Source organism: Aotus nancymaae, unplaced genomic scaffold, assembly GCF_030222135.1.
Source record: "Aotus nancymaae isolate 86718 unplaced genomic scaffold, 86718_ANA_hifiasm-v0.15.2.pri h1tg000057l, whole genome shotgun sequence".
In the NCBI taxonomy this organism is placed as follows: domain Eukaryota; kingdom Metazoa; phylum Chordata; class Mammalia; order Primates; family Aotidae; genus Aotus; species Aotus nancymaae.
This window is the reverse complement of record NW_026988471.1, coordinates 47101971-47223996: the sequence shown is the minus strand read 5'-3', so window position 1 is coordinate 47223996 and position 122026 is coordinate 47101971. Positions and strand designations below refer to the sequence as shown.

Below are 122026 nucleotides of genomic sequence, written 5' to 3'. Positions count from 1 at the left end.
CCATATTGGTCAGGTTGGTCTTTAACTCCCAACCTTAGGTGATCCGCCCACCTTGGCCTCCCAAAGTGCTGAGATTACAGGCATGAGCCACCGTGCTCAGCCAATTTTTGTATTTTTAGTAGAGACAGGGTTTCATCATGTTGGCCAGGCTGGTTTCACATTCTACTCCATTTTTCCCAGTTGTATTTCAAAATATTTCAGATATATGTAAATTAACAGGAAAAGAAGTTCAACTTTAGGAAGATAATAACAATGCTGTTTTAGCTTTCAATAATTAACATAATTAAAGTACCACAAAAAATGGTACTTTAAAAAATTTTTGAAATGAAACTATTTTTTCATTTCCCTGACTCCAACTTTGTATGGAAAATGTGTGTAGAAGTATGAGCCACCACATCTGCCCTACCACCCTGCCCCTGTCCTCACTCTATCCTACAAAAGATCAGATAAAGCACAAAAATGTTATAAAACAAAGTTTATTATGCAATACTTTGTCATAATGGATTGCTTCTCTTTGGTAAAAATAAACTTTATAAACATTTTAATAACCAGAGATTAGATACAAAAACTAAGCATTTGTAAGTTGTTTTTAATATGAGCAAAGACTGGCAACTGAGAAGTGGCTCACTTGTGACTGGTCATCTACTGGCAGTTATAACTCAAACTGGGACATTTTTTATGCGACATCAGAAAAAAGAATAAGAAAACAGTTTGATAACAAATTTGTTGAATCAGAAAGCATTCTTACACTTTCATTTAAAAATAAATAATAGTTACAATGAATTGGCAATTATACATTTTTATACACTATATGATGGCAACATAATACTTTAAGCACTTAGTTTAATAAGAAATGTACAACAATTTAAAAAATAAGTTTTGACAATGGCACTGGCAGTTAGATGCAAAGAATATGCTTTAAGAAAAAAAATGGCAGGTATACTATTAAAATACTCCAATTTGCCTTTCAATAAATATTTTTACTACATCATTAACATATTGAAGTAAACTTGGTTTAAATCAAAGCTTACATATTTCAAACTAAAAAAAAAAAAACCTGTAAGATATATGTAAACCAGAAAGCCTCAAAGTTTCTTAAATAAATGCTATGGTGTTCACAAAAGGGTGCTAAGGTGTTGTAGTATTTAAGACAATGGTCTTTACAACTTTGTGAAGTATTCACATCTTTTGCTTAAATTGCTGGGAAAGGCCTCCTGGTCTACCAAGACACATACATTCCCTCTTTAACACATTCTCTAGTTTGACTTGTGTTAAAGTATATTGAACTGAACATCTAGTATGAACTCTTTACATAATGCCTCAGAAAGTAGCAAAAGAAAAAATATATATACCTAACTTTACTATATACAATGAATTCAAGTTAAAAGAAGTCATGTTGGCTATGAGGACAGGAAAGGCTTGAAGGTGAAAAAAGGGAGGTGATCTACCTTTTCCATGAATTCAGGTAATCTGTTTTCTTTCTCTGAATTTGAAAAAGTAAAATAATTACTGATTTAGTAATATATTGCACAAAAAACCTTCAAAAATATATATTCAGGAAACACTGATTCTATTTGGGATGTGAAAGATGAACAATTGTGCTGAATCAAAGCTTTTTACTAGGGATCTACTGGAATCAGTTGCAACAAAACTTGTATTGTTTTGATGTAAGGCAAACTATATGTTAGCTTAAATCACAGTTTTAGGATATGTTGGAAAACATGTAAACTTCCTTGGAGTTTCCAAGTTGTTTTTATTACAGGAAAATTTGCATATTATTGGAAATACAATTTCCAGTCCATAGGACTTGGAATGACTCTACTTAATTGTGTGGTTATTAGCCATGTTTCTCAAAACACCTGAGGAATAAGCATAATCTCAATGGAAGGAGTAATTGGAGGATCATAATTTAAAAGGTTCTCCCCCTTGAAAACAACTGACTTGGTATATTAGCAAGTAGAAGGTGATGCACTAAATTATGTTTAAGAAACTGTAAAATATTGTATAACTTCTCCCTGTTAGCTTTCAGTGCACAAATGTTTATCATCCTTGCTAGTGATGAATATAACTTAAACATTTAAATTTGTGGGAAGAGTGCATAAAAAGGAAGAGAAAAATCAAAAGATGTAAAGAATTACTGTTACATACATCAAGACAAAATAACTTTGAAGATCCCTATTAGAGCCGGAACTAACTCTGCTTCTCTTAGATCACTTTCCTTTTCTTCTAAAGAGTAATTATCTAATGGATAGAAACCAGGTAGCACATTTGTGATACAGAATTTCAGAACAAAATAAATTGGTACCAGATCACTGAAACACTGTTCCTAAAGTCTATGCAGAAGGCTATGATAAATAACTTAAAAATAGTTATTAAAATGATGTTTGTAATCTTTTTATAATTTATACTGTGGTTAAAGCATTTTTGTTTTTTTTGGTGTTTTATTCACTGTCTATAATAAAAGTTAACTCGGTTTAGCCATTTTCTGTAGATGTGACCTATATAAAGAAAAAACCCAAATACCTCAGCCTGTATGCTATTTTTCATTAAAAAATTTAAAAATTACTGTATTTTGACAGCACCATGGAAACAGAACAGAGAATATTAACACTGTTAGCCTGACTTCAAATCTTGTCAACTGAAGAGTTTTTAAAATCATGACAGTTTTGCTGAAATAAAAGTTAAAATATTTGTCTTTTAAAAAATGCTTTATAATCATAGACACAGCTAAAAGCATCAAGTCAACACTGTCACCTTAACTGTGCATGTTGTGTACGTATATGTACATATGTACATAATCTATCAGAATAATGAAAACAAGATCATTGTCTATGACTTAGGATGCAGCATAAGACTGAACTTTTGAAAAGTTGCTTCCACCATTGTAAAAAAAAAAGATACAATGAATAAGTTTAGTTTAGCAACCTGTTGTTTCCAAATAATCTAATCAAACTATACAAATGATACTATGAAAAACTGTCTCATATAAGCAGACTGTTCAAATAGTTAAGATACTTAGTCAAAGCACTTTTGGAATAGTACCAGAAAATCTTTTCATTATGGATCAATGGCACTATAGGTTATTACATGGTGTCCTCAAAAGGATGTATTGTATAAGAATTTTGAAATTCATCAAAGTATTTTGTCTGTAAAATTGCACTAAATCTGTTAACATTTAATTTGGTATACTTATGAATTTAATTCATACAAAGCTTGGACAGAAGATTTTTCCTAAATGACCTACTTTATTCATGATGACATATGTAATCAGTACTCAAAATGTTTCATTACACTCCATTCCTATTACAAGATTCTCAGAATGCAGTACGTGCGGCAGGCAAATGAAAGATTCTCTCATTACAAGTGTCTCAAAATGGGTGTACTCCATAACATATTTTATTGGCTATCTCCTCTTATTGGATAACTTATACTCAACAAAGGCAGCTAGTGGCTAAAACTTAAACAATGTTTGCAAAGCACCTTGGGAAAGAAATAAAGGCCCCAATAAATGCTATGCAGTATCTGTGAAGTAAAAACACTTCAAAGCTACCATTGTAATAGGAATTGGGAGTGTTCTTAGATGAAATGATACCACAAAATTCCCTTTTCTAAATCTTAGAACCCTTTGTTGTATTCTCTACCTATGTAACCAAAAGAAACTTTCTAAATATCAGGATGTTTTTCAATTTATGTTTGACTTTGCTCACTCCACAAAAAAATAATTAAAAACAAAATAAGACAAAGTTAAAAAAATTCAATCTTATCCTACCAGACTGTGTGTCAGGAGAGAAGTATATGAAAAAGACATCAGCAAAATTTTTAGCTGGATCAGTAACTATAGTTACAGATTGGAAAAGAAAATGAAAAAAATTGATAGAATCGCCAAATCTTACATTCTGACATATTAACAGAAGGAAGGATTTTTGTCCTACAAGTTTAAGACAGAGGCTGGGGATATTCTTATATAAAAATTTCCAAATCTTGGAGACACTTATCACAAAAATTATGCTTTTAGAACTTCACATCATATATTTCCGTTCAGGCATGATCCTGACAGCAATTGTTTAATAAAAATTTTAAAAACCAAAAACCAAAAACGTTTTGAAAGAAATAAGTAATTAGTATCCCTTCACTACCCTAAAACTAATGAAGTCCATTATGGCTTTGATATCCCTTGTAAAGAATTAAGTGAAAGAGTATTGCTACACTTTAAGTATTTCTATTTTTTCCGTTGTTTTTGATGTTGTGTCTTTGCAGTACTTATTAGGGAACCTAAACAGGTACGAATTCCAGCAAGGTGGAGCAGAGATCCAGCTGCCTCTTTGAGCTCCTCATCAATTTCTTGACATGTCTGTTTTCGCATCTTTTTGCCTGACTGCCCTTTTTCAGAGATTTTTGCACAAGGCTGTGATGCATAGCCACTGTCTCCAAGAGGATCATCTTCATAATCAACGTCTGTATCTTCTTCACTGTGAAATCCTTCACTGCCATCACTTCCCACATGGCTACTCTTTGGGATAAATTCATATACCTCATCCACAGAAGACAGGGAAGACACGCTAGACCTGGATGCGCAACGCTGAGCTGCCATGCTACTTGCACTGTAATTATGATCTTCTTTTGGATCAATGCTGGTGGCTAAAGAATCACTCTCTTGTAATCGTACAGCACTGGGATGATGAAATGCATTGCCATAACTCCTTTTTTTTTGCAATGCTGTTTTAATAGGAAGAGGCTTCTCACCTGTGGAAAATAAAACTTCCATCAATAGGTCAAATGTATTTGGTTGCAAAAACAGACCATTTTAAACTACTCTACTACTCTTGAGTAAATGTTTTAGATTAATGATGCTTTGTAGATTTTTTACTTTTTTACCCAGATTGTATCATTCTGCAAGCATTAATTTGAAACATTTAAAAACCATTTAACAATGTCTTGACTTTTCCATAGAACATGTATTTTGAATTGCTAACAAAGAATGCCTCAATATGAATGTACCACTGTTTAGCTAATCAATTCCATGTTAATATTTAGGCTGTTTCCAATTTTTCATGAGTATAAATTATGCTGCAATACAAATCCTTCTGGATGCCTTTTCTTGAATATATGCAAGTAATTTTTAAAAAGAGATATGAAAATATTGCTAAGGGATACATACACTTTAAATTATAATTGGTACTCTCAAATTGCCCTCCAAAATGGTTGTACCAATTTATTCCCAACAGTGTATGACAAAACTTATTCCCTACTTAACACTATTATCAATCACTTACATTTTTTATAATTTTATGGACAAAAAAGTTATCTCGATATTATCTCATTTTGTGTTTCCCCAATTTCTAGAGAAGTTGCACCTGTTTTCACATGTGCATTGCCCACATACATTTCCTCTTCTAAGACCCACCTCATCATATATTTTGCTGACTTTTTGGTTGAACTGTTTTCTTATTTCTTACTTGTAGAATCCTTTTATTTACATACTTGATAGAAATTCTTTGTTATAGATGGAGAAAACACGTCTCCAGCATTTTATGTTGCTTTTCTTAGATATACTTCGTTGTCAGAATGCTATTTTTTTTGTTTTTATTTATTTTTGAGACAGAGTCTCACTCTGTCACCCAAGTTGGAGTGCAGTGGCATGCTTATGGCTCACTGCAACCTCTGACTCCCAGGTTCAACCAATTCTCCCACCTCAGCGGCCCAAGTAGCTGGGACTACAGGCATGCGCCACCACATATGGCTAAGTTTTATATTTTTTGTAGAGATGGAGTTTTGCCATGTTGCCCAGGCTGGTCTGGAACTCCTGGTCTCAAGTGATCCACCTGCCTCAGCCTCCCCAAAGTGCTAGGATTACAGGTATGAGCCACCACGTCTGACCAGAAGGCTAAAATTTTGATGTTTTATTAAATTTACCCATTTTTTTCTTTAAGGATTTTGCATTTTGTATATTAAAGCTTTTCCTAGTCCAAGTTCACAAATATACTTTACTTACTATATTTTCTTGTTTACAGTTTTCATTTTTACTTTTAGCTCTTCAAGCTTATTTTCTAAATATGTTAATTTTTTTTCATTTCTTGGTCAATATAAAAAAAAATCACAGCATTAACTTCCATCTCTCAATTGCTCACATAAATTAATGAAAGTATAATAAAACAGAAACAGAGCTACTCAGATTAAGATACAATTTGGTTGGAAAGAAGTAATTTTGCCTGTAAGTTATTTTACAATTTAAGTTAAATTTGAAAAGGCACTACAATTTTTTTTTCAAAAAATGATTGCTTACATTCTAAAATTCCTTGTTCTATAGAAGTATTTAAAAGCATCATTGCAGCAGCAGCATCAATATCAGATTCTGAAAAGGGAAAAAATAACATATATTAATGTTCTTTATAAGAGAGAGGCTATTATAAGTACTTGCATGTACCCAAAGATAACCAGTGTCAAAATTCTCGTGTATGCTCTACTAAGAAGAAAGCATAAACATACATTAAACAAAAATGAGATATTATATATTATTCTGAAGTCTGATTTTGTTCACTTAAAATCATGAAAACAGTTCTGTGAACAGTATTGTATAAAAGAGATAGAGAGGTACCAGAAATAATAAAAGTTCTCTTCTTTATTCACAATGAAAATGAAAACTTGAACTGTATTTCAATAAGGTTTCCCTTAAACAGACTAAATTAGCTAAGAATGTACAGCATTACTCCTTTTATTTTTTGCATTTACCTTGAATACTACGATTACCTATGTATATCTGCAGTTATGAAGTACTATATTAATTACATGCCAGTTGTAGGAGACAAAAATATGTAATTGGTCAATCTAGGTCATGTAAATCTATAAATGCTAAGTGAATAATTATGCAGAAATAAAAATAGTAATGTTTTTAGTCATGATTATACACAAGCCTACAAGAACTACAGATTTACAGAATATTCATGAAGTCAAATAGATACTCCATTAAAAATGGGCTTTAAAAGATTGGTAAAATCAGCAGGTTCTACTACAGGTAAAGTTATTATATTCTCATATCTACTTATATATACTGCTGTAAGTTCTTCCTCTTGGTGATATATTAGTCTGAATAACTAAAGAAAAGTAAAATGGTATAATCTCAATTAATTAGCCATTAATAATTAGAAAAGTTAGAAAATGTTTACAAATTTTAGCTTACAAAAACAAATATAAAATAAGACTCAGATACAAAATTTCTAATCCATATCTCAAAGCTGGAAATTTTTATTACTATAAAGATTTCCTTTTTGTTTTTTTTTTTTTTTGAGACAGAGTCTCACTCTGTCACCAGGCACTAGGCTGGAGTGCAGTGGCGTGACCTCAGCTCACTGCAACCTCCGCCTCCCGGGTTCAAGCAATTCTCCTGCCTCCGCCTCCCTAGTAGCTGGGACTACAGGTGCGCGCCACCACACCCAGCTAAGTTTTTTGTATTTTTAGTAGAGACGGGGTTTCACCATGTTGGCCAGGATGGTCTCGATCTCTTGACCTCGTGATCCTCCCGCCTCAGTCTCCCAAAGTGCTGGGATTACAGGCGTGAGCCACCATGCCCGGCAAAGATTTCCTATTTACTTTCAATGTCTAATTTAAAAGTGATTGCAGATAATAAAGCCAAGAAGATACTGACTTGTTTTCTCTCCAACTAGACCACAAACTCTCTTAAGGTAGGAAATGCTAGTGTTATTGATAACATTACAGGCTTAAGTAAATCAGATGTTGGCTGCTATGAAACAGCACATAATACTATACCTCTTTTTCCCCAAGTGAAATGTGACCTCATGATCCATAGCTAACGTCTTAGTGAATGGGGAAAAGCTGAAAGCGTTTTCTCTAAGAACTGAAACAAGAAAAGGATGCTCACTCTCACCACTCTTAGTCAACATAGTACTGGAAGCCCTAGCTGGAGCAATTAGGTAAGACAAAGAAATAAAAGGCATTCATGTTGGAAGAGAGGAAGTCAAATGTCCCTGTTTGTAGACAACAGTATATTAATATAGAAAAAACTAAAGACTCTACCAAAAAACCCTTAGAACTGATAACTTCAGTAAAGTTGCAAGACACAAAATAAATACACAGAAATCAGTAATATCTCTATACACAAAACAGCAAACTAGCTGAAAAAATCAAGACGGCAATATCATTCACAATAGCTACAAAAAATAAAATTGAAATACCTAGAAAAAATTGAATACAAATAGACATCCTATACTCATGGATAGAAATAATTAATATTGTTAAAATGACAATACTACCCCGAAAGCAATTTATAAATTCAATGCAACTCCTATCAAAATACCAATGATATCCTTCACAGAAATATAAAAATAATTCTAAAAGTTGTATGGAACTATAAAAGACCCTAAATAGGCAAAATAATCTTGAGCAAAAAGAACAAAACTGGAGGCAAAATACTAACAGACCTCAAAATATACTACAAAGTTGTAGTAGCCAAAAAAGCATGGTACTGGCATAAAAATAAGACACATAGACCAATGGAACAGAATAGAGAACCTAGACATTAATTTACATATTTATAGCCAACTGATTTTTTAAAAATATATATATTTTTGGAGACAGAGTCTTCCTCTGTAGCCAAGGCTGGAATGCAGTGGAGTCTTCTTGGCTCACTGCAGCCTCCATCTCCTGGGTTCAAGCAATTCTTGTGCTCAGCCTCCCGAATAGCTAGGATTACAGGGGTGTGCCACCACACCCAGCTAATTTTTATATTTTTAGTAGAGATGGAATTTCACCATGTTGGTCAGGCTGGTCTCAAACTCCTGGCTTCATGTGATCTGCCCACCTCGGCCTCCCAAAGTGCTAGGATTACATGAGCTACTGCACCTGCCCCGGCCAACTCATTTTTGACAAAGGTGTGAAGAACACTAATTTGGGGAAAGATAGTTTCTTCAATAAATGGTACAAAGGAAATTAGATATATCTATATGCAGAAGAATGAAACTGGACTCCCACCTCTCACCCTATACAAAAATCAGCTCAAAATAGATCAAAGACCTAAATGTAAGACCTGAAACAATAAAACTACCAGGAGAAAACAGAGATGAAACACCTCAGGACATTGGTTTGGGAAAAGATTTTATCAATTAGACCTCAATAGCATAGGTAACAAAAGCAAAATAAACAGAATTATATGAAACTAAAAAGCTTCTGCATAGCAAAGGAAACAATCAACAGTGAAATGACAACCTACAGAATGCGAGAAAATATATGCAAACTACTTATCTGACAGGGGATTAATATCTACAATATACAAGGAACTCAAGCATCTCAACAGGGAAAAAACAAACAAACCAAAACCCTCTAATTTAAAAATGGACAAATGATCAGAACAGACATTCAAAGAAGATATACAAATGGCCAACAAATTTTTAAAAAGTTAAGAGGAAAGAAAAATGGAGAGTGTTGGGGAAAGTGGTTACAATTTTAAATGTAGAGGTCAGGGAAACCCTTGGGAAGGCAGGCTACAGTTGGGCAAAGACCTCAGGGAGGGAAAGAATGATATTCGAGGGAAAGGATTTGAATCAACGATGCCCACACGCCACAGCCAAGAGGCTAGCAAAAATAATGACCTCTCCAATTCCTGTCTTTTAGGATAAAGCCTGAGACAATTTGTTTGAGTTCAGTATTCTAACATGTCTGAAGAAGAAAAGATGCAGCCACTAGCCCATATTGTGTCTCTGTGTGAATTGGAAAAAAGGCAAATCTTCCTCCAGGTGAATGCTTCCTTGTTAAAAGCACACAGCTAGAAGAATGGAATGTGGGCTGAATTTCAGGCCCCACTCACTGCCTTAAGCCAGGTGTACTTGCAGAGGGAACAACTTGCATGGCATTATGCAAAAGCCCCAACAGACAGATTATTTCTAAATGAATTTTTCTTTTTTTCTTTTTTTTTCTTTTTGAGATAAGGTCTCACTCTGTCACCCAGGCTGGAGTGTAGTGGCACAATCATGGCTCATTGTAGGCTCAAACGATCCTCCCACCTTAGCTTCCCAAGTATCTGGGACCACAGGCATGTACCACCGCACCTGGCTAATTTTTATTTTTATTTTTTTGCAGAGATAGGGTTTTACTATGTTGCCTGAGTTCAAGTGATCCTCCTGCCTCAGGCTTCCAAAGTGCTGGGATTACAGGTGTCAGCCACTGTGCCCAGCCTAATTTTTCTTTTAATGAAAAAGGATTTATTTTCTTTCCAATTTTATAAAAGAGGAAAGAGAGAATCTAGCAAGGAAATACATTATAATGAGGAACCAATTACAGGAAATTTGTCTTACAAATGAAGCACCTATAAAATCTTCTTACTAAAAAAATTAGTTTATCTCTAACTTGACTTCTTTTTTGAGTTGGAGTTTCGCTCTTGTCATATAAGCTGGAGTGCAATGGCGTGATCTCAGCTCACTGCAACCTCTGCCTCCTGGGTTCAAGTGATTCGCCTGCCTCAGCCTCCTGAGTAGCTGGTATACACAGGCACCCACCACCACACCCAGCTAATGTTTTGTATTTTTAGTAAAGATGGGGTTTCACCATGTTGATCAGGCTGGTCTCGAACTCCTGACCTGGGATTACAGGCGTGAGCCACCACGCCCAGCCTTGACTTCTTATAACAAATATGTTTTAAGAACATATTTTTGAAACACAACACCTAAAATTGATAAGAAAGCTACATGAACACCATTTCTGAATATTTTAAAGTGATAACAAAATTAAGTACTGTTTCGATAATAGTAAAATGGTAGGAAAAATACTCTTTAAATAGATTTATTTACCGTAGATAACTTACTATAGCCAAATTGATTTGAATTCTCCAACATGAAATTAACTTTGTGAAACCAAACACTTCTTTGCAAAAGGATTTTGATTATATCTTATTTGTTTAAAATTTATAAGTATGCTTTCTGCAATGCCTTGCCAATTAACTCTGAAAAAAAGTTTAACTTCAACATTAAAAATAAGCAATAGAGAAATGACCCAAAGCACCATCATAATCAAGAACACCCAATTATCAATGATTTGTCCAAGATACAATCTTGAACTTCATGGAACAAAAGCAATAAAAATTCTCTGGGTAGAACTTACAATTTTTAATTATAGTGCCAAATCTATTTTTGTTGATTGGTTATTTGTTTATTGACAGTGTCTCACTCTGTTGTCCAGGCTGGAGTGCGGTGGTGCAATCATGGTTCACTGCAACCTCCACCTCCCAGATTCAAGTGATCTGCCCACCCCAGTCTCTCCTGTAGCTGGAACCACCGGTGTGCACCACCACGCCTGGCTAATTTTCATATCTTTTGTAGAGACGGGGTTTCACCATGTTGCCCAGGCTGGTCTTGAACTCCTGAGGGATCCATCCTGGCCTCCTAAAGTGCTGGGATTACAGGCATGAACCACTGTGCTCAGCCAATTTTGCTATTAAATTTAAACTGAAGACTCATTTGTTTATTGTCACATTTGAAAACACTTCATAATGGTATTTTTTCATTGATAAAGTACTTTATACTAGTTTAAAGGTGGCTCTGTTTTTAAAAACAGTAACACTATTAGCTATTTTATCTAACATACCCAGTTCATAAAGAACCAAAATTTGGTAGTTTCAAACATGCTACTGATTTCCTATCTGGTTCAAACAAAACTGTGTCAAAACTGTGAATTTGGCTGAGCGTGGTGGCTCATGCCTGTAATCCCAGCACTTTGGGAGGCCAAGGTGGGGAGATCACTTGAGGTCAGGAGTTTGAGACCAGCCTTGTCAATATAGTGAACCCCCATCTCTACTAAAAATACAAAAACTAGCTGGATGAGGTCATGCACATCTGTAATCCCAGCTACCAGGAGGCTGAGGCAGAAGAATCGTTTGAACACGGGAGGTGGAGGTTGCAGTGAGCTGAGATTGTGCCACTGTACTACAGCCTGGGTGACAGTGACACTCTGTTTCAAAAAACAAAAAGTCAACAACAACAACAATAACAAAACCTGTTAATTTGTACCTCCTGGTTTATATTTCCTTAACCTTGATGTTGGGAAATTATTAAAAATAATTGAGAAAACAATTAAAAGACACCAGTTTTAGCCACGTGAGAGTAAGGTTCTAAGACGAGTACATTTCTGTTGTTTGATTCTCAGTCTATTTGTGTAAGGAATGACATGAGAACTATAGAAATAATTTAAATGGTATAAGCTCTATATTAACTACAAAAGAATTTGTTGTCTCTATCAAAACCAATATACACATTTGCAGAGTATCCAGATGGAGAAGCTGTCTCTTGTAATTCTTTGAAGCAGAAGAAGAATTTCAATAAACTACCAATACTTTAAGCTGTCTGGACCACTGGTTTAGTTTCATTTCAATAAGACACAAATCTCAGATTTACATTTGCCCTATCATCACAATCAGCTACCTTAATTTTATATCTGTTTGTAGTATACCAAGTGTTTTAGTATAACTACTAAAATTTACTAACTGGAATGTGAGTTCCATTTTTGTCTGCTTTGTTTACTGATGTACCTTGGTGTCTAGAACAGCTCAATGATACTTAAACAGGTGAATTTACTCTAAATACACATCAAACCAAACTACTGACCAAAACATTTTTGTCTTGCTATCTCAGTATGAGAATCCTGTGTCTCCTTCTATCTATTATACACTGTCACACAGATATTATCACATAAAATTAGTCATTGTAAACTGATCAAGAGATAACAAACACACTGCTGCACCTATTTTGGCTGATAGCAGTTTCTGGAGTTCTAAGCCTAATCTCTCCCCTTAGTCTTATGTGTCTAAGGGGAAATATTATATTATAGCTCTAATATAATGATCAGTAAAGATGATTCTAGGAAGTGTTAGATGAATATGTAAGTTTTAATATTGGAGCCCAATGATAATACCTAAGGGATCTTTATAAAACATAAAACTGATAATGTCGCCTCACTATTTAAAGTTCTTCAGCAGCTCTCCCAGTGCCACTTATCTAGTAGGAGTCAGGTTTTGAAATTAGAATTCCCGAATCTGAATCCTTCTCTGCCACTTACTAGTTGTGTGACCTTGAGAAAGTTACTTCATCGTCCCAAACTTCAGTTTGATTTTTGTAAAAGAGGGATAGCAATACCTCAGAGGGTTGTTTTAATACCTCAGAAGGTTAAGGATTAAATTAGATAATACATGCAAAACATCAAGTAAGCAACTTTAAGCTTACTAATTATTCTAGATAGAGGAGGAAGTTCAAAGTCCTTACTATGCTAAATAAGCTCTTCTTAAACTTCTGCTACATTTGACTTGCCCACGCAAATGACAACATCTACCTGTTCTATATCAACTTGCCAGACAGATTCCTAGCAACTGCCAGACAACTTTCTCTATTGTTATGATTCTCTCTGCCAAGGAGAACTTTTGTTCCACGAAGTTTGAGGTTGTACCTTTGACAAATCATTGATAATCAGGTGTTCTCCACCAAGCCTGTACTCTTGAAGGAAAAGTATCCCCACCCCTAACTTTTGGGGTCTAGCTCAAGTATCACACTTTCTTCTCTAAGAGGCCATTCCGCTCAACCTCCAAGCTTAATTTGCCATTCACTACCTTTTCCCACAGTGTACTCTGCTTAATTCTAGAAAATCTTCTTCAATTAAAGTATATCTTTTTTCTCTCTCTCTCTCTTTTCTTTTTATTTATTTTTGAGATGGAGTCTCATTCTGTTGTCTAGGCTGGAGTGAAATGACACGATCTCGGCTCATGGCAACCTCCCGGGCTTCACCACGTTGGCCAGGCTGGTCTCGAACTCTTGACCTCATGTGATCCACCAGCCTTGGCTTTCTAAAGTGCTGAGATTACAGGTGTGAGCCACCGTGCCCAGCCAAAGTATATATTTTCTTAGAGCAGGGCCTGGGTCTCTCATCTATGAATATCACAAGGAACCTACAATGCAGGAAGCTCAACAGTATTACTTGTAATGAATGTTTGATCCACTTGGTGTTTTTTAAATTTCTCCCTAGAAATAATATAAAGAAGGAAGAGAAAATTTCCTCAGAAAGAGACCCCAAAACAAACAAGTTCAAAAATAAAATTTCTTAAATTTTTGTGAGGTTTTATTTTTTTTTCCCTTAAAACTCATGGAGAACTTTCTGTTATATTCCAGGACAGGTCTGTATTCATTTTAACCTAGAATACCAACCAGCCTCCCAACTAAGTTAATTATTACTAGAGGAACAGGCCTAAGAATATAGGAATATAGGAATGGAGATAAGGTGCTGGCAGCACTAGAGAGTGTAAATCATCAGATGAAAGAGAAGTACCTGTGCCCTACTAATGAAAAACATGCAGCTTAAACTAGCAGGAGAAACTTGTGGAAATATCTGTTCCCCAAAGAAAGAAACAGTATTTGGATTGAATAGAACAAGAGCAAGAAAAGATATTTTAGGTAAACTGTAGAATTCACAAAGAAAATGTTCTCAAAATACGTATATGAACTGAGCTTTAGAGAATAAATGTGTCAGACTTTATTGAGGCAATACAAAGATAAAGGAGTTTCATCAATATCTAAATGTAAAGAGAAACCACATTTGCTGATGTAGGTAACAGGAACATGGATATTTGTCTTATGTTAAGAGAGAACATGATCTGAAACAGATCCTCTATCCATTTAACTTCTTTGCAGGGTTCTCTAGAACTTTTTCATATACTTTTCCTCCCTCATTTTTAAAGATATCAGCACACTGCCTCTGAGGATCAGTTTGGTATAGTTACAAAGAGCTGAAATCTTTCAGATACACAGAAAGGTTTTCATCTGAAATTTTCTATTTTTAAAGGTTATGAAAATGTCTCTAGGCTCCAAAGCAACAACACTAGAAAAACTGATTTTAATATACTACTAATCTAGGAGAAGAAAAAGCCTACTAATTCAGAATTTTGATATGCTTTTAAAAAGTCAACTTACTATCTTTTAAAATTAAAGTTCTTCAGATTACATAGCCTACAGGAGAAATATTCTGAACTATATTCTAATTCAAGGGATGACAAACTTCTTCGGTAAAGGGTCAGAAGGTAAATATTTAGGTTTTGCATGCTAAGAGGCAAAACGCAGAATAAAATATGTAGGTCTCTGTTGCAACTACTTAACTCTGCTATTGCAACAAATTTTCATCGTCTTGAAATGTTACTGTTATTTGATTTTGTTTTCTCCAACCATTTTAAAAATGTAAAACCATCCTTAGCTCATGGGATACCCAAAAACAGATGGCAGGCCAGATATGGCCATGGGCCATAGTTTGCCAACCCCTATTCTAGTCTAAGATAGACATGAAAAGTTAACAACTCTATTGATGGTATTATTAAGAAATTCAATCCTATTTTCAATGAAGAATATACAAAAATAAACGGAAAGGGGGACTAAAACTGTGCACAGTGTGAATCTAGTATTTGGGTGGAAGTATGTGTTTATGTACGTGTGCATGTACATATGTGCATGCAAATGTATCTATTCACATACATGGCATAAAAAACCCCAAAGGAATTATATCAAAATGTTAATAAAATTAGGTGTGATGGCACCTGTAGTCCTAGCTACTTGGGAGGTTGAGGTGGGAGGATGACCTGAGCCCAGGATTTTGAGGCTGTGGTGAGCCATGACTGTGCCACTGCCTCTAGCCTGGGTGACAGACTGAGAACCCGTATCAAAAAAAAAAAAAGAAAAAGAAAAAGAAAACTAAACAGAATAAGACAAAAATATTAACAATAAAATTAATGACTTTACTTTTTTTCTTTTAAGACGAAGTTTTTCACTCTTGCTGCCCAGGATGGAGTGCAATGGTGCGATCTTGACTCACCGCAACCTCAACCTCCCAGGTTCAAGTGATTCTCCTGCCTCAGTCTCCCAAGTAGCTGGGATTACAGGCATGTGCCACCATGCCTGGCTAATTTTGTATTTTTAGTAGAGACGGGGTTTCTTCATGTTGGTCAGGCTGGTCTCGAACTCCCAACCTCAGGTGATCTGCCCACCTCAGCCTCCTAAAGTGCTGGGATTACAGGCATGAGCCACTGTGCCCAGCCTACTTTCTCTTTTTATAAATGTTTTTATTGCTCAAATCTCCTATAATAAGTATATAATACTTTTAAAAATAGAAAAATGTTAAAACAGCAACAACAAAATATCCTGAATTTTTATTTGAATTTATGATTTAAAATACAGTCATGTGTGCCTATATTCCCACCTACTTGAGAGGCTGAGGCAGGAAGATCACTTGGGCCCAGGCATTCAAGACCACTGTGGGCAACATGGCAAGACACCATCTCTTAAAAATAAAACAAATAAAATAAAATAAAAGAAAAGTCATGCTTTGTTTAATGATGGGGTATGTTCTGAGAAATGTTATTGTGTGAAACATCATAGAGTGTACTTAACACAAACCTAAATGGTATAGCCTATTACACACCTAGGATTGCTCCTGAGCTACAAATCTGTACAGCATGCTACTGTCCTGAATATTATGGGCAACTGTAACACAAATGGCATTTGCATATATAAACACAGAAAAGGTACAGTATATGTTCTGTTAGTTTCTGCCAGGAAAAAAAAAAGGTTACAGTAAAAACACTATATAAATATTTAAAATGGTATACCTATATAGGGTACTTACCATGGAAGGTTGGAAATTGCTTGAAAGATTGGAAATTGCACTGGGTGAGTCAGTGACTGTGAGTGGTGAGTGAATTAGAGGCCTAGGACATTACTATACACTACTGTAGACTTTATAAACACTGTACACTTAGGCTGTACTCGATGTAAAAATTTTTCTTTCTTCAATAATAAATTAACCTTAGTTTACTGTAAATTTTTACTTTATAAACTTTTTAACTTTTGTAGTAACAGCATAAAATACATTACACAGCTGTATAAAAATATTTTCTTTATAACCTGTAAGCTTTTTTCTATTTTTTAATTAAAAAAAATTTTTAAACTTTTTAGTTAAAAATAAAGACACAAATAAACACATTAACCTGAGCATACATAGGGTCAAGATCATCAACATCACTGTCTTCTGCCTCTACATTTTGTCTTACTGGAAGATCTTTAGGGACAATAACACACATGGGGCTGTCATCTTCTTATAGTAACAATGCTTTCTTCTGGAATACCTCCTAAAGGACCTGTGTGAGGCTCTTTTACAGTTAACTTTTTAAAATTAGTGTAAGGGGCATACTTGAAAATAACAGTAAAAAGTATAGTAATTACATAAACCAGTGACATAGTTATTACCATTATCAAGTATTAATGTATTTATATAACTACATGCTATACTTTTACATGACTAGCAGTGCAGTGAGTCTGCTTGCACCAGCATCACCACAAACCTGAGTAAATGCTTGGTTACAAGCTACCAAGTCACCAAGTATAGACATTTTTCAGCTCCATTATCATCTTAGAGGACCACCATTGTATGCAGTCCATTGTTCACCAAAACATTGTTGTATGGCACATGACTATACTATACGCACACATACCTTTGAGGGTTCGCACCTGGTTCTGCTTGAGTACAGAGCTTAAATAGTGAGGTGATAAAGAACCACTGAAAAACAAAAAAGCAAATATGCTTAAAAAATTTTTATTTTACTTTTTTCCCCTAATTTTGACAGGTTCTCACTCTGTCACCCAGGCTGGAGTGCAGTGGCATGATTTCAGCTCACTTCAGCCTTGACTTACTGGGCTCAGGTGATCCTCCCACCTTAGCATCCTAATAGCTGGTACCACAAGCATGTGCCACCATGTCTGGCTAATTCTTGTATTTTTTTGGTAGAAAAGGAGTTTTATTATGTTAAAAAAAAAAAAAAGGGCGGGGGGGTTTGCCCAAGCTGATCTCAAACTCCTGGGCTCAACTGGTCTGCCCACCTTGGCTTCCTAAAGTGCTAGGATTACAGGGATGAGCCATTCATGCTCAGCTATTTCACTTTTTATAGAACTTAGTCACAAATACAGCTAATCTGTACCATAAAAAACAAACTATTTTTACCTTGTTTTCTCAGTAGTAATACTACTGAGTTTAGAAAGTTTGCCAAAGCAGAAAGAGTATAGGAGCCAAAATTAAATCACAACTATTTGAATGTTCTTAGGCAAAATAATTAATCTCTTAGTTTTTTCATCTGTAAAATAGAAATAATTAAATCTCCCACATAGGCTATTGTGATAATTAAATAAGAATAATGCATTAAAGAGCTGGGCACAGTGGCTCATGCCTGTAATCCCAGCACTTTGGGAGGCTGAGGTGGGCAGATCATGAGGTCAGGAGTTCGAGCCCAGCCTGACCAACATGGTGAAACCCCATCTCTACCAAAAATACAAAAATTAGCCGGGCGTGGTGGCACATGCCTGTAATCCCAGCTACTCAGGAGGCTGAGGCAGGAGAATCGCTTGAGCCCAGGAGACAGAGGTTGCAGTGAGCTGAGATCGTGCCACTGCACTCCAGCCTGGGCAACCGAGTGAGACTCTGTCTTAAAAAAAAAAAAAAAAAGAAAAAAGGAAAAAAAGAATACTGCATTAAAAACGCCTGGAACAATAGATAATATATGATAGTTACTATTTGGTTTTGTATTGGATTCTTAAGTTTGATATAATACTAATATAGGTATTACCACAGAAATAAAAGCATTTACCAGAACACATGGTTAAGGAACACTTGGTAATGACAGCAAACAGGTATCTTCCTGATTTTATAAATAAATATCAAATTAAACTTTCTATATTCATGGAAACACATCAACAGTTCTTTTTTTAATCCAGAAATTAAAACATTTTTGGGAAAAACTACTCTTTGGAATTTATGATGGTATAAAAAAATCTATTTGTTAATTAACTTCAACATTAATTATTAAACATATCAACTCCCAAATGAGGATATAAAATCTGGTAACTTCTTTTCTAGGTTTCATTTCATAAAGATAAACCACTCAGTTATTCTTTTTATAATGATCCATCTAATCTACAAACATGGTAAAGATGCTTAAAATCTCAGTGAGAGAACAGATTACCGATATTTCAACTTTAGTCTTCCCAGCTGTTTACTGTATTCCAGATACAACCACTCCTCTACAAGTTACCTAATAATACTTTAAGAATTCAAATTGGCCACTATATGAAATGTTGATGACTATTGTAGCTGGGAGCTCATTATAACTTTCTCTCCACTTTTTTGCATAGGCTTAAACATTTCCATTTATTACTTTATTAAAAATCTTTTTAAATTTTTCAAAGAATTAGTTAGCAATTATAAACTACCCTTAAAAGTATTTTAACCAAATCTGGGATTTTCAATTCAAATGAAGGTATATAATAAATTGAAGAAGACTCTAAAGTCTTCTTTAGAAAAAGGAAACAAAAACCAGATTTAAGAAGGTCATATTATTTTCAGATTTAACTTAAAATGAGGAAGCTAGAAGACCAATAGGGGTAACTGGGTTTGAAAACAAAGCCAAAGAAAATTATAAGCAAATACAGTACAATTATATTTACCAGAAAAAAATAAAAACAAACTTCAAAGCATTATTTTACTTGCCAAACATTTAAAAATTTTAGACTTGAACATACTTTACAAATATTATAAGTACTAAAAAAAACCATTAATATTGCAGACAATTAAAATAATCTGACCTGTTTGTAACTGAAATCATATTACAACTTTCTTTAGGGCTTACTTATACATATTCAGTACTGACTATATTTCCCAGAATGTACGTTCTCAACTAACCAATTTCCTGTTTTCTAGAAACACAAAGTAGACCTTAAGGAAAACTTCCTTAGGCTTATGTCTTATCCATAAATACTTCTTAAGAAAGAAAAAAATGTGAGCACAGTGGCTCACGCCTGTAATCCCAGCACTTTGGGAAGCAAAGGTGGGAGGATCACTTGAGGTCAAGAATTACAGACCAGCCAGGCCAACATGGTGAAACCCTGTCTGTACTAAAAAGACAAAAATTAGCTGAGAGTGGTGGTGTATGCCTGTAGTCCCAGCTACTAGGGAGGCTGAGGCAGAAGGATCACTTGAACCTGGAAGACAGAGGTTGCAGTGAGCTGAGATCTCGCTACTGTACTCCAGCCCACAGAGTAAGACTCTGTCTCAAAAACAAACAAACAAACCCAAAAAACTAAATAAAACATAAATACTTCTTCATATAATAAAAAAGCAAAACCAAAATACCCTGGACCTTTAAGTTTATTCATCTCACACAATGAAATCCTATAAATCACCACCGACAGTTAAATGGAAGATCCTTACTTCTGTGGAGATGTTGAAGAAAAAGGTTGCTTCTTCAGTGCCTGGATAAGATTGGGTTTATATTCCGGATCAACACACCATAAGGAACCTTTTCCGTTAACCTAGAATAAAATGCACAAGAATTACTAACTAGTAACTTTTATACAGAGACAGTGTCTAAATGCTTTTAACAAATGTGCGGGTGGAGGGGGGGAAATAATCTCTGGTACCTTTTGAGTATGAAACTAAGGTTGAAGTGAGCTTGCTATGTGTGCATTGTAGTGACTAAAAGTCACCCTATGATGTACAAAACTTCCTCTAACTCACAAGATTAGTGAGGTTCAAATGTTATTAGCTTCTGGTTTTCTATTATGCCTTTTCTATTTCAAAAACTCTTTCTTAAAATTTGAAATACCTTTACAACTACATTAACAATTATTTAGATAACAACAAAATTTACTTGTTTTCCATTCTCACACTCTTTTTTGTGTGTATGAAATCTTCTATGATATAAACTATTACGATTGATATTAAGATTTAATGTGGGTCAGGCGCGGTGGCTCACGCCTGTAATCCCAGCACTTTGGGAGGCCGAGGTGGGTGGATCACGAGGTCAAGTGATTGAGACCATCCTGGTCAACATGGTGAAATCCCGTCTTTACTAAAAATACAAAAAATTAGCTGGGCATGGTGGCGCGTGCCTGTAGTCTCAGCTACTCAGGAGGCTGAGGCAGGAGAATTGCCTGAACCCAGGAGGCAGAGGTTGTGGTGAGCCGAGATCGCGCCATTGCACTCCAGCCTGGGTAACAAGAGCGAAACTCCGTCACAAAAAAAAAAAAAAAAACAAAACCAACAGATTTAATGTGATGCTCTCAAGAGTCCTTCCATTTTCCACACTTTTTTTCAAAGTAATACTAGTCTATTACTGAGGCTCTTTTCTCTCCGAATACTGTGTCATAATTTTTATAGCAGAATGACAAAATGAAAGAACACTGCTCTATAGGTTCAAACACTGAGGTCCGGATCATTTCTTAATTGATTGGCTATGTGATATCGGGCAAATCATTTAATTTTTGAGAGTCAGACTTCTCATTTACATTTTACCCTTAAAGTAAAACAACAATGCAGGCCACTTCACTGAATTGTAATGAGATTCAAATAAGTTGATTTGTACGCAAGTGACACATAGCTGCAAAATAGGTGACTATTAAGGGGCCATTCTAAAACTGGCATACATAAGGGTTAAATAATAGTATATTCCTACTCTTTTTTTACTTTCCATAGAGGAGAGAATTTTGAAAAAAAATCAACAAGAACAAAAATAAATTAATTCTGAATAAAAGGCAAAAGTTAGGTGGTAAAAAACAAGGGATACAATAAATTTAGGACAGAATAAAACCTTTTGTCTGTGAAAAGGTACAGCAATTGACTGTAAGGCAGTTTTTTACTATGCTAGTAATGTATATAAATAGAAAAACCACAGATGTCATATCACACTGTCATAAAGAAAGAAATGCACTGGATTATCAGGAGAAATTTTTTTTCTGGTGTTCAGCAGCAAGATATCACATTAACTATACTAAACAAGTATTTGACATTTTCTTCTTTTTTTCAAGAAAGACAAATTTTACAAATGTATTTTTGGACTAAATGATAAAACTTCTTAACTTAGCTATATGTTCGGTCACCTGCCCCAAATGATAAATGTGTTTTGATGACAGGGAAAAAAATGTTAGCACCAGGCCAGGGGCAGTGCCTCAAGTCTGTAATCCTAGCACTTTGGGAAGCTGAGGCAGGCGATTGCTTGTGCTCAGGAGTTCAAGACCAGCGTGAGCAACATAGCAAGACTCTGTCTCTACAAAAATCCAAAAAATACCAGGTGTGGTGGTGCGTGCCTGTAGTCTCAGCTACTCAGGGGGCTGAGGCCGGCCTGGGTGACAGTGAAACCCTGTCTCAAGAAAAAGAAAAAAAGAATTAAAATGTTAGCGCCCACAAAATCTTTTGCCCCAAAGCCAATTCAATCTCATATAGAAAAGAAATGCATGCATTATTTTTCATACACAGACCAAGACAATTATTTTAATAATGCTAGCCATATTCTACCTTGGTATTCCGGAGATTACACTCTGAGAAACTGTTTAGTTTAAGTCTACTTTTCAAATTCTATTGTGAGGGGACTGCAAATTGTTTTGATCACAGTAGAGTTGTTATTTCTTTGAAATAGCAAATTGGAAGAATTGGTATTGAAAACTTGCAGTTTCAGGGCAGTTAAGCATCTTGAGTATGGTCTCAAATAACAGTCTGGTTTATGTTACCATGGCAGCACTTCCTTTCACTGTGTCTGTTCATGAACTATCATGAACAAGAGATAAAACCTCTGTATTTGCTAAACTACATTTTAGAGTCTACAGCAAAAAGAAATTTATTTTAAACTAATTTTCCACTTAAAACCTTTGCTCCTATATTATTGGGCTTAGAGGACAGAATACACATAATAAAAAGTTTTAGAAGCACTGTTCAAAACGAAATTTGCTTGAAACAAAATAGTCTTCTGTGCAATGGAAACAGGAAATAAGCATTCTCTCATTTTACTATTTAGCATTTTTAGAATTCTAAGGCTCCTGAACTTACTTGGTAGAGAACTGCTAAAGGTTTTGAAGAAATTATGAATATACTAAAAGGTGAACTTTAAAAAGACTTAACAGAAGTTGTAAAGACTAGATTGGGAGAAAAGGCAACGTTTATTATTCCTAAAATATTTTTATGTACTTGTCCTGTATATTTTAATTCAGTTGCTCATGTTGTCTAATCCCAAAAAAGAAGGCATAATGGCAAAGCCTAGATAACACTATAAAGTGGTAATGATTTTCAGTGGCTTTTAGAATCTCAGAGTTAAAAATAATTTAACTGATTAAAATTTTACCACACTAAAAAAAAATTTAATTCAATGTTTCCCAGCTAAAATCTCACAGTAATAATGTTTAAGTTGGGCTTTATAAAAAACTAGAAAAGTACATACAAGACTTGGATGTTAACTTTTTTTTTTTTTTGAGACAGTCTTGCTCTGTCACCTAGGCTGGAGTGCAATGGTGCAATCTCAGCTCGCTGCAACCTCGACCTCCCAGGTTCAAGCAATTCTCTTGCTTCAGCCTCAAAAGCAGCTGGGATTACAGGTGCGCACCACCATGCCAGGCTAATTTTTCTATTTTTAGTAGAGACGGGGTTTCACCATGTTGGTCAAGCTGATCTCGAACTCCTGACTCCAAGTAATCTACCCACCTCAGCCTCCCAAAGTGCTGGGATTACAGAAGTGAGCCACCACGCCAGGTCAATATTTTTTATTTTTATTTTTGTTTTTTAAATTTGAAACAGAGTCTTGCTCTGTCACCCAGGCTGGAATGCAGTAGCATGATCTTGGCTCACTGCAACCTCTACCCCTGAGTTCAAGCGATTCTCGTGTCTCAGCCTCCAAGAGTGCTAGAATTACAGGTGTGTACCATTGTGCCCAGACAGATGTTGACATTTAAAACATAAAGCCCAAACCAAAGCAATCTGAACCAAAACAAAAGACAACCATATGTAACTTTAATAGATTTAAAATCCGGAGACAAATAAATACCAAACCAGGATTGTTAGACCTGTCTTTTCAGAGCAGTAAAAATGGTACAGATGATAGGGATAAAAAAAAAGTCTAATCAGCAGCTGTATCAGCTGGCTGAGTATCATTACCACTTTATAGTTTGATCTAGACCTTGCCATTCTGCCTTCTATTGGGATTATCGTCTCTAGATAACAGCCATTCATCAGAAAAGTGTTGTCAAGGTTGTCATATCCAATTCTAACATTTAATGCAACTAAGTATAATTTATTTGACTTCCACAGATTGGAAGGAATATACCGTCATTGTGTCATTGACCCAAGAAAGATTTCATAAATTAAAAAAAAAAAAAATTCACATGCATTCCCAAATTTATTGAATGTATCTCTTTCTGTCTAAATCTCATTTAGGCAAAATAGTCTACTGATTTTTATGAAGATGATTTACAAGTTCCTTCTCTCCCACCCTGACTTGTGGTGATAGCTTGCTAATTTTTGTGACGATATAATAGAATTTCTATATTTATTCTTATTTATTATAAGATGATTTCCCTCTTTTTCTTTATCAAATTCTACCTATACTCTGGACTGCATCCTTGCCCATTCTCTAGCTCTTACCTCCTTAATTCCTTCCTTTCCCTGAACATATAAAACACTCAGGTTAATTACATTAAAAATGTATATATTTAAAAATTATGGACATGACCAATTCCCTTTTGAGCACTACCACAAATCATACCACTGGACATGTAATTTTGTAACTCTTACTAAAAATAATACCAACGTGAATATTTTTATATACATCTTCTTGTGTGCAAGTATGAATGTTACTCTAGGGGAGAAATCAGAATATGATCTGCTAGGTCAAAGGACATGCACCTTTCTAATTCTAATAACTACTGCCAGGGTGCCCTAAACAATAGTCATACTAATATACTTTTGTCAATGATGTGAAACTATCAATATTTACTCATGTTCCCATCTGATTTAATATTATCAAATATTTAAAATTTTTGAATTCTAATAGATAAAATTGCTTTTTTTGTTCTTTTAATTTGTATGTCCCTTATACACATTACTAGTAAGATGAACATCTTTATGTTTATGGCCCATTTGTATTTCCTCTTTCGTGGACTGCCTATTCATATACTTGCCCATTTTTCTATTAGATTCTCATTTTCCTATTGAATTATACGAGTTTCTTCTATATAGTGGTATACTGTTGATTGTAAACATCTCTTCTCAACTCCACATTTAATGACATGATGTTGGTAGCTTGAAATTGGCCACGATGGAAATATTTATAGCATGGAAATCTGCAAAAGCTAAACAGCCCATCCCTAGCCAGTTGTTAAACATTTATCAGCACAGCACTTATTATATATTCTGAATGCTAATCTTTTGGCTGCTACTTTCTCAACAACTTCTTCTTAGCCAATCATTTTCAAGAGTTCTAAAACATTTGACACTGTTGGCCATTCACATTTAAACTTAGCTTCCTTGGCTTCATTACACCACACTTTTCCTAGATTCATCCACTCAGAAGTGATGCTGATCAATTCCAAACTTAGAGCTTTAATCTCACCGCATCACCTCTATTCCTGCCTATATGTCTAAATACCTAGTAGACTTTTATATACCATCATAAGTAAATAAACACAATAGTTCTAAAAGTATAAAAGAATTAAGTGACACAATTCAAGAATAAAATCCAATGATGAACCTTGGAAATTACATATTCAAAATTCCCAACACTAAAAAAAAATTCACACGAACTTCCAACCTCCTCCCTATTTCCAATTCCCCCATTACAAAAAAAATCTGATCTGGGTGCAGTGGTTCATGTCTATAATTCTGGCTGAGGTGGGAGGATTGCTTGAGCCCAAGAGTTCGAGATCAGCCTGGGGAAGATAGTGAGATCCTGCAACTCTACAAAAAAATTAAAATAATAGCTGGTCATGATGGCGTGCACCTGTAGTCCTGGCTACTTAAGGGGATGAGGTGGGAGGACTGCTTGAACCAGGAGGTCAAAGCTACAGTGAGCCACAATCGCGCCACTGCTCTCCAGCCTGGGCAACAGAGCAAGACTCTTTCTCCCTCCCACTGTGGAGCGCTGCCAAAAAAAATCATTTTATTGGAAAATTACCAAGGTAATTTTTAAAAAGCATTTTACTGGCCGGGCATGGTGGCTTACACTTGTAATCCCAGCACTTTGGGAGGCCAAGGCAGGTGGATCTCACTAGTTCAGTAGTGAGGTCAGTAGTTTGAGACCAGCCTGGCCAACATAGTAAAACCCTGTCTCTACTAAAAATAGAAAAAATGAGCAAGGTGTGGTGGCAGGCACCTGTAATCCCAGCTACTCAGGAGGCTGAGGAAGGAGAATCGGTGGAAACTGGGAGGTGGAGGTTGCAGTGAAACAAGATCCAGCCTGGGCAATAGTGTGAGACTCCATCTCGAAAATAATAATAATATTTTCCTGTAAATGTATTTTTTCCTCAGATATTTTATGTACAGAAATCATTTTTATCCAGTAGCATATTCTAAAATAGCCTTTGTAAAAAGAAAGAATAAGAATTTTAATCTAGTGGGAAATTGGATAGGTAGACCACATACTATCATTAGAATTTGGCTAGAAACATAAAGCTAGTATTTCAAGAGAAAACAGATTATAATAGTCCTTAAAATGTAGGTCATTAAAGGCACACAGTTATGTCTAATATTATGAAACACCAGACTTCTCCCATGAACCCATCTAGGAATCTTACACAGTGAACCTATTTATTCATACTACTATGGCTAGGCATGGTGGCTCACACCTGTAATCCAAGCATTTTGGGAGGTCAAGATGGGTGGTTTCACCATGTTGGCTAAGCTGGCCTCAAAACTGCTGACCTCAAACTTGAAATCTGTCTCTACTAAAAATACAAAAAATTAGCCAGGCATAGTGTGGCAGGTGCCTGTAATCCAGCTACTCGGGAGGCTGAGGTAGGAGAATCACTTGAACCTGGGAGATGGAGGTTGTGGTGAGCTGAGATCGTGCCACTGTACTCCAGCCTGGGTGACAGAGTGAGACTCCATCTTAAACAAACAAACAAACAAACACTCCCAAAAGTATATATACATATTACTAAATTTTATACATGTTAATTGAGTATCACTGTGTATTAGGCTTGAGAGTACATGCTAGAGACACAAAAATGAAGAAATAGCTCCTGTCCTCAAGAAAAATGTTCTAGCAAGAGGGCAAATTCCTACACAGTGAATGCTCTGGCTGTTTCTGAACCTCTGATTTGTTAGTCATAATATGATTTCTTCCTTTTAATTTCTTTTATTTTTGATCTATTGGTATAGCTTCTGATCAGCTTGTTTCCCTAGGTCTGATGATTACTGATAATAGCATACAGACTGCAAACTAAATTGTGTTTTTGTTTATGGCTATATAATAGATTAGATGACATAATGGACCTCTCTGCTGAAAACAACTAAAGTTAATAAACATTTTAAAAATATTTTTAATGGCATCGCTGGACTTGCAGGAAACTGAGTAATCTAGAAGATCCAAAAATAAAGTGAAAGCAGGAATTTAAAGATATCTGAAGCTGGCTTTAACCTTACAGGTATCTGCCAAAATATGATGAACTTGACCCTCCATTTTGACATCTTGTAGGACTGGGAGGACAAGAGATAACTCGAGAGCCAGCAAAGACAACAAATGTACACCTAAAAGATTCAGATATTGTAACTGTGATAAGGCAATATGAAATATTTCTCAAAGTTAAAAGATAAGTTTAAATTAATCAAGAAGCAAGATACTAAAAGCAAGGTGATTTGAAAAAGAACCAAAGAGAGCTACTAGAAATAAAAATATATAATTGAACTTAGAAACTCAATAGGTAAGGATAAAAGTATGTTAGACATAATTGAAGATGAAGGAGCCAGAAAATGGAACATACAAAACATACAGTGAAAAGGTTTACTATAATCTAACATGGTTCCTGATAATAGAAAGAATTAGAAAAACAATAGCTAAAACTTTTCAGAAATTTTTGAAAAAAAGAAAAGACATTACTACTAAGGCTAAGCCAATTATACTGACAGGTGATTATTCAAAAACAATGAGTCTAGGAATGTAAACACACAAACTATTCTTCAAGAGCAAGAGTGCAACACAAGTAATTTTTGAACAAAAATTAAGGTGTTTACTATCAAAAGACCCTTACTAAGGAAATTCTCAATGCATAAGAAATAGTCAACGATACTGGTAACTATGAGGGTAAATTTAAATGAAGACTAATGAAAGATGTAATGTATAATGTTAAATGTTAAATGTTAAAAAGACAGTAAATAACATTACCAAAATAAGAGGAAAAATAACAGAATAAAGGGGGGATCAATGTCAAAGATGGCAAAAAGAAAGGAAGGCTAGGGAGATGATTTTCACTGTAGCAATGTTTATAATAAAAAAATTAGAAACCTAAGTGTTCAACCCCTCTCTCTCTTTCTCTCTCTCTCTCTCTCGTGACTATTCCACTAAGGCCTTGACCTCAGAGAGCTCTTATATCCTCCTTAGTGGGAGAAGCAAATCTTTACACAACTGGGATATGTATGTTTTAAAGGTAACAAACAGAATGCTATAGAAACACAAGATGAGTACACAAAAGCAGGAGATGCTTGAGAGGTGACTTGTGAGCTGGGCTTTGAGGGAATGTTACCTCAACTAATAGCGAATTACGAAAATGCAGTGTGGACAGAGGAACTAAGTAAGCAAGGACTATTTATAGTATACTGGCATAGCAAATAGTCTCATGGGGATGGATCATGAAGTAGTGAAGAAAAAAAGCTGCAAAGACAGGCAGAGGCCAAACTGGGGAGGGTCTTGAAAACCATATTAACATGTCAGGCTTTTATTTAGTATGTCATATTACCAAAGGTTACTAGTCACAAAAACTGAAGTAAAAATGAGGCTCAGACCTCAGAGAGTCTACCTTTAACAAGTCACACATCTATCTGGGTCTAGGAATATACCTGAATCCAATCCTTCATGCTGACTTCTCAATTTATATAATAGTTCAGTTTGGTAAGAAGTCAGGGAACACCTGAATGAACTAAAGCCAATGTTATGGTAGAAACTACAAGAAATGGCCAGAATCAAAAAGCAACTTGTAGGTATTTGTAGGTGCTACTAGATACTGTTTTTTCTAGAGTCTAACCTGTGACTTTGATAGGCTTTGTAGACCAAGATCAAGTAATACCACCTATCTCATTTTTCTGGTTAAAAAATAAGGAAGTTCATCATGATAATATCTAAATTCCTTTCAAATTTGACATTCAAATAACTTAGGCATTGCAAAGGGCAGGTACTCAAGATGACTCAGATTTCTAGCTGAGAATCCTAGATAGATCCTTGGAGAAGAGAGAGGAATAAAGTCCAATTTTGGACACACTGAATTTGAGATACCTCCAGATCCAATTTAGTTGCAAATTTAGGTCTGGACTTTAGGAGAAAGATCTAGAAGTCATTAGATTACAGATGACATATGAAGCCATGGGAATGAACGAGATTATTCAAGAAAACACTACATTAACAAAAAAGACAAAATAGTGAACACTAAAGTTTAATTGGCAAGTGGCAGAAGAAAAAGATGGAGAGTCCACGCAGGTAAACAAATAATTAAGCACAGTGTTATTCAAACCAAGGAAAAGATGAATTCCCAGAGCTAATCATATCATATAATGCAATTTTAGGTTGAATAATACAGAAAATTAGCCAGTGGATTTAGACATAAGGAGGACAGTGATTATCAAGTGTTCAAATCCCGTATCTTCACCGAAACTATCTCCATTTGCATGGTACCAGTAACTGTAACATTCCTTTGGCAAATGAATTCAGATACTGTTTAAAATAATATATTGCTCTATCATTCACACTGTCACAAATCAAATACAGGGAATCTCCATCATGTTCCTGGCTTAAAATCTGACTGGTTTGCTCTCAGAACTGAAGTCCAAACAACTTAGCATGATATTCACACTTCTATTCTGGATCACTCTGCTTTTCCACCCTGCTCTCACAGATTCCTCACCCATAGAGAATATGCCTACTGCCCCAAACTTCCTGCAGAATATACTATTGCCCTTTGACATATGTTACCCTTCTAAAACCTGTTTTTTTTTCAAAGCACACTTCAAAGGCAAACATTACCATAAAATTTTCCCACATCTATTAGGTTAGGGGTCCCCAAACCCCAGGCCACAGACCAGTACAGGTCCATGGCCTCGAGCAGGAGGAGAGTGGAGGCTGAGTTGCATTACCGCCTGAGCCCGTCTCCTGTCAGATCAGCCCAGGCATTAGATTCTCATAGGAGCTTGAATCCCTATTGTGAACTGCGCAAGTGAGGGGATCTAGGTTGTACGCTCCTTATGACAATCTAATGCCTGATGTTCTGAGGTGGAACAATTTCATCCCAAAATCATCTCCCATGCCCCCACCCAAGACAGAAAAACTGTCTTCCATAAAACCAGTCCCTAGTGCCAAAAAGTTAGGGACCACTGTACTAGGTAATAATTAATCATCTTCTCTCTGACTGTGCATGTTGCCATTATTACATTTCTTTCTATTTTGTATTATGATTAACTGTTTGCCTCCTTACTTATTAAAACTTAAACTCCTTCATGCCAGGAACCATCTGGGTGACAAAGTGAGACCTTGTTTCAAAATAAAAAAATAAAATAAAGTGTGACAGGGTCCATCCTGTGAGGTGAGATGTAACATACGAACTCTTACCTTTGGCAGAGCACAGAAATGGCAGTTGTAAAAGAATGTAAGAAAAAAAAACCCTGAATTTTAAAACAAATTCTTTTTTTTTTTTTTTTGAGACGGAGTTTCGCTCTCGTTACCCAGGCTGGAGTGCAATGGCGCGATCTCGGCTCACTGCAACCTCCGCCTCCTGGGTTCAGGCAATTCTCCTGCCTCAGCTTCCTGAGTAGCTGGGATTACAGGCACGCGCCACCATGCCCAGCTAATTTTTTTGTATTAGTAGAGACGGGGTTTTACAATGTTGACCAGGATGGTCTCGATCTCTTGACCTCGTGATCCACCCGCCTCGGCCTCCCAAAGTGCTGGGATTACAGGCTTGAGCCACCGCGCCCGGCCTAAAACAAATTCTTAAAGACCAAATGTGAGTTAGCATGACAGCTTAGAATCCCTATCATTCCAGGAAGAAGAGTCTGCATCCACTAGCTAGGTCGTTTTCTACTGGCCTCCATCTTGTGCTCCAGAGGAAGACTGCAGGCAACAGAGAGAGCTATCTTACTTTCTCCCACCCTCAAATATGGCACAAGCAGGAAGATGAAGTTGTAGTAGTAATGCTGAGACAAAAAATCATCTGTTACTCCAGGCCTCACTTTAAACACAAAGTATTGGCAGTCCGTCTTTGTAGGAGTCTGAAGACTGTGGTGTACTGAAGGTAACTACTGCAACCACAAACATCCAAAACTCTTCTCAATTACTAACTAGACTGACCAATACCTGTTCACACTAACAGCCTGACAGAAGTAGAGGCATGCCTTTTTCTGGGTAGAAATATTACTTACCTCAGTCCCTGCTATTCTTTTACAATGTCTGATATTCAATCCAACATTATAAAAGACATACAAAAACAACAGATTAAAACAGTCAACAAAACCAGACCTAGAGATGGACCAGATATCGAGTTTCAATAACTATAATTAATAACTATAATTAATATGTTTATGGATCTAGTGGGGAATTTTAGCAGAGATAAAAACTTTTAAAAGGAAAATAAAAACATTAGAAATGAAAAATATGAAGGAGTCCTTCACTGGGGCTTATCAGCAGAATGAACACAATAAAGAAAAAGGGTGAACCTATAGAAAGATCAATAAAAATTATCCAAACTAAAAGAGAGTGGGAGAATAGCAAATGGTCTAATACATTTTTACTTGGAGTCCTAAAAGTAGGAGTGAGGCAGAAGAAATACCTGAAGAGATAATGAACAAAAATTTCCTAAATTCAATGAAAGACAATCAACCACACATTTAAGAATCACTGAGAAACCAAAGTAAGATAAAAATAAAGAAAAACACAACTAGGCCCATTATAGTCAATCTACTGAAAAGCAGTGATAAAAAGATAAAGAAAAAATACTGAAGATAGTGAGTAAAAAAAGAAACATTATATACAGAGGAACAAAGATAAGAATGACAGCAGACTCCTCACCAGAAACTATGAGAGCCAGAAGACAAATAAATCATCTTTAAAATATAGAGAAGAAAACAAACGTCAGCCTAGAATTCTAAACCCACACCCCACAAAAAAGTTAAAAACAATTATTGCCAGCCAAACTGAAAAATGGGACATTTTAAATCTTTTGTCTCCAGGCAAAAGAAATTGATCCAATAGGGCATCAGATGTCAGGCAACTTTTTCTGTAGTCAGTTAAGTGAAATGGTGTAATATTATTCAAAGGTGGAACAATGAAAAAGATGTATACTGAAAACCGTATAGCAACCACTAAAATAAATAAATAATAAGCCAACAGTAGAGATAAAATTGAAACATTATAAAAAAAAAGCAAACAAACAAGAAAAACACCTTGGCCAGGCACAGGGGCTCACACTTGTAATTCCAACACTTTGGGAGGTCGAGGTGGGTGGATTACTTGAGGTCAGGAGTTCAAAGACCAGCCTGGGCAACATGGCAAAACCTCATCTCTACTAAAAATACAAAAATTAGCTGGGCGTGGTGGCATGCACCTGTAGTCCCAGCTATTGTGGGTACTTAGGCACGAGACTCGCTGAAACTCAGGAGATGGGAGGTTGCAGTAAGCTGAGATTGCACCACTGTACTCCAGACTGGGTGACAGAGCAAGACTGTCTCAAAAGAAAAAAAAACCAAAAAACCAAAAAACCAAAACCAAAACCAAAAAACACCTCAACCCAAAAAAGGCAGGAAAAGTAGGAAAGAAAAATAAATAGCAAGATGATAGATTTAAATCCAACCATATTAATTTCATTAATTTAAATGGTCAATACTTTGATTTTAAGGCAGAGATTATCATATTGAATAAAGAATCAAATACTGATAGTTATAGGAACATTATAGAAACTAGAAACAAAGAACTGAAATAATTAAAAGACTAATCTAGGTACCTATAGTAGATGAAACATAATTCTGCTAAATCTATATCAATATTTAAGAAATTTTAAAACATCTCAAATGAAAACAAATGATGAATATAATTAAGTTCAGCTGAAGTAATCTGACTTGACTACTTTTTGTCTCCCCAGTTTCCAGATATTTTAAGGGCTTCATGTTAACTAATTCCACCACCTCACCAAATAAAGTAATGTTCATAAACACTGACCTTGCAATGGCTTCTTTCCACTTTCTGAAAACATTTATTCAGGGACAGATTATGTCGCACAGAATTCTTCCAGCCTGTTGGTGCAGTAGCAAAATATGGAAAATGGTCCAGAATCCAGGTATAAATTTCTTTGACAGGCAAACATTTATTTGGAGAGTGCTCAATAGCCATATAAATGAGAAGACTAAAGGAGTATGGGGGTTTTGAAGTTGCTGATTTTTTTTCTTGGTTCTGGTAGCAAGGTGGTCCAAAGGATGGCACATCATCTCCCTCTATGTCATACAATGGACTAACAATTGGAAGACCCTCAGTTCCAAGGCTGAAGTTTGTTAGAAGATTAGTATTTTCATGAAGCCAGTTCAAGTTTGTGAGTTCATCATCTGCTGACTCATTGTCCACTAGAGTGGCCTTTGGCCTGGCAGCATCAACAGCTTCAGGCAAGCTTCCCATTTTGTAAATCTGGCTTAATCCTGCAATCTTTTCAGCTCCTGGAGTTTCAGCTGTCTTATCTGGAGTCATTCCAATTACTGGACCCATTTACTCTTATAGTTCTGCAACAAAGGAAACAATTATCGATGCAATATTTAAGATTCTTAAACTCTGGGAAAAAGAAAATACATCTTTAAATATCCCCAAACCAGAGACATTTTACAATCAATTAGCTCACGTAATATTTAAGCATAACATTTGTATAATAAAGATAATAATGATTATAATACAAGGAAAATATATTAGTTGAAACAGCTGTAAATAAAGTACAGCTTTATAGGACCAGGTGTATGGGTGGTAGTAACACAATTAAATAATGTATTTTAAATACTTAGTAAAGTACCTAGCCCATACTAACCACCTAAAAGGTAGTGGCTATTATTATTTAAAATGAACAGACTATTTCTTTGAATTATAAGACCTTTTAATATATGCATGTTAAGGAGCTATGATTTTACTATAATAGTCGTACAAATAGTTCAATCCTGAAAATAATACATTTGAAATATTATTTAAGCAATATTTTAAAATTCAAATCTCAAATGTTTACTATAAAAAGAAACTATTTATACTATTTTTACAGCATATCATACCAAAAAGATAACATTTTTATTTCATTATTTATTTTTAATTGACAAATCATGATTATATATATTTATGGGGTACAATGCATTATTATGATACATGTATATACTGTGAAACAATTAGATCAGGCTAATTAATATATCCATCACCTCACATATCTATTTCTGTTTGTGGTGAGAACATTTAAAATGTACTTTTAGGAATTTTGAAATATACATTATTATTAACTATAGTCACCATGCTATGCAATAGATCACTATAACTTACTCCTCTTGTGTAACCAAAACTTTGTACCTTTGACTAACATCTCCCACTTCCCTACACCCTCCTCTTAGCCTCACCACAAGTATCTAGTTACCAACCATTCTACTCTCTCCTTCTATGAGTCTAACAAGATAACATTTCTTATTCACTAAATTTATTATTAGCTAAATTAAATTCACTATAAGTTTATTTTAAAATTCCAGTACTTTCAAACTCTGCATTGTCTATCATCTCAAGTACTGACATTTCAAGGCAGACATTCTCTTATTAAGGTCTGAACTGTCCCTGCACTTTCAAGGAGAGTGGAAAATAGCTATTACTAAACTGTTCTTTTTTCATTTCTATTTTCTCCAATGATTTTTGTTTTGCATTTTAAACACCCTTCCATTCAAAAACTATCATGAGAGAACAACAGGCCAGAGAGGAAAGCGATAGGCTAATGTGCTATTTAATTAATTTTCCAGGGCTCATAAAAATAACTCATTTCTAAATTCAGTGAAAACCCAGCTATTATCCTATTCAATGCATTTATGCTTGTGTAACTGAAATAATTGGGAGGTACCTCCAGAGTTTTATTTTGCTTAGGACATAGTTGGCAGGTTACTTCAAGAATTCTAAAAACCAGTAAATTAATTTTTATTTTTTTATGTAAGTATATAAAAGACAAAACTGGTTAAGTTTAGATGTAGAACAGTTTATCTGGATTCTGGGAGCTACCACCAGAAATAGTTACCCTCAGAGCACTCCCTCAGAGCACTCCATTAGCAATAGCATTAGATAATACTTTGGGGCTCAGGCACTGTGCTACACAATTTACATATACTATCTCAATTAACTGTCGATTAAACTCTATAAAGTAGGCACTATTATTAACTCAACTTTATTGATGAGGAAAATGAATCAGAATTTAAGCATAAGTGGAACTGTTAGAATTTAAATCCAGGTAGACTGACTCCAGAAACAAAACTCTAACCACAATATGTGCTGGCAACAGTATGTACACAACACCTATGAGTACCAATGACTCAAATCCTATGCATTTTAAATCTTAACAGCATTCTTTCCATATCCAGTTCTTATGTCCCTGTGTACCCATAACTAGAAACATCAAGACATTGTAAAAAGGAAAAGATCAAATGATAACAGATTTGGTTTCTGTTTCAATCTCTTATGAAAACCATACATACATAAACATTCACATATATGAACACACAATATATAAAAGAATTAATATCCTGTACTATGTAAGTGACCAAATTATTCATTTTATCACCAAAGTATCTGTATTCATAGAGACTTTAAAAACATAATGAATCAGAATTGGTTGAATGAAATCTTGCTTCCTAAACAAATACTCTTTAGTGTATCCAGTGTCCAATTAAAGAAGGGAGTGATTAATTTCCAATGTTTCACTTTTGCCTTGTCGCTTAAATCTCCATTTATCTTCCATTACACCTAGAAATTAAAAAGTACTAGGCCGGGCGTGGTGGCTCAAGCCTGTAATCCCAGCACTTTGGGAGGCCGAGGCGGGTGGATCACGAGGTCAAGAGATCGAGACCATCCTGGTCAACATGGTGAAATCCCGTCTCTACTAATACAAAAAATTAGCTGGGCATGGTTGTGCGTGCCTGTAATCCCAGCTACTCAGGAGGCTGAGGCAGGAGAATTGCCTGAACCCAGGAGGTGGAGGTTGCGGTGAGCCAAGATCGCGCCATTGCACTCCAGCCTGGGTAATGAGCGAAACTCCGTCTCAAAAAAAAAAAAAAAAAAAAAAGTACTAAATAGCAGTGGCTAACAATTGCATAGATTTTACTACATTACAGATTCTGTTATAGGCTTTAAAATGCACCATCTCTACTCTGAACTACTACTTAGTTCAATGTATGTCCTTTCTTTGCGACTATGAATTCCATGAGGAGTAAGAGCCTTTTTTTCTTCTTTTTTTTTTTTTTAAGAGATATGGTCTCATTCTGTCACACAGGCTGGAGTACAGTGGTGATATCATGGCTCACTATAACCTCCACCTCCTAGGTTCAAGTGATCCTCCTGCCCCAGTAGCTGGGACCACAAGGGCACACCACCATGCCCAGCTAATTTTCAAATTTTTTATAGAGCCGGAGTCTTGCTATGTTGCCCAGGCTGGTCTCAAACAATTGGCCTCAAGCAATCCTCCTGCCTCAGCTTCCCAAAGTGTTGGGATCACAGGCATGAGCCACTGGGCCTAGCCTGGTCTTTTACTTTCGTATTCCTAATGAATCTTATTAAACTGTTCAGTATGAGTAGACATTCAAGTCATAATTATTTCAGATGGAAATGAACTCATAATACAAATTATATGTCTATTCTGTAAAATGCTGTACCAACTGTCTTTAAGAGTTAATTTATTTTGGAAATGAATCCTTAATGGTAGGAAACATCCTAAATGGTAACAATAAAAAAACTGAAATTCATTGTTAAGAATAAGGAAATGGGAATGAAGTAAGCCATTTCCCTAAGGTTCTAAAGCTAATAAAAAGCAAAGCCAAAATTATAGACCAGGCTAAGTTCAATATTCAAATTTCTGGTCATTAGAGTTATCTTCAATCACTTAAGGAACTTATATTTTTAGCAATACTACTTAAAACAGAAATAGTGAGTTACATTAATGCAACATACTCAAAAATCAGTCTCTTGATAACTATTGACTAAATATTCTCACAAGTAACTAATTTGAATGGTTGCAAGTATGTTATTCCTTTTAATTATGAGTTTACAATAAAATTTCATTAAGATGTAAATAAATAGTATGGCAGCAAATATGCCAAAGAGTTTAAAAACCAAGTATTGACATTGAAAAACTGACATTATCTTAGTAAGGTCTGATGTCATTGTATTTTCAAGAAGGAAAAAAAGCCGTTTCTAAACTATCCTTGTAGAGCACCTTAGAGCACTATCCACTTAGATAAGATCAGGCATGTTCAGGGTAGTAATGCTGTCTGCAGAGTACTATCCACTTAGAACACTAAGTCCACCACACTGGATAAATAGGCAAATGATCTTTTCTCACACATTAAGTAAATACAAATAGCAAACAAATACATAAGTTAAAAAATTATATAAAAACCTTATTTAAAAAATACAAACTAAACAATTTTGGGTAAGAACTTAGGGCCATTTTGGAAAGCTAACTGGAAATGTATATCAAGAACTGTTAAAAATTTCACATTCTTTGACCCAACAATTCCAAATGTATGATTTTTGTGAAATAATCTTATGTAGGCAAAAACATATTCCCTTCCCAGCCCACAATGTATGGAGGGACACACAGATATTCATTCAAGAATTATTAAAGACAATGGAAAACTATAAAAAACTTACATTTCCTATAACAGAGAAATGGTAAACTAAAGTACATCTATTCAATTTAATATTTAGTAGCTGTTAAAAATGACTAACTTAAAGAATGTAAAAAAATTAAAAAGCTTATAAAAACTGGTGAAAAAGTAAAAAATATATACAAAAAAGAAAATGGTGGTTTACATTACTAACGGTAATTTTTGGTTTTTTGTTCCACTTTCCAGTTTTTCTTTAATGTGCTTATTATTTTTATAGTTTAAAATTAAAACAATAAGCTCAAGGGAGAAAACGCTGTACTACATTATTTTTAGTTGTAGTATTTCCACTTCACACACAAAAATCAAATCCTAAAAAGGTCATGGACTTATCAGAGAGCTTAAGTCAAAAACAGAAGCCACCTCTGTATTCTTAGTACAGGCTGTTCTATTACAAACCTTTTCCATAACATGAATTAGCCCATTGGTAAATAAGGGAATAATTTTAGTATAACATAAGTCATATTGGTTTATACATGATTTTTCTCAGCCTTTCTTTTTGTACTACCAAATAACAACAGTTGAACCTAAAATAGGCTAACACAGTGGAAAGCAGCAAGCTGCTGAAAAGACAGTACGGTACACAATTCTCATTCAACCCATGTTCCTCCTCTTGGCACAGCTTGGCCACATGCTCTTTCTTGGAAGTACTTAATGAGCTCTTCTTTCCAAATCTTTACACATTTTACCCTGGCCTCCCTAATCCTGTAGCTTCAACCCTTCCTTGCACACTGTTTATCTTTTTTGTAAAAATCCTAAACTGACCATACAATTTATTTGTGACAAATTTAATATATGTTTTAACATATTCTAGTATTCTCATTAAGATTTATTTTTGTTAGCATTCTGGTTAGAAAGCTGCACATTTTGAGTGAGTTGGCCCATCAGCTGTGCACAATTTTAGTGTTTTCAGGAATATATAAATATGCAATATTACTACAAAAAGATCTGTATTTTTCACAACAAAATCAAGAAAACTTTCAATTTTATTTATTTTAAAAATTCTAGTCTAATGAGAAATTGTATCTTAAAATGAACTGAAACCATTCACTAGCAGAGTATTAATAACTATTCACTAGTGGAGTATTAATAATGTGCATGGTCAGTTTGCTTCATAAAGCAAAATATATTAATAAATAAAAGGAAACTTGGGCTTGTGACGTAGTATTTCCCTTTGTTACACCTTTAAGAACAATATTTCAACAAGCCACATAAAATTGTGATATATAACAAATATCACTCAAAAAAAAAAGCCAAAAGAATATGATGTGGGATTTGAGAAATATACTCTAATTTTTAGGCATATAACTAGCTTAATCCAAGTAATTAATACAACCACTAATAAAGGAATTTCTAAAGCCAAGACATTGCTATTCAAAAAAGTAGATAAATGTACTATTCACCTTAGCAAAGTACATATTTATGTTAAGGCTCCCAATCTTCTACATTCTAAAAAAGGAAAAAAAATTTCTTCACAAGGAGAATTTTAAAAGCGGAGAGTTTAAGCTTTGCAGAATGGCAATATCATAGCCAATGAGGTTTATCTGAGTGGAATTACTGCTAATTGGAAACTTTTCCCAATACCCCACTGTGATGATCTGCAATATAGTCAGCAGTGGCAAATTTTTTTTTTTTTTTTGAGACAGTTTCGCTCTTGTTGTCTAGGCTGGAGTGCAATGGTGCAATCTCAGCTCACCGGAGCCTCCACCTCCCAGGTTCAAGCAAGTCTCCTGCCTCAGCCTTCTGAGTAGCTGGGATTACAGGCATGCACCACCATGCCTAATTTCGTATTTTTAGTAAAGATGGGTTTTTTCCATGTTGGTCAGGCTGGTCTCGAACTCCTGGCCCCAGGTGATCTGCCTGCCTCAGCTCCCCAAAGTGCTGGGGTTAGAGGCGTGAGACTCCCAGCCCAGCACTGGCAATTTTTGACTGTCTCTATAGAGACATACATAAATAAAATAAAATTAAAAATAGAAGTAGAGAGTTCAAACAAACCCAGTACAATCACTCTGGAACCCATGAAGAGCATTACTGTATGCCTGCCATGGCGGCATCTTGAGAAGGCGGGTTGGGATTTAAATGTACCATTCTTTTTTTCACAGTTGTACATACAGCTCATGCATCTCCTAAGGTGTCTAACAGAGATCTGCATATCTGCATGTTATGTTTAATGTCATAGTGATATTCTACTCTAGGATAAGAAAAATAAAATTACATATTGGAATTCTCTGATCATTTCCCAAAAGGTCAAAGGAGAGCATTTTTGCTTAGGTTGGTATTAACATTGGTAAGAGAGAAATGCTTTACAGAGACTAAGAAAAGGGAAAGCCACAGAATTTTCAGCATTACCTAACATAACATGCTGCATTACAGAGAATTAGATGTGTCACAGTAATAGCCTTTTTTTTTTTTTTTTGCCAAAAATAACTAAGAAACATACTAAACACAAAATGCTTTACCAAACAGAATTTTGACTTATTTTTCTACACTTTTAACTGATAATAATGACTGAATTAACAAAAGGTTTTTCTTTATACTTTTCCCAGAATCCTTAAACATTATTTAGCCTTCCACATTTAATCATCATTTAAAATTAAATTATATAGAAGACATTCTGGGACTTGTTTCCCCCCTCCCCATCAAATTCATTAACATTATTTTAGCACTAATTCATTTTTATAGAGACTAGTATTTCATTTTGTGAATATTCAATAATTTCTGAAACTCTTAAGGAACGTTTAATTGCTTATGTTTGGGGCTACTACAAGCAGTACTGTTATAGAGGTCTTTGTTCATATCACCTGGAATACAAGTGCCAAGAATTTCTCTTGGGTATACATCTAAAATTTGAACATATGTCAAGAAGTAGAATTATTTGGTCACAGAATATTCTTCTCTGCAACTTTCAGTGATGACAAACTGCTTACCAAAGAATGCTAAATCAGTTATCACTATCCAGGAATGTATAAACCAAATGCTCCACGTACTTGCCAAAATTGTTTTTTGTCAGTCTGATGGCTATTGTATTATCTGTTCTCATGCTAATTATAGGGACATATCTGAGACAGGGTAATTTATAAAGGAAAGATGTTTAATTGGCTCACAGTTCTGCATGGCTGGGGAGGCCTCAGGAAACTCAGAATCATGGCGGAAGAGGAAGCAAATATTCTTGACACGGCAGCAGGAGAGAGAAGTGCCAAGCGAAATGGGGAAAAGCCCCCTATAAAACCACCAAATTTTCGTGAGAACTCACTGTCACAAGAACAGCTTGAAGAGACCACTCCTGTGATCTGATCACCTCCTACAAGGTCCCTCCCCAACACACGGGCATTACAATTTGGATTACAGTTAAAGATGAGATTTGGGGGCCGGGCGCGGTGGCTCACGCCTGTAATCTTGACACTTTGGGAGGCCGAGGTGGGTGGATCACGAGGTCAAGAGACCGAGACCATCCTGGCCAACATGGTGAAATCCCGTCTCTACTAAAAAAATACAAAAATTAGCTGGGCATGGTGGCACGTGCCTGTAGTCCCAGCTACTTGGGACGCTGAGGCAGGAGAATTGCTTGAATCCGGGAGGTGGAGGTTGCAGTGAGCTGAGATCGCGCCACTGCACTCCAGCCTGGCGCCTGGCAAGAGAGCGAGACTCTGTCTCAAAATAAAAGAAAAAAAAAAGATGAGATTTGGATGAGGACTCAGAGCAAGACCACATCAACTATGAAACTGTATCTCCTTGTTGTTTCAATCTGCATTTCCCAGATTAGTAACAGGTTGGAGCTCCTTTCCTTTTCATTCATTCAAATATATCTGTATACCAATATAGAATATGAATATATATATCTATATACATACCATTTGGATTTCTTCCATATATCTATTGAAGCCTTGTGCCCATTTTTCTATGGGTTTTCTTAATGATTTGTAATGTTTGGATACTAACACTTACATGTGATGCAAATATCTTTCTCCAGTAAATGACGTGTCTTTTCAGTCTCTCTATTCGTTGCCTTTTAATAAGAAAGTACTTAACTATCATACAGTGGAATTTATTAACCGTTTTCTTTATGGTCTGCAGTTTTATAGTTTTTGCCTTTTACATTTAAATCTTCAACTTACCAAAAATGTATACACATATTTTTTATCCAATTTCATCTTTCACATATGAACATAAAATTGTTCCACTACCATTTATTAAAAATTTCATCCTTCCTGTTGGGAGAACCAATCCACCATCAGTCCTTAGCGTCCCTGCACACTCTCACCTGTCAAGAATCTAAAGCTTTTTATCTGGGCCATTTTTCAGATTTTTGTTTGCTGCAAGCAGACCTGAAGTATGATTTAACATCTCCTATTAAAGAACAGGCCAACTTCCAACATTTCTTCTCTCATCCATGAGATACTGAGAAAAATATCTTTAATTTCCATGCGATTTAAAAAGGGTTTTTTTTGTTATCTATTTCTAATTTAACTGAGTTGGTACTATAATAGTGTATAGGATATCAATTCTCTAAAATTTGCTGAAACTCGTTTCATGGCCCAGTACATGATTAATTTTCATAATGATTCATTTGATGTTTCTATGGTGTGTGGATGAAATATATGTTCACTGGATCAAGCTTATTAATTGCACTGTTAAAATTTTCAATGTACTAATCTTTTTTGGGGGTCTGCTTTCTATATCAAATACTAAGGCAGATATAATCTCCTGTTATACTGGTAAAATTTTTCAATTTTTTCCTTGTACATCTGTTAGTTTTTTGCTTTATTTTGTGGCTATGGTTATTAATTGCATGTAACTTTAAAACATATATATTCCTGCCAAATGAACCATTCACCATTATGTATCAATTCTTTTTGTCTTTAAGTCTATTTGAAATAATATACTAGCTTTCTTTCCATTAATATTTGCCAGGCAGCAACCTAAGTGTCCATCAACAAAATGAATGGATAAAGAAAATGTGGCACATATTCACAATGGCTACTATTCAGCCATAAAAAAGAATGAGATCAGGCAAGGCACGGAGGTTCACACCTGTAATCCTGGCACTTTGGGAGGCTGAGGCAGGCAGATAACCTGAGATCAGGAGTTCAAGACCAGCTTGACCAACATGGTGAAACCCCATCTGTACTAAAAATACATAAATTAGTGGGGCATGGTGGCTAGCACCTGTGGTCCCAGCTACTTGGGAGGCTGACACAGGAGAATCGCTTGAACCGGGAGGTGGAGGTTACAGTGAGCTGAGATCATACCACTGCACTCCAGCCTAGGCAACAGAAGGAGATGACTCCATCTCAAAAAAAAAAAAAAAGAGATCCAATCATTTACAATAACATGGATGGAACTGAAGATCATTATGTTAAGTTAAATAAGCCAGGCACAGAAAGACAAACATCACATGTTCTCACTTATTTGTAGGATCTAAAAATCAAATGAATTGAACTCATGAGCATAAAGAGTAGAAGGATAGTTACCAGAGGCTGGGAAAGGTAGTGGGGGATTAGTTGGAGGGAGGTGAGGGTGGTTAATGAGTATAAAAAAAAAAAAAAAGAATAAGACCTACTATTTGATAGCACAATAAGGTGACTATAGTCAATAATAACTTAATTTCATATTTTTAAATAAAGAATGTAATTAGATTATCTGTAATTCAAAGGATAAATGCTTGAAGGTTGAACATCCCATCTTCCATGATGTGCTTATTTGACACTGCATAACTGTATCAAAACATCTCATGTACCCCATAAACATATATACCTACTATGTACACACAAAAAATTTAAAAAATAAAAAAAAAGTTGCCTGGTGTGTGTTTTTCCATCATTTTACTTTCAACATTTTCCTCTGTTTCCTTGTAATCTCTCTCCTAAACCCCATATAAATGAATATTGTTTTTAAAGGCATGCGTGTATTAGGATTTACTTCTACCATCCTTTTTGGTATCCCACTCTTTCCATGTTAATTTTGCTCTTTCTTTTCTTGCCTTCTTTCGGATTATGATTCTTTTTTCTCATTTCATTTTTAAAGATCATCTTCTAGTGTGAAGGTTATATAAATATTTCTATCACTGAAATGTTACCTTAAACATTTTGATATATACTTCTAAAAGTTCAGTTATCTTTAGTCTGCTCCTAAACAATGTATTTGAGACGCAGTCTTGCTCTGTCACCTGGGCTGAAATGTAGTGGCACAATCTCAGCTCACTGCAACCACCACCTTCCGGGTACAAGCGATTCTACTGCCTCAGCCTCCAAAGTAGCTGGGACTACGGGTGTGGGTCACCACACCCAGCTATTTTTTTTTTTTTTTTTTGTAATATTTTTGGTAGAGATGAGGTTTTACCACATTGGCCAGGTTGGTCTCGAACTCCTGACCTCAAGTGATCTGCCCACCTCGGCCTCCCAAAGTGCTGGGATTACAGGTGTGAGCCACCATAACCGGTAACAATACAAAGATCTTTAAATGCTAGCTCCAATCATCTTCTCCTGGTTTATAATATAGCTTTTTCTTAACTTCATAAGACGCTAATATTGTTTATGAAGTCTATTTTTATTTACCCATATAATTGTCACTCTTCGATCATTTCTTGAATCACAGATTTTCTACTTATGACCATTTACTTCTGCTTAAAAAATAGTCAGTGAACTTTTAGATTTTATTTGTATGGCCACGTCTTTATTTTGCCCATGATCTTGAAAGATATTTTTGCTACAGAATTCTACATTGTTATTTTGTTTTGCATATCATCTTATAGTCTTTTATTTCCATTACTCGAACTGAAACCTGATATTCCTTTGGAGGTAATCTGTCTTTTCTCTTAAAAATGTTCCCTTTATTAATCTCTTTTATGTTTTCCATTTTCTTGTCTATCTTGTGTTCTAAATTTCTTCAGATTTACCTTTCATTATGCTATTTTTTCAACAGTCTATTTGCTTTTATACCTAACCATTGAATTTTAATTTCAATTACTATTTTCATTTCTAGAACTTCTGGTTCTTTTTCAAAATATTTGCTTTATTCTTCATTTTTAAGCCTCTTACTGGACATATTAAATGCATTTATTTTCTATTTTATATCTAATAATTCCAAAATGTGAACTATTTGCAGATCTGATTCAACTGATTCTCGTATATTGTGCCTTTTTCCTTGGATGGTCTGTAATTTTTCCACTTATTTTCATTAGAACTTTACCAGTGGGAATTCTTTGATAATGATCATTATGTTAGGTTTTATCAGACCCTTGGGAGTAGTAACAGCCCAGGATCACTTTAAATTCTTAGCTTATGGTTTAGTGTGAATTCATGCTGCAAACTAGTGTGAGGGCTGGTTTGTAGCAGCACATTTTCAGTGACTTTTTTTTGATTTGCAGCAATATCCTAGAAAAAAATTTATCTGTAGAAACCTTGGGGACATAAAGGGAAAGAATTTCTGTATCATCCTTATTACTTACAAGGTAACAGTACAATGGGGCTGCAAATTAGTGAGGAAGACTATTTCCTGCTAAATGCTCCACCTTGACTGGCTTTGCTTCCTGATCACTGAGCCCCACAAAGCTATAAACAGAGAAGTTCACCTGATTTGGCAAATATCCTCAAGGCAATAGCCAGATTCAGAACTCAGCCTTGTCTAAGTACCCTCTACTTTGTGCCCAGAGCACTGATGCATTTAAGATTTTATTTTATCCAGCATTTTAGGTTGTTTTCAGCAGAAAGTTGAAGGTACTTGGTACCTTGATCCAGGTACTTGGTTCACCATGCTGCTGGAAACAGATGTTTATATTAGTTTCTGATGACAATGTCGCTCAAGTACATTATCTTTTATTTTAGCACATCATTTCTTATGTTTTTCTTTCTACCTCAGCACACTTGAGAAGTCTGATATACTTCTAACCAGTAAGAGTTGCTCATTATGACAATGAATCTCAACTGGAAGTAGGTAGAGGACATAACCCTGGAGGTAAAAGGTTAATGGATACATTCTACAGGCCACAAGTGTTGCAAATTTTCATTTTGTACTTTCAGTTCAATGATAACAAAAAATGTATTTTACCATTTTCAAAGAGAATAGTGAGAGACATTTTAAAAGAAAACTGCTTTAGAACTAAAATTGGCAAGTCTCAAAATGAGATTTTTTTTTCCTTAAAAGAGATCCATATTATTTGAGAGAAGCACTGCTCCATAGTGAAAGGTCTCACATTGCTGTATTTAAAAATATATTTAAGTTACCAGATAAACCTTAGCTCCATATCTTAGTCCTCAATAGTACTGTATGTAGTCAATGTACCTGATTATACAGGTCTGCGATCCCTTATCTAAAAACTTTAGGGCCAAATATATTTCAAAATTCAGAATATTTTGGATTTCAGAAAGGTAATACAACATATATATCACATCCTAGTGGAGTCTGAGGCAACACACCAAATAAATGTCAATATTTCTGTAGCAAAATGTATATTCACACTAAGAAGGGGTAAATAAAGACCACCAATATCCTTATCAGTTCAGATCATGTTTTGCCACTATAAGGGTTAAGACAACTTTTGGCTTCCAGAGCATTTTGGATTTCTAAATCATGGAAATGGAATTATAGATTTCTTATCTGTTACAGCATAGAAATCCAGATAAATTTCATTAGAATTTCATATAACATCACAGGTCTGAGTAAAATCTTAAAAAGGGTAAAGAGCTCACCTTAAGGCACATGAATTTCATGCATAAACTTTGTGGTTTTTCCCTCCAAATACTTGTAAGTCCCTTTTTTGTCTATCTGTGGTTTAATAATTGAAGATACAGAATAAGTAACCTCTTGATAAGGAAATGTATTATGAATTACTATAATGTCAGAAGTACCTAAATGTATGCAGAAATTTTAAATATAAAAATTTAAATCTATATAAAATGTATATAGGAATTATAAATGCTAAAGCTAAAGTATTAGCTATATTGGACTATGATTATAGTATCTCTACATCTAGTAATGTAGATAAAAGGTAGAGAAAGAGATGTATAAGAGATATACTACTGAGAGGAACCTCTCCTGGTTTTTTTCTAAGAGGCTCCAAATCAGAAACTTCTTGCTTCTATTACACGCATGGCTCTGTTGTCATAGTTGTTAGATTCTATGGCAAATATTATAATATAATTATAAAATGAAAGTCTTCTTGAGAAAGGAATTAACATACATAATACTAGGAGATATTGAGCAGAAACTTGAGGAGGCAATATATTTGAAATTGAAATTGTGAAGGATAAAGAATTTCATTAATTAAAAAATAAAACCTAAATTTTAGACTTTACACAAAAGTAAAAATAAAATCTAAATCATTTATCTTGACATTAATCACATCTGAAGAAAGTGAAGCAAAAGGTTATCAGCATGAGCTGTAAAGCAATATTGCTTGGGTTCAAATCCCAGCTCTCTATTTCATTAACCTATGTGACCTATCAATTTGGAATTATAATACTACCTACTTTTATAAGATTCTTAGTACAAATTAAGCAACAAAAATAAAGCACTTAGAACAGAGGTACAGAGTAAGTGTACAGTGAATACTAGCTGCAGAGATGGTAATGATATTACTATTATAAATTTTAAAAATTATTATTAGCTTTCTTCCTAAAGTAGTAAATGTGTAAATATTATAACCTTCAAATATAAAAATTAGAGTACAAAATCAGTAACAATGCTTTCTACTTTGAAGTTCTGAAATTAAAAACATATTTGTCTAGTATTAAGAATAGATCTCCCTCATGACCAATGACACCCACTGATGAGTCAGCCAAATGAGATTAGGACTTCTTGGACGACTGCTGCAATATGCGTTTCATCATTTTCATTATGATTTGACTTTCACTTCCTCATTACATTTCTTTCCATGCACTTGGTTTGCAGACATTTTGTCAATCACGCAACATGATAGAACCCTTCTTCATATCCTTGTAGTTTAAAAATCCAAAAGAACTTGAAACATACAAACTTTTAATATTTTGTTATTAATGATCAAAAAAGGTCTAAATTACTTTACTAACATCTTTGTCTGATACCAACATTCTCACACACACACTAAAGAATTTATGAATAAAAATAACTATACTACCTCTGAAATAATCATGAGTTTTCACTATTAATGCCATTCTCAGTAACAAAAAGAAAAGACACAGCAACAAATATAACGGCATTATCAAAACAGGACAGGAATATAAATATCTCCTAGCTACATTCATTTGCAGCCAACTAATTTAGAATGTACTGTTTCAGAATTCTTAAGTTAAAATACTCAATAATTTTTTATCCATTTTTGTTATTACTTTTGACAAATGACGTAGATCTAAGAAAAAATATATATAACATTTTGTTAATTTCAGCTTACCATCTATAGTACATTGAAATACAGGTATATGAACATAAAATTTATTTAATGACCAAAAAAAAAAAATCCAGCTCAGTCCAGAAATTCTCATGAACATAAAGCTTTTCGGTTTTTTTTCCTTTCTTTTTTTTTTTTCCTCATTCTGTTGCCCAGGCTGGAGTGCAATGGCATGATCATAGCTCATTGCAACCTTGAGCTCTTGGGTTCAGGCAATCCTCCCACCTCAGCTCCCCGAGTAGCTGGTACAACAGGTGTGTGTCACCACGCTCAGCTAATTTTCTTATTTCTGTAGAGGCAAGGTCTCCCTATGTTGCTTAGGTTGGCCTCAAACTCCTGGGCTCAAGTGATCCTCCTGCCTCGGCCTCCCTAACTGTAAGGATTATAGGCATGAACCACTGTGTCTTGCCAACATAAATGTTTTTTAGTGTATACATTAGTAACTTATATAGGTCCACAGCAAATAAGGAATAGCTGCAATTAATTTGGTTCAATTAATTATGTGTTCAATACCTTTAAAAAGTGCTTTTAAAGTTTTATTATTGAATCTCATGCTACATTTTCAACTTTAATTAAGTTTCTATCTTACCTATACTATAGTTCTTAGAGTCCTAAATCTATGTTGCTTCTAAATAATTGTTTAATTTTTAACAGTTTATGGCTGGGCATAGTGGCTCATGACTGTAATCCTTGCACTTTGGGAGGCCAAGGTGGGCAGATCACTAGAGGTCAGGAGTTCGAGACCAGCCTGGCCAACATGGCGAAACCCCATCTCTATTAAAAATACAAAAATTAGCCAGGTGTGGTGGTGGGCACCTGCAATCCCAACTACTCAGGAGACTGAGGCAGGAGAATCAATTGAACCCAAGAAGTGGAGGTTTCAGCAAGCCAAAATTGTGCCATTGTACTCCAACTTAGGCAACAGAGCAAGATTCCATCTAAAAAAAAAAAAAATTACATTTCTGTCAGGCATGGTGGCTCTCACCTGATGTCAGGAGTATGAAACCAGCCTGACTAACATATTGAAACCTATCTCTACTAAAAATATAAAATATTAGCCAGGCATGGTGGTACGTGTCTGTAATCCCAGCTACTCTGGAGGCTGAGGCAGGAGAACCGCTTGAACCTCGGAGGCGGAGGTTGCAGTGAACCAAAATTGTGCCATTGCACTCCAGCCTGGGCAGCAAGAGAAAAACTCTGTCTCAAAAAAAAAAAAAATTGCACTGAGAAAAAACTCACATTAAAACAAAATACAATAATCAATTCTTGAGAGCCCAAAGCAAACTCAGGCAAATTAATTTATTCCTTGTACCCTTGAGCCAGTCACTGAATATCTTTCCTTATTACCTTTTTGAGTAATGAATAACATCAATTGTGCTGTTTCTAATAAGCTTTACTACACTGGAGTGAAAAAGAACCATGCCATCTGTTATATCTACTAGAATTGGAAAGAAGTTGAAACCAACACTTGAATAACTGCACCAAGAGGCCCTGAGAAAGACTGTAGCCAGTCTCATGCTTTAAGCAAGGAATAATTAACCTCAAACTATATGGCAGCATCTAGCCTATAGATAAAATTGTTTCTCACCATTTTGACTCTATACTTCAGCTTCCTACTTAAAATCCGTCTCATTAAATACTTAAATAGGTCAATGCTGAAGCATTTAAGAATAGGATTTTTTGGTTACACCTCATTTAAAAGTTTACAATCTCTAATTCTTTTTAGGTGGTCTTAAGATATTTGGAAACTTCATTTTATTGACTTGCTACCCTTACCACCCACCAAGAACTACACCGTCATCAGCAAATCAAGCAATTTCACAAATGTCAAAAGAACAACCAGAAAGTAGGCATAATCTCAGATTTGTGGCTTTCTTATCCAACCACTCTAAAGTAACCAATATTTAAAAAAAAATTGACTTAGGCTAAGATAACCCTAGTAAAGGGAAATAGGTAGTCATTCACTTAATTCAAATCACTAAACAATGTTTCATAGAAGAAAAAAAATTCTACTACAAAGCCCAGAAATCCAAATGTTTGTGAATTTTATGAAAACTGCCTAGCAATTACTTCACTGTAATTTATTTAAGCTTGCTTTGCCACTAAGAGTTAATACATAATAAAAGAAATTTCCATTCAATTTTCCTCTCCTTTCCTCACCTCCAATCTTCTTAGGAATGAACCATATTTATTAATTATAATAAGGTACCACCATTTCTCAAGACTGGAAGCCACAGCATTGTATTTCCTAGATTTATTCTATAATCAGCTTATTATAATAAATGACATAAAATATTTTAGCAGTTTATAGATACTAATATTTTCTAAATCTGAAGACTTTCTCATTTTTAAAAAGGAAAACAATTATTTATTTTTCTTTATAATTAAGGTTGCTTCTGACTCAAAAAACAATATTCTTCCTGTTAATTTGTTGAGTCAGTAGCAAAAATAAAGTCTAGCATTTACTGAACACACATTATTTGTAAAGGCACTGTGTAACAACCTAACAGCCACTACAGTTTTATAGATATTCTATAATCTCAGAATATCTAAAAACATTGGTAACCCTCATGGAAGAAAAAAAAGACATATAAAAGGAACTCACAACCTTTCCTATTGATTTAACAATACGTTCTTTGTTTTCATTAAGATTCTCCATTATAAAAAATGTCTATCCCCATAAAATCCAATACTGAGATTAGAAGGTAAATTCAAATCCCAAATGTACTGCAAAAAGATGTATATTTGTTTATAATGCTACATGATGTCATGTAGCCAGGAGAACTGAAGCATTATGGTCTCTTAAGGATAAAACTGCCTCTTGGTCATAGATTTAGGTGACACAGCATGTGATCCATTGTCTCTAAACAAAAAATGTGTGCAGCTGCATTTTCTAGTCGAGGGGGATGGGAGTGCAGAATACAAAAGGGTCAAAGATCTGTCTCATGGAGAAATTGCTTCTCAAATGAGAGTTAAAAATGAAATAAAATTGGGTGGGGAAAAACCTTTCTCCAACTCATACTAAAAGCAGATACCATTAAAACTAAAAAAAAAAAAAAAAAAAAAAAAAAAAAAATCTATGTGGCAACCTTCCACTGAATTCACTTTCTTCGTACACTAACTTGCCCAGATTCAATTTGTAAATCATGTATTTAGATGCCACTTCTACTTAAATATTAATAATTTTCTGCCAATTGTACACAGTATATAGAGTTCCTCTACACATTGTTGCAGTATTTGTCTCAAAAAGAAAAGTGTAGACATTTATCCCTTTCTTGGGGAAGTTAAAATGAAGCAATAACTTACAAACCTGATTTTCTGCATAAAGAACAAATATATTACGATGTATCCCTGGCACATAATCCTCCTGCCTTTCACACAAACACAGATTTCAAAAAGCAGTACCACAAAAGATCTAAACTGAGTGGAAACTGTTTAGAAAACTGTAAGAAAATGGTTATTTTTAATAAATGTTAAAAGTTGGTGACTAAATAATTTGTAAACTTCTATTATCTCAAACACAGCAGTTATATACCCTACATGTTACTAAATATGATAGAAAAGAAGCACTACTAGCTGTTAGAGTAACTCTAACTTAGAAAATCCATCTACTTAAACTTCAGGATTGCTATCAATACCACATCTAAACAAAAATATGTTAAAAGCCGAAAAAAAATGACAGCACAGAAATCAAAAAACAAAACCATTAAAGGAGAAAAATATACTTACCATCTAGAATCAGAAGAAGTATCACCTGTATTATAAGTCATACAGTGACCAATTATTAGCCTACCAGCACTTTAGTTTTCTGACAGACTTGTACAGTCAGCCCTCTGCATCTGTGGGTTCTGTATCCATGGATTCAACCAACTGCACATCAGAAATATTTGGGGGAAAAAAAGGTTGGTTGTGTCTGTAATGAACAGATACAGACTTTTTTTCTTGTCATTATTCCCTACACAATATAGTATAATAACTATTTATATAGTATTTACAGTATCAGGTATTATAAGTAATCTAGAGATTTAAAGTCCAGTATATGGAAGGATGTGGGTAGGTTATATGCAAATACTACACCATGTAATACAAGAAACTTAAGCATCTGTGGATTTTGGTATCTTCAGGAGGTCCCAGAACCAATCTCCCATGATACCAAGGGATGACTATACTGCACTTAAAAAGTAACACTGAAAGGAACAAAGTTATAAAAACCTAACAAGTCAACAAATCTAATGTCCTAAAGGACAAATTTGATTGACATTTGAATATAAACAAGTCATCTTCTTTGTCATCACAGTTTGTTTATGTATAACAATATTTCAATGCCTTGATTATAAGTCATAGTCAGTCATGCAGTAAATCTCCTATAGCTAATTAAACTGCTCCACTGAAAAGAAGTAGAAGTATATTTCGTGATCAGAAATAAATCTAATAAATGCAGACAATGATATCTTACTAATAGGCCCAATGTCAAATTTGGAAAGTAGGAGTAAAAGGACTCTATTCTGATTGGTTTCATATATTGATTGTATATGTTATTCTAAAAACAAAACAAAAATATAATCAAACACAGAACTGATTTTAAATAGGACTAAATTAACCTCATATGTACCCTGACATAATATATTTATACTAAAAAATTATTAAAGATATTCATGTTATTAAAGACTATCTCTGGCTAGTCTTTTATAGTTGCTCATGCCTATAATCCCAGCAATTTGGGAGGCTAAGAGGGGCGGATCACCTGAGGTTGGGAGTTCAAGACCAGCCTGATCAACATGGAGAAATCCCGTCTCTACTAAAAATACAAAATTAGCTGGGTGTGGTAGCACAATCATGTAATCCCACCTGCTTGGGAGGCTGAGGAAGGAGAATCCTCAACCTGGGATTTTAGTAACACTTTCTAAAATAAATGTTTATAAATAAACTTACATGGAATATAACCTAAATTACAAAAAGCCATATCAACTGCAGCTACATATAGTTAAGTAGTCTAGTGGTCACTACTAGTAGACACGGTTAGCAAGTGAGTGGATGTTAGTTCTATTTGGTACTGTAAGGAATAGTGGAAGAGAAAATTACTTTTTTTTTTCTTTTTGGAGACAGATTAATGTTTGCAGTGTTCTATTTTTTAAAAAACCTGTTCAGTTTGATATATTTGTGAGATATCCAAGGACAGGCATTTCAGATATACATGCTCTTAAAGTTCAGGAAAGATGTCTGGTCTGGAGATAAATTTTGGAGTCATTAAATCTAAAATAGCTCTGAAATCTGTCCACTTTTCTCCATTTGCACTGTCACAACTACAGTCCAAGCCAACATCATCTTTCATCCAGACCACTGCAAAGGTAGTATAGGTTGAATACTCACTCCTTATCTGAAAATCTTGAGACCAGAATGCTGTGGATTTGGTATTTTTTTTGGACTCTGTAATATTTATTTGTACATACATAATGAGATACCTTAGGGTCGGGACCCAAGTCTAAACATAATATTCATTTATTTTTCATATATATCTTATATAAATAGCCTGAAGGTAATTTTATTTTTCCCTTGGAGATACTGAATAAACCATGTGTTGTGCACCTGCATTTTGATTACAAACCATCACATTTGGTCAGGTGTGGAATCTTCCACTTGTGGCATCATGTTGGCACTCAAAAACTTCAGATTTTGGATTTTTGTATTAGGGATGCTCAACCTGTGTACATGAATGGAAACCCCTATGATGTGTTTTGCAAATCACACACAATAGCTCCCACATTATCTTCCTAAATTAAGTCTCCCTACATTTATGCCAGACTCTCTTAATTTGTTCTCTGTAATATAGCTAATGTAATATTGCACGATGTCAATCTAGCAATGTTCCTTTCCTGCTTAATCCATCAAGGGGACTCTTAGGTCAAAATCCTTAACCTTGTATACAAGACCCTGTGTATTTTAGCCATGCTCTAACCTTTCAGGTCACATTTTTTGCTACCCTTCCCCTTGTTCTCTCCATTTCAGATATCCGAATAGACTATGGTTTCTCCTCTCTCAGAGCCTATACAAATCCTACTCCTTCTGCCTGGAACACTCTTCATTCTACCTAACCCTGGCTCAATGCTATTTATTATTCACATCTCAGCCTAGAAATCTTGGGAGAAGGTGGCCAGGCACAGTGGCTCATATTTGTAATCCCAGCAATCTGGGAGGCTGAGGTTGGCAGATCACTTGAGACCAGGAGTTCGAGACTGGCCAGGCCAATATAGCAAAACCCTATCTCTACTAAAAATACAAATATTAGCTGGGCATGGTGGTGTGTGCCTTTAATCCCTGCTACTTGGAGACCGAGGCACGAGAACCATTTGAACCTGGGAGACAGAGGTTGCAGTGAGCCAAGATTGTGCCATTGCACTCCAGCTTGGGCGACAGAGGAAGACTGTCTAAAAAGAAAAAAAAGAAATCTTGGAGGAAGAATTCTCTAAAATTCCAGATTATGGAGGGGTCCCAGTTCTAATCTCCCATAGTACTCTAATCTTTTGATAACATTTGTCACACCTGAGATGGTTTAATATATATCTTTCCTGACTAACTGAAAGCCTTGTAAGGACAGAGCTAGTTGTCTGTTTTGCTTACTGCTCAAATATTTGTGACCTGGCAAATCTTGGTTCCAGCTCTGCTAGTACGTAACTGTGCCATCTGTAAAATGAAATGTTGGACTTTATTATAATAATCTAAATTCTAATCAAAACTGAAATTCAAACATTATTAGCTTTCCTATAGATACTTACATGTGAGATCTACATTTCTTCTCTGAATCTATTCCACATACACTCACATATTATATTCCATATATACTCACACATGTATGTGTACATTACAAATGCACACACACAGAATGAAAAAGCTAGTACTTTCATAAATTAAAAAAACTCATGAATGCCTATTGATAACAGATATTGTTATAAATACTTTACTGTTATTAACTCTTTTAATCTTATTCCTAACAACCCTATCAAGTAGTTGCCATTGTTAGTGTCTATTCTATATGCAGAAACACATACAGAGAAGGATTAAACAGTGTGCTTCAAACTGGAAGTATGGCTCCAGAGTTAACACTATTCACTACTACACTAGTCTGACATCCTGCCTAGATTGCTTCATAAGTAAAAAAGACCAAAAAAAAAAAAATCAATATATCTGATTTAATATCTATATGCTCAAGCTAATGCTTCTCTATTAGAAGTCAGTCCAAACTATACTAATCCTGTTCAAATACTTTCTGTACATTTCTCTATATGCTTGCTTTTGATATTCTAACAACTGGATTGTCTACCTTCCCTACCATGATTCAGTCAAACCCTAATATTTAAGGCCTAATTTAACGACAACTCCTCCACATAATTCCCACCCCAGCTTTTTTCTGTTAGAGACTTTAAATCTCTCCCACTGTGTTCCAAACATTTACATTTCCTCTTTTTACTGTAGTTATTTGTGTTAAGAGTTTAAAAGAAACAATAGACATGAGATCATTTTGTAAACACTAAAGTTCTATATTTTATAAGGTGACAGACCAAGTCAAAAGTATTGTTAATCAAAGAAAGAAAACAGAAAACAATGGACTCAATATCCCTAAGCAGAGTACTTCAAGCAAGCACAACCTGGCTCTAACTCGCTGTCAGTTTGAACAGAAGTACAAAGGGAAAATTATACCCAAACCATACCACATCACTAAGTTTTGTTTTAACTAAACAAAGGAGACATTTTAATCAAACCATATGAAACAAAAAAAACTGAAGGATGAAATATGATATTCATTAAAATATTTACTGATCCCAGCACTCTGGGAGGCCAAGGCAGGAAAATCACTTGAGGTCAGAAGTTCAAGACCAGCCTGGACAAAATGGCAAAACCCATCTCTACTGAAAATACAAAAATTAGCTGGGCATGGTAACAGGTGCCTGTAATCCCAGCAACTTAGGAGGCTGAGGCATGAGACTTGCTTGAACCCAGGAAGCAAAGATTGCAGTGAGCGAGATCATACCACTGCACTCCAGCCTGGGTGACAGAGCAAGATTCTGTCTCAAAAAAAAAAAAAAATTACTGAGCAAGTTATCATTCAAGTACAGAATACTATGCATGGTACTATGTTTTCCATTCTGCTTTGTGATCTTTTCACTTTCCAAATTTCAGGTCTCTACTTAAGAGACACTTGATGATATTTGACAATATTATAGCAAAAGTAAACCTTTAAAATATTATTTTAATTCCAATTAGCTGGGCGTGGTGGCACACACCTGTAATCCCAGCTACTCAGGAGGCTAAGGGAGGAGAATCGCTTGAATCAGGGAGTTGGAGGTTGTAGTGAGCCAAGATCACTGCACTGCACTCCAGGCTGGCAACAGAGTGAGATTCCATCTCAAAAAAATAAATAAATAAAAATAAAAATAAAAAAATAAAAAACAAAATATTATTTTAATTTCATCTGAACAATATTTCATTTTAAAGTAGTAATTGAAATAAGTCAACAGTAAATTTATTTGTATAAAAAGCACTACTAAATTGGATCGCCATATGCAGAAGAATGAAACTGGATCCATGTCTCACCATATACAAAAATTAACTATAGATGGAATAAAGACTTAAATATAAGACCTGAAACTATATATAAAAATGAAGAAAATTTAGGAAAAATTCTTCTGAACATTGGCCTGAACAAAGAATTTATGACTAAGAACTCAAAAGCAATTGCAACAAAACAAGAAACAGACAAATGAGGCTTAATCAGCTAAAAAGCTTCTGAACAGCAAAATAATAATCAACAGAGGAAAGAGACAACTCACAGAATGGGAAAAAATATTTGCAAACTATACATATGACAAAGGACTAATATACAGAACCTACAAGACATGCAAACAACTCAACAAGAAAAACACAACTCTTATCAAAAAGTAGGCAAAGGGCATGAACAGTTACTTTTAAAAAGAAGACATAAAGCAGCTGATAAACATGAAAAAAATACGCAACATTACAAATCATAAAAGAAATGCAAATTAAAACTACAATGAGATACCATCTTACACCAGTCAGAAAGCCTATTATCAAAAAGGCAAAAAATAACAATGCTGGCAAGGATGTGGAGAAAGGGGGAATGCTCATACACAGTTGGTGGGAATGTAAAGTAATAAAGCCATTATGGAAAACCATATAGACACTCCCCAAAAACTAAAATCAGAACTACTATATAATATTTCAGGTGACAGAGATCTCAACTACCCTAATTTAATCATTATACATTGCAAACACATACCAAAATATCACATGCATCCCCCAAAACATATCAATTATAAAAAAGAAAAAATTATATTATAAAAAAGAAAAAATGGATTAAAGTATTGATACACCAATAATAAACCTCCATTATGATTGTAAGTCCACCTCATCCAATCCCTACACTTTGGGGAAAGTAAGTTCCTACTCTGTATATTCTCATAATACCCTTGATTGTTTAGCATATGCCCCATAATGCAATTATTTACTTGTATGCATCTTATTCCTAGCACAGTATAAATGAAAGCATTCATACTTCCAAGAGATTGAATCCCACACAAAGTTACTACTAAAAAAAAAGAAACAGAATAAAATAACATCCCTATAAACAATAAAAGCAAGCCTGAAAGAGATGTTCACAGAAGAGATAAAAATGAACTCCTATTTCAAAGTAAACTTAAAAAAAATTATACAAGAAATACATACATCAGATATATATTGTAATATACAATATACAATATATATATCAGATATATAGATCAGAGATACCTAAATCAGATATATCAATCATATATATCAGATATATAGATCAGAGAGATATATAAATCAGATATATTATATATATATCAGAAATACATATATCAGATATACATTATATATTACTATATATATCTGATATATGTATTTCTTGTATAATTGATAATACACACACACACACACACACACACACACACACACATATGTATCTCAGATATATCAGAATTAGAAAAGCTCAGAAATGAGGTGATGGAGCTCAAGAAAGAGTGAAAATAAAAGGGAAAAAATCATTTCAGAAATGAAGACTTGAAGGACTATCAGAAAAAAAATGTATTGGATAAAATCAGAGAAACAGAAGGTATAAAGAAAGAAAACTTAATGAAAAGGAAAAAAAGGAGAGGGGAGTGCAAGAACCTGCATGAGCATGAGCAAGAAAGCAGGCTTAACTATAGCACCTAGGGATACATACTTGGATAATAAAACCAAAAGCTTAATTCATTTTCAGAAAACCCAGGACAGTGGTTACTTTTAAAGGACAGGATTACACAGGTGCTAGCCTTATAATTCACTAAGCTACACATCTGTTTTGTGTGGTTTTCTGCATTTATTTCACTTTATAATAAAAAAGATAAAAAAAGAATTTAGGAAAATAAATTGCTGCTGATATTAATTTAAAACTACTTCTAACCCAGGTGCAGTGGCTCACGCCTGTAATCCCAACACTTTGGGAGACCAAGGCAGGTGGATCACCTGAGGTCAGGAGTTCGAGACCAGCCTGGGCAACATGGTGAAATCCCATCTCCACTAAAAATACACAAAAATTACCTGGGCATGGTGGCACATTCCTGTAGTCCCAGCTACTCCGGAGGCTGAGGCAGGAGAAGTGCTTGAACCCCGGAGGCGGAGAGTGTAGTGAGCGCTGAGATCTCACCACTGCACTCCCAGGCTGGGCAATAAAGCAAGACTCCATCTCAAAAAAAAAACAAAAACAAAACAAAACAAAAAACCCTACTTCTAGGAATCAGATGAAAAACAAAGTAACAAAAATCGTTTGGAATGATCTTTAAAACAAGTTTAGTAACATTATACAGCAAACCATGAGACCATTTTCCCAATGTTTTTTCCTCATGTTTGGTAAACAGAAGGATTAATGAAAAGTCTACTATCTTATTACATAGCACCAACCTGCTCTGTTTCTCACATGTAATATATGCTTTAAAAGTACTAAACATTTATTCATTCTTAGAATAAATTAAAACTAATAAAATGTGCAAAAGATTTTTAGTTAAGAGATACTCAAAAACTGCCAAGAAAACTAATTTTTGTAACAATCATATATAGTCTCAAAAACAAATATAATTAAATTCAACAAGCATTTATCTAGCACATATTATGCATTCTAACCAGGTTCTTCTCTTATCTTCCAATCCATTCTCCCCAATACTGGAAGACCATCTTTCAAAGCCCAAAAGTCCCCTTTGAAACACCTCATGAAGTATATAGCAAAAAGCAAACAATTCAAATGCTACAAGGGTGAGGTAGGCAACAAATGAGTGAAGAGGGGTTGGTGTGGGACAACAGAGAATGGTGGGGACTGCCTTACTTATAAAAAGGGCAGCTACTTATAAGCTTTAGTCAATTATTCCATGAAACCAATGTTGCCACTATATCCAGTTTTTCAAGAAACAGAACTCTAGATTTTTGTGCAAAATGTACCAATATTTAAATGTTGACCAAAATATGCAAAATTCAAAACAAAAATCACAAGTCAAACAGAACACAGCTGTAGGTAAAGTCTGCAAAGTGGCTTGTAGCATGGGGTCTGATACCTATGTTCCAATGGTTGGGTCCCTAGATGTCCTCAGAACTGAATAATGGTAGTCTTCCCAATTAAAAGGAAAAGTGAACAACTTTTTTTCTCTTATAGAGTATTGTTGAAACTTTAGAACCTAGAATCATTAGTTCATTAACAGATGACAGACATAAGAAAAAGTAGAAAAGAAACATTTGATAGTCACCACAAAACAGCTTAACTATTTTTGATTGTGATTGTTTTTATAAACAGTGTGGTTATAATCACCATTTTGTACTGCATATATGTTACATAGTCAAACTGTCTATCCTTAAAATTGTTCCTAGATTGTATTTAGTAGAAGAACACCATGAGAATGCAGAACACCATGAGAACCCAAAGAAACTATGGGCCTAATAAAATCTAAAATTTTTGCTATGATGGCCTACAAGTTCCCCAAAATACAGATACAGGAATACAGACTTGTGTTTATTTCACACTATCCCAAGTGTCTTGAATATACGAAGCTCTTTCACTCCATCAAGCTTTTTAGATGTATTTAAGGCCCTTCACCCCATGCTTTAAAACTGCTCAAAGTCATCTATCTCTCTGTGAGCCTCCCTTGCATTAGTGGTGAATTATTTGCTTTTTCCACCATGCTTCCTTGGCATCCTATACAGAACCTTATTATAGAACTTACTTGCAGCTGGGCATGGTTGGTCACGCCTGTAATCCCAGCACTTTGGGAAGCCAAGGCAGGCAGATCACCTGAGGTCAGGAGTTCAAAACCAGCCTGGCCAATATGGCAAAACTCCATCTCTACTAAAAATACAAAACTTAGCCAGGTGTAGTAGCGCGTACCTCTAATCCCAGCTATTCGTGAGGCTGAGGCAGGAGAATCGCTTCAACCTGGGAGGTGGAGGTTGCAGTGAGCCAAGATTGTACAACTGCACTCCAGCCTACGTGACAGAGCAAGACTCCATCTCAAAATAAAAAGAAATTTACTTGCTATTATAATTATGTATAATTATTTGCTTACCATTCTATCTCAGCCACTAGACCTGTAGTTCTTAAACTTTCAGTGTCATCCCACCATAAGAAATGTATTTTTTTCAGAGACCCACAATACATATACATATATAACTAAAACACAAATTTCATAAAATAATACTTTTACCCTTACCAGATATAATGTACTAAAATTTTTTTAGATTGTTTTTTTAAGAAAAGCTGGTCACAATTTCATGAAATAATACTTTTACCCTTACCATATAAAATGTACTAAATTTGTTTTAAATTGTTTTTTAAGAAAAGCTGTTCACAATTTCCCACCCCAATTCACTCACCCATTTAAGAAATACTACACTAGAATATAAATCCTTGTTGCCAGAACTCATTACATTCATTTTTATGCCCTAGCACAGACCATAACATTTAGTGAACATTTAAATGTTTAAATGAATGAATAAATATAGCAAATGCTGTACTAGAAAAGTGTAAGAGTATCTTCATTGCTTTGGGGCAAGCAAAAAAAAAGAGAGAGAGAGAAAAGTGAAAGAGTAAGGCTTTCAAGTCAAGCTGACCCACCAAGCCACCAACTTGCTTATGCAATCTCTGACAAATGACTGAACCTCCTTGAGTCCCAGGAAAAAACACCACTTACGTAACTTCTGTAACAATAAAGTAGCAACATTCCTGCCACAGAGTAAGCATTCTATAAATATTAGTTTCTCTCCCTAGCTTGTAATCTTCCTTACTTCTTAGGGACAGATCAAGATGCAAGTATCTCATCCTAACAAATATTCATTTTTTAAAGACTTCAGATTGTAGTACAAAGATTAATGATTTTTTTCAAGTCTGAGAGATTTAAGTAAATACCCAGTATTACATTTACACAATTCCTCATTGTTTATAAGAATATGACATTCCTTACAACATTATTGAAAATTAAATTATAGCCAGGCACAGTGGCTCACACCTGTAATCCCAGCACTTGGGAGGCCGAAGCAGGAGGATCACTTGAGGTCAGGAGTTCAAGACCAGCATAGCCAACATGGTAAAACCTCGTCTCTACTAAAAATACAAAAATTAGCCCGGTGTGTGAGGCTGGTGAATTGCTTAAACCCAGAAGGTGGAGGTTGCAGTCAGCTAAGATCGAGTCACTGAACTCCAACACGGACAACAGAGCACAACTCCAACTCAAAAAAAAAAAAAAAAATGAATTATATACTTATGGGTCTAGTATAATATAACCATGCCAGTACATAGTAGACACAATAAAGACTGCAGTTGTTGCTATGATTATTAATAACTGTTGTTCAATCAGCATAGAAAGGTAGTATTTAAACTGAATTTTTAAGGATGGAAGGGTTAGACGCAGGCACAGTGCAGTCAAAAGGACCAGTAAAATCTTAATTTACAAGAAACCTCTTCCCTTTTTCTCTGTATTTCCTCTTTTAAGAAAAGGAAACAAACTACAGGGATACAAATGTGTCAATTTCCTCAATTCTCTATCTCCAAGATTATATACATAAAACTCAGAATAACCACTATCCCTGTATCAATGCAAAATTTGAATTTAAATATTGGCCAGGTGAGGTGGCTTATACCTATAATTCCAGCACTTTGGGAAGCTGAGGTAGGAGGATCCTTAGAGCCTGGGAGTTTGAGACCAGCCTGGGCAACACAGTCAGACCTCATCTCTACAAAAACAAAAAATTAAAAAATTACCCGGGGAGCACCTCTGTGGTCCCAGCTACTTGGTAGGTTGAAGCAGGAGGATCACTTGAGCCTTAAAAGGTGGAGGTTGCAGTGCACTGTGAATGTACCTTGCACTCCAGCCAGGATGAGTGTGACTGTCTCCACAAAAAAAAAAAACAAAAACAAAAACAAAAACAAAAACAACTTAACGTATATAAAAATTCTGTGGGCTAATTTAAAATATATTAATGACATATTTTAGAAAGAATTTCAACTAAGAGTTCAAAGTAAGAGTGTTTTTGTAGTTAACCCAATTTACAAGAAAAAATATTAACTGGAATCTTTACTCAATAATTTTTTAATCAAATTTTATTCTCCAATAAAATTGGTATTATTTGGTTAAAGACATTCCCAATAACATTACCAATGCTAGGATGGCAGCACTATTCTACTCTTCTATTAAACATATAGTAAATTCCCTCCAAAAACATTTATTATCACTTTAAAAACTTTGATTGATGTTTTTTATTTCCTCAGCCTCATTTTCTTTTTCATAAATAAAAAAGCATGGCTCCTAATAGAAGAGACCAGGGTCCCTGTTGTTTTCCCCATATGTTTTCTCCAGTACACCTTTCAAACCACTTCTCAGAAACAAAAGGGCTTGAGTGACACAAGCACCAATATCTGTAAAAATACTAGCAAGAAGGCAAAACTTTTCTTCTAACAAACACCCGTAAACATTTTTAAGATAGGAAGGTAGTTAAACAGTAATAAAACTATCCCAGTGATTTAACAGTAATATATCTACGTGGGAAGAATCAAAGTAATTTTCCATTATCTGTGTTGGGAGCAAAAAGATGGCTATTTTTATGGTATATGTATTTAACCTTTATGCTAACAGCATATATTCTAAATGTTTACTCAAGAGTGTTATTTACTATGTAGCCTTTTAGGGCTTCAGTAATTTTATGTTTATAACTGTCAACAAAATCAGGACCTAAGTTGAGGAGACACATCCTATGTGATGTTTAAATCAGGCAGACTCCAGAAGAAGAAAAATGTCTCTCTTGCTCACCACTGTATTCTTAGCACCTATATTCAATAGATACTCAATGAATATCTGTCCAAGTTTAAGTATTCATTTATAGAAAGAAAAATTAGGTTGAGGGAAATTAAAAATACATGAATCAAAATTAGGTTAAGGCTTTTGAGTATGGAATGCACTTAGTGACTTGCTTCCAAAGGAGAGACTGGAAAGAGTTAGCAAAGTGGGCAAAATTCGACAAAGACCTCAACCATGTGATCAAGGTAAGCATCATCAGTTTTATCATGTTGTTAGTTTGTAACCTTGATACGATGTGATGAGATTGGCACTTCACCTCTGTTACCTTCCTCCCTAAATCATAATCCCAGTCTAATCATCAGAAAAATACCAGATAAATCTCAATTGAGGGATAGTCTATAAAATTTCTGACAAGTAATTCTTAAAATTGTCATAGTCATCAAAACAAAAAAAAAGTGTATAAAGTGAAATTCTGGAACAGAAAAAAAGACATTAGGGAAAAATTAGTGAAATCAGAATAAAGTAGGTAGTTTAGTTAATGATACTGTAACAATTTTGTTTCCTTAATTGTGACAAATATACTATAGTAATGTAGAAAGTTGAAAAGGAGAAACTGGGTAAGGTACTTTCAGTGTACTATCTTGCAGCTTTTCTGTAACCATAAAGCTATTCTAAAATAAAAAATTTATTTAAACAGAAAAGTTAGGTAAGGGAAACAAAGTATACATGGATCAAAATCCCTTGGAAGCAGATAATAATAAACATTCTTCTGATTCCTTTATATTTAGTGGCAGGACAGGGATAGCATTCTCATATAGAGGAAATAAAATTACTAATAAAACAATACTACAAGCCAGGTCTAGTGGCTTGCACTTGTAATCCCAGCACTTTGGGAGGCTGAGGTAGGCGGACCACCTGAGGTCAGAAGTTCAAGACCAGCCTGGCCAAAATGGCGAAACCCCATATCTACTAAAAATATAAAAATCAGTCAGCCGTGGTAGTAGCTACCTGTAGTCCCAGCTACTCGGGAGGCTGAGGCAGGAGAATCACTTGAACTGGGAGGTGGAGGTTGCAGTGAGCTGAGATCGCGCCAATGTACTCTAACCTAGGCGACAGAGTGCCAGACACCATCTCAAAAAAATATATATATATATACTATAGGCATTGTACACATTTATAGTACTAATTATGAAGTCAAATATGACCAAAGCAAATGCTCCTTAAATGTTAGTTTCCCAAAGCATCAATCTTTGTTCTCAACACTTCAAAAAATTTTTTGAGATAGAGTCTCACTCCATTGCCCAGGCTGGAGTGCAGTGGCATGATCTCAGCTCACTGCAACCTCCACTTCCTAGGTTCAAGCAATTCTCCTGCCTCAACCTCCCAAGTAGCCAGGTCTACAGGTGTGCGCCACCACACCTGGCTACTTTTTGTATTTTTTGTAGAGACAGGGTTTTGCCATGTTGGCCAGGCTGGTATTGAACTCCTGAACTCCAGTGATCTGCCCACCTCGGCCTTCCAACGAGCTGGGATTACAGGTATGAGCCACCAAGGCTGGCCACGAATTCTTAATACTAGCTGTCATCTCTTCAGTATCCCACACCTCTGTCTCCAGTCACTACAGGTCATATTATACTTAGCTTACACTTAGCTAACTAAACTTACCATCTTCTTAATAATGAACACCTTCCCAAACTCCCTCTAACAGTTATTAATTTTTTCTTTAATAGAGCACTATCCTTCTAATTTTTCTGCATTCCCACAGTCAGTATTGTGCATTGTACTCAAAAAATACTTCCTCAAATAAGGATTTTATAACGTTCCCTAGCTCAAATGCTGTTTTAAAAAAATATTAAACTATATTTCAAATCAGAAGTGATGTTTTCAAGACCATCCACAATTGGTCATTCTTTGTACCTTTCACTTGTGAAAACAGACCTTTTTATCCAATTCTCCACTTCATACCATAGGTCCTACCTTTCCTTTACTCAGAAAATAGTCAAATACTCACTAAGCACATAATGTCTGTCTGAGAAAATAAGACTCCTTTAAGTGGTCAAAGATCTTATAATCTAATTGGGGTGACAAAAACCTAAAAAGATTATTACAAGTATGGGAATTTGCCTTGTTCAATGCTGTATCCTCAGTTCCTATAACAGTGCCTGATGGGCCAGGCTCAGTGGCTCATGCCTGTTAATGCCAGCACTTTGGAAGGCAGGGGTGGGAGAATTGCTGGAGCCCAGCCTGGGAAATACAGCTAGACCCCGTCTCTTAAAAAACAAAACAAAACAATGTCGAGCACATCATAAGTGCTCAAAAACTATTAAATGAAAACAAGGCAGTATAGAATGCTACAGCACAAAAGAATCATATGCTATTATAGAAGGGAAAGAATTTTCAGTTGGAGAGGTGAAGGTGGGTCTAACATTCTATAAATGTAAAGGCTCTCAGGGTAATCAAGATATCAGGAAGTCCTCAAGGCTGGGCATCATGGCTCATGCCTGTAATCTCAACACTTTGGAAGGCTGAGGTGGGAGGATCATTTGAAGCCAGGAGTTCAAAAGCAGCCTGGGCAACAAAGCAATACCCTGTCTCTCTATTTTTTTTAAAAAGCCCTCAAGCTTGTGTAGATATTCAGTAGTTAAGAGATGTTTACAGGTATATTTCCAACAGAAAAATGCTATATCAGCAAAGTTATAAAGAAAATAAAATTGTTAAACAACACTGAGATAATGAATAATGAATAGTTCCTACAGGTTAGCGGAAGGTAAGATGGGAGAAGATTGGAACCAAAGTTAGAAAAGTATTGAGAATAAATTTGGTATTCATGCTTGATATACAAGGCACTGGTCATTAGAGTGATATAGTTTTCAGAAAGATCAAGGGGAGTAACATGAAGGTTAGACATTAGAAAACAAGAGTCTTAATTTTTCCCAGAAGTCTCCCTTCTCTACTTGAGCCCTCTAAAATCTCAGTTTCCCCCTCTTAATTCTTATGGCACCTGTCTACATCATATACTTTCAGTTCTAACTGTATCCTCACATTGTAAACTTTTTTCCATGCATGCTAATAATCTCTTCAACCTAAGATTTGAGATTTCTTTTCTTCTGAGAAATCAGTAAAGCATTGGGCCATCAAAACTTTATTTTTGGAGGCTCTTTTTGAATTTATGTAAAACTCATTACCAAAATGACAACAATCCACAAGCAACAAAAAAGGACATTAAAAAATACACACACATACAAGGAGGACCTAATATGCTGCCCTAAGAACACGATTAAGTACTTTTTGTGAAGTACTTTTTAAAGTTTTCTTTTGAGAGCTGGATCCCATAACTAAGAATGTATAAGCAAGTTATCTTCCAGCATATGTTTTCGGTACTTCCTGTTTTATATTATTTTAAAAATTATTTTTAAAAATTTTAATATGCTGGGAATGGTGGCTCATGCCTGTAATCCCAGCACTTTGGGAGGCCGAGGCAGGTGGATCACTTGAGGCCAGGAGTTCAAGACCAGCCTGACCAATGAGGTGAAACCCCATCTCTACTAAAAATACAAAAAAAATTAGCTAGGTGTGGTGGCAGGCACCTGTGGTCCCAGCTACTCGGGAAGCTGAGACAGGAAAATTGCTTGAACCCGGAAAGAGGAGGTTGAAGTGAGCCCAGATCATGCCACTGCACTCCAGCCTGGGGGACAGAGCGGGACTCCATCTCAAAAAAAAAAAAAAATTTCTTTTTTAAGTAGAGATGGTGTCTCACCAAGTTGCACAGGCTGGTCTCAAACTCCTGGGCTCAAGCAATTCTTTTTTTGTTTGTTTGCTTGTTTTTGAGATGGAGTCTTGCTCTGTCGCCCAAGCTGGAGTGCAGTGACCTGACTTCGGCTCACTGCAACCTCTGCCTCCCAGGTTCAAGCGATTCTCCTGCCTCAGCCTCCTGAATAGCTAGGACTACAGGCGTGTGCCACCAGGCCCAGCTAATTTTTGTATTTTTAGTAGAGACAGGGTTTTGCCATGTTGCCTAGGCTGGTCTTGAACTCCTGACCTCAGATGATCTGCCCACCACAGCCTCCCAAAGTGCTGGGATTACAGGCACCAGCCACCACACCTGGTTGAGCAATCCTTTTTTAAGAGATGGGAGTCTTGCCACATTGTCCAGGTTGGACTTGAACTCCTGATCTCAGAAGATACTTCTGCCTTAGCCTTATATAAGTATTTTGTGACCTCATTTATTTTTCTTTCTCAACCAAAAATTGCTCTCAGTGTTCAGCACATATACTCATTTCTCAATTGTCTTGTTTTTTCTGCCCTGAGGCCTAGATACCATTTCAATATCTTTATCTATTAACCTCTCTGATTGAGCACCATTGTTACGGGGTAATTAAAATTCCAGTAAAATGGTGTTGCTATAACTTCTCTATACAGTTCTTGTGCAGATTTTAAATGGTTCCTGTGATTTAACATTCTTCAAGTAAAACTAATTCAAATAAAAACACACATTACAGAAATAATTCAAATCTACCAAAGCATTCACAAAATGATGTATTAGTAACCAAGGATTGTCCTTAAATTCTCTAAAATTTTCCAAACTCTCCAAGTTTATTTTGTATCTCCAACTCTTTGATCTTCTACTTTTATATATTCTAAAAACTATATTTCATTCTCTTAAAATCTGTTCACGTTAACAGTCATATTAGGCCGGGCGTGGTGGCTCACGCCTATAATCCCAGCACTTTGGGAAGCCGAGGCGGGTGGATCACGAGGTCAAGAGATCGAGACCATCCTGGTCAACATGGTGAAACCCCGTCTCTACTAAAAATACAAAAAATTAGCTGGGCATGGTGGCGCATGCCTGTAATCCCAGCTACTCAGGAGGCTGAGGCAGGAGAATTGCCTGAACCCAGGAGGCGGAGGTTGCGGTGAGCCGAGATCGCGCCATTGCACTCCAGCCTGGGTAGCAAGAGCGAAACTCCGTCTCAAAAAAAAAAAAAAAAAGTCATATTAACTTAACATTTTACCAAAAAAAAGCTTTAAAAAGTACACAAACACATAAATCAAATCACTACTTCATCCCTAAAAAAGTATTTTCACAGGTAATTTTATTTACTTACGTTTAGATCATAATTTTTATGTTAAAAGAAAAAAAGATTTTTCTGAAACTGTCAAAAAGAAATCCTCCAGATAATGCGATTATTTCTGATTACATCAGAATCTCTGATTAACGGTTTTGAAATTCAAGCAATGTTTTTTTCCAGAGTTGGCAAACTACATAATGCACTATTCTGTTATTCTATGATGGTACCTAATAATGCTGAGGTTTTAAAGATAGATCATCAAAACAGCAGAGAACGGCAAAAACAAACAAACAAAAACAACACGTCAATATACACCTTAGAAGAACTGCAGGGTAACAGAGTCTTAAGAGGTTGCAGAGTCTTAAGATTTGGATGAAACAGGTACAGGCATGAATGGTTCAGCTTCCTCCTCTTCGCCATCTAAGAAAGCACCAAGATAAATGAACACGCGAAGCGACAGCACAATTACAAAGCCCCTGGCTACCAGAGAAACCTCAGCCCCTAGGGTCGCTAGAGCACTCTATTACACTCAGCCGGCCACGTGGCTGTCACAATCAGAAAAAAAGATAGAAGAAACAGCTTCAAGTAACCTGGAAACACTTAACTGCCGGAGACTCCTCCCCTCACCTCGGAGTTCGGGTAGGAGAAAGAAAGTCTATGTCATTTCTTTGCACGCTAAGACTTTTTTTTTCCCCCAGTACGGAGAAAATGAAGAGACTTTAAAGCAGAAACCCAGTGCAAGGACACTGCGAGAGTGTGGCTCCCCAGCGAAGCAGACACCCCCACTCTCGAGAGCTGCGGTGAGAACAACGGCTTGTTGCAAAGGTGCAAAAGGGGGTGGAGTTAAGTAGGAGTGGAGGACGGACCACTGAGCACATGGGCTGCTTTCCCCTAACTACCACCATCCAGCCGAGTTCCACACAGGCTGCTGCTGCAGTGGAGCAAACTCGGAAGGCTGAAGGGCTTCTCCCACCGCAGTCCTCTCACCTTGCCAGGAAAGACAGGACTGGAGGGCAAAGGTAACCACGGCCCCAAAGGAGGTGGCGAACAGGAAGTGTCCGTTTTGCAACACTAAAACGTTAGCTCCCTCCGAGGCCCCACGAAGCGGTGGAGGGGCGAGAGGGCGTCGGGGTCGGCCACCCCCACACCCGGGATCCGCCTCTGCCCATTACAGCGCCCGGCCGCCCCCGGCGCCTCCCTGGGCACTACTTGGCGGGGCCCAGCCAATCCCAACCGGGGCCAGACGAAGACTCCAAGCCCGGCACGTCTCGCTCTACTTCAAGCCTGAGGACGGGGCGTTGCAAAGACTCCAAGGTGCTTGGGGTACTTCCCTAACCGCAGATTCCAGCCCCTAGCAGAGCCCTGAGGGTCCTCGGGGCCCCCTCCACGCCTTCCCGGAGGAAGACACCCTCGCGGCGGTTTCCGCCGCGCGACAGCCCCTCCCGGGCGGTCATTACCTCTCAGAAAAAACTCCTAACTCCTCACGAGCCACACTCCCCTCAGTTCGACACCCCCAGGAACCCACACACCACCAGAGACGCACGCCGGGGACACCCCCGCGCCGGCGCAAATTCCTCACGGGACATCTGCCTCCGCTCCCCACGACTGGCGCCGGTCGCTCGCGCTGCCTCCGCTCCCGGGAACGGCTACGCGGGCCGGGGCGTGGAGCACGGTCACCGGGCGGCGCCGGCCCGGGAGGGCACCGCTCTGCCCGGGACTCACCGTCAGCTCGGCCGACCGGCCAGGAGGCGAGGGACCGGCCGGGGAAGACAATATGGCAGAGCACCGCAGCTGTTCCCTGTAGCTTCCAGCAGTCGCCTCCGGGAAGACGCGGCAACGAGCAGGCAGCGGCAGCTGCAGTGTCGGCCCAGGCAGCACCACATCCCCCTCCCGCTCGCTTCCTCCTCCTCCCTCCCCTTCCCCGCTGCCATGGCAACGCGGCGCCAAGGAGATTAGCACCGCCCCTTCTTCCCGTCCCGCCTCCGGCGACCCAGAGGAAGGGGGCTCGGCCGGCCGCTCCTTGTTCCCGCCCACCTCCTACCGAAGGGACGGGCCTGGGATCAGGCTGGCTGCCAGGCAAGGCGGCTTGGGAGGGGGTGAAATGCAGCGTCCGGAAGGGCGGGGCTCACACGGAAGGCAGGGCGGAGGCGCTATGGGCCGGTGCGGGTTTCGGGCTGGACAGGGCAGGGGAAAGCGGGAAAATGGAAAGGCCTCGCCTGTCCGGGGAAGGACCTATAGGAGTGCAGCGGAGGCGCGGCGCCACCGCTGAGTGGCCGAGGAGGCGCGGGCGGGGCAAGGCTGCCGCAGGGCCCGACGGCCCTAGTTGCCTGTGCCCGGGCTGCGGAGACCTTCCTCGACACCCCGAGTTACGTGGGTTTCCGCTACAGGCTTCCGCTGTTGGCCAGGCTTTGAAAGCGCTTTAGGAACGGTAAAGCATTGCTGTAACTTAAAGTAGTGTTACTCTCTCTTAACTGAAATGTTCTGTGGAGATAAGTCAGTGTGTTTGCGGTAGGGAAAAAAAGACTTAAGGATCAAATTCAAAATTTAATGTGCATAGAATTTACAGAAGCTAAGGACTTCACATGCATTGTCATATCCGTAATAACAACATAGGCTTGCCACATGAAATACAGGAGTGCCCATTTAAACCTGAATTTCAGATAAATGGAGAGTTTTTTAAATATAAGAATATCTTGTTTGGTATATACTTCCTGGTTGTTTTGGTTTGTTTTACTAAATTTGTCAACCCTATCTAACTCATGGAAACTTTACAGATTTGGAAACTGATGCTTAGAAGTATAAACTTTACAGATATGAAAACTGAGGCTTAGAAAAATGACCTATCAAATATATGAGAAGTGGCAGCACTAAGGCTCTGGTTTGCTACGAATATGATCCTGATAATTAAATTTCTGAGTTTCTCTATCAATATCTTCAAAAACTAGAATAGTGATACCTATCTCACAAAGATGTTGAGTAGTCTAAAAGAAAAGGTGTACGAAGCCCGAATACTGACTAAGCATGTTCACTTTGTGCCCAGGCTCTGAGTATAAGGTGAGCTTTGCATGAAACAAGCTACCTGCTGACAATAAAACAAGTCAGGTTGTGGGACTGACAGCTACAGAAGAATTATGGCCATCAGAACACATTTTTAAAATGTAGGTGGGGTATGGTGGGCCACGCCTGTAATCCCAGCACTTTGGGAGGCCGAGGCAGGTGGATCAGGAGGTCAGGCGTTCAAGACCAGTGTGGCCAACATAATGAAACCCCGTCTCTACTAAAAATACCAAAACTTATCTGGGCGTGGTGGGGGGGGGGGGTGCCTGTAATCCTAGTTACTCAGGAGGCTGAGGCAGGAGAAACGCTTGAACCTGGGAGGCAAGGTTGCAGTGAGCCGAGATGGCACCACAGCACTTCAGCCCAGGCAACAATCGCTTGAACCTGGGAGGCAAGGTTGCAGTGAGCCGAGATGGCACCACAGCACTTCAGCCCAGGCAACAATCGCTTGAACCTGGGAGGCAAGGTTGCAGTGAGCCAAGATGGCACCACAGCACTTCAGCCCAGGCAACAGTGAGGGACTCTGTCTTAAAAAAAAAAAAAAAAAGTAAACATTTGATCCCATCATTCCACAGATGAAACACTGCATTCATATAATTTGTTCAGTCATCTACCAGTTCCATTTGTCTTTCCTTGCACTGTCCTGCAGGGCCTCACAGCTGCATTTGGAGGCCACAAAGCAAATGTACAATGTGCTTCAGTTGGAGCAGAAGTTGCTGTGATTTCTGCCTTCGGAGCAATCACTGTTGCCCACTCATGTGGACATGTTGAAGGAAATTCCTGGAAGGGGGGTATAGTAGAGACAGAGCAAGGGAAAGAAGTAAGGGAAGATTGAAAGAAGATGGAGTCACAGCCTCCTGACACCTCAGTCTTGTTTTATATCTGCCAGCCATTGTTGTGGTGGCCATTAACATACCTTAATCTTACAAATTATTTTACTAATATCTTACTTGATATATTGAACTTTAATTATGTTTCATCTTCATTGCTCTTACTCCATCTATTTATTTATTTATTTATTTTTGAGACAGAGTCTCACTCTGTTACCCAGGCTGGAGTGCAGTGGTGCACTCTCGGCTCACTGCAACCTCCCACCTCCCACATTCAAGTGATTCTCATGCTTCAGTTGGGATTACAGGAGGGTGCCACCACACCCAGCTAATTTTTGTATTTTTGCAAAATACATATTGAACATATTGATGTCAATAATGTTTGTCAATGAAATAAGTAGAGATAGGGTTTCACCATGTTGTCCAGGCTGGTCTCAAACTCCTGACCTCAGGTAATCTGCCTGCCTCCGCCTCTCAAAGTTTTGGGATTACAGGTGTGAGCCACCGTGCCCAGCCATCCATCTATTTTAAAATCAAGTGGCTAAGCAGTCCTCTTCAACTGTAGAAGAATAACAGAATTTGAGAACTGGAAGATACTTAAGAGATGTGTCATTTAGGAACTCAACCTATCATGAGACAACAAATCCAGAAAAGTTATGTAACTTGTCCAAGATCAACTAATGAATCTACTGCACCCTCATTCACTAAATTCCCTCTCCTGATCCTTACCAACTGATTCAACCCAGAAAGTCTGGGCATATTTAAATAATCCTTGTGAGTAAGGCTCAGGTCTCAGCAAATCTGTTATGCCCTTAGTTTACAATCCAAGGATACTTATATACCTACAGGCATTTTTAGAGGACTTTGAACAACTACCAAGGAAAAGCCCTGATTAAAGATAATGATGATTCAGAGTAAATAGCTTTTCCCAGGAGTTTACAAGAGTGAAAAGGCTAGGAAACCAGAACTGAACTCTAGGAAAAAGATCCCAGCATTTAAGAACTCTTGTGAAGCTTAGTATTTTTCTGTCTCCAAATTATTTCAAAACTCTTGTGAAGCTTATTATTTTTCTGTCTCCAAATTATTTCAAAGGAACATATTCAGTGATAAAATTTACTGGAAGACAAATGCATTAGGAAGTATGTTGTTAAAAGTGCCCCCATGCTTAGGCTAAAAAAGTGATAGAAGCTCAAATATGTGTTTATGTTTTAAATGTATTGATCATTGTATGATGCTACATAAGTCCAACAAAAGACTTTTTGATCATGAATTGATGGTTCTAAAAATAATCAGTTGGTCAATAAGGAGTCTAGACTTCAAGCCCCTTGAGGTCAAGAACATGTTTTTCTATGATGCAATTTCTTAGAATAGCTTTGGGTACAGTAGTGATGTTCAATAATGTTTGTCAATAAAATAAGTAATCCCAAATTCTATGATACCAGGACTAGTATATACTGTTCCTAAATACTGGTCTGCCACTTGGGCTAAAAGGTTAGAATTGTGAATAAAAGTCTAATTTTTTTCCCGAAGGTTCATTTTCAATGCATTTATTAAAAGCAACTACCTATATTTAATATCTACATTTTTGTAAGTCTTGGTATGAACTATAATTTGGACCAGTCCTCCTGCTGAGGACACTAGAAAAGCTCAACAAAATATAAACGATATCAGTTTGAAGGCATTAGAGAGCTAATAAGTTAATGAGGAATTACCAGGCCACGATCTGGGAAATGATGGCAGTCCATTTGTCCATTCCATAGTGGGCTGCTGAGAGGATAAGCAGGAATGGGGAACAGAGATTGGAGTTCAGGGCATACTAAGAGAGAAAGAGGTGAACTCTATTGAAGGCCCCTTGCTTTGGACAAGGAATTCAAAAGGCTACATCGTAAAAGGAAAGAGTCTGTAGCTCAGCTTCAGATCACCTCAACCTTGAAACTGGATTAGGGTAATTTCTTTGAGCTCATGCCCACAAGCACTTGGCAGAACCAAACTAAAATCCTTTCTGGAGTAAAATAATATTAAAAATATTATCTAGGCCTCAAATAATTTCCACAGATAATTTGGATAACACAATGCCTACTACACAATTTTTTAAAAAATCAGTTACATAATGAAATAAGAAAAATATAGCAGAAACAACAGAAAACAAAAACAGACCCCAAAGGGATCAGAGAGTGAAATTATCAGGTACAGATTTAAAAATAACAATGCCTACTATGTTCAGGTAAATCAAACACAAGATTAAATATTTGGGCAGACAACTAGAAACTTGAAAAAAGAGCTAGATGAATATTTTGGAACAAAAAAAATTTACTAACTGAACATAAAGACTCAATGATGGGTATAAGAGCAAATTAGGGTCTATGGCCATACCACCCTGAACGCGCCTGAGCTTGTCTGATCTTGGAAGCTAAGCAGAGTCAGGCCAGGTTAGTACTTGGATGGGAGACCTCCTGGGAATACCGGGTGCTGTAGGCTTTAAAAAAAAAAAAAAAATTTAAATTAAAAAAAAAAAGAGCATATTAGGCACAGATAAAGGTAGAATTAGTGAACTAGAAGGTAAGTCAGAAGAAAATATTCAGAATAAAATACCAAAAGGAAAAAGGATGGAAAAATATAGAACACATAGAAGATATAGTAAGGAAGTTTAATATTAACATAAATGAAATTCCAAAAGGAAAGGGAAAGGTATTGAGCATAAATAATGTTTAAACCAATGACTCTCCATCTGGATTTTTTTTTTAATTCACAAAGTTGGTATACAGACTCATCATGAAAAAATTGCTAAAGTCTGAAGACAAAAAGAAAAATCTTTAAGAGCAGTCAGAGAAAGAGAGGACTTAAAAAAAAGAAAGAAAATTAGACTTGCAGTTGACTTTTTAACAGAAATAGCTGAAGCCAGAAAATGATGGAATGATAACTTTAAAGGACTGAAACAAATATTTTTTAAGAATGAAAGTAAAATTAAGGAATTTCTGAAGGAACAAAACAGAGTATTGAGAGTAGCATTCTATGGGCAGGAGGTAAATGATCCCAGTTATAAGGTCATAGATATGGTAGGAAATAAAGATCAATAAAAATGATAAGTATGTGGGTAAATCTAAATGAATATTGATACTGACTATATAAGACTATAATAAGCATGTCTTCTGTATTTCAAAATACACAATAGGCTGAGCCTTGTGGTTCACGCCTGTAATCCTGGCACTTTGGGAGGCTGAGGCAGGAGGATTACTTGAAGCCAGGAGTTAGAGACAAGCCTGGGTAACATAGTGAGACCCCATCTCTACATAAAATTAAAAAATTAGCCAGACATGGTGGTACATGCCTGTAGTGGAAAGTTTTTGGGAAGCTGAGGTGGGAAGATTGCTTGAACCCAGTAAGCAGTGATTGCACCACTGCACTGCACTCTAGCCTGAGCAATGGAGACCCTCTCTCTTAAGACACACACACACAAAAAAAATAATAGTATATGTTAGGAGAAGGTAAATGGAATCAAGAGTTCTAAAATCAGTGCATTTTCTAGGATCATGGAAAAAATTATAATTAGTATTAGACTCTGGTAAGTCAAGAATGCATCTTACGATCTCTAGTATAATTATTGAGAAAATAATAAGAAACTATGTGTATTTGTCAGGATTCTTCAGAGAAATAGAAGGAGAGGCTTAGTAGCCTAAAATCTGTAAGGCAGAACAACAGGCTAGAGACCCAAGGAAGAGTTGCAGTTTGAGTCCAAAAGCAGTCTGCTAGCAGAATTCCTTCTTACTCATGGGAGATAAGTCTTTGTTCTATTAAGGCATTGGATAAGATCCACCCACCTTATGGAAGGTAATCTGCTTTATTAAAGTCCATGGATTTAAATGTTAATCTCATTCAAAAAACACTTTCACAGAAACATTTAGAATACTGTTTGACCAAACATTTGGACACCAGTAGCACTGCCAAGTTGATTCATAAAATAAACCATCACATTATGCAATATCCAGTCTAATTTGAGAGTGTGAGGAAATGGAGTAATAAAAAATAATCTAAATGCAAGATAGAAGACGAATAAGAACATTTAATAAAACAAGTAGAAAGCTGTTAAAAGAAAGTAGACATAAACCCAAATATATCACTAATTACACTAAATGAAAACAGATCATAATTTAATGACAAAGATTGTTTTTGTTACCTATTGTTATGTAACAAACTACCCCAAAATTTAGTAGTTTAGGCCCAGCACAGTGCCTCATAACTGTAATCCCAGCACTTTGGGAGGGTGAGGAAGGCAGATCACTTGAGGTTAGGAGTTCAAAGACCAGCCTGGCCAACATGGTGGAATGCCATCTCTACTTAAAATGCACCAAATGGCCAGGTGCAGTGGCTCACGCCTATAATCCCAGCACTTTGGGAGGCCGAAGTGGGTGGATCACCTGAGGTCAGGAGTTTGAGACCAGACTGACCAACATAGTGAAACCTTGTCTCTACTAAAAATGCAAAAATTATCTGGAAATGGTGGTGGGCACCTGTAATCCCAGCTACTTGGGAGGCTGAGGCAAGAGAATCTCTTGAACCCAGGAGGTGGAGGTTGCAGTGAGCCACAATTGCAACACTGTACTCCAGCCTGGGCAACAGAGCAACACCCTGTCTTCAAAAAAAAAAAAAATGTAGTAGCTTAAAATCAAAACCATTTTATTATTTTTCCTGATTCTATGGGTCAGAAATTTCAATAGGACATAATGGAGAAGGCACTTTCTTCTCTGGGTGATGTCTGCTGGGGCTGAAATGTTCTAGATAGCTTTTTTGTCCACATGTCTAGCACCTCAGCTAGGATGGATCCAATGGCCAGGGGTTAGAACATCTTGACTGATATATTTGTGGGGCCTTGGTTCTCATAACTGATTGGGTTATTTGGTTTTTCTACAGGTAGTTCTTGGACTTCTTTTCCACATGGCCAATCCATGTAGTCTCTCCAGAAAGACTGCAAGCTCATAATTCCCAAGAAGATCAGGCTTAGAACTAACGCACTATCATTTCTGTTACATTCTATCAGATAAAGGAAATTTCAGGCCTGGAGTCAAGAAGAGTAAACTACGTAAGTGTCTAAATACTAGGAAGTGGGATAAACCTGGGGCTACCAATTGACTCAACCAACTACCACAGATTGTCAGAATGGGCAAAAATAAAAACCCAACCACATGCTGTTTACAAGAAACATATCTAGAACATAAAAATACAGAAAGTTTGAAAGTAAAGAATAGAAAAAAATTAAGCCATGCAATATTACCAAAAGGAAGCTGGAATAGCTAAATTAAGTATATGCTAAGTCAAAAAGTACTTACTGATGGAGTGAAAGAGAAACTCTTCATAATAATGAAGATTTAATTTTCCAGGAAGATAAAAATATTCTAAATTTGTATTCCTCCAATAACATAACCCCAAAGTATGTAAAGCAAATATTACAAAACTATGAGGAATAAAAACTCCAGAATTTTAGGAGGAGATGTTAACATATTCAATTACTGATAAAACAGGCAGACAAAAAATTCAGTAAGACTATAGGTCTGAACAACACTATTAGCAAAGTTAAGTGTAAGAATATGTGGAATACTTTTCCATAGTCCTTTACATATGAAGAAATTCACTAGTTTATGTTATTTCTGTTTTGGCTCATGAAGCTGGTAAGGATATAGAGGATCCTGAGCCTTCAGCCTGGTTAGAATCTCTCCCTATTTTACAGATAGATTGTGTACCTTTACCTCATTCATTAAATAAACTTAATAACTACCAACTATGTTCCAGACCCTGTACTTAGAACAGAGGTGAAAACAGTAGTTAAAACGACAGACAAGCAAATCAGAAAATGTAATTGTAGTATATAAGTGCAGTGGTAGAGCTTTACATAAGTAGTAATGGGAATCAAGCCCTAACTCAGCCCTGGGAGATGTCTGAACAAAGATTGAAGAGAGAAGAATATGGAGTAGAAGTAGGAATGGGCATGGTGGAAGAGGGGTGGAACCATATCTAGCAAAGCCTAGTGGAGAAAGAGCATGATTATTCAAGTGAGAGAACTGCCAGTCATTTGGAATGTCTGGACTATAAAAGGTTGCTCAAGTTAGGGATTATCTGGTTGCAAGAAACAGAACCTCATGCCAGCTGGCTAAAGTAAAGGAGAAATGAATATAAAAATAGGTAGGGATTATGTGACACACAAATGTGGGAAGCACAGCCAAAATGGCAAGAACTTTCCCTTTTCTCTCATCATCTAGTCTTGGCATTTCTTTGTGCGTCTGTTTCACTCTCTGCTCACTTATGTGCTTACATGTAGTCCATTATGGCTGTCCCAGATACGGGCCTTGGCTTTCCACCTCTGCCGCCAACCCACTTTGTCTAACTTTCCTGCTTAGCAACCTACAGTTACTACCTAACACAGCCTCAGGGTCCCTGATCCAAATTCCCAGGAGCTGTAATCAGACTGATGCAACTTCTACATGCTTGTAGATCAGGGGTCAGCAAACTGTGGCCCTGCCTTTCACTTTTGTAATAAAGTTTTAATGGAACATAGCCACACACATTCGTTAACATACTATCGCTGGCTGCTTTGGCACTACAAAGACAGAGTTGTGCAACTGAGACAGAGAACCAATGGACCATAAGACTGAAAACATTTATAATGGAGACTTTTACAGAAAAAATTTGCTGACCAGGCATGGTGGCTCATGCCTGTAATCCCAGCACTTTGGGAGGTCGAGGCGGGTGGATCACCTGGGGTCAGGAGTTCAAGACCAGCCTGGCCAACATGGTGAAAGCTTGTCTCTACTAAAAATACAAAAACTACCTGGGTGTGGTGCTGCATGCCTATAATCCCACCTACTTGAGAGGCTGAGGCAGGAGAATTGCTTGAACCCTGGAGGCGGAGGTGGCAGGATGCAAACCCAAGATTGCATCACTACACTCCAGCCTGGGCAACAAAGCAAGACTCTGTCTCAAAAAAAAAAAAAAAAAAGAAATGAAAGAGTTTGCTGACCCTGCAGTAGACAGGTCATGTGGAGGTGTAGAACTGTATAAAGATTTTCAGGCAGTCAGCTCTGGTAATGGAAGCTCTGAAAGTAGATAACCCCTCTGTGTCTCTCCGAAAAAAGGATAACATTGGGAAAAGAAACAGTGGGTGAGGAAGTATTTTGAGAAAGGAATGGGTTGCAGACTATAACACAGGAAAGTAAATCATCAGTCTCAAGTGTATGCTAAATTTTTTACACAGGGTGAAAGGGTGCAAGACAGTGACTTCTTACTCTGGAGAAATTCATTAAGATACTAAATTTAGGAGCACATGTCACCTGTAACTGCCTTTAAATAACTCACTTGTGGCAAATTTCCCAGACCCTCCATGCATAGCTCTTGCTGAGATCAACTGGCTGAGGCATAATATTCGCTGAATGTACAAAGATTTTTAAATGCATGTCCAGAAGGTTATTGTTTACCTGAGAGAGAGAGAGAATGAGACAGATAAATAGAAAGAAGGCAGATAGACTGAGACTTGTCAGGGAGGAGACAATAAAATCTGGAATTTACTATTTTGGTAAATATAAGATCATTGTGGAGAAATCTTTGATAAGCAACAGTTTTCTTGGTGAGTAGAAAAATATTAATTAAAAAAAACCCTAAGGTTCATGGCCAGGCGCAGTGGCTCACGCCTGTAATCCCAGCACTTTGTGAGGCCAAGGCAGGCAGATCACTTTTGGTCAGGAGTTTAAGACCAGCCTGGCCAACATGGTAAAACCCTGTCTCTACTAAAAATATGAAAAATTAGCCAGATGTGGTGGTAGATGTCTGTAGTCCCAGCTACTTGGGAGGCTGAGGAAAGAGAATAGCTTGAACCCAGGAGGCAGAGATTGCAGTGAGCCAAGATCATGCCACTGCACTCCATCCTGGGTGACAGAGTGAGACCCTGTCTCAAAAAAAAAAAAAAGAAAGAAAGAAAAAGAAATGCAAAATCCCTGGCCCCATTCCAGACCCAGTGAATAAGAACCTGCATTTAAAAAAAAAATCTCATAGATGATTCTCTTAAAGAAAAAGTTATTCAGTGACACTTGTTAAAGCATGATAAAGCAAACTTTATTCAAGACCATCATGATAGGTATAGGGACCAGTGCAATGAGATTTTGCAATTGGGATTAGAGACTGGACTCAACTCAGAATAAAGCAAGGATAAGTGGGAATTTATAGCCAAGGAGCAAGTAAGGGTCAGTGGATGGAAAATTACTAAAAGCAAACATTCAGCAGTAAGGAGGATTCTGGCTAACCTGACCTAAGAAGGTTTCTTGTGCTGTAGACAGGCCAGGATAATCAGACATCCTCTGGAAGATAGTGGGGGATGAGGAATCCAGTCAGATACTAAAGGTTGGGGAAGTTCTTGCTAAACTGACTTAGCAGAGTTCTTTGCTAAAAATGGACTTTACAATTCAGTGTACAAATATGCTGGGAGAAGATCTGGTTGAGCAGAGAATTTTTGTCAATTCTATATACATTAAAGTAAGAGAAGCACTAAATTAGTACAGTAGTTTTCAGATGATTTAAAATGGAACAGTCATAATTTGTTTCATTTGGTTTGAATGAAATCTTTCATAAAGCCCAATTCATAAAATAGATCAAAGTAGACCTGTTCTGATTGAAGATGGGAGGATGCTGGAAGGCAGGGAAGGGCTGGAAAAGCCCAGGCATGTCTATTCAGTGTTACCCCAAGAACACAGTTTGAAAACCACTGATCTAACAGAATGAGCAGAAGTAATGGAATCTTTAGGCCAAGGCTCTGTTAAACTCCCATGCTGTCTTCCAGCACCACCTCATTGAGAACTACCACAATGAATCCATGTTAGGGGTGAGACATGTTCTGTTTTGAAAGATTAAAAATTTTTAAAAACTTGGGAATCACTGATATAGATCACTTTTTTTAGCTTAAAAATAAAGCAGCTGGATGTGGTGGCTCAGTCCTGTAATCCCAGCATGAGGTAGGCAGATCACTTGAGGTCAGGAGTTCAAGACCAGCCTGGCTAACATGGTGAAACCCCATCATCTCTACTAAAAATACACAAAATTAGCCAGGTGTGGTGGCTCATTCCTATAATCCCAGCTACATGAAAGGTTGAGACAGGAGAACTGCATGAACCTGGGAGACAGAGGTTACAGTGACTGGGATTGCGACACTGCACACAGCCTGGTCAACAGAGTAAGATTTAATCTCAAAATAAATAAACAAATAAATAAAGCATCTAGGGCTCAGAAGATGACTGATGAAACTTCATTAAAACACAGCTACATTTAAAGCTATACTAACTGCTAACAAAAAAAAAAAACAAACCTACTATTCAATAAATCTTAGGGATGAGGACCTGGCAAGATGGCTAAATAGGAACAGGTCTGGTCTGCAGCTCCCAGCGAGACCAATGCAGAAGGCAGGTGATTTCTGCATTTCCAACTGAGGTACCCTGTTCATCTCACTGGAACTAGTTAGACTGTGGATGTAGCTCATGAAAAGGGAGCAGAGGGTGGGGCATCGCCTCACCCATGAAGTGCAAGGGGCTGGGGACCTCCCTCTCCTAGCCAAGGGAAGCCATGAGGGACTGTGCTGTCTGGCCCAGATACTATGCTTTTCCCATGGTTTTGGCTACCAGCAGAGCAGGAGATTCCCCTACATGCCTATGCCACCAGGCCCTAGGTTTCAAGCACAAAACTGGGCAGCTGTTTGGCCAGACACCAAGCTACCTACAGGATTTTTTTTGTACCCCAGTGGTGCCTGGAACCCCAGCAAGAGAACCATTCACTTCCCCTGGAAAGGGGGCCAAAGCCAGGAAGCCAAGAGGTCTCACTCAGCGGGTCCCACTCTCACCTAGCCCAGCAAGCTAAGAATCACTAGCTTGAAATTCTTGCTGCCAGCACAGCAGTCTGAAGTCAACCTGGGACAATTGAGCTTGGTGGGACCACCATTACTGAGATTTTATTAGGTGTTTTTCCCCTCACAGTGTTAAGGAATCTACCAGGAAGTTCAGACTGGGTGGAACTCACTGCAGCACAGCAAAACAGCTGTGGTCAGAATGTGTCTCTAGATTCCTCCTCACTGGGCAGGACATCTTGGAAAGAAAGACAGCAGCCCCAGTTAGGGGCTTGTAGATAAAACTCCCATCTCTCTGGGACAGAGCACCTGAGAGAAGGAGCAGCTGTGGGCACAGCTTCAGCAGACTTAAATGTCCCTACCTGCTGGCTCTGAAGAACAACAGATCTCCTGGAGCTCTGCTAAGGGACATACTGCCTTCTCAAGTGGGTCCCTGACGCCCTGCTTCCTGACTGGGAAATACCTTCCAGCAGGGATCGACAGACACCTCATACAGGAGAGCTCTGGCTGGCATCAGGTGGATGACCCTCTTGGATGAAGCTTCCAGAGGAAGGAACAGGCAAAAATCTTTGCTGTTCTGCAGCCTCCACTGGTGATACCCAGGCAAGCAAGGTCTGGAGTGGACTTCTGGCAAACTCCAGCAGACCTGCAGAAGAGGGGCCTGCCTACTAGAAGGAAAACTAAGAAACAAAGCAGTTAACATCAACATCAACAAAAAGGATACCCACACAAAAACCCCATCCAAAGGTCATCAGCCCAAAGATCAAAGGTAGATAAATCCACGAAGATGAGGAAAAACAAGCACAAAAATGCTGAAAATTCCAAAAACCAGATTGCCTCTTCTACGCAAAGTGATTGCAACTCCTCTCCAGCAAGGGCACAAAACTGGACAGATAATGAGTTTGACAAATTGACAGAGTAGGCATCAGAAGATAGGTAATAACAAACTCCTCTGAGCTAAAGGAACATGTTTTAACCCAATGCAAGGAAGCTAAGAACCTTGATCAAAGGTTACAGGAACTGCTAACTAGAATAACCAGTTTAGAGAAGAACATAAATGACCTGATGGAGCTAAAAAAAAACACAGCACAGAAACTTTGTGAAGCATACACAACTATTAATAGCCAAATCGATCAAGTGGAAGAAAGGATATCAGAGATTTGAAGATCAACTTAATGAAATAAAGCATGAAGACAGATTAGTGAAAAAAGTATGAAAAGGAATGAACAAAGCCTCCAAGAAATATGGGACTATGTGAAAAGACCAAACCTACAATTGATTGGTGTACATGAAAGTGACAAGGAGAATGGAACCAAGTTGGAAAACACACTTCAGGATATTATCCAGGAGAACTTCCCCAGCCTAGCAAGACAGGCCAACATTCAAATTCAGGAAATACAGAGAACACCACCAAATATACTCCTCAAGAAGAGCAACGCCAAGACTCATAATCATCAGCTTCTCCCAAGGTTGAAATGAAGGAAAAAATGTTAAGGGCAGCCAGAGAAAGATCAGGTTACCTACAAAGGGAAGCCCATCAGACTAACAGCAGATCTCTCTGCAGAAACCCTACAAGCCAGAAGAGAGTAAGGGCCAATATTCAACATTCTTAAAGGAAAGAATTTTCAACCTACAATTTCATTTCCAGCCAAACTAAGCTTCATAAGCAAAGGAAAAATAAAATCCTTTACAGACAAGCAAAGGCAGAAGAATTTTGTGACCAACAGGCCTGCTTTACAAGAGCTCTTGAAGGAAGCGCCAAACATGGAAAGGAAAAACCGGTTTTGCTGTGGTACCAGCCACAGCAAAAACATACCAAAACATAAAGACCAACAACGGTATGAAGAAACTGCATCAGCCAGCTAGCATCATGATGACAGGATCAAATTCACACATAACAATACTAACCTTAAATGTAAATGGGCTAAATGCCCCAGTTAAAAGACACGAGTTGGATGAAGAGTCAAGACCCATTGGTGTGCTGTATTCAGGAGACCCATCTGACGTTCAAAGACACACATGGGTTCAAAAGAAAGGGATGGAGAAATATTTACCATGCAAATGGAAACCAAAAAAAAAAAAAAGCGGGAGATGCAATCCTAGTCTCTGATAAAATAGACCTTAAACCAACAAAGATCAAAAAAGACAAAGGAGGGCATTACATAATGGTAAAGGGAGCAATGCAACAAGAAGAGCTAACTATCCCAAATATATATGCACCCAATACAGAAGAACCCAGATTCATAAAGCAAGTTCTTAGAGACCTACAAAGAGACTTAAACTCTCACACAATAATAGTGGGAGACTTTAACACCCACTGTCAATATTAGACAGATCAATAAGACAATAAATTGACAAGGATATTTAGAACTTGAACTTAGCTCTGGACAAAGTGGACCTAATAGACATCTACAGAACTCTCCACCCCAAATCAACAGAATATACATTCTTCTTAGCACTACATAGCACTTATTCTAAAATCAACCATGTAATTGGAAGTAAAACCCTCCTCAGCAAATGCAAAAGAACGAAATCATAACAAACAGTTTCTCAGACCACAGTGCAATCAAATTGGAATTCAGGGTTAACAAACTCACTGAAAACCACACAACTACATGGAAACTGAACAACCTACTCCTGAATGACTATTGGGTAAATATTAAAGTTAAGGCAGAAATAAGTAAGTTCTTTCAGACCAATAAGAACAAAGAGACAACATATCAAAATCTCTGGGAGACAGCTAAAGCAGTGTTTAGAGGGAAATTTATAGCACTAAATGCCCACATCAGAAAGCAGGAAAGATCTAAAATCGACACACTAACATCACAATTAAAAGAACTAGAGAAGCAAGAGCAAACAAATCAAAAAGCTAGCGGAAGACAAGAAATAACTAAGATCAGAGCAGAAAGCATATTCAAATAGGAAGAGAGGAAGTCAAATTGTCTCTGTTTGCAGATGACATGATTGTGTATTTAGATAACCTCATCGTCTCAGCCCCAAAACTCCTTAAGCTGATAAGCAACTTTGGCAAAGTCTCAGGATACAAAATCAGTGTACAAAAATCACAAACATCCCTTTACACCAATAATAGGGAGCCAAATCATGAGTGAACTTCCATTCACAATTGCTACAAAGAGATTAAAATACCTAGGAATACAACTTACTTGCAACATGAAGGACCTCTTCAAGGAGAACTACAAACCACTGCTCAAGGAAATAAGAGAGGACACAAACCTCTCCATGAAGGACTTCTTCAAGGAGAACAACAAACCACTGCTCAAGGAAACAAATGGAAAAACATTTCAGTCTCATGGAGAGGAAGAATTAATATCATGAAAATGGCCATACTGCCCAAAGTAATCTACAAATTCAGTGCTATTTCCATAAAGCTACCATTGACCTTCTTCACAGAATTGGAAAGAACTACTTTAAATTTCATATGGCACCAAAAATGAGCCCATTTAGCCAAGACAATCCTAAGCAAAAAGAACAAAGCTGGAGGCATCACACTACCTGACTTCAATCTACTACAAGGCTACAGTAACCAAAACAGCATGATACTGGTACCAAAACAGATATATAGACCAATGGAACAGAACAGAGGCCTTGGAAATAACACAACACATCTACAACCATGTGATCTTTGACAAACCTGACAAAAACAAGCAATGGGGAAAGGATTTCCTATTTAATAAATGGTGCTGGGAAAACTGGCTAGTGATATGCAGAAAATGGAAACTAGACCCATACCTTACACTTTATACAAAAATTAACTCAAGGTGGATTAAAAACTCAAACGTAAAACCTAAAACCATAAAAACCCTAGAAGAAAACCTAGGCAATACCATTCAGGACATAGGCATGGGCAAAGACTTCATGACTAAAACACCAAAAACAATTGCAACAAAAGCCAAAATTAACAAATGGGATCTAATTAAACTAAAGAGCTTCTGCACAGCAAAAATACTATCATCAAAGTGAACAGGCAACCTACAGAATGGGAGAAAATTTTTGCAATCTATCCATCTGACAAGGATCTAATATCCAGAATCTACAAGTAACCTAAACAAATTTACAAGAAAAAAAAAACCTGATCAAAAAGTCAGCAAAAGATATGAACAGACACTTCTTAAAAGAAGACATTTATGTGGCCAAGAAACATGAAAAAAAGCTCATCACCACTGGTCATTAGAGAAATGCAAATCAAAACCATAATGAGATACCATCTCCTGCCAGTTAGAATGGTGATCATTAAAAAGTCAGGAAACAACAGATGCTGGAGAGGATATGAAGAAATAGGAACACTTTTACACTGTTGGTGGGAGTGTAAATTAGTTCAACCACCAAGGAAGACAGTATGGTGATTCCTCAAGGATCTAGAGCCAGAAATGCCATTTGAGGCAGCAATCCCATTACGGGGTATATACCCAAAGGATTATAAATCATCCTACTATAAAGACATATATACATGTATGTTTATTGCAGCACTATTTAGAATAGCAAAGACATGAAACCAACCCAAATGCCCATCAATGATAGACTGGATGAAGAAAATGTGGCACATATACACCATGGAATACTATGTAGCCATAAAGAAGAATGAGTTCATGCCCTTTGCAGGGACATGGATGAAGCTGGAAACCATCATTCTCAGAAAACTAACACAGGAACAGAAAACCAAATACCACATTTTCTCACTCATAAGTGGGAGTTGAACAATAAGAACACATGGACACAGGGAGGGGAACATCACATGCCAGGGCCTGTTGGGGGGTGAGGGGCAAGGGAAGAGAAAGAATTAGGATAAATGTCTTATACATGTAGGGCTTAAAACCTAGATAATGGGTTGATGGGTGCAGCAAACCACCATGGCACATGTATAACTATGTAACAAACCTGCACATTCTGCACATGTATCCCAGAACTTGAAGTGTGTGTATATATATATATATAAAAGTCTTAGAGATTAAAAAGAATGTTAAATTTGATATCCCTTCCCTGGTCCCTCCTTACTTAGCAATCAAGTGGAGAGACAATATGTGCAGTTTTTTAAAAGCCCTCAACCTAGACAGAATTGGGTTTGAATCCTGGCTGAATGTTCAGGGAAGGCACTGAGTATTAAAGAGATTTCAAATTATATTATAAGAAATGCAACTTTTTGCTCCACAGTGATGTTATATTTTAGAGTAAGGCATTCTTAGTAATGATGGTCAATTGCTTCTGTCTGTCTTTTTGGTTGTATAAGCCCCAAACCTTGGAGCCATCCTTGGCTTCTTTCATATCTTCAAAATACCATATATCTAGAATCTGACCCTTTCTTCCCACCTCTACTGCCACCACCCTTGTCAAAGCTACAGTCATCTCTCACCTGAATAGTCTCTCTCTTGAATAGCCTCCTAACTCCCTACTTCTAGTCTTGTCCCCAAGCAATATTTTCTTAACACAGCAGCCAGAGTGATCCTCTTAAAATCTATCAGTTCATGTCACTCCTCAGCTCAAAACTCCTCAATGGCTCCCCATTTCACTCAGAATAATAAAACCAAAGTCCTTGTAATAGCCCATAAAGTTTTACTGATCTGACTACCCCTCCCCACACCATTGGCCTCCCTGCTCTTTCTTGACAGTGCCAGGCACAGCTTGCCAGATGAGCCATATTCTCTGCCAGGAATGTTCTTCCCCCAGATACCTTCTTTGCTAACCCTCTTATCTCTTTTAAGTCTTTGTTCAGATTTTCCTTACTCATTGAGGCTTGCCTTGCCCTTCTTATTTAATTCTGCAAATTATTAATACCTGCAATGACAACCCAGGAATCTCAATCCCCTTTCCTTCTTGTACAGCAATCATCTTTCAACACATTATGTAGTGTATTTATTATATTTTGGTTAATTCTGTCTCCCCTTCTAAAACATAAGCCTCACAGGGGCTGCAGTATTTATTTGCTTAACTGGTGTGTTCCAAGCATTTAGAACACTATTTGGCATATAATGCACACCAACAAATGTTTGCTGAATCAATTAATTGATTTTACGTGTGTTCGTTGTGCTGTCTTATTTGAATCAAGACTAAACCAAATTGACAATCATTTAAGAAAGCAAATAATTACATGAGTTTAGGGGTTTTCCATTTTCTTTCTACTTCTATTTTAAATTTCTTCTTCATACTAACATGAAAATTCTCATATGTCCTAAATATAACTCTACTTTAAGCTGACATGCACATTTCCTCACCTAAGAGTTCATCTTCCTCATGTTGTATGATAATACTTACACCATTTCCACTCCCTTTCTAGTCCTTATCAATCCCCAATCTGTTTACAGAACAGAAGTTTATTTGCGAATATCCATTATTTTTAGGACTGCCTAGTCTGATATACTGGCTGAGAGGCACTCATTCTCAGGCCAAAAGTCTGGGTAGGGACTATTGCAGTGAAGAAATGAGAGAAGGGGAATAGCAGTGCATAGGGGAAGATCTGCGAGTTGGCCCCTCTACAGGAAAACATCGAAAACTCTCTACCCACCCTACTCCACTGGTGGAACATGGGAAAGAAGAAAAATGAAGAGGGTATTAATAAAGTTGTGTGCTGTAGGGTGTGGTTTATAAAGCTCTCCCTTGGCTTTTTTTTACAAAATCTTTGGTAAAATCTCCATTGCTTATACATATTTGAAGGATGGGTTTTCTTTTGAAGGGATTTGACCATATTCTGATTCTTACTTTAAGGTTGGCATGGAGTAAAAATAGAGGCCTCCCATGGCAGGATTACATAAGAAAAGTTTTAGGTATAGGAATAGCAGAATTAATAAGGACCTGTTCAAGTAATCAAGGGAAGTGTTGGGAAAGGGACCATAAAAGTGACAAAAATTCACATAATGAGAGTGCTCCTCTTGGGTGAAGTATCTGACTCCCTATAACATCTTTTACAAGTGTATAATGTCACCTAAGAAGGGAGAAATTGGTAAGGTTTATTCCATCTTTCATTAACTCACTTATTGAGGTTAGTTTCTTTAATAAACAGTGAGCAAAGCCGTGAGAAAAGAAGGCAAAGGAAAGCATTCATAGTTAGGATGAAAGTGGAGTTTCAGAAGTGCTTGGAGGTAAAATACATTGCCAACAGGGTTAAACAGGCATTGGCACCACAGCATGTGCTCAGGGCCATGGGGAAAGGATAGGGTGGAAGGTGCTGTCCTCTGTGTGAGAGACTGTACCATGTTCTCTCACATTGCATCACATTTTTGCCTAATATGATTTTTGGCCTAAGATTTTATGTTCACAGCCTCATCTCCTGCTGGCCTCTTATTTCCAATGGAGAATTTGCTGTCATTTAAGCAAGTTCTTAACAATGTGGACAATTTGGAGCCCTAATTTAAAAAGGAATGTGGTTAGATATACACAATGCAAGACAGTTGTAAACCCTGAGTAGGGAGATAAATAAAGAACACAGAGAATACTAGAGGATCCGAGTTTTCTCCTCAAAGAAAGTAAAGATCTGGTTTGGAAACACAACACAATATTATTGGAAAGTAATGATGAATTAACAGTGGTTAAAAAAAAGGGACAAACAAACCAAGGATAACATTGGAATAGCTGGGGAAGGCCTTAAAGTAAAGGTGGAATTTAGGCATTGAGGATTGGTGAGATTTACTACTAAAGGGAATGTGGAAGAGAAAAAGAAATGACCTTTGAAATGGTACAAGAAATTGATGATTCCTTGTAACTGACGGACTAACTTAGAGACTCCAAAAATTAGACACATATAATTGTCTTTCATGTAATAGCAAAAAATCCTTAGAAATTTTGAAGTTTTTTGTACACAACGTTTTCCCATCTATTTCTTTATCAAAGCTGTATAATGTTTATGGAAGAATTACCTTCACCATTTTGACTGGTTGGCACTATACCTTGACTTGAATCCTACCAGTAATAGTATTTTCATTAAAAAAGACATTTGACAGCATATATAAACACATACCTGTAAATATACACAGGTGTCTATGATCTCATTTTTGTCATGCTCTGGAAGTAACTATAGTTCCGTAGATAGGGCTGGTTTCATAGGTGTAACCGGTACAGTTTCATAGGACCTGGTGCTCAGAAGGGCCCTGCTTTTGGGGTTTAATGTCTGCAGTCTCCTCTTTAAAATCTTTATAATCTTTATCTTTGAATTTGTGTTTTTAAGTGAAGTTTGATGTGACAATGGAGCATATGATAGGAGCTTGGAACCTTGACTCACACATGTCACCCCTCTTGCCATCTCCTTGCCTCCCAGGAGGGGTTCTCAGCTGCTGGCTCTACCATGTTCCAGCAGCCAACACCCTGCCCAGCCTCCCTCTTTTTGCCCCTGCCAAGTGACCACTTCTGCCCAGGTTATGGGGGTGGGGTTGTGATCTTCTGGCACCCTATGCCTCCAGCAGGGACCATGGTATGTTTGGGGAAGGTCCGAATAGGGTACATGCACCTTGTAGCATCTTGGGGCAGGGCATACTGTAGCATCCCTGCTCTAGGCTGTTAGCACCATGGTGCATTTGATGGGTGTCTTGGCAGGGTCAAGTCTGTTGCCCACCCATGATCTGGGTACTGAATATCCTGTGGTGTGGAGGTTATAGTCTTGAAGGAGGGTGCCTGTCTCCTTCCTGTGGGTTGAGTGGCAGACCATGTGAAGGGGAGGTTGACTTCCTGTTTTCCTATTCTTTGCAGGGTGCAGCATGTTGGTCCTGCAGCTGATAGGCAGGAGAACCTGGCAACTAGAAGACAGTGAACAGACAGCAAATCCAGAAATGGGGCCCTGCGCACCTGTGAGTGTTTCCATTTGCCCTCTGAGCATTCCCCTTGCGAAGGAGCACAACATTAAGTAGCAAATAAAAAACACCATGACAAGTTGACAGAAAGAGAAACATCTAGTACCCTTAATGGCACTTCCCCTCCCCCCAGCTTTTTAAACAAGGCACCTAAATCTTCATTTTTGACTGGGCCCTGCAAATTATGTAGTAGGTCCTGTCTTTAGGCATTCTGCTTCTTTTTCCTTTCTAGGGAGCAGGACATAACATTAGAAATGATGATATGCCTTCCATTAATGAAAATAAGCCAATTTTTACAACACACAGTATTACTAATCTTCAATTACATGTGATGGGTTTAGCAAAGGGGAAGCAATTTTTCTCATATTTATAAGACTTTCTATGTCATTGAATTCATTTTATTATATGATTTGAAATTAATAAGCAGGAAAGAAAATTTAGTAGTTGTCAGTAAAATTCCATTTTAAATTGCAGTAATTTCTTTTCTGGATGTTCTTGATATCCAGCAATCATGATATAAAATGTGGCTTATGTATAGATGTTATATTACATAAGATAATTTATTTTCACTACTGAGGAGTCAAGTTTTTTAAGAATAAAATAAGCATTAAAAATAATTGAATCTTTAAAATATGCGTTTTTTGCTGATATGATTGCTTTCACTTGTGTTAGGGAAGTGATATAGCTTGGTAGAAAAAACTCAGGATTCTAAGTTGGCTCTCAATTTTCTTTTCTTTTGTTAGACCTTGATCTAACTAGAACATTTCTAAGGTTATTCTAATCCTAAAGTTCAGAGAGATTTGAATAGCATGCTTTAAATACACACACACATACACACACATTTTATTTGAATGAATACTACTACTAAATTATCTTTAATAACTATGGATCTTGAAATATGTTTGCTTGAAAGGAATAGAAACCCACTAAATTAGCTTAGGTTAAAAATATTTTTTTGAGAAATTGTGTCATATAACAAGAGTATATGAAATATTACTCTTACTCTATTAATAATGTATGAATATTAAAAGTAACTCTACAGTAACCACCAGAAGGTAAAGAATACAGCACAGCTATACCTTAAAAGGCCCTTATTTTCCCGTCTGAAAATATCTCCCTCCCTCTCCTTCAGAGGCAACCGTTACACTGCTCTTTGAGATAATTACTCTCTTGTAATTTTTTATAGATTTTACCATCACTATATGTGTCCTTAAACAATAAATTACTTTAAAAGGAGTCACATTATAAAAATATCATCTCATGGTCTGCAAGGAAAAGGAAATGGAACAATCTCAGGAAGCACAAGAATCAATACAGTTCTGGACTGTCAGTATCAGGAGTCCAGTGCCGCATCATTAATGCAGTTCAGGTATTTAAGTATTGAGTCAGAGAATCTGATTAGCTGAAGTAGCTTGTTTCTCCTTGATCAGTATCCACCTCTGATCCAATCAACCGTGGCTGATGAGAATGTAGTGTAGTAGAAACAGGGCAGCCAGGACCAAAAAGGCCCGGGCAGGATTTATTAAAAAGTGATAAACTATTCAGGAAATAGCTAGATACAATATGTAATTCCACCAATGATGATGTCACCTTGAGCAAGTGTAAACTACCATTGACTTTATTTTTTATTTTTATTTGTATTTTTTTGAGGTGGAGTTTCGTTCTTGTTGCCCAGACTGGAGTGCAATGGTGCGATCTTGGCTCACCGCAACCTCTGCCTCCCGGGTTCAGGCAGTTCTCCTGCCTCAGCCTCCCAAGTAGCTGGGATTACAGGCATGCGCCACCATGCCTGGCTAATTTTGTATTTTTAGTAGAGACGGGGCTTCTCCATGTTCGTTAGGCTGGTCTCGAATTCCTGACCTCAGGTGATTTGCCTGCCGCAGCTTCCCAAAGTGCTGGGATTGCAGGCGTGAACCACTGTACCTGGCCGACTTTATTTTCTTATGAGCAAATACTGCATTTCACGTTCTTTAAAAATATATCTTTGGGTCCCTAAAAGAGAAAAGTAACAATCTTAATACAGTTAATCTGGCTAATGGAAAAATTCATCCCTTTTATTTACTGGGCCTTTCTTGGGTGTCTGTGTTGCCATTTAATAGAGAAATGTATTGAATACCTCCCCATTGCTGTATTGCATTGGACTTCTGCTCTCTGGCCACACCTATATCTTCCTCCTTTTCCAAACTAATTTGGAAACTCAAATGCAACATGTTAAGTAAGAAAAATGTAATTAAATAAAATACATTCTTGTCTATTTGATATTATATAATATAAAACATAAATTGTGTATTGGAGATGAATTAATTATATCCATCCTCTGTTCCAAAATATTTTGACTCCTGCTTCCATCACAACAGAGCCCTTATTGGCCCATTTGGACTATGTGACCCTACTCCCTCCCCTGGACTTAGATAAGGCAGTCATGAATGAACAATTTGATAGCCCAAGGAGATGCACCCTACTGCATAAACAAATTAATTTCTCCTAATTTCAACATTTGAGAGAGGAGACACAGAAACCTAGGGAGTGGGTAGCTGCATCGTTTTCAAAGAGAAGCCCAAGAGGGTGATTGCCCTGTTCCCACCCTTGCCTTTTCCTTGAATTCTGTGAGTTTTAGAATTAATTCTTAAATTACAGATCAAAAATATAATCAAGATTTAAACTTATTTGAGTAGGAAACTTGCTTTAAGACATATAAAAACATGTTTTAAAAATATTTTTTCATTAATAAAACTACGTTATTCCCTAAAACAATAGTTCTCACACTTTAGCGTACATTGGAATCAGCTAGAGGGCTCATTAAACACAGATTACTGGGTCCTACACTCAGTTTCTGATTTAATACATGTGGGATGGAGCTGGGTCATGATAGTTCAAATTTCTGTCAAGATTCCACAGGATGATAATCTTCTCAGTCCAGGGACCACCGCTTGAGAAACAATGCCCTAGAAATAATCATCTGAGAAGTATGTCTAACATAACCTCTTTCATAGCCAAACAGTAAGATTCTATGCAAGAGTGCAGTGGGTAAGAGCTCTTACACCATGTATTAGTTTGTTCTTATGCTGCTATGAAGAAATACCCAAGAATGGGTAATTTATAAAGAAAAGAGGTTTAATTGACTCGCAGTTCTACATGGCTGGGGAGGCCTCAGGAAACTTACAATCACGGTGGAAGGGGAAGCAAACACACCCTTCTTCACATGGCAGCAGGAGAGAGAAGTGCTGAGCAAAGGGGGAAAGGCCCCTTATAAAGCCACTAGATTTCATGAAAACTCACTCACATTCATAAGGGTAAATACCCCTTTGATTCAATTACCTCCCACCAGGTCCCTCACACCACACATGGGGATTGTGGGAACTAGAGTTCAAGATGAGATTTGGGTGGGGTCACAGCCAAATCATATCACCCTGGAAGACACCTGATATCCTAAATGCAAATTTTAGCTCTGCTACTTACAAGCTTAGTAAGCCTGAGCAAGATACTTAACCTTTCTGTGCTTCTTCATTTGTAAAGTGGAGATTGGAATAGATAATACCAATAGGCAACCTAACAGTACAGTTTCAGGGATCCCATTCACAAAGATCACAATGTGAATGGCATCTAATGGAATTATACAAAAAGGCCATCCTGTGACAAGGCGCTACCTCATGGAGTTGTGATGATTAAGACTGTCGTAAGGATTAATTAAAATATAATGCATTGAAGGGTTTAGAATAGTGCCTGATACATGGTAAGGACTCATTAGGTGCTACCTATTACTAAAGGTTGATACGGTTTTGCTCTGTGTCCCCACCCAAATCTCATCTTGAATTGTGCTCCCATAATTCCCACATGTTGTGGGAGTGACCCTGTGGGAGACAATTTGAATCATGGGGGTGGTTCCTTCATACTATTCTCATGGTAGTAAAAAAGTCTAATGAGATCTGATGATTTTATCAGGGGTTTCCACTTTTGCATCTTCCTCATTTTCTCTTGCCCACCACCATGTAAGAAGTGCCTTTCACTTTCTGCCATGATTCTAAAGCCTCCCCAGTCATGTGGAATTGTAAGTCCAATTAAACTACTTTTTCTTCCAAATCTTGGGTATGTCTTTTTAGCAGTGTGAAAATGAACTAATACAATGGTTCATGTCTTGCTTATGCAAAGAAAATCCTAAATACACGTTGCTTTGATTTGAATGTGTCTCGTCCAAAATTCAGGTGTTGTCAATATGCTAGTCTTAAGAGATTAGGTCTTTAAGACATAATTAGGCCATGAGGGCTCTTCCCTCATTAGTGGGATTAAGGCGCTTATAAAAGAGGCTTCATGAAATGGTCAGTTAGCTTGCCCTTCTGTTGGGAAGGATGCAGCAAGTCCCTTATCAAACCAGATGCCAGTGTCCAGAGCTGTGAGAAAATTTGTTTTGTTTTTGTTTTTGTTTTTGTTTTTTTTGAGACAGTCTTGCTCTGTTGCCAGGCTGGAGTGCAGTAGCACGGTCTCAGCTCACTGCAATCTCAGCCTCCCAGGTTCAAGTGATTCTTCTGCCTCAGCCTCCTGAGTAGCTGGGACTACAGGCACATGTCACCATGCCTGGCTAATTTTTTGTGTTTTAGTAGAGACGAGGTTTCACCACATTGGCCAGGATGGTATTAATCTCCTGACCTTGTGATTCGCCCTCCTCAGCCTCCCAAAGTGCTGGAATTACAGGTGTGAGCCACCGCACCTGGCCTAAATTTCTGTTCTTTATAAATTACCTAGTCAGTATTATTCTGTTATAGTAGCACAAAATAGACTAAGACACATGTTATGGTAATTGTATCCTCTGTTAAGAGTTAAAGGAATGCAGGACCACTGTGCAAGTGTAGTAGATTAAACATGTTTTTCCTAAGAGATGTATGCTTTGTCACCTCTATTCCCAAATAATATTTTAATATCCTGAAACATTAATACCCTATCAAGAAGTAGTAGGGGCTCTGTATAGATTGGACTTGAACAGCTTTTAAAATTTAGTCAATTTATTATCCAGCATGTGTTCTGATTTCAGATATTACTGAAGGGCATAGGTGGTAGGTTACATAATTTTATTTGACAGAATAAGAAAGTGCTTTAAACAAGCAAACAAGTTAAAAAAAGAACAAAATTGTATTTGGAACAGTAGGAGTAATACGAGCCAGGTGAGCTTGGTGCCATTAAAAAAAAAAAAGTCCTTTGAAACAAGTGTAAATGTTCATAGCAAAATTATTCATGAGAGTCAAAACCCTGAAACAATCCGAATGTCCATCTAACAGAGAATAGATTTTTAAAATGTGATGTATTAATTGTCTATTGCTGTGAAAAAAATCACCCCAAAATGTAATGACTAGAAGCAACAGAAAATCAACCTTACTTAGCTGAGTAACTCTGGCTCAGTCTCTCCTGAGGTTGAAGTCATGGTGTTGGCCGGAGCTATAGTCTCATCTAAAGACTGTACTACAGAGAAGGGGTATCAGTTTCCATGCTAACTCACATGGTGCTAGCAGGCCTCCAGTGTTCACTGGTGGTTGGCCAGAAAAATTAGTTGCTTGCTATGTGGACCTCTCTATAGGGCTGCTCACAACATGGCTACTCAGTCCAAGGGCTCTGAGAAAGTGAGAGAGAATGAGAGCTCCCAAGATGGAAGTCATAGTCTTTGTATAACCAGATCTCAGAAGTGACGTTCCATCACTTCTGCCACATTCTGTCCATTAGGAGCAAGGCACTAAGTCCAGCCCATACTCATTGGAAGGGAATTACACAAGGGCATGAATACTAGGAAGTGGGAATCATTGGGGACTATCCTAGAAGCTGTCCACCAATGTGGTATATTCATACACTAGAATATTATTCAGCAATAAAAAAGGAACAGCCTGCAGAGATATGCTACAAGTAGGTGAACCTGAAACACACTAGTCTGAGTAAAAGAAGCCAAACATAAAGACCATGTATTGTATGATTCCATTTATGTGACATTCTGAAAAAGGCAACATTACAGAGACAGAAAGCAAATCAGTAGTGGCTTAGGGCTGGGGATTTGGGGAAAAGGGAACATTTGAGGATGATAAGCATGTTCAAGAATTGGATTTTAGCCAGGCACGGTGGCTCATGCCTGTAATCCCAGCACTTTGGGAGGACGAGGTGGGAGAATCACTTAAGTTCAGGAGTTTGAGACCAGCCTGGCCAACATGATGAAACCCCATGTCTTTGAAAAAGAAAAAAAAAGAATTGGATTTTAGTGATTGCATACCTCTAAGTTTACTAAAAGTCATTTAATTGTACACTTACCAAAAAAGATGGCATGAGATACAAAACAATTAGCCTGTACTTTAAAGAAATTCAATGTTATGAAAAGAAGAATTATTCCAGATTGACAGAAACTAAAGAGGCATGACAACTACTATGCATGATCCTGGATTGAAGCCTGAAGGGTGTGGGGGTGGGGAAGGGTGATGGGAGGGATGTTGTGGAACATTATTAGGAAAATTAGAAATAATTACGTATGCACAGTAGATTAGATATTAACATTGTATCAATATTAAATTTTCCAAATAATTGTTTCTTTTCTTTGTTTTTAGTAAATATATGCTATTTAGGGGTAAAGGGACAGGTTTTCTATAACTATCTCTCAACTAGTTCAGAAAAAAATATGTACATACAGAGAATGGAGGAGTGATACAGCAAATGTGGTAGATTGTTAACAATTGGTAAATCTGGGTGAAAGGTATATGGGAATTCTTTACACTATTCTTGCAAATTTTTTTTATAAGTTTAAAATTATTTCGAAGTGGAAAGTTTTTAAAAAAATCTTTGAACAGGCCGGGCGCGGTGGCTCACGCCTGTAATCCCAGCACTTTGGGAGGCCGAGGCGGGTGGATCATGAGGTCAACAGATCGAGACCATCCTGGACAACATGGTGAAACCCTGTCTCTACTAAAAATACAAAAATTAGCTGGGCATGGTGGCACGCACCTGTAGTCCCAGCTACTCAGGAGGCTGAGGCAGGAGAATTGCCTGAACCCAGGAGGCAGAGGTTGCCATGAGCCGAGATCGTGCCATTGCACTCTAGCCTGGGTAACAAGAGCAAAACTCTGTCTCAAAAAAAAAAAAAAAATCTTTGAACGAATTCTTTCTCTGTTCCTCAGCTTCTAGCTAGGATCAAATATAGCTATCAATACAAATAGTAAAACTAACTGGAGAAAGAAGGAAACAAATTAATTTTGACCTCCTACTACTTATTGGCTGCTCTTTTCCCCTCTGTTTTATTTAATTCTCATAACACTCCTTAGAATATTGGTTCTCAACCTCAGTTGCATATTACAATCTCCTGGGGAGCTTTAAAGCTTCCCATTCCCTGACAATAACCATACTGATGAATTTAGAAGCTCTGGGATGTACCCAGTCATCAGTATTTTTTAAAGTTCTCCAGATGATTCCATCATGCAGCCAAGGTTGAGGCCAATGCCTTGGACCTAAAACTTTATCATCTGTATTTTACAAATGTCAAAGTTGAAGTCCAGGGAGATTCAGTAACTTGCCCATGGTTACAAAGCTTCTGGAAGTGGCAGCAAGGATAGAGGGGACACACAGAAAGAGGGAGGAGGGCCTACACTATGGCAAGTTGTCCCCACTGTACCTTCTGGCTGCCTTCTGTTTTCATTCAGCTTTCCAGAGCCTGACCAGCAGATGAGAAACTGGGTTAGGTGCTGTAAACTACAATGAAATCTGCTTATAAAATGAACATGAGCACGTAGAAGCTAGTGATTATGAAAAATTCTATGAAAGCACAAAGCTGCTTTGTGAGGGTGAAATCAGGTGATGGGAGTAGGTTCAATCAAGAAAGACTTCTTTGATAAGTGGTCAAAAAAGAGAAACTGATATCTCCAAACATGTCACTGTCTTCCATTTTCCTTTTTGGCTCTTCCTTAAATTTTCTTCAACTAGATAAAACAGATCTAAATTTTAAAAACCGCAATATAAGAAATTTTGAAAAGACTTTACTCTAAATTTAGAATAGTTAAATATGTCTCCTTTTCTAGATAACTTGTAAATCATTAGGAAGAATTATGTCTCATTTTAGTTAAGTCCTGTCTATAAATTTTTAATATTGCTGAACAGATAATGTTCACATAATAATCCTTAATTGCTGCCATTCCTAGGCTTCCCAAACATTTAAAAATAAGCCCTTCTGGAGTGCTAAACCGAAGAAGGGGAAATTTGACCCACAGTTTATCACTTAGCTCATTAACATGCTAATATGACTACAATTTGCATTTGACTAGGGGTTGTTCTTTCACCCCCGTAATCTTGTTGGCAGGATATCACAGTTTTTGGTTGATTTTTTTTTTTTTAAATCAAATTGTCTATCTACACTAGGGAAATAAGGTGCTGGTAATACAAAAAGCTTGGAAGTGAATTAATTGCTCTGTAACAATTCCGCATTGGTTTAGCCCCGTAGGTGGTGTTATTTGCACAGCTCTTGCAAATGCTAATAATCAATTCACATTGGCATTTAAACAAAATCAACCCTAAGACATTTCTCACACTTCCTAATGAATGATTTCTTTTTTCTTAGTCTCAAGTTACCCAAGTCCCTTGGTGATCTAGGATAGCTGTACTTTGATAATTAAGTGTGTCTGAGGCCTTCCAATAGCTTTTTCGGGTAAGTAGTTCAGAATGAACTAACTCTTTTTCTAGCTGCTTTACCATTCAAAGCATTTACCTTGATGTGGATGTACAGAGTAAGGAAATTAATACTGGATCTTATTGACAGAAATCTTACTGATAATAGAGATTTTTATTATAAAAATGTAATTCAATATTTTATGTAATATGTTATTTTGAAATATTCTTAAAATATTTTAGAAAGCCTGTGATAAAAAATACATTCACAAAGGGGCAGATATCTCTGGTGTAATGACACCATTGGTTTCTGTATGTGTGCCAGTATAAGGATAGATATATAATTATCCAAAAGAAACATTTCTGTGTTTAGGAGATACCAAATACTCAATAGGTCTCTCAGCCCAACTGGTTAGATGAGAGTCTCTTTTAGTGCCCCACTAAATTGTTTGGCAACAGGTTCACATTGGTTTTCTCTGTCCTGGGACAAAGTGCCTAATAAACTTGCCTATGGTGGTAAAGGGACTTAAATACTTGTCAATTAGGAGTACAAAATAATTAATTGGTAATTGGTACTGGTAGAATTTCTGTGATGCAAATAGGAGTAGAGATTTTTTTGAGTGGGCTATAATGGAGTCCTTTCCAGTCACTTAGATGCCTTCCTACTCTGTCTCTATCCAAGAAGAAATACCTGTTGATAATTTAGAGGGAGGAAAGAAAATGAAATTAATGATGTGAATCATTGTCAAGCATCTACTATATGCAGGACACTATGATAAACACACTTACCCTATGTTATCTCGTTTAATTCTCTCAGCAACCATAAGACAGATTTCCCTACCTGACAAATGATGAAGGTTCCATGACTTGCTTAACATAACATGATAAAGTGATAAAGCAGAGATTCAAATCCAGTTGTATCCACTCTAAAGTCTGCTTTCTTTTCACTACACCATGTTGCTGTCAAAATGAAAGAAAGTAAAATCTGATAAGAAAATAAATCTGAATATTTGATATCCTATTGAGGGAAACACAACAAGGTTTGGGATTAGACATGCCAGAAAGGATATATTGCTCAGGATATTGAAGACTAGAAGGTAGCTAGAAATAGAAACTGGAGAATCCAAACTTCTCAAGGACCCAGAACTAAGAATAGAATGTACTTGGGTAACTGAGTAGACTGAAGACTCTCAGTAATAGATTTCTTTTAAGTTGAACAAAGATGAACTGTGAGTCTGTATTTGCTGGCCTATATGTGGCTGTGGTTTTCAAAGAATGGTCTTACCACTTGTAGCGGCTTCAAGAAGATTAGCCTAAGTGCATGTTGCTGCTTGGGAATTCACTAAGAGGAGAGTGTGAGAGAAAGGGAGGAACACCTGTAAGGGATTTTCTCTAGGGTATATAACAGCAATGAAATTGTTGGGACAAAGGGTATGGAGATGGGCATCTTGAGTGGATCCAAGTATTACCAATATAGAAGAGGACCGCTGTTACTAAGAAGTTGCTCCAAGAATATGACCTGACCTCTCTATGGAAGGAAAATGAAACTGCCTTCATTCCATCAACAATTCACTAACCTCATCAAGAACATGGTGGGTTCATCATGAATGTGGCACTGGATTCTGGGAGAGGCCAATAGATCCTCAGGATGGTTCCTGCCTTTGAGGAGCTGATTTTATGATGTAGAGCTGGAGTATAGGTCCTTAAACACTAAAGACACCTTGTGGATGGTGAGTACCTGTGAGGGGCAGCCTCGGGAAGTCAGGGAAAGGAGAGATGTATGGAACCTGGTGACAAAATAAGGCCTCCTGAGGGACTGGAGCTGGATCTTGAAGGACAGGAAGGTGAGAGAATGTGGATCAGGACAAAGAAGAAAAGAAAAGAAATGCTGGTGGGAATATTTGGCCTTGTGTCTTCTGAGCTCTGATACATATACCTTATTCACATCATATACATATGACATGTGTGAATGTGGGCATGTGTATATTTATTTATACACAAAGAGTACATTATGCAAACATTACTTGTAGTAGTGTAAGTTAATAGAACCACTTCAAAGAGCCATTTTTAAACTGTGTAATGGACACATGAGTGTTTGTTTTATTGATCTCTAATATTTTGTATGCTTGGATATTTCAACTTAAAAACATTAGAAGAGGTTAAAAGTGTTAAAACTTATGCATTGAATGAAGAGACCCCCAAACAGGCTTTGTGTGAGCAACATGGCTGTTTATTTACCTGGGTGCAGGTGGGCTAAGGCCGAAAAGGGCATTAGTGAGCAAGAGTGTTACAGAGTAAGATCAGTTACAGTGGTAGGTGTAGGGACAAGGAGTATACATTACCATAAGTTCAGTTACAATGACCGGCGGGGTAAGGCATAAGAGCAGTTAAGATGGCAGGGTGGGGTGAGGAGTATTCACATTATCATAAGAACAGTTAAGATGGCAGGGCGGGGTGAGGAGTATTCACATTGTTATAATAATAGTTAAGATGGCAGAGTGAGTTGATGTCCCAGGGAAGCTCCGCTGGGTGATCAGGGATAATGGCAAATGCAGGGTGGGGGTGAGAGTGATCAGCCGAGGCAGGCAGGACTTTAGACTTTCTGGATCCGGGCTTGCACATGGAGGCCTGACAAAAAGAAGATCAGAAAGATGCACAGTGAAATGTTTAACAGTATTTGTTGGGATTATATGCAGATTAAAATATCTTCTTTAGGCCAGGTGTGGTCCCAGCACTTTGGGAGGCTGAGGCAGGCAGATCACAAGGTCAGGAGATGGAGACCATCCTGGCCAACATGGTGAAACCCTGTCTTTACTAAAAATATAAAAAATTAGCTGGGCGTGGTGGTGGGCACCTGTAATCCCAGCCACTTGGGAGGAGGCAGAATTGCTTGAACCTGGGAGGGGAAGGTTGCAGTGAACTGAGATCATGCCATTGCACTCCAGCACAGGCAACAGTGTAAGACTACATCTTAAAAAAAAAAATCTTCTTATATTCATTTTTATTTTTGAAAATAAGTATATCATTTTAATTTAATATTTCATAAGTAAAAAAGTAAAGAAAAAAGCCAGTGCATTACAGAGGCATAGTATATTTCAAGAGCCTAGAACATAACTGGCACATATTAAAATCTCAAAAAATATTAATTGAATAAGTTAATGGATGGATGAATAAATGAGCCACACAGGCTGGGAGGAAGGAAGAGGAAGCTAGGAATGGTGGCAGGCTAGTGCCTGAGGCAGGTGATCCTATTTGGTGTAATGTACAGTAGCCATCTTCCTGTTTCTAAGAAGAATAACTCAGGTATAAACATATTTATTCTGGTAGAAGTGGTTGGGCAGAGGCAGAAATGCTGATTTGATCACTTTTTTCCACCCTCACCCATCCTGTTTCTACCTTCTTCCTCTTTCCTACCTTACCTATATTGCTGAGATTCCATCATTCCTAGCACCTGAGCCTGCCTGTCGCCATCTGTAGGACAAGTGGAAATGTCTATATGTAAATAGTATCCATGGTTTAAACAGCTAACCTAAGTAACTTGATTTGTGTCTAGACATGAAATGGATAAAAGCTGATTAATTTTGAGTATTAAACCCTAAAACATCATCCCAAACTAGCCAACATTTCAGAAAGCTGTGGCTGAGCCACCATAGACAGATTATATAGATTCAGCAATACATTCATTGCTTCTAGTCCATACTAGTATTTTTACCAAAGTTCTTATGCTTCCAAGCTGACTCATATATCACTTGGTAAGATTCTGCTTTATTAAATTGACTAACAAGGTAATTCTTTGGGCTGAGGTGTTTAGGAAGATACAACAAGAGACTGCACAGAAAATAGCAGTAATTTTCTAATACAACCAAGTCAATTGTATCTGTTGTGCACTAAGAGAAAGACTCCCGGGTTTTAGTAGCTAGCCCACTATGTAATCATCGTGGCTGAATAGGCTCAGATACTTTGTTTTGAAGGGAGTGCAGAAATCCTGCAGGTTTAATTGCCAATAAATCAGCATGACCTCCACTCCCTGGCAGGCCTTTTCTACAATGATCTTTTCAACCAGAAAATGAAGAGATGGATTTTACAGTATGTGCTTACTGCCTATGGTAAGATAAGAGAATTAAATTTGCCGTTTCCTCCATTACAGGCTACGCTAGATAATGAAGAACTCTATTAATGACATGTTCTGTTTACTTTTAGGTTATTTTCATCTTGTATTACAGTTATCTCTTTTCATTATTATGGAGAATCATCTTTTTTTTTTTTTTAAAAAAAGCTATCATTTGTTAGTTCTGTATTTTACCATCATCAGATCTGATTCCCTAGTTAATTCACAAGAATTTGCCTTAAAATATTCTAGCTCGCTCACAAAGCTATTCACAAACTGGTTGAATTGGATGTTGCATTTAGCTGATTTTCAGATTTATTTTGAAAAGTATGTATTTTAAATTAATATTTCCAATTCATGGCTATAGTAAATACAGAAATTTTAACACTCATCTATACCCAAATATATCAAAAACCTAATGTTTATATTTTGGAACTGTTTGTGTGTTTATTTTAATTTGAGTAACATTCTGTGGTATATATTTATACGTTTAGATTTTCGATTGCATGAACACTAAAAAAAACACCAAAATTTAAAACCATTAAACAATAATAGGTTCTATTTCCTACTTAATTTCTGAGTGCTCCTGTTATCTATTCTGAATTTAGGATGGTGCTTTTCCTGCCTAATTCCAGGGAGCTGAACCAGATATCTCTTGAGGCTTTTTCCAGCTCCAAGATCTATGATACAAACTGCTGTGTCAGGAGATCATGTTGTTTTGGGCAGTGTGCAGGAGAATTCTGTTGTGCTTTAAATATACATCTAAAAAATGTATTAGGATTGAGAAAATTCTGGGACTACTACAGCAATGACAGTTTTTTTAGTCTTTCAAAATCCTAACATAATAACAAATAGATTTGCTAGACAGCAAAACCAAAAACGTTTACAATAAAATCAGGTGATAAAGCATCCCCAGAAAACCCCAAATACCTGTATTCCCTCCTTACCCACAGTTTCACTTTCTGTGATTTCTCATGGCACAGTACAAGATATTTTGAGAAAGAGAGAGACACATTCACATAAGTTTTATTACGGTATATTTTTATAATGGTACTATTTTATTGTTGTTAATCTCTTACTGTGCCTAATCTATAAACTAAACTTTATCATAGTTATGTATGTATGGGAAAACATAGTATATATAGGGTTTGGAATTATTTGCAGCTTCAGCCACCCACTGGGAGTTTTGGAACATATCCTCCATGGATGGTGGGGGGACTACTATACAAGCAAATTAGAACAAATAATTAATATCTGCAAGATCTGCCATTTGTGTGGGAGAAGGCAGAGGAAAACAGTAGGACCCCGATAAACCCAAGAGCAGAGTAGGAAAAATAGCCAACAGATATTTAGTGAGTGCAAAGTGCAACAGACCAATTCGAGAATAGTAGCAGAAATTGGGAGGCCTTTTCCCCCACTGGAAAAGCAGATGACTACAAGAGGCCCACATTAAGGATGGAATGAGCTAGAACACTTTGGCCACAATGAACTTAAAAAACTGACCAGACAGGGCTTCTTTCCAGAATGGAGCAGGAACCAGACTTCTGAAATTGGAATCAAAATGGATCAGGATAAAAACAATAGAGACAAAGGAAAGAAGACCCACAGCTAGAAAATCTCAAGAGGCAAACATTACTTTTTTTTTTTTTTTTTTTAAGACAGTTTTGCTCTTGTTACCCAGGCTGGAGTGCAATGGCGCGATCTTGGCTCACTGCAACCTCTGCCTCCTGGGTTCAGGCAATTCTCCTGCCTCAGCCTCCTGAGTAGCTGGGATTACAGGCACGCGCCACCATGCCCAGCTAATTTTTAACATTACTTTTAAATGTTACTTTATGAGACAAAACAAAGAGCTTTCCGAAGTTAGCAAAGATACCTTCAGTCATGTCTCCTAAAAGTTCAGAAAAACCTTTTTCACATAAGGATGAGCAGTAAATCAGTTACTATGCAAAAATAAAAGCAGAATGACATAAATTCAGGCAACAAAAGCACACTGAAGAAATCTGTCCATAGAACACATTAGGATTTTAACTTTCAATTTCAAAATAAGCTAAAAAGCATTAAGAAAATAATATAAAACATGGTAAAAATCTATAAATCAGATTTGTAAATCTCAGAAATGAGATGATAGAACTCAGAGAATTAGAAATAAAAATCACTTAAGAAATAAAGCCTTAACTAGAAAAAACACAAGAGAATAAGCTACAGATAATGTAATAAGAGAAAAGAGAGTGAAAAAATAGAGATTTTAAAAATAAAAAAAGTGGCCGGGCGCAGTGGCTCTTGCCTGTAAATCCCAGCACTTTGGGAGACCGAGGTGGGTGGATCACAAGGTCAAGAGATCGAGACCATCCTGGTCAACATGGTGAAACCCCATCTCTCCTAAAAATACAAAAAATTAGCTGGGCATGGTAGCGCATGCCTGTAATCCCAGCTATTCAGGAGACTGAGGCAGGAGAATTGCCTGAACCCAGGAGGCGGAGGTTGCGGTGAGCCGAGATCGCGCCATTGCACTCCAGCCTGGGTAACAAGAGCGAAACTCCATCTCAAAAAAAAAAAAAAAAAAAGCTAAAAGGGAAAAAATTCAATAGAATGTGAAAAAATTGAAGACAAGGAAGAGCCAACATATACATAACAGGAAGTCCCCCCATACGAGAAATCAAACTGAGAGAACTGAACAGATACTCAGAACCATAATTCAAGATCTTTCCCGATGTAACAAGAAAAAAATTTTAAGTTACATGTTGAAAGAACACACCATAGCCTGAGAATAGTCATTCAGAATACCCAGTACCAAGATATAATTTAGTAAAATTCATAGACTTTTAAAAAACACACAAAAATATCTGTAGAAATTTAGGCAAAAACAAAAACATAAAAACCCTCAAACCCATGTGATTTTATGAGGCAAACACAGATTAGCAAATTTGTAAATAATACTTCCTGCCAGATAAAAATAAAGTACCATATTTGAGACACTCAAAGAAAACGTGAGCCAAGGATTTTATATCCATCAAAGCTGACCTTCAAGTATAAAAGACAGTTATCAACATGCAAAAACTCAGGGAATATTGCTTTTCCTTTCTTTCCCTGAGGAATCTGCTAGAAAATGAACTTTAGACAACCAAAATGATTGGAGACATTGACATAAGGACTGCTCATGAGTGATTACTTGTAGGACTAAGACTAAACAAGTGGTAAGAGGGAGAGCGTAGTATGTAATGGCTATCTGACAATGTGAAAACAGTACAATTATTACAACTGAGGAGAGAAGGGGGAAAGAATATGTGAAAACAATTTTAGCTGTTCTCAGTAAATGTATATTTTTCTGAGCCTGTGATATGTGTAATACAGGATAAAGTGAACAGTAATTATCAGATATTCTCTGCCCTTGAGAATCAGGCTTTGGGAGGCCAAGACAGGCAGATTACTTGGTCAGGAGTTTGAGGCCAGCCTGGCCAACATCGTGAAACCCCATCTCTACTAAACATACAAAAATTAGCTGGGCGTGGTGGCAGGTGCCTGTAATCCCAGCTACTGGGGAGGCTGAGGCATGAGAATTGCTTGAACCCGGGAGGCAGAGTTTGCAGTGAGCTGAGATCATGCCACTGCACTCCAGCCTGGGCAGCAGAGCAAGACTCTGTCTCAACCCTCCCCCCGAAAAAAAACAAAAACCCAAAGACTTACCAGGGTCATGTCCAAAGACCCAGGAGCCAGCCTAAAGAGGTTTCCACTGGCCAAAGACATAATCAATTACAATTTCAGCTTCAAAGTTGATAATAATTTATTAAAACTCATCAATTGTATTTAAATACATGTGTTCAAAGTTATATACTTATACACATATATGTATATATAAATATAGTTGTTTGTTTTAAGTTGGTCTTCTTTGGAAGATGATAGAGAACTGATTCATTGTCTTGAAAGTTGATAATGGAAAAGAATCAAGCATTTGTCCTAACTTTTATGAACAGTACCATTATATTACTAAATAGTTAATGAGGGGATCATCTTTATATGAAACTATTCCACCTAATAAATTTAAAAGAAATGATAGAATTAAAGTGTCACCACTTTTTAATCCCCAGTGATTTAATGAATATAGGCAGTGAGCACCAACAGCTGCTGATATTACAAAAAGAGACAAGCAGGTTGTGAAAACACCATTGCCTAGTCTTCCCAAAGGGTTCAAAGTTGAGTTTGATCATACCCCCAGATCTAGGTGCCAATCTGCAGGAAATAAAGAGGACAGAGAAACTGGTTGAACTGCTTCATGAGTGCATAGTCAGCAACATTCAGAGTGTAGGGGAGTAGATGGTCTGGGTTCTTCACAGATAGGGTGTAAAGAGAATTGGAGGAGGAACCTATAACTTGGAACAGAATTAAAAGAAAAAAAATGTTAACAGACAAGATAAAGCAATAGTCTAGGGATGCACATGGGATGTATTTTTTACATTTGGGTGATAATTCTGTAAAGAAAGTAAAATGCTTTAGTACCCAGGATAGTAGTCACTTTTGGGGAAAGAAGAGGTTATAATTTGAATGAGCATTTGGAGAAGCTTCTGGGCTGGGGTTGGGTTGACAGAGTACTATTTCTTGGCTTGGATGGTGGTTACAAAGGTGTTTGCCATAATATTGACTCATAAAGCTATACTGTACATTTTTTGTGTATATTTTTCTGCACCTGTTTTGTTTTTGCTTCTCAATCAAAAGGTCTGTCTTCTTTTTGTTTTTATTTTCCTTAAGAATAGTGCTTTGAAACACAGAGCTTTGAAAGAGACTTTTGCTGTGCATTGCTTTCATTTCAGGACACTTGTCAGTGTCTTCCAAAAGTCCTAGTGTGACCCCATTTTCTCCATTAAATTCCAACAAGGACTGTTCTTGGAATAACAGACAAACACACATTTTATCTGCGCCTGACTTAAGGACAGTGTAGGAAGAAAACAAGCAAGAGGGCAGCAAAGTAGGAAATAAAAAGTCTTGGCATTCAAGATATTCTTGGAAAAAATATTAAGGGAAACTCCTGGGAATGTATATGTGTAGGTATGGCAGTGTTAGTATGGTGGTATCACAAAATCTTTCTGAGAAGCTAGAGGATCCCTCACTATCTGTTCAGGTCTATATCTTCAACTCTGTTCAGATTAGACAAACAAAACTGCTTTGATTCATTCCATCTATTGATCTTTTGACTTCAAGATGTTAAGGGGCTATGCGGAGATCAGTCTGTTTCCCAGATCAGTCTTTAAGTCTTCAGCAAAGCTCTCTCTGAAAGCTAACTTTCCTGAAGTATCATTAAAGCAAAGAAACAGCATCTGTTTTATATCACAATAACTCATTACCTGTGATGAGTGAGATGAGGGTCATGGGATCTGTATCAATCAGACAGTTTGAAAGTATTTGTTGAGCACAGATTTTTCTATAGTGTCTCAATTTCAAATATGATGTCCTATTGTATGACTGGAGTTGAAGCTCTAAATATACAGTCACCATAGCTATATTATAAAATTATTATTTGTCTTTCCTTCTTCCTCTAATGAAAGCAGTGCCACTCTTACAGGTAGAGCTGACAGATTAATTTAACAGATTTTTAAATTTTAAAATGATTAGAACCAGCCCCTGAGGATCTTATGATGTGCCCTAGAACCCCCATGGTGCCACTTGGCAGAGTAGGGTTAGTAAGCATGCAGGGTTATTTAAATCCTATCAATATTTAAGGGCTACTTCAGTATCATCTCTGTTTCCAAGTACTTAAGAGCATTACAAATTGAACTGCTCATAAGCCAGATTTCATTATTGCCATTATTACTATTTCACATTGTTTTCCAATCATTTCATGATGGTTAACTTTGTGTTTCTATCTGGTTACAAAGTTTCCTGTAGGCAGCAATTAGGCCTTCTACTCCTGTATTCTCCATTACATACAGAAAACACTCAATACTCATTGATCTCGTTGATTGATCCTTCAATTCATCCATTTATTCAACTGACAAATATTTATTGAGGACTATCAATTTATAGATGTAGGGTTATAGTTGTGAGCACATCTGTGCTCTCATGAAACTTCCATTTTAGTGATTGGAATAAATAAAAACAACAGGGTACTTTCTTTTTCTTTTCCAAATTATGAACCCTAAAATGACCAGCTTCACAGCCGTAGCAGAAGCTAAAGTGCACTTTGTACAGAAAAGTTTTCCAGCACATTCTGCTGCTTAGTGCTATGCTAACAAAACAGAACAGGCTCACCAGGTGTGAATTCATTCTGATCACTCTCCGCTTCAGTGAGGTACTTCCTTCAAAAAGCCAAGTATTACCTTTCAAAGTCCTGAGGTGAGAGGCGTTCACACACAATTTCCCTTTGGTTCGCTTACTTCTTCCCATTACTTTCCCTCAGACATATACTACTTTATATAATATAGATATATATGTATATATGTGTATACATATATGTATGTTTATATGTATATGATGTACATATGAATGTGTATTTTTATTATTTATTTTAGAGTTGGGGTCTTGCTCTGTTGCCCAGGCTGGAGTGCAGTAGCACCATCATTGCTCACTGCAGCCTTGGACTCCTGGACTCAAGCAATCCTCCTACCCCAGCCTCCTGAATAGCTGGGACTATAAGCGTGTACCACCAGGCCCAGCTGTGTGTGTGTATTAAAGTCTGTTTCTCTTCCCTGCATTCATAGTAGTTCTAGGGAGACTTTTATTTTAAACAGTGGTCACCCCAGTGCCCTTTGTCCTCTGGAGGGATTTCTCAAAGGCAGGGTAGCATCAGAGCTCTAAACCTTTGCATGGTGATTTATTGATGCTGGAACTTTCTCACCACCTGCTTTTCTTTGTCTAAGCAATAATGGTATGTGGGAAGCCTGGGAATCTGGTTGCTTCTCAACCATTGTTATTTAGGTCATCAGTAGTGTTGAGTGGCAAATTTTATTGCACTGTAACAACGGTAACACCGATTCTCAAAATAAGTGTTTTCCTGGTTATATTTGTTTTGACAAGATAATCTTTGACAGAAAGGAGAACTGAAAAAGTGAATATATTTGTTCCAGGCTAACTGCCCAAATTTCATGATGCACACAATATAAGAATTATGAAACTCCAACTTTAAAAAAGTAATTATAGTGCACATTGGTTTACTGCTGCATATAATGTTATAAATCAATTAATAGCTGCAAAGATACAGGTACCTTCTGAATGAAGATGAAAGTGGGAAAGTCACAAGGATTACCCTCAATAAATATAAAATCACTCCTGCATCCCACTGCAGGGGTGATTTTATATTTATTGAGGGCAGTCATTGTGACTATCTTGGTATCAGGCCAAGATAGTAAATAGAATAATACTTGTTGAATAAATGAATTTAATTCACTTCTTTTATCCACAACTCCCAAATCCCTAATACTTCAATAGTGGATTATCTTTGAAGATAAGGATACATGTTATAAATAGGAATAATAATAGGATTATAACAAATCATACACTATTTTAAACTAGTATCAGTATGGTCAGAATTTAGGGTCTTAAGCCAGGGTTCATGTAAATAATTGTTCACTCACTCTTTGTGCATCATCTGAGTAATCCAATTACAGACAGACGGGAAGATAAAAGTTTCCAAAACAGAAATCAAGAGCATTTTTCTTTTTAGATATACACATTCTCAGTATTTCCCAGGTTTGCTCTAGGTGATCCGTTCTTGATACCCAAAGAATTGCTGTCAGAGGTCTGACTGCTCAGAAGTGGAGCTAAGTGTCTTTGATGAACTAAGCATTAATGGATTGTCATGTGGGGTATTATTTTTATTTGTCCAAATAGAAAGGGCACATGGAAAGCAGATGGTTATTATTTGGCACAGAATGGCTCCAGACGACAATACTGTTCCCAAGTTGAGCTCTGGGGAGGCTCAAACCAAGTCGATTGTGGACAATTGATGGGTAACTGCAGTCTTTCCTACATAAACTCTGACCTGAACTTTAGACTACATTATCTCCTTATGGAGAGAGATTTGTTTACTGAGCAAGAGATTTCTGAAATGATTCAAAGTCCTAAAGGTAGAGAGTAAAGGATTCTTGTCAAACAAGTAGAGTTCACATCTCTATTCCAGACCAGGAAGAGCAGAGAAAATAGAAACATTTCTTAGGTTTCTTCTTTATTCATACAAATGAAACAACAGAAAGGCAATGAAACTGTAGAGTCTTAGGATGAGAAACAGTTGGTCTTATCAAATGAGTTTCTCTAAGAGTAGATCATTTGGGGGCCCATATGTTAGACAGCTAGTTGAGTATTTCTACCCCTTAAAGATATGGCAACTTATAACACTTGAAGGACAGTTAATTCTATGTTAATATGTTGCTATTGACCTGTGAATTCAAACTATAATTTCCTCATACGACATATTTGTAACAGCCAGCTTGCTTCTCCCTTCTATTTCCAGACCCCGCAAAGCTAGAACACTCTTTCTAATTTGTCTAATTAGTGAGTGGAGCTCAAAGTTTTTAGTCAGGAAGAACTTGAAACCTGACCAAGTCTTCAAGTAGAATGCATAATGCACGTTGACTACAGAGTTATATGGGAGATTGTCCCTAAAAAAAGTGTGAATCATAACTGTATAAATTAAAATAAATCTGTGTGTATACTTAAATAATAGATTTTTCTAAATTTACCCCAAATTCTTGAGCTGTATTGAATCACATTTGCATTAATTCATTTATTCATTCACTTAACAAATATTTATCAAGCACCTACTATAAGCCAGGCTCTGATCTAGGTCCTAGGAATATAATTCTGATCAAAAAGATGAAAATTGTGAGGCTTACATCTAGTGTATTTAACAATAATTCTTCAGCATATGAACAACATTCAACAAATTAATTCCATGATTGCTCCAAGTGACCCATTTTACTTTAATCTGTCTCTGATCACTCTCGGCTCTCAATTGTTCTTCAGTTTATCTTCTGCCTAATCACTTTAGTTTGGCACATGGATTGACAGACTTCCAGATCAGAGTCTTCAGTTTGCTTTTTGTGTTTCAAGCAACTACCTTTCCTTCCTGGTGTGGTTCCCCTAAGAATAAACGACCCACTAATAAACCTCCTGACTTGCACCCACAGAACCTACCACTTTTCTGTACAGCCCATGCATACTGGAGGTGGCCTGGGCCACAAGCAGATGCTAGACAGTAGATGTGCTAGACAGTAGACTGTGCAGAATGCGTGATTGTGCACAGCTTCTGCTTGGCCCAGGGGAAGCTGAAAATAAACAAGGTAGTCCCAGGGCAAAATTAAGAAGCAGATGAAGATGACTTTCATACCTTAACTTCCTGTTTCTTTCCCTTTCCTCACTTAGTACATTTTTTTCTACCATTTTACATACTGTTTTTGTCAATTTAGGGACCAAGAAAAGGGGATGTTTTTTCTCTGACCTGTTCCTTCTGCCTGCATGGAAGAGGGTCCTGGCTATAGCAGCTAGAGGCTTGCTCTCTATGAGCTACTAGGATTGGGGAAGATCCATTCAGATTTCCTTCCCTGTCCCCTTACCTCTAAGTCTTCATTAATTATGCTGTGCATTAAGACTCCTGGACACCAAGAGCCAGAACAACTACCCACAGGCCTATGTTTCTGTATAATAGTGGTAAATACCATAAGTTGAGTGCTTAACATGTACTGGGCTCACACTAATCACTTTATATGCACTATCTGCTTAATTCTCCCAACCTGATGGGATAGGATATTATTGCCACAGTGTGAGATCTGAGTGGAAATTTCTTTTACTGTTGACCAGGCATACAGTGGAGTTTTAGCTCTAGGAGCTGGGGTTCAAGAGAGAAAGTGGGCCAGGTGTGGTGACTCACGCCTTTAATCCCAGCACTGTGGGAGGCTGAGGTGGCTGGTTCACTTGAGGTCAGGAGTTCGAGACCAGCCTGGCCAACATGATGAAACTCCATCTCTACTTAAAATACAAAATTAAATGGGTGTGGTGGCATGTGCCTGTAATCCCAACTACTTGAGAGTCTGAGGCAGAAGAATCACTTGAACCTAGGAGGTGGAGGTTGCAGTGAGCTGAGATCACACCACTGCATTCCAGCCTGGGTGACAGAGCGAAACACCGTCTCAAAAAAAAAAAAAAAGACTGAGAAAGTGTTTTATATTAGTTGTGTATTGTTGGGTATCCCAAAAGTTACCTAAAGTTTAACAGCTTAAAACAACAAACATTTATTATCTCATAGTTTCTGAGGGTAGGAAATACAGGAGCAGCTTAGCTGAATATTCCTGGCTTAGGGTGTCTCATGAAGTTGCAGTCAAGATGTTCGCCAAGGCTGCAGTCGTCTGAAGACTTGATTGGGATGGAGGATTGGCTTCTAAGACAACTGACACTCATGGCTCTTGGCAAGAGTGGTATCTGACCCCACTCATTGAAAAGACCTGAGTTCCTTGCTGGATGTAGAAAGACTGATGAAGACTTCAGTCCCTTGCTTCATGAGTCTCTCTTCTCTAGGCCTCAAGCCATGGCAACTGACATCCTCCAGAAAGTGTAGTACAAGAGAAAGCAAGGCAGAAGCCTCAATATCTTTTGTAACTTAGCCTTGTTATTGACATTTCATCATGTCTGCCATATTCTATCCATCACATAGACCAACTCTGATACCCAAGAGCATGAATACCAGCAGGTGTGGATCAGTGGGGGGCCACCTTGGGGTTGGCTACCACATATTCTAAAGCTGAAACCACAAACTAGCTCTCTTTCATATTAAGAAAGCCAAGTCCTAGAGTGCCACTTATTGGCTGGCAATATCTGGCTTTATTGATTAGATATTATATAAGTGCTGGGCTGGCTAGAAATGGTGTCTGCCCACTCAGGTGAAATGCCCACTCAGGATTAGTGCTGTCAGTTGTCTTTACTGACAAGTGTAAATGAGGTACCCAATTTGGGAGTATTAGTTGTCATTTTAGCAGAAGTCAGGTTTGTACCACTGTCAGCCTGGCTATTAAATATTTGTGATCCTCATTTTACAGGCTTTGGGAGCTTAGATATTTGCTCAAGGCAACACTACTATTAAGTGGAGGAAATAAGGATTGTAATACAAGCAGTAAGACTACAGAGGCCACCCTCATAACCACTACTCTATTGTACTTTACCTTCAAGCAGGCCATCGCCTCCTAATTTCTTCCAGCAACCAGCGCCAAACCCAGGAAGCAAAGAGAAGGGAAGCTGGGGAAGGAAATGGGTGCTCCTCAAGCGTCTCTTGAGGATGAGTATGGCAGGGCATCCTAGAAGCCTGGAAGGTAAACAGTTTGTAACCACCCAAAGGGTTCACATTGCCCGCTGCCTAGGCAGAGCCGATTTCTCAAGACAGGGGACTTGAAATAGAAAAAGTAATTCACACAGAGCCGGCTATGCGGGAGACTGGAGTTTTATCATTACTCAAATCAGTCTCCCCGAGTATTCAGAGAGCAGAGTTTTTAGGGACCACTTGGTGGATGGGGGGAAGCTAGGCATGCTGATTGGTTAGGGATAAAATCATAGGGAGTCAAAGCTGTCTTGAACTGAGTCAGTTCCTGGGTGGGCTACCCGGGATCATAAGAGCCAGTTTATTGATCTGGGTGGGGCCAGGTGATCCATCAAGTGCAGGGTCTGCAAAACATCTCAAGCACTGATCTTAGGAGCAGTTTAGGGAGGGTCAGAATCTTGTAGCCCCCAGTTGCATGACTCCTAAACCGTAATTTCTAATCTTGTGGCTAATGTTACTCCTACAAAGGCAATCTAGTTCCCAGGCAAGAAGGAGGTCTGCTTTAGGAAAGGGCTGTTATCATCTCTTGTTTTAAATTATGAACTATAAACTAAGTTTCTCCCAAAGTTAGTTCAGCCTATGCCCAGGAATGAACAAGGACAGCTTGGAGGTTTGAAGCAAGTTAGATCTTGCTTCTAATCAGTTAGTTAGAACTCTTTCACTGTCTCAGTCATATTTTGCAAAGCCTTCAGTATGGTTAGGTCACAAGAATCCTCGGGCTAGAGATGGTATGAGAAGGTTGACAAAAGGGATCTTCTGCTTCTGATGGGCTGATTCAGGGTCTTCCTTTCCTATTATGACATAGGAAACCTGGTTTTGGTAAAAGTTGTTGCAAGGGTACTTTTCATTGATGCTGAATAATTAACAGAATGAAAGGAAAACTATATAGACACTTGCTTTGGCAAGATAAAAGGCATACAGTTGTAGTCATTAATGTAAAATGTTTCCCATTTGTGTCTGGTTAATATAATCACTTTCAGGAATACATGCAAGAAAATCATGGGCTCTGAAGTGAATCTAGCAGACTTTAAAACATGTTTCCACTGGATATTTCTCTTAGGACTGACTTTGCCCTACCTCGTTTTTCCAGAAACAAAATAGAAAGTAGCTATTCCTTTTGGGAAATGCAAAGTGATGCTTGCCCTGGAGATACTGTGGAGGCTGACCCAGGCACCGTGACTGATGTATATGCATTATATGAGTATTTTGTTAGCGGCGATACCACATTAAGACACATGTATGTGTGTTTCTCTTCTGTGAAGCCTGCCCCGATTTTGCCATGGTGATCCAGGCACTCTATCTTCTTATTTTGCCCACACAGAAGTTTGGATTAAGGGTAAGAAAGGAAAGGCCATGTTAAAACATGGAGCATTTGAGGGTAAGGAGGGTTGCATTGCTCTAAGGACTGTTGGAGACTTCTTAGACTTCACAACTAGCCTTTCAAGTTCTTGGTTCTCATTTTTCTTCAAGAGTAAATGTAGGGTGGGATATACTTGCTTCTTGCGGTGCATCAAAATAAATACACAGCTTCTTTTCGTTTTAAGGGCTTTGGTACTAATTATCATGGAAAACCAGAAGGTAATAACAAAAATAACAACATGGGGAAGTACAACGTTTCCAAAAAACATGACATGGTGTTCAACATTATCCTTATCTGTTACCCGGAAATGTAGACAGCTTCTCTTCTGCTCTCAAGGGCAGAGCTGTCATTAGAACTTCTCCTTTCTGAACTTTTTCCCTTCCTTATCTTGTTCCCACAGACCCCATTCTCCTTCCCTGAGGACCTCTTTGAAGATGTGTAAGAGCAGATTGGGTGTGGACACATAAACATCTGTGTGCTCCCAGAAGGAATCATTTACTGTCAGAGTCACTAAAAAAAAAACAAATTCTCTTCATCTCTCTCAATGCCTTCCTTGAGCACCCCCCCTTTTTGTTTTTGTTTTTGTTTGTTTGTTTGTTTTGCAGTAGAGCTGAGAGCAAAAGACTGTGGCTGGGAGAAGGGACATGGGGATGAGGCAAAGATGGGGACTTTGAGAAAGCACCAAAGACAAACTGTACCTACTTGGTCATTTTGCTGAGGGCCTTTGGTAGTTAGTCTGAGTGGGGTGCCCTGGACATCATTTCTAGGTGAAACATTTAATAGGGTGCTCTAGGTGTGTATTATCTGTAAATGTAGATCTGGACACTGTAGATGTTAGTGTGCAAATCAGCAGTCCAGCCTGGTATAACCTGGAAGCCAGTGCTTTGAGTGACAGACAAGTGATACCACAACTTGATAATATCACACAAGCAGAAATCTTGGCAGCCTTGGTTTGCAAATGAGAATAAAACATACTAGTCATTTCTTTTTTTTTTTTTTTGAAATGGAATCTTGCTCTGTCACCCAGGCTGGAGTGCAGTGGTACAATCTTGGCTCATTGCAACATTCATCTCCCGGTTCAAGGAATTCCCCTGCCTCAGCCTCCTGAGTAGCTGGGATTACAGGTGCACGCCACCATGCCTGGCTAATTTTTTTTTGTATTTTTAGTAGACGTGGGTTTCACCATGTTGGCCAGACTAGTATCAAACTCCTGACCTCAGGCAATCTGTCTGCCTCGACCTCCCAAAGTAGTGGGATTACAGACATGAGCTACTGTGCCAGCGTAGTCATTTCTAAAAGGAGAAGAGAGAGCATATCCAAAGTCAGCTTTTACAAATGTTGCCAATTGTTGGTGTGCTTAATGCATTCAGCAAGAAAAGGTGAACTCTAAATTGGAGAAGGTGGCTGATGATGCTAAATTGTTTGAAGAAGTTAAAACACACACACACACACACACACTCTCTCTCTCTCACACACACACACACACACACACGAAAAGATTCCAAGAAACTCCAGATGGACTCAAACATGTTGAGAGAGGCAGCGAGCAGCTGTATGACAGATTAAGTCTGACTTGAGTCTCCATAATTTTTAAAAGTAAGAGAAATTCTCAGAAAAGCTAAATTTGCTGAAAGAAGGAAGGAACTCTGGAATTCGTAATTATCTGTCCAGGGGTTGAAGAACTATTTACGAGTATGGATCAGCCCAAGGGTAAAATGGGAACAATGGACTTGTTACCCTGTCCAAAACAGGTGGACCTTCCACTCCTATCCAGCCATATAGAATTGCTTATGGTTCCCTGAATACACCGTGCTGGGACCCTCTCCCCTCCCAACCCTACCATTCTTATTATCTTCCATCTGTGACAGTTATCACAGTTTGTAATTAGATATTTGTTTTGGTAATCTGATTGTCCAATTTTGTCATTCTGCAAACTTCAAGAACAGGGACTTTGTTCTGTTCAGAATTATATCCCTGGCCAGGCACGGTGGCTCATGCCTGTAATCCAAACACTTTGGGAGTTTGAGGAAGGAGGATTGCTTGAGCCCAGGAGTTCAAGACCACCTGGGCAACATAGTGAGACCTTGTCTCTACAAAAAAATTTTTAAATTAGAAAAAATTAGCCAGATGTGGTAGTGTGCACTTATTGTCCCAGCTACTCAGGAAGCTCAGGTGGGAGGATTTCTTAAGCCCAGGAAGTAGAGGCTGCAGTGAGCTGTGATTGTACCACTGCACTCCAGCCTGGGCAACAGAGTGAGACCCTGTCTCAACAACAACAACAAAAGAATTGTATCCCCAGTGCCTACCTGAAATATTCATACCTGAATATGGATTTTACCAAAAGATGTGATACAACTACTTTAGGAGAATGGGAGAAGGGGCAGAGAAAGAGTAGAAGCGCTAATAGCGCTTCACCAACAATAAAAATAAATCAATAGATAATACCTAACTTGATGAATAGAGAGAGAATCACAAATCCAGGAACTGGAAGTAACTAGAAACAGCTAATATATCTGAGAGTGATTGTCTCTGGATAATAGCATGGTGGGGGTGGGATACAGCTGTGTGAACATACGGCTGTTTTTTGTTATAAACCTTTTGAACAACTTGACATTTTAAGCTTTGTACATATATTGCTTTCATAAGTAAAAATTAGTTTTTAAAAAGCTATCATATTAAAAAGGTGACAAATTATTAGCCTACTTTGTTGCTCATGTGTCTTATTATGGCTCTGCTCTTCTTGCATGTAAGATGGAAGATGTGATCAGAGAGTCAGGGACAGGTTTTGAAGTGCTTTGTGTGCCAAGCCAAAGAGTTTGGGTTTTATTGTAAAGGGAATGAAGGAGCCTTTGGAGATCTTAAACAGTGGAATAATAGGATCAGATGTGCTCTCTAAGCATTAGTTTCCTCATCTGTAAAATGACTGAGTTGGTCTAGGAAGAACCATTCTGCCACTTTCCCCTACCAAACATTTTATTATAAAAAATTTTAAATGTTTCATTGGTTACTACTTAAACAATATATTTATTAATTGGTTATTTTTACTAGCATTTTTATGTGTTATTGAATTCAAAATTATTTAAATGTATTATGAAAATTTTTCAGAAAAATTATATGAAAAGAATTATACAGTAAACATCCATGTAACCACCTAGATTCTGCATTGAACATTTACTGTATTTGCCTTCTCACGTAATGATCTTTCTATCTGTCAGAGGTGTTCAAAACCAGAGCCGACTCCATTTTGAGTGAGGGCTAGGAAAATGAGGCTAAACTTGCTGGGTTGCATTCCCAGAAAGTTAGGCATTCCTAGCCTCTGGATGTTTATGGTTAAGGGAACAAATTAATAATATTTTCTAAAACAGAATCAGACTTGGGAGTGTCCAGATATCCCGAATCTGAAGAATAAAGGCATTCCAAATTTTGCATAAAAGATAATAGTATCGATTCTTGCAAAATATAGTAATTAAGAAAATTAATCCTCTATCACAAATCCTAGTAGCAGAGCATATGTAGCAGAGCATTAGGGTAGATGTGTTCATCCTGTTACTTTCAGGAACATCCTACTCTATGGAGTAGCTGTCCTTTCACCACTTTACTTTCTTAATAAACTTGCTTTTACTTTGCACTGCAGACTCTCCCTAAATTCTTTCTTGCGTGAGATCCAAGAGCCCTCTCTTAGGGTTTGAATCCAACCCCTGTCCTGTATCTATCTATCCTTTTGTCCACCCATCAATCCATCTGATATTTTTGATACATTTGTGAACATCAGTATATTTAATCTCTAAATACTTCAGCATGTGTATCATTTATTAGAGTTCAGTATATTTTTAACAGTTTTTTGGGGGGTAAAATTTGCATACAGTGGAATTTGCAAATCTCTTTTTTTTTTTGTGACAGAGTTTTGTTGTCCAGGCTTGAGTGCAAGTGTGATCTCAGCTGACTGCAACCTCTCCCTCCTGGGTTCAACAATTCTCCTGCCTCAGCCTCCCTAGTAGCTGGGGTTACAGGTGCCCGCCAGCATACCCAGCTGTTTTTTTGTATAGAGACAAGATTTCACTGTGTTGGCCAGGCTGGTCTCGAACTCCTGACCTCAGGCAATCCACCTATCTCAGCCTCCCAAAGTGCTGGGATTACAGGCGTGAGCCACTGCGCCCGGCTGGAATTTGCAGATCTTTAATGTACCATTCCAGGGTTTTGACAAACACATATGCTTCTATGACCCACACTCTCATAATATATAGGGTATTATCATCACTCCAGAACATTTTCTCATTATTCTGCCATATTTTAGTTTCTTTGCAACTGTAATGTCCAAACACAGGGTAGGGTGATGATATTTAAGCCATTCCGTGAATGTGAAGGAGTAAGGGAGGAATATGGGGGTGAGATTCTCAACACAGATTGAGGTTCAAGATAAATCAGAGAAGTTGACAAGATGTGAAAGGTTCATTGTGGTGAAAGTTACCAGATAAAGCTTTAAAATCTGCTGGCAAAGCCTCCACCAGATGACCTCTAAAACCCCTTTCAGCCCCGATGTTCTTTGTTTCTGGGGTTTGGAAAGCAGATTTTATTTTCAATGAATTTCACAATCATTTAGTGTGCAGCTATAGCAGGTACTGAAAGGCTTGCAGCCACTACTAATGCCATCTGTCAGTGAGCAGAATTAACCTGCTTTTACTCTGGCTCAGGGCTTTGGTTATATCTGTCTGATTTTGTAAGGTGGAAGTTGGTAAGTGGGAGTCTGTTAATATGCCATCCTTGACATCTGGTGACAGCGCCTCTCACCCACCTTCTGTAAAAATTGTGCAGTGAATAATTTTCCTGTCATGACCAATGATGGGCATTTGTAACTTAGCTGGCTAGAGTTAGGATTATGAGCACAGAACTTTCTCAATGTGAAATTAAGTAATAATAGAACCTGTAGTCTCACATCCTTCTTAGCCAGACAAGACTTTAATGAATACTTAGTAAAAACTGCTATCTGGGAGAATTCTGATTAAACTCTACATTTGTACAGATCATTGATTTTCAGAATGGTGAAGATGCAGAAGTGGCTGGGCGCGATGGCTCACACCTGTAATCCCACCACTGTGGGAGGCTGATGCGGGTGGATCACTTGAGGTCAGTAGTTCGAGACCAGCCTGGCCTACATGGTGAAACCCTGTCTCTACTAAAAATACAAAAATTACCTGGGCATGATGGCCGGTGCCTGTAATCCCAGCAACTCAGGAGGCTGAGGCAGGAGAATAGCTTGAAGCGGGAAAGTGGATGTTGCAATGAGCAAGATTGTGCCACTGCACTTTAGCGTTAGCAACACAGTGAGATCTTCCCAGCTTCAAGAGGTTGTCCTGCCTCAGCCTCTCAAGTAGC

General features: G+C 37.4%; 1 protein-coding gene, 1 non-coding gene and 1 pseudogene across 2 annotated transcripts; 2 read left to right on the top strand and 1 right to left on the bottom strand.

Moving 5' to 3' along the window:
* Positions 1–460: 460 nt before the first annotated feature.
* FOXN2 (forkhead box N2) lies at positions 461–70621 on the bottom strand. The gene is made up of 6 exons (XM_012465468.2): positions 70452–70621; positions 33245–33795; positions 20284–20384; positions 17519–17583; positions 6284–6352; positions 461–4743 (listed from the first exon to the last, which is right to left on the bottom strand). The coding sequence occupies exons 2-6, from the start codon at positions 33779–33781 to the stop codon at positions 4220–4222; spliced, it is 1296 nt and encodes a 431-aa protein (XP_012320891.2). The 5' UTR covers positions 33782–33795; positions 70452–70621; the 3' UTR covers positions 461–4219.
* Positions 39458–39596, top strand: LOC135269878 (U4 spliceosomal RNA). The gene has a single exon (XR_010338116.1). It is a non-coding gene; the product is annotated as a U4 spliceosomal RNA (small nuclear RNA).
* A 4354-nt stretch (positions 70622–74975) lies between the features above and the next one.
* On the top strand, positions 74976–75094 carry LOC135269766 (5S ribosomal RNA; annotated as a pseudogene).
* The last annotated feature ends 46932 nt before the right edge of the window (positions 75095–122026 follow it).

Excerpts from the sequence above, each read along its gene's own strand:
- FOXN2 (XM_012465468.2), bottom strand. The coding sequence starts at position 33,781 with ATGGGTCCAGTAATTGGAATGACTCCAGATAAGACAGCTGAAACTCCA. Across the intron at positions 6,353-17,518 it reads CCAGGTGCGAACCCTCAAAG|AATCTGATATTGATGCTGCT; the intron begins GTATGTGTGCGT and ends TTCCCTTTTCAG. Across the intron at positions 4,744-6,283 it reads AGAACAAGGAATTTTAGAAT|GTGAGAAGCCTCTTCCTATT; the intron begins GTAAGCAATCAT and ends TATTTTCCACAG.